General features: G+C 34.3%; 28 protein-coding genes across 42 annotated transcripts; 15 read left to right on the top strand and 13 right to left on the bottom strand.

The window, feature by feature from the left end:
• The first annotated feature begins 40,808 nt into the window (after nt 1-40,808).
• Nucleotides 40,809-41,659, top strand: LOC108568567 (exosome complex component RRP46). Its single transcript, XM_017929741.1, has 3 exons — nt 40,809-40,978; nt 41,030-41,143; nt 41,200-41,659. Exons 1-3 carry the CDS (start codon nt 40,888-40,890, stop codon nt 41,643-41,645), a joined length of 651 nt encoding a protein of 216 aa, XP_017785230.1. The 5' UTR covers nt 40,809-40,887; the 3' UTR covers nt 41,646-41,659.
• LOC108568566 (CCA tRNA nucleotidyltransferase 1, mitochondrial) lies at nt 41,091-43,218 on the bottom strand. 2 transcript variants are annotated; one of them, XM_017929740.1, is made up of 4 exons: nt 43,087-43,218; nt 42,237-43,032; nt 41,697-42,185; nt 41,091-41,157 (listed from the first exon to the last, which is right to left on the bottom strand). In XM_017929740.1, the coding sequence occupies exons 1-4, from the start codon at nt 43,144-43,146 to the stop codon at nt 41,120-41,122; spliced, it is 1,383 nt and encodes a 460-aa protein (XP_017785229.1). In that variant the 5' UTR covers nt 43,147-43,218; the 3' UTR covers nt 41,091-41,119. The 2 variants fall into 2 exon arrangements, with proteins under 2 accessions (XP_017785229.1, XP_017785228.1); XM_017929739.1 differs by lacking the exon at nt 41,091-41,157 and adding an exon at nt 41,368-41,450.
• Nucleotides 43,219-43,453: 235 nt separating this feature from the next.
• On the top strand, nt 43,454-44,207 carry LOC108568606. 2 transcript variants are annotated; one of them, XM_017929796.1, is made up of 2 exons: nt 43,454-43,849; nt 43,913-44,207. In XM_017929796.1, exons 1-2 carry the CDS (start codon nt 43,458-43,460, stop codon nt 44,190-44,192), a joined length of 672 nt encoding a protein of 223 aa, XP_017785285.1. In that variant the 5' UTR covers nt 43,454-43,457; the 3' UTR covers nt 44,193-44,207. The 2 variants fall into 2 exon arrangements, with proteins under 2 accessions (XP_017785285.1, XP_017785286.1); XM_017929797.1 differs by having other exon boundaries at nt 43,785-43,849; nt 44,001-44,207.
• On the bottom strand, nt 44,203-47,301 carry LOC108568605 (DNA polymerase alpha subunit B). Its single transcript, XM_017929795.1, has 8 exons — nt 47,132-47,301; nt 46,850-47,070; nt 45,807-45,859; nt 45,478-45,751; nt 44,929-45,413; nt 44,668-44,871; nt 44,402-44,588; nt 44,203-44,353 (listed from the first exon to the last, which is right to left on the bottom strand). The coding sequence occupies exons 1-8, from the start codon at nt 47,217-47,219 to the stop codon at nt 44,234-44,236; spliced, it is 1,632 nt and encodes a 543-aa protein (XP_017785284.1). The 5' UTR covers nt 47,220-47,301; the 3' UTR covers nt 44,203-44,233.
• A 48-nt stretch (nt 47,302-47,349) lies between these two features.
• LOC108568607 (exosome complex component CSL4) lies at nt 47,350-48,110 on the top strand. Its single transcript, XM_017929798.1, has 2 exons — nt 47,350-47,814; nt 47,887-48,110. The coding sequence occupies exons 1-2, from the start codon at nt 47,419-47,421 to the stop codon at nt 48,082-48,084; spliced, it is 594 nt and encodes a 197-aa protein (XP_017785287.1). The 5' UTR covers nt 47,350-47,418; the 3' UTR covers nt 48,085-48,110.
• Nucleotides 48,111-49,278: 1,168 nt separating this feature from the next.
• On the bottom strand, nt 49,279-53,118 carry LOC108568604 (protein kinase C). Of its 4 annotated transcripts, none has more exons than XM_017929791.1 (7): nt 53,012-53,118; nt 52,118-52,957; nt 51,877-51,908; nt 50,976-51,046; nt 50,503-50,908; nt 49,576-50,441; nt 49,285-49,510 (listed from the first exon to the last, which is right to left on the bottom strand). In XM_017929791.1, exons 2-7 carry the CDS (start codon nt 52,735-52,737, stop codon nt 49,349-49,351), a joined length of 2,157 nt encoding a protein of 718 aa, XP_017785280.1. In that variant the 5' UTR covers nt 52,738-52,957; nt 53,012-53,118; the 3' UTR covers nt 49,285-49,348. The 4 variants fall into 4 exon arrangements, with proteins under 4 accessions (XP_017785281.1, XP_017785280.1, XP_017785279.1 ...); XM_017929793.1 differs by having other exon boundaries at nt 49,288-49,510; nt 52,118-52,277; nt 52,335-53,102; XM_017929792.1 differs by having other exon boundaries at nt 49,279-49,507; nt 52,118-53,112.
• Nucleotides 53,119-53,491: 373 nt separating this feature from the next.
• Nucleotides 53,492-57,346, top strand: LOC108568602 (phosphofurin acidic cluster sorting protein 1). Its single transcript, XM_017929788.1, has 5 exons — nt 53,492-54,101; nt 54,169-54,829; nt 55,401-56,507; nt 56,573-56,882; nt 56,941-57,346. Exons 1-5 carry the CDS (start codon nt 53,980-53,982, stop codon nt 57,063-57,065), a joined length of 2,325 nt encoding a protein of 774 aa, XP_017785277.1. The 5' UTR covers nt 53,492-53,979; the 3' UTR covers nt 57,066-57,346.
• Nucleotides 57,347-59,073: 1,727 nt separating this feature from the next.
• On the top strand, nt 59,074-60,649 carry LOC108568637 (uncharacterized protein F54F2.9). The gene is made up of 2 exons (XM_017929841.1): nt 59,074-59,374; nt 59,429-60,649. Exons 1-2 carry the CDS (start codon nt 59,246-59,248, stop codon nt 60,518-60,520), a joined length of 1,221 nt encoding a protein of 406 aa, XP_017785330.1. The 5' UTR covers nt 59,074-59,245; the 3' UTR covers nt 60,521-60,649.
• LOC108568638 (protein YIF1B) lies at nt 60,601-62,237 on the bottom strand. The gene is made up of 4 exons (XM_017929842.1): nt 62,062-62,237; nt 61,863-62,003; nt 61,666-61,802; nt 60,601-61,609 (listed from the first exon to the last, which is right to left on the bottom strand). Exons 1-4 carry the CDS (start codon nt 62,093-62,095, stop codon nt 60,893-60,895), a joined length of 1,029 nt encoding a protein of 342 aa, XP_017785331.1. The 5' UTR covers nt 62,096-62,237; the 3' UTR covers nt 60,601-60,892.
• A 156-nt stretch (nt 62,238-62,393) lies between these two features.
• On the top strand, nt 62,394-63,474 carry LOC108568599 (39S ribosomal protein L9, mitochondrial). Its single transcript, XM_017929785.1, has 4 exons — nt 62,394-62,573; nt 62,631-62,957; nt 63,018-63,218; nt 63,273-63,474. The coding sequence occupies exons 1-4, from the start codon at nt 62,484-62,486 to the stop codon at nt 63,450-63,452; spliced, it is 798 nt and encodes a 265-aa protein (XP_017785274.1). The 5' UTR covers nt 62,394-62,483; the 3' UTR covers nt 63,453-63,474.
• A 23-nt stretch (nt 63,475-63,497) lies between these two features.
• Nucleotides 63,498-64,801, bottom strand: LOC108568597 (protein FAM50 homolog). Its single transcript, XM_017929783.1, has 3 exons — nt 64,487-64,801; nt 63,797-64,432; nt 63,498-63,736 (listed from the first exon to the last, which is right to left on the bottom strand). The coding sequence occupies exons 1-3, from the start codon at nt 64,664-64,666 to the stop codon at nt 63,509-63,511; spliced, it is 1,044 nt and encodes a 347-aa protein (XP_017785272.1). The 5' UTR covers nt 64,667-64,801; the 3' UTR covers nt 63,498-63,508.
• Nucleotides 64,802-64,893: 92 nt separating this feature from the next.
• On the top strand, nt 64,894-65,400 carry LOC108568601 (probable protein BRICK1-B). Its single transcript, XM_017929787.1, has 3 exons — nt 64,894-65,086; nt 65,175-65,257; nt 65,317-65,400. The coding sequence occupies exons 1-3, from the start codon at nt 64,969-64,971 to the stop codon at nt 65,341-65,343; spliced, it is 228 nt and encodes a 75-aa protein (XP_017785276.1). The 5' UTR covers nt 64,894-64,968; the 3' UTR covers nt 65,344-65,400.
• Nucleotides 65,401-65,485: 85 nt separating this feature from the next.
• Nucleotides 65,486-67,040, bottom strand: LOC108568596 (aprataxin and PNK-like factor). Of its 3 annotated transcripts, XM_017929780.1 has the most exons (6): nt 66,886-67,040; nt 66,758-66,829; nt 66,054-66,706; nt 65,816-66,000; nt 65,724-65,754; nt 65,486-65,687 (listed from the first exon to the last, which is right to left on the bottom strand). In XM_017929780.1, exons 1-6 carry the CDS (start codon nt 66,985-66,987, stop codon nt 65,540-65,542), a joined length of 1,191 nt encoding a protein of 396 aa, XP_017785269.1. In that variant the 5' UTR covers nt 66,988-67,040; the 3' UTR covers nt 65,486-65,539. The 3 variants fall into 3 exon arrangements, with proteins under 3 accessions (XP_017785269.1, XP_017785268.1, XP_017785271.1); XM_017929779.1 differs by having other exon boundaries at nt 65,486-65,754; XM_017929782.1 differs by lacking the exon at nt 65,486-65,687 and having other exon boundaries at nt 65,708-65,786; nt 65,852-66,000.
• A 40-nt stretch (nt 67,041-67,080) lies between these two features.
• LOC108568600 (transmembrane protein 222) lies at nt 67,081-67,734 on the top strand. The gene is made up of 2 exons (XM_017929786.1): nt 67,081-67,124; nt 67,187-67,734. The coding sequence occupies exons 1-2, from the start codon at nt 67,122-67,124 to the stop codon at nt 67,712-67,714; spliced, it is 531 nt and encodes a 176-aa protein (XP_017785275.1). The 5' UTR covers nt 67,081-67,121; the 3' UTR covers nt 67,715-67,734.
• Nucleotides 67,723-69,106, bottom strand: LOC108568598 (checkpoint protein HUS1). The gene is made up of 6 exons (XM_017929784.1): nt 68,852-69,106; nt 68,589-68,795; nt 68,429-68,532; nt 68,269-68,376; nt 68,033-68,210; nt 67,723-67,975 (listed from the first exon to the last, which is right to left on the bottom strand). The coding sequence occupies exons 1-6, from the start codon at nt 68,901-68,903 to the stop codon at nt 67,740-67,742; spliced, it is 885 nt and encodes a 294-aa protein (XP_017785273.1). The 5' UTR covers nt 68,904-69,106; the 3' UTR covers nt 67,723-67,739.
• A 101-nt stretch (nt 69,107-69,207) lies between these two features.
• LOC108568594 (MAU2 chromatid cohesion factor homolog) lies at nt 69,208-71,895 on the top strand. Its single transcript, XM_017929777.1, has 10 exons — nt 69,208-69,552; nt 69,611-69,790; nt 69,851-69,973; nt 70,032-70,160; nt 70,216-70,312; nt 70,388-70,549; nt 70,611-70,858; nt 70,938-71,143; nt 71,204-71,406; nt 71,463-71,895. The coding sequence occupies exons 1-10, from the start codon at nt 69,328-69,330 to the stop codon at nt 71,654-71,656; spliced, it is 1,767 nt and encodes a 588-aa protein (XP_017785266.1). The 5' UTR covers nt 69,208-69,327; the 3' UTR covers nt 71,657-71,895.
• Nucleotides 71,896-73,094: 1,199 nt separating this feature from the next.
• Nucleotides 73,095-80,254, bottom strand: LOC108568595 (steroid hormone receptor ERR2). The gene is made up of 8 exons (XM_017929778.1): nt 79,912-80,254; nt 75,040-75,177; nt 74,853-74,972; nt 74,663-74,789; nt 74,388-74,612; nt 73,977-74,320; nt 73,745-73,917; nt 73,095-73,688 (listed from the first exon to the last, which is right to left on the bottom strand). The coding sequence occupies exons 1-8, from the start codon at nt 79,933-79,935 to the stop codon at nt 73,526-73,528; spliced, it is 1,314 nt and encodes a 437-aa protein (XP_017785267.1). The 5' UTR covers nt 79,936-80,254; the 3' UTR covers nt 73,095-73,525.
• Nucleotides 80,255-84,481: 4,227 nt separating this feature from the next.
• On the top strand, nt 84,482-85,818 carry LOC108568582 (retinol dehydrogenase 13-like). Its single transcript, XM_017929761.1, has 6 exons — nt 84,482-84,580; nt 84,637-84,755; nt 84,836-85,096; nt 85,148-85,357; nt 85,415-85,625; nt 85,675-85,818. Exons 1-6 carry the CDS (start codon nt 84,495-84,497, stop codon nt 85,796-85,798), a joined length of 1,011 nt encoding a protein of 336 aa, XP_017785250.1. The 5' UTR covers nt 84,482-84,494; the 3' UTR covers nt 85,799-85,818.
• A 112-nt stretch (nt 85,819-85,930) lies between these two features.
• Nucleotides 85,931-87,391, bottom strand: LOC108568626 (retinol dehydrogenase 13-like). The gene is made up of 6 exons (XM_017929827.1): nt 87,142-87,391; nt 86,925-87,090; nt 86,618-86,872; nt 86,393-86,561; nt 86,129-86,336; nt 85,931-86,072 (listed from the first exon to the last, which is right to left on the bottom strand). Exons 1-6 carry the CDS (start codon nt 87,219-87,221, stop codon nt 85,967-85,969), a joined length of 984 nt encoding a protein of 327 aa, XP_017785316.1. The 5' UTR covers nt 87,222-87,391; the 3' UTR covers nt 85,931-85,966.
• Nucleotides 87,392-87,493: 102 nt separating this feature from the next.
• LOC108568625 (tetratricopeptide repeat protein 37) lies at nt 87,494-95,751 on the top strand. The gene is made up of 16 exons (XM_017929825.1): nt 87,494-87,640; nt 89,000-89,428; nt 89,485-89,839; nt 89,890-90,125; nt 90,181-90,459; nt 90,513-90,689; nt 90,751-91,047; nt 91,102-91,286; nt 91,340-91,737; nt 91,856-92,043; nt 92,103-92,310; nt 94,309-94,566; nt 94,626-94,779; nt 94,846-95,020; nt 95,076-95,264; nt 95,317-95,751. Exons 1-16 carry the CDS (start codon nt 87,560-87,562, stop codon nt 95,551-95,553), a joined length of 3,846 nt encoding a protein of 1,281 aa, XP_017785314.1. The 5' UTR covers nt 87,494-87,559; the 3' UTR covers nt 95,554-95,751.
• Nucleotides 95,752-95,830: 79 nt separating this feature from the next.
• LOC108568639 (alpha-1-macroglobulin-like) lies at nt 95,831-101,891 on the bottom strand. 2 transcript variants are annotated; one of them, XM_017929844.1, is made up of 24 exons: nt 101,622-101,891; nt 101,394-101,566; nt 101,091-101,338; nt 100,915-101,031; nt 100,717-100,862; nt 100,563-100,653; nt 100,088-100,507; nt 99,837-100,034; nt 99,504-99,773; nt 99,229-99,448; nt 99,027-99,176; nt 98,850-98,973; nt 98,564-98,792; nt 98,298-98,509; nt 98,154-98,236; nt 97,843-98,103; nt 97,556-97,788; nt 97,232-97,502; nt 97,025-97,173; nt 96,758-96,973; nt 96,473-96,704; nt 96,238-96,410; nt 96,013-96,174; nt 95,831-95,959 (listed from the first exon to the last, which is right to left on the bottom strand). In XM_017929844.1, the coding sequence occupies exons 1-24, from the start codon at nt 101,681-101,683 to the stop codon at nt 95,915-95,917; spliced, it is 4,485 nt and encodes a 1,494-aa protein (XP_017785333.1). In that variant the 5' UTR covers nt 101,684-101,891; the 3' UTR covers nt 95,831-95,914. The 2 variants fall into 2 exon arrangements, with proteins under 2 accessions (XP_017785333.1, XP_017785332.1); XM_017929843.1 differs by having other exon boundaries at nt 95,853-95,959; nt 96,009-96,174.
• A 2-nt stretch (nt 101,892-101,893) lies between these two features.
• Nucleotides 101,894-103,155, bottom strand: LOC108568640. Its single transcript, XM_017929845.1, has 4 exons — nt 102,887-103,155; nt 102,703-102,827; nt 102,321-102,541; nt 101,894-102,264 (listed from the first exon to the last, which is right to left on the bottom strand). The coding sequence occupies exons 1-4, from the start codon at nt 103,022-103,024 to the stop codon at nt 101,915-101,917; spliced, it is 834 nt and encodes a 277-aa protein (XP_017785334.1). The 5' UTR covers nt 103,025-103,155; the 3' UTR covers nt 101,894-101,914.
• A 244-nt stretch (nt 103,156-103,399) lies between these two features.
• Nucleotides 103,400-105,499, top strand: LOC108568653 (endoplasmic reticulum metallopeptidase 1-like). The gene is made up of 5 exons (XM_017929862.1): nt 103,400-103,940; nt 103,995-104,666; nt 104,725-104,951; nt 105,011-105,185; nt 105,242-105,499. Exons 1-5 carry the CDS (start codon nt 103,448-103,450, stop codon nt 105,436-105,438), a joined length of 1,764 nt encoding a protein of 587 aa, XP_017785351.1. The 5' UTR covers nt 103,400-103,447; the 3' UTR covers nt 105,439-105,499.
• LOC108568654 (endoplasmic reticulum metallopeptidase 1-like) lies at nt 105,436-107,397 on the top strand. The gene is made up of 4 exons (XM_017929863.1): nt 105,436-105,630; nt 105,684-105,892; nt 105,942-106,069; nt 106,131-107,397. Exons 1-4 carry the CDS (start codon nt 105,496-105,498, stop codon nt 106,475-106,477), a joined length of 819 nt encoding a protein of 272 aa, XP_017785352.1. The 5' UTR covers nt 105,436-105,495; the 3' UTR covers nt 106,478-107,397.
• An 806-nt stretch (nt 107,398-108,203) lies between these two features.
• Nucleotides 108,204-118,327, bottom strand: LOC108568623 (epidermal growth factor receptor substrate 15-like 1). 4 transcript variants are annotated; one of them, XM_017929821.1, is made up of 17 exons: nt 118,264-118,327; nt 117,730-117,774; nt 117,440-117,673; nt 114,956-115,129; nt 114,765-114,875; nt 114,283-114,698; nt 114,056-114,221; nt 111,987-112,139; nt 111,828-111,917; nt 111,513-111,575; nt 111,175-111,372; nt 110,928-111,113; nt 110,763-110,859; nt 110,617-110,699; nt 110,451-110,558; nt 110,127-110,390; nt 108,204-109,384 (listed from the first exon to the last, which is right to left on the bottom strand). In XM_017929821.1, the coding sequence occupies exons 1-17, from the start codon at nt 118,288-118,290 to the stop codon at nt 108,920-108,922; spliced, it is 2,880 nt and encodes a 959-aa protein (XP_017785310.1). In that variant the 5' UTR covers nt 118,291-118,327; the 3' UTR covers nt 108,204-108,919. The 4 variants fall into 4 exon arrangements, with proteins under 4 accessions (XP_017785310.1, XP_017785311.1, XP_017785312.1 ...); XM_017929822.1 differs by lacking the exon at nt 118,264-118,327 and adding an exon at nt 117,970-118,204; XM_017929824.1 differs by having other exon boundaries at nt 109,293-109,413; nt 118,264-118,290.
• A 725-nt stretch (nt 118,328-119,052) lies between these two features.
• Nucleotides 119,053-124,156, top strand: LOC108568591 (probable phospholipid-transporting ATPase IIB). 4 transcript variants are annotated; one of them, XM_017929775.1, is made up of 16 exons: nt 119,144-119,198; nt 119,670-119,788; nt 120,006-120,264; nt 120,331-120,480; nt 120,542-120,796; nt 120,850-120,952; nt 121,036-121,243; nt 121,307-121,695; nt 121,752-121,993; nt 122,062-122,238; nt 122,287-122,536; nt 122,593-122,801; nt 122,863-123,222; nt 123,281-123,419; nt 123,489-123,692; nt 123,759-123,892. In XM_017929775.1, exons 2-16 carry the CDS (start codon nt 119,685-119,687, stop codon nt 123,890-123,892), a joined length of 3,183 nt encoding a protein of 1,060 aa, XP_017785264.1. In that variant the 5' UTR covers nt 119,144-119,198; nt 119,670-119,684. The 4 variants fall into 4 exon arrangements, with proteins under 4 accessions (XP_017785261.1, XP_017785264.1, XP_017785263.1 ...); XM_017929774.1 differs by lacking the exon at nt 119,144-119,198 and adding an exon at nt 119,504-119,596; XM_017929772.1 differs by lacking the exon at nt 119,670-119,788 and having other exon boundaries at nt 119,053-119,198; nt 123,759-124,156.
• Nucleotides 124,157-124,321: 165 nt separating this feature from the next.
• LOC108568592 (carotenoid isomerooxygenase) lies at nt 124,322-127,027 on the bottom strand. The gene is made up of 11 exons (XM_017929776.1): nt 126,885-127,027; nt 126,732-126,831; nt 126,565-126,676; nt 126,363-126,509; nt 126,105-126,313; nt 125,885-126,049; nt 125,705-125,829; nt 125,470-125,652; nt 125,154-125,414; nt 124,863-124,961; nt 124,322-124,812 (listed from the first exon to the last, which is right to left on the bottom strand). The coding sequence occupies exons 1-11, from the start codon at nt 126,987-126,989 to the stop codon at nt 124,618-124,620; spliced, it is 1,701 nt and encodes a 566-aa protein (XP_017785265.1). The 5' UTR covers nt 126,990-127,027; the 3' UTR covers nt 124,322-124,617.
• A 267-nt stretch (nt 127,028-127,294) lies between these two features.
• LOC108568553 (serine protease 53-like) lies at nt 127,295-129,878 on the top strand. The gene is made up of 8 exons (XM_017929724.1): nt 127,295-127,457; nt 127,511-127,850; nt 127,905-128,194; nt 128,250-128,363; nt 128,829-128,909; nt 128,965-129,283; nt 129,338-129,633; nt 129,688-129,878. Exons 1-8 carry the CDS (start codon nt 127,419-127,421, stop codon nt 129,802-129,804), a joined length of 1,596 nt encoding a protein of 531 aa, XP_017785213.1. The 5' UTR covers nt 127,295-127,418; the 3' UTR covers nt 129,805-129,878.
• Nucleotides 129,879-134,436: the final 4,558 nt, after the last annotated feature.

Below are 134,436 nucleotides of genomic sequence, written 5' to 3'. Positions count from 1 at the left end.
AATTTGGGTTAGATGAATTATTTGTCAAATTTACCGACTTTTGAACTTAACCTTAGTGTAGGTTAACTTAACGAAATACGTAAAGTAACAAATACGTTTCCTGGTCTTTCTTTATCATCCACAAAGAGTATATTGCAGCAATATGTATTACGTCAATGCAAGGTGAAAATTATTAAGAATTGTTTATAAAAAATAATGTTTACCAAAGAATTATCAGGCCAAAGTGAATTGAAAAATAAATGATAATGGAACGGAAAATGCGGCAATTTAAATTACTAACCTTTATAATTAATATTTATTCAAGAGTGTTTCCCTCAAATCCTTTAAATTGGATGTAATTTATAGCCGGCGCCTCCTAAGTAAACTCAGCTTCGGTTGAAACCATACCTCTTTACATTTTATATGCTCTTATATTTATTTAAATATATATATATATTATCGCATCCCCTATTCAGATTTTCCTCTTCCTTCCTTTCCTCCGGCTTTATGTACACGACATCAATGACGACTAAGTAAAGTTGATGTAACCAACCATAAAAGTGGATAAATATGGTACACTTTAGTAGTCTCTTTACATAAAATTATACGAGCGCGACGGCGCATCAAATCCAGAAGACATTTATGGCCCACTAAAAGCAGATAAAAAAAAAAGTTAAACAGTTTCGTCTTCCTCAAACACCCATGCACACACAGTCTCACAAGCATTCATTCATTCATTCGTTCTGTCCGTGGAAGAAACCAGAATGGAAAAGGAATAACGCGTTATCTCTCGCACTTTTACGACGCCATTTTATTTCCTCACCGTCGAAACAACCGTCGACACTCGCCACTCGAAATAATTGTTTGCTTTATGCCCTTTTATAGATTCGTTAAAGCCGAGTGTCCGAATGATGTCCGAACATCAAAATATTTTTTTATCGTCACTCTCTTAAAAATTAGACCCATTAAAATAGTTGAAACTACGAAATAATTTCATCCCGAACGGGACATAACGTAACGTCCGTTTGATTCATTGCGATGGCGCCTTTTTATCGTCCCTCGTGTTTTATTATCGACATTTTATTGGGTTTACTCTAATGAGTGATAAAATTATATGGGTCGAAAATGCTATGAAAATGCAGAAAAATTAAATAGATCGTTTCTGATTTATGTCTTCTTATTTTTTTTGTATGTTTTTATTTTGTCCTAAATCTAGTGACTTAGATCTAATTACCACAAATATTTGTGTCATCTATTATATAATAATATTTACTTTCATTTATTATTTTTCAAATATATTTCTTAGTTACTCAAATACAAAAATTTAAAAAATTATGAATTTATCAACAATTATTCATATTTTTTTTATCTAATTTTCTTTGAAGTTTCTTAAATTTAATTATGTGTTTTCTTATATTCACAATGTAATGTTTTTTGTTTTGCATATATGTGAAATTCATGAAATTTAGTATCGTTTCTTGAGAAACAAATTACTCTCTCAAATACTCATTGACTAAACTGTATTTGAGTCACAAAATGAAGGTAATTTTTACTTCATAACTTCTTTAATTTGATAATATAAAAATTGATATATTAGAAATCTCTTAAAGAAAAATCTATATAATTCTTTATTTTACTATTTTATTAGTAATAAGTATACATTTTTTTTTAAATTTGTTTCTTTGAAATTTGTTAATATTTTCATTCTTTTCATTTTATTTGTTAAGAATTCAGATTTCATGACAATCTTAATAAGTTTTATGTGAATGTAAGTTGGCTGTAGGAGATTAGACGTATCTTTGTTTCAGCCATTTTCGGGCGGACATTTGGAAGTCAACAGGTCTTCTAAATCATAAATGTAATCTTTATTTTTTTTTGTGTATATTAGTTTGGAACGCCCAGCCGCGGATGGCAGCTGGCGCCCCAGAAGGAGGGTGTCCTGCACGGACATCCACCCAACCATGCAACGTACACCGAGAAGAAGACGAAGAGGATAAAAAAATAAAGAAAAGAAAAAATGTATGTGAGAGGAGACGACGACCATTTCTTCCGCTACGTCCCATCGTTTCGTTTCCATCGTTCTTTCTTATTTTTTAATTTCGTGGGTAATTATATAATGTCTATCGAATCGATTAAGATTGAGGCCCGGAGGGTTGAGCGTTGCGGAGGGGTAGACGGCGATCCGCTTATAATTGCAATGCGAGCGCATGTGGGCCATTAATCACCGGCCTCAAAAAGTAATTAAGCTATTCATTCCATCGGCGCTCGAGGCTTCGCAGATGCAATACCGCCATACACACTCACACACAAACCATTGCTATAACCATACCCAGCCGAGGCCAACAACAACAACAGCAAGAGCAGCAGCAGAAACGCTTCAACCTTACGTTGAGTACATTTCAAATGCACGAACCTAACGCACCCCAACCGTACCTGCAGCATGCACAGACACACACACACACCCTTCTCGCTGCTGAGCTATTCCAAAGATTATCTATAATGAGAAACGGCCGGCAGTTAGCTAATGAACTGTACGAGATACGCCCTCGCCCATCGTCTGCAAAAACCTAACAGTAATCTCTCTCTCTCTCTCTTTCTGTTCCCGAATCCAAAAACGGTTGATCTGCCTTTGATCCGCTCCACCCGATTAGATTAGGAGCTTCAGGCCGAAACTGCTGAAACACTACTATCTCGCATCGTCCGCATGTTGAAGAAGTCCTAATAGATTGTTACATAACGCAGATCACACCCCCGATTATTTCCATGTTCCGCCTAATTCAATGAACATTACCTATCCATGTTTCACAATGTTACTTATTATTTATATATTTACGAAATAGATATTTCATCAATAATCCGCAATATTTCAGAATGTTCTAGAAAAGAAAGTAGTAAATAACTATTATGTTATATGTATGAGATAATGTGTCTCTTTAATTTAAACCTAAGGAAAACTCAATATTTATTTAGTATTCACTTGATACAAACAAATATTACAAATATATTTATGAAAATCATAATTTAAACAAAAAAGATAAAATTTAATAAAAAGATTACTGGTACGACTTCTCAAACATATCAGCATGTTGAATATAAAAAAATCTGAATAATGCTAATAAAACTATTTAAATGCTACTTTAAGAACTACAAACTATGCAGAAAATTCTAAGAAGATGACCATAAACTTAATTGTTCAGAATGGACGTTAACACGATGTCGATGACAGATAGTATGATCACTATGTGAATAATTATGATTGAGTAAATTGTACATCTTAATACCGTTTGTATTGCTGTATTCTTACAAACCAAAATTGGGTAAGTTACTACTTACGAAATGGTACGACTTAAGCCACCTTTCCCTAATAAAATATCATTGATTTAATGATAGAACTTTAAAATATATAGATTTATTAGTATGCAGTAAGTTTTTATTTAATTACTTTAATTTCTTTGTTGATGTCACAAAATAACGAAATTACTCTTTTTTATGCAATTTACTTGCAATCGACAATATTCTGAATATTCGTAAATAAAATTCAATTGGATTTAATGATTATTCGATAAGTGTCTTCCTAAATTAAATAATGACAAATGATTTGTCCACATTGCGTAACTTTTGAATATTGATAGTCTCAGAGGTCTTTTAAATTTAGTTTTGGACCAATTGCGAACAAAGTTGATATGTTTCTTTTATGAATTAACCTGTACATTTTATGTAATTACGCTTTTATATTAACTAGAATAGATCTCATCTTTGATATGTAGAGTTGCTTCTTGTAATTTGCTTTTTATTTTCAATATTCGTAATTATATTTATTACTTGGTTTATCCTTCAATTGGATTTAAATGAGATTACTCGATGTCTTCTTAAGTAAAATCATGATAAATTATCTATCTACGTTGAACAACTTTTGAATGTTGATAGAGTTTTATATTTAGTTTTGGAACAATTGCAAAAATAAGTTGATATATGTGCATCGTTTCTTTATGACTTCACCTGTACATTTTGTGTAATTACGCTTTTATATTAACTAGAATTGATAGCATCTTTGATTTGTAGAGTTGCTTCTTGTAATTTGCTTTGTTGGACATTAACATTATCCGAGAGGCGAAAGATTTTCTTTCGTCCTCCGACGTTGAGAAGTGCGATGAGTTGAATGCGTTTATGTAATACAAATAATAATAAATATTGTTCGGAGGATGACGGGCGTTGGGGGCAGACCGAGCCGTGTTCATCCCTCTGTCCTCCTCCTTCTCAAAGACCTGTCTTCTGTATCCGTCCCTGTTCGCACGGCAGTAGCGTTACATTGTTGGGCCGAGTAATTAATGAGCGGAATTTATCAAATCCCATTGATAATATCATTCCGTGATGTTATTGAGACGTTAATAACAGCCCTCGCAGCAATAATTTCCGAACGCTACGAGTGCAGCAGCAACGTTGGATAAAACACCGCACTCTCCACCGCTCACCGACAGCGACTGTCAAAGTCAAATTCTGTTCTTCCATTATTTCGCCCCGTTACGTTTTGCACGTATTTATTTGCACTTTACTTTTGTTGTTGCGTCTTTTATTTTCTCTTTCTTTTTTTTTTTGTTTCGTTGCGGCCGTAACACTTCGAAATGTGTTATTGTTGTTCGGGTGGACCCCATTATACTCGTGTTTTAATAATAATTCTGCGAAAGGAATTATCTTCTCGTGTCTGCATAAAGAGATACATCCAGCAATAAATTACGTTTACGCCTGACGTGCATCGTGAAACGCGACGGGTCCTTTATTCGAAACGTCACACGCCTTTTAAGATTTCCTTTAATTTAAGGATCGCGAAAATAATTATAATTTACGACAGATATTAAATCGATAGCCGCGCGAGTCCAAATCTTCACAAGCAAAACACAACAAATAAAACAAAAATTACACACACACACACGAAATGAAACGCCAACAAAAGTAACAGAAATAATAGGAATGGCATAAAGACTTCGACATCCGAGGATACCGAGGAGTATTTATTATTTGTTTCAGTTCTTTCGATCCTTTTTGCTGCTGCCACTTCTATACTCTTTAGATTTTATTTTTCGACGATTTCCAATCAACGTCAGATATATCACGAGGAATTCAATCAGCTGATTTTTTTTTTGGTTTTGCTCGAACGAACCAATGTCAAATTACTTTTAACATTTATGACTTCCAATTCAAGACGTCTGCTCGCATCGAAACCGTTTATAAATCAATTCGATATTTTAATAAAGGACCCATCTTTTTTTTTTACATTTCCAAAGGAACACATATCAAAATGAATCTTGACGTTTCCAGTAAAAATATTAGTAACAAAAATGCATACAAATCAAAGAAAATCTTAAATCTTGAGATGTTAAGATGTTAAGATATAAAATTTGCACGCGGCAAAGTGCGGCTCTTTGGCACTTACAAGTGGCTTTAAAGTAAAATTTAAAATAAAAATAAAATCATAATATGTTTAAAGGCAATATTAAAAAAAAAATATATTAACACTCATTTTATTTTTATTTATTTTTTCTCAGGGAAACAAGATTGGCTCTTCCACCTCAAATATTTGCCGACCCTTTATTATAACCCAAGGTTTCTGAAATTATGGTCAGTTTCAGTAACTGATGTTCTGCGGACACTTAATAAGTATTTCGTGAAATCCTGAGATTAAATTACTAAATACATAATTTTTTTTAATTTATTGTTTATATGTTTTACCTAAACATAGTTTTCTGTGAAAATTTCAGGATTTACAAAGTGTTCCGCTGCAGGAAAAGTTTGGAAAACCTTACTATAACTTATTTAAACTAAATGTATCAAAATTATAGTTGAAGATGTAAATAGATTTTTGATGCACAGAAATAAAATATAAGAGAAGTATGAATAAATATCAGTATACAAAGACAAAACATATTTTTAACGCTAGGTAGATTAAAAAAAGTTTTAATAAAGCATAAGAGAATATATGAATTTACACAAATGTTAAAAAGCGTAAAAAATATATAATTTCATGATTATAATAATTACAGGATACAGGATTACGTGAAATTAATTAATATTTATTAATACATATAATACATGCTGAATACAAACTAAGGGTTAAATTAATTTAAAATGATTTGACTGTAAATCTGCTATTATCCTTAACATTGTCCATCGACTTGACTGAAGGAACATATGCTGAACCTCAATCATTTCACTGTCCATCAGTGATAAACGATGGCCCTATTGCTGCAAGAACCGAGAGAAATTCATATTAGTTTTTGAAGTCCCAAAAAAAATATTTTTCTCATAGAATAAATACAATTAAGTTCAGATCTAAAATAAATTAATATACTAAAACGTAAAATTATTTAATTTGAAATCACGACAGTCAAAATAAACACAATTTGATTTAAAACTTATATAAAACAACAAAGATATAAAAAAAAAATTGAATAGATATTTCATAAGACATCATACTTATATTTAGAATCATATCTATACCAAGTAAGTATTATAATATCTATTCTGAAGTATTACCCCTTTTTAATAGATAACATTAGATAAACTCTTTATAGCTTCGGGCACATCCTATCATAGTTTAGGAATTCCTGCTTCTGAGATAAAGTTAATCTATGATCACAATATTTCAAAGCCCCTTTTCCTCAGGCTAGATGAGATATGTGCAATCCATCAGACGCTTCTCTCTTGGGATTTAACCAATCTTGTTTCATTTTACATAATCAGTAATTAGTTTTCTAATTATATCGATTGATTGCTTTAATTGCAATTCAATTTATACAGAAAAAAAAAACGTTGATAGACCCTAAATTCTACTGTACCTATAAGTTTTGTTATAGTTAGGATATGTAACCTCAGGGTAAATGAAATCAATCAGATTTTAGTTTATCCTGAGCTCTATAGTCCGGCTACACCTTTGATGATTCTTTTTAACACAAAGCGTGATTGGCTGATTGGATGGAAAGCATGAAACCTTGTCAATTATATTTACTTTATTACACAACTTTGATCGCTATCACAACCACAAAACGTACGGCAGCAACGGGAACAACAATAATGGTAATCATACAGAAATGAAAATATGAGATTGTAATCTTCGCGTGATTTATTGGGTTCCGATTTAAGGACTCGAATGGGATCCTAATTGGCGATCCGATGGACTAGTTCTATCGAGACCAAAAAAAAAGCGTATTTTTGTTCCTTCTCTGATGTTATTCAAGTGGAGTTGTTTTGTGTATGATATGTGTGTGGGTGAATATGAAAAAGTGAGAGCAGAAGAAAATAAACGAGTTAATATGATTTAATGTCCGGATGGGTTATTGGCATGCGGCATGTGTAAAACATGAGGCGAAGAGCAATAAGGGCATTACGAAAGGAAATTGTGTTATGATTATGATGAGGGACGAGGGGAGAAGGAGGTGGAGGAGGGCAGCTTTTTTTTCACGAACTGTCGAGCGTATTTCTGCGTGTGGTCGGCCGGTCACTCTCGTCTTCTCCTCTCTCCTTCTGTCGCACACAATCTATACCTATATGTATATACACATATACATATACAAGCTTGTGTGTGTAACAAGCAGGCATCGTGCGTGTGCTGGAAACAAAAGCTGAATCTATATTTATATTTATACATACATGATCCGTATTTATAATCACCAATTTTGAATGAGTTATGCACACAAACAACGAGCCCTCCCGACCAGAGTCCTGGCCATACACGAAATTATTCATAACACATAAATTTATATTTGCACGAGGCCCCGTCCTGTTCGAGATTGTTAACATAAACCTGTCAATAGTTAAATACGCATTAATTACGAAACAGAAACCCTCTGCAACGAAAAAAATTTATATATTTACGTATATGCACTCACATCATCTTCATTCTTTATTTTTTTTGTAAACTTTTAATTAATGAATGAATTTCATCACGGATTACTTTATTATTTACGATTTCAACAATCCCATAATCCAAACTTATAAACTAAGTTTAATTATATTTGCTCTACTGTTATTAAACCATTATCATTAATACGTGATTCCTATATCAAAATATATTGTCAAGATTCATAACAAAATATAAAAAGAACTGAAGATTTGAATCTTTGTATGATTTGTAAGTAAGAGTTCACAACAGATAAACAAAGAAGTACAAAATGAATCAATCAATGTTACACTGAGAAATTGTCAAGTTTTGATTCTAAGAACCTAATGAAACTGCGGAATGTTTTTCTTACAAAATTTGATGTTTATAAACTCGTTGGATGAAATGTATTTTTCACAAATAAACAGTTGTTTGAGAATGAACTAAGAAAGCATAGAAGTTATTATTAATATAGATCATTAATATGTGATTCTTATAGAAGTAAGCTTTTATTCTGATATATTATCAAGACTCATAACAAAATGAAGATTTTCACGTTGAAGAATTACTACAATTATCATTTTGATTGGAATCTTTGTATAATTTGGAAGTAAAATTTTGCAACAGTTAAACAAATATCCGAAAAATGAATCAGCAAATGAATCAATCAATGTTACACTAGGAAACTGTCAAGTTTTGATTATATAAACCTGTGCAACTGCGGAATGTTCTACTTATAAAACTAGATGTTCGTAATCTAGGTAAATGAAATGTATTTTTCAAAAATAAACAGTAGTTTGAGAATGAACTAAGAAATCATAGAAATTATTATTAATGTAGATCATTAATATTTGATTCTTAAGCTGCTATATTATATCAAAATATATTATCAAAACTCACGTTGAAGAAAATCTTCTTTTTTTTTTCATTTCATAATGAATCACGGGACGTCTACAATTACCATTTTGATTGGAATCTTTGGATGATTTGGAAGTAAGATTTCTCAACAGTTGAACAAAGAAATACAAAATGAATCAATCAATGTTACACTGAGAAACTGTGAAGTTTTGATTTTAAAACCTGAAGAAACTACAGAATGTTTTTTTACTTTACTTACAAACTTAATATTTGTAACTTTGGTGGATGAAATGTATTTTTCAAATATAAACAGTAGTTTGAGAATTAACTAAGAAAACATACAAGATATTATTATTATAAATCATTAACATCCTAATATTGAAGAAAATCTTCATTATTTTTCTTTTCGTAATGAATCACTGGACGTCGACAATTATTAGTTTGATTGGAATCTTTGTATGATTTGGAAGTAAGATTTCTCAACAGTTGAACAAAGAAATACAAAATGAATCAATCAATGTTACACTGAGAAACTGTGAAGTTNNNAATGTATTTTTCAAATATAAACAGTAGTTTGAGAATTAACTAAGAAAACATACAAGATATTATTATTATAAATCATTAACATCCTCATATTGAAAAAAATCTTCATTATTTTTCTTTTCGTAATGAATCACGGGACGTTTACAATTACCATTTTGATTGGAATCTTTGTATGATTTGGAAGTAAGATTTCTCAACAGTTGAACAAAGAAATACAAAATGAATTAATCAATGTGACACTCAGAAAATATCAAGTTTTGATTGTATAAATCTGATAAAACTGCGAAATGTTCTTCTTATAAAACTTGATTTTCGTAATCTTGGAATGAAAATAGTAAAAGTTGAATAAACCTAATTAGGACTAAAAATATACTCTTAATAAACCAAACTAAATCTTGAACAAAAGCATTTATACACTTTTTTAATATACCAAAAATAATTCATCAAAAATTTGACGTAAAGATTAATATTTATTGTAATAATTTATTACGAATTATTAAAAGAAGTTATAAATAAAATATAATTATCTAAATAAAAATCAAGATTAGTGAAGATTTTTTTTTTAATCAACTTTAAACTAAAATCAGTATTTCGATTTCCATATACAACAATTTATTATTACTAGATATTGTTAATTTAAAATACGTTTATTGCCGATTCTTTCCAAAAGGCTAATTTTTATACTGATATTTAAACATTGACATTGACTTAATTTTATAAATATAAATGAAAATTACAGCAAACTAATAACAATATTTAGTAAATATCTTAATTTAATTGCTATAGTGAACAGCAACGCCACCTGCAATCGCTTCAACCAAACGTGAATAAATTTTACAGCCTGCTCAACCGATTTACATATTGTTTCCTAATCGATTACAAATTGACTGCTTTAAATAGCGCTTTCTTATTCAGTGATATATTATTCAGTTATTTTAGATACCAAAATTATAAAATACAGTAAAGTTTAAATATTACAAAAATATAACCTACTTAAATTTAAAAAAAATCGAACTTTATTTAATATTTATTATAACATAAACAAATATAATCACAATTATAATAATCAACTTTTACAGGGCTATTATCTGTAAGTTTCATCTACTAATAAGGAATTTGTTACCAATGTTTATTTTTTTTGTTTTTATTAAAATAAACTTTGTTATTAGTTTATAATTAATTTGTTCTATTGACTGTGGAAAAAGGATACAGAAGTTATGTTTAAAAACAAAACCAACAAACTGAACACGAATAAATGAAATGCATACTGCAAATTTTAAATGTTTAAAATTTGTAAACACTATTAACTAAATAATCTCTTTCAATTAATGCATGAAAGTTTCATTTCTTCTTTAATTTTATAAAGATGATATAATTATCATCTTATAATTATCATAATAGTAAATTAGCAAATCACTGCGGTATGGTAATAGCATAAGGAATGCCATCCTCCAAATTGAGGTACAAGAAACGAGTCCATAAGAAAATTAAAGTCTTAAAGCTTCGTATGAATCTTTCGTGAATTCCAGCAGTAGTAAAACGATAATAAAAAATGAATTTATTTCGTTGGAATGGAATACATTTTCATGGGACGATAAATCAAAAAAAAAATGAATAAACGCACTCCTCCACTCGTTTCAAGTAAAGTAAATAAACCCACGCTGCAGTAATTGGAATAAAATCGTAATAAATTTCATCAACAACAACAAAAAAAAACAATTAAAAAAAAAACTGAGTAAATAATTACCATGTGTTAATGGCTCAATTCACCAGGGCGAAAAGATTAATTGCGAAATGCATGAAACGAAATTATGGATTGAAAATTATACGGCAATTACATATTTATTATTTTCTTGTTACGTGAATACTTATTTTTTATGTTTATACTGTATATATGTGCTTGACTACCATCGTTTGTTTGAAAAGTAATGCGTCTTAATGATCGTGCATTAAAAATGTGAAAATATGAATCGGTCGGAATGGGAATAATGTGAACGATAATTGCAAAAAATTAATCATCAAAGTAAATTAGTTGTTAAGTGAAGCAAATAATTAACGGGCAATTAATAGTTTGCTACACAAGTGATTAATAATAAACATTATGCGAATTGAAATTTGTAATTATTTCCGTTCGCCGCGAAGATTTATTGAGCGGATTTCTTTAATTGCGCATTCTTGACATCGCATGGACCTGTCGTGATGTGGAGAATTTGCAGGGCGCTCCCAAATCCTTGGCATGGTCGCAGGTGAAATCGGCCAATAGTTTACTGAATTTTACAAAGTTGAACCGAAATATTACAATTCGAGTTTATATAAACAAATTTTACTCATTGATGTAATGAAATAATTTATATAAAAACTACTTAGCATTGAATTAGTAAAAACTTTTAATTTTAATTAATTAATCTAAGATTTGTATCAGTTTGTAATATAGATGGATATCAAATAAATAAAATAAATGGTTGTTCATCAGAAAAAGTTGGATACATTATATACGTTTCATTTGTATCGAAAAAAAAACTAGAAAATTAATCAATTAATTAAATAGAGCGGAAAGACTGCGGTTAATAGCTCTTTGTATTTATATAAACATGTGAGCAATAAATTATTTTTATTATTATTAATTAATTAATAGCAAATTAATTTCTGAAATTAATTTGATTAAATTACCAATTACTAAAATATTGTTACTTAATTAATGTTTAGTTAACCGAACATGGTTACAACAAAAAAAACAAAAATTTTCTTTGCAATTCTTTTAAAACACATTAAAATTAAGTTGCCTATAAAAAAATGTATGGTACTTTTTGGTAAAATTAGCCAATTTTAAGCTTAAATCGTATAATAAGTGAATTATAGTGACTAAGAATACAAAAACGGATCAATTTTCATGTATATATATTTAGTAACAATATTATTTTATAAACTTATTTCCTGGTATTCTGCTATTCAATTTTTCTTTTTATTACAACATAAAAAAATAACTTATTCAACATTAAAGTTTATAACGTTTTCTATAATTATTAAGAAATTAACAAAATTGACTGATTATTGATACTTTTTGCAAAAATTGAATTTTTTTGTTATCTTTATTAATCATACAATCAACGTATATAAATATTCATTTATTAACATTTCTAAAACCTTCTTTTATTAACTCTATAATCTATTAATTACATGTAGAGTATATACAGAATAATTTTATTCATTAATATTTTTTGGACAAAAAAAACCTATGATCAGTAGCAAATAATATTTTTTGTTTTAATATTGTTCTTAAATGGAAATGTTTCTTTTTTACGTGAATTATAGATCATTATTATTACCATTTTTAATACTTTTTGATAAAGTTGCACAAATCAATTTTGACTGTTTTTTTATCAATAATTGTTTATAGACTTTTCAATAACTAAATTATACAAAAAAAATATATTTTGATCATTTTAGCTTTTAATTAGAAATTTCACTTTTGACTGTCTTCATTGTAATGTGTTTGCAAGATTCTCAATAATTAATAATTTGTTGAACATTTATAAAATATAAAAAAAATAGATTATTTAACAAAAATTGTGCTTTTCAGTTTTCAGAATATCAGTTTTTATTATGTTCAGATATAACTGAATTATTAACTTATATAAAACAAAAGAAATTTCGTTAAATTATTCACACTAATTACATTAATTTCAATAGGGTTTTAAAGACACATCAACACACATCATCTTAACTCTTTGTGGTCTGAATGTACTTATAAGTACCGGCACATTTATGTCACTGTGTTAATTATAAAGAGACGTATAACAGACCTAAATAGGTGTTTATATTGTATACAAAAATGATTTGTTTTGCAATTGGATACACAAAGTGAGTACCTACATTCAAGTAATAGTTATTACTTCTGTATAGGTTACTTTTTTAATGTTATAACGAAATGAAAAATTGTGTAGCAGAATTCCATGAAATAGCAATTTAAGCTTAAAATTGTATGAAAAAGTACTACAAATTTTTGCATTGAAAATATTGCTGAAATTTAATAATAAATTATTTTGAAAAATAGTACTGAAATCAATAATAATTAATTTTACAAAATGTTCAACATGTTTCATTTGTGCTAATAAATATTACAAAAAGCTAACTGATAGATAAAATCAGGATTAATGGGTGAATTAATGTTTGAAATGTACAGTTGGAGCAATAAACGTCTTGATAAGGTACGAACATAATATTTAACGTCTTTTCCGTATTGCAAAATATCATAAACGGAACGGTGCGTGTTTGTAAAACAAAAAAATGGTTGCTTCGATAAACAAACTGTTCCTTTAATGTTTGTGCGTTGCGCGTTAGAAATAAGGTTGATGCGAATTAATCATTCGAGAGGGGAAGGATAAAAACCTCGCCTTCGATTATCAACAATTAAAATCACGAAGTTCGAGGGTGTTCCACGGCACGCATAACGCACACAAATCAACCCCCGCACACGAAACTGATAGCCCGCCGCCTCCACCCTCACACCGAATCCCTCCCCCCACCCTCCAACCCCTTCTAAAACCCAAAACGCAAACGGCGTGCTCTGTGCGTTACCACCGTTGCCTCCTTCTCCTACTCTTCCACTTTCTACTCCTTCACCACCCCTTGCGAGAAAGCGAACCGAAAGCGAGAACCCTCGCATCTCTCCGCCGCACTAACTCACCCCATCCCCCGATTCCCGCATGAATTAAACTCGGCGCAACTATTACGGAATGTTGTCATTCCATCCCCCCGGATCCCAATGCACGGGTGGGTGGGGGTTTGGTGAGGGAGCCCAAGAGTGGGATGCTCAGATCATCCGCGCGCGTTTGAGTCGGTGAGAACGACGAAGAGAGTACACAAACACCCCATCATCCCCCGGCGGTAAATGATTGTTTTTCGAACTCCACTGAAAACACACACACACCGACACACGTATACGTCACACACACACATACATACACACGAGCGCAGATAGAAACTGGGAAAACTTTGACGCGAACATTATTCCGTATCCTGCAACCCCTCTGGGATGGAGAGAAAGGCACAACTTTTAATGGAGCAAAATTAAATAAAATTTCCATCATCATCCCCCACGCACTTTAAACCAAACAAATTCATTATAACTGTGAATATTTAATTCCATCAAACCAAATGTCACATACTATTATGCGTCACTTGCCAAGTATAAAATACGATAAATCATAAACGAACAATATAATTATCACACACGTGAGTTTAAAAATTTGTATAAGATTGACAAGTATCATGTAAACGTCCAAGTTTGCAGGAAACGTACAAATTAAATTTAATTGAATCTCTACTGATTCTGCAAGTTTCTATATTGGTAAAAACCCAATTTATTAAACATTGTTTTATAGAGATACTTTTTATCTCACAATTTTCTGTAAAATCCCATTCAATCTTTCTCAGTTTCTTTATAAATACTTCCATTGTCTGCATTTAGCGACAAAAAATTATGAAAAGTTTAATTTCAAATTCTATTAAATTACAAACGTTGCTGTTCAACTCATCGATTGTAATCGACGCCAATTAAAAAAATAATAACTTTTCAAAGTGCAACAGCATTAAAAACTTAAAGTAACCATTATAGATGCAACCGCAGCACTTATCGTAAAGTTATGAAACAAACTGGGAACAAAAGCAAAATATGATCTTTTTTCAGACCGTTTAAATCAAATGTCCCACAACGACGTCAGTAAATTTCTAGCATTAAATATAACATATTGATGAATTATAATTATATATTTTTAGAACAATTTATTTTTTTTTTGAATTAACCACATTGATAAAATAAACCTTTTCGTAAGATTTGTATACTAATTTTGTTTATTACAATTCATTATTTATACATTTTTCAAATTACTTAAAAAACCTTTCAGCGCTTTCACCGTTGTTTAATTTAATGGCATTTTTTAAACCAATGCATTGCAAATTTGCTTTTAACTAAATCAAACAGTAAAATATGAATCGAAATGATTTTTTTTATGTCGTATAATTTTATTTACAATCTGTTCATCAATGTGAACATTGTGTAAATTTAAGATCGCGTTAGGTTAGGACATTAGGTAGGTAATCTTTCCCAGTGGATAGTTACCATTATTATGATTTTTAATTTTTAATTTGTAGGTTGGCTGTCGTCTTGTAGGTTAACTTCAGTTGTATATTGATGCTCTACGATTCCACTATTTCCTTTGACTGTGAATCTTCTGCTATCGTTAACACTATCATTGTCCATCGACTTGGCTGAAGGTCCACATACTGAACCTTATTCATTTCACTGTGCATCTGTGATGAACTATGGCCCTATTGCTGTAAGCACCGATTGGGCTCTCAAAGGGCCTGGCTTGACCAGGATTTGAACCTGTGCTCACTAGATCGTGGATAGGGCGACTTAACCATTCGGCTATTAGTCGCCCTCGAAATGAAATATAAAAATGTTTTAGAGATTTTTCGAAATACTAAACAAAATATAAAAAAATCACAGGAATTCCCAAATAACAAACTCAACACAAACCGATATTATGTAATTTGTATTAGTCGATACACGTGACAAACATGTATACTTCATAATGCATATTGTAGATGTAAGATTACATAGCTTTAAATGCTATTAGTGAATTGTAGTTCGTAATTGGAGATAAACTAAAAAAAATACGGAGAGAATACGTTTGAATATAATGTAGCATTAATTAAGTTCTATAAAGCTGGTGTGTGTCATATTTTATATCATTTAATATGTAAAGTAATTACATTTGCCTGTTTATCGTTTATTGTTTTTTTTTTATGGGGATCTATGTTGAAATTCGGTCAATATTGAAAGAGCAAATGTGGGTTAGGTGCGTGGTGCCATTAAATTTCGTGCGTATAAAACTTTTGTGTTTGATTGTGTGTGTGTGCTTACGAGATTTCGTTTACAACTTTTTTATGATAATGCAGTGTGTAAATGGTGGATTTTGGTGAATGGCGTCTGTCTGCTGCGTATATGGTGTATAATCAGTGATAAGATGAGACGATATGGATTCCCCCCCTCGGGTTTTGTGAATGGGCCGCACGTTTGCATTGCAATTGCACTGCAATTGTATGTGTAAGTGCGTGCGTCTGTGTACATATAAATATATGGGTGTGTATGTGTGTGTATGCGAGTACAGATGAGAATGAGCGAGTTGCGTGTAGGTGGGAGGTTACCTGCAATTACGGCCCTGTACGCACCAATGGGTGGCATGGCATGGCGTAGCACCGTATTAGCATTTCCATTTCCTCAGCCAATTTCAGCGCCCTTTTGCCTTACCACCGCACATCCGTCACTGTCCGCTTTTACGAAAACGAACTGGGGAGAGACAAAGAGACTCACACTGCTGCTCCTCGCTCTTTCACACACACATACACACTCCTTCCTTCTCTTACTCTTTTCCTCCTCTACCATATATATACACTCATATATATATATATACGTTCGTTCCCCTTTTACTTACACAAAACTCTTATTTATTCGTACGACGACATCCGCAACAACCGCTGCTTCCACCGCCGCCGCCGCCTCCAACTACTGCACCACCTCCGAATCTAATCTGAATATCGTGAATTTTAATGCACCTCATATACCTACATGACGGTTTTACTCCACCGCACTTTATCCTCCGCACTATTTCATATATACGCCACACACTCGGTCGCCCTTCACAACGCTTTTCTTTTCTTTTTGCACGTTTCCCCTCGCGATGTATATAGCTCCTATTGCCGCTTACCACAACCCTACTCCATACAACTACCCCATAATCTACAAATTATTTACGCAAACAACCACATCAAGGTAATTCACCCAATGACACCGACCTTCCTGATTTCTAACCCGAAAAAAAACTTAACAAATCTCAAAGTTCAATAGATCGCATTTCCTATTTGAACTTTTATTTATGCATCAATATCAAATACATTTCAACACATGGAATCTTTTTATTTTTGATTACAATTTTAGATCGTGTACAGTATTAACTCATTGGCATTAAGATAGAGTCGTGTGTTGTTATGACTCAGAAGCAAGAGGTAATAAAAAACATAACAAAATGAAAGATTGAATAGTTTCAAAAAAATACATTGCTGTAGTTTCATCCATTTAGATGTAATTAGGGATAGAAGTTGAAAAACAAATTGAAAGTTAACGCTGGTAAAAGATACTTTCCTTTCATATTTTAGTGATTTTCTTAGGAACTATAATAGATTGAATGAATCCAAAAGATGCACATGAAAGCTAGATATTTGGGGAATGTAGCGAGTATCCATTTGGCTGTAATTCGCGTAATTCAAAGTTGCAAAAAATATCGCTCCAAAAAGCAATCTAACTAACTTTAGCACAATTTCTAATGTACAATGCAAAAAAGAAAATTAATATGACATATTGAGAGGCTCTAAGAAAGAATTAAAAGAATGATTTTTCAAGTGATTAATCCATTTGATTATTGCACTACATAAAAGGAGTATGAAAAAAATCTTTGAAATGGAAGAAAATATATACTTAAAATAAATGTATAATGATAATACAATGCAAATATAATATAATACAATAACTTTTCAACTATTCAGATGAATTTAATTTGAGTAATTTTACGATATCTCAATATTCAACACATTATATGTTTTATGGGTCTAGTGATATTTTTGTGTGTATCGGTGACGGGCGAAGCGGAAAGATTGTGCGATTAAAATGTGTTAAAACATGAGTTGCTTCTGCACGATGCGCGACGGCTGCCCACAGTGATAATGCAAATTTGCACGAGGGGATGAAGAATGGAAAAAAAAGAAGCAGGAATGTTTTCCGAGTGATCAATTTTCGTTAATTTTACGATGCACTCTTTCTTAGGGAAGGTCGCACTTTGTCTCTCTCAACCCTCTTTGTACCACCTCTCGCGCCCCCCGAGTTATGCATAAACACACACGTGGCGTGCGGGCGCTGATAACGAACGTTATGTGAACCAGACCAGAGATGATATTCATAGCCTACACACACATATATACATACACGTACACAGCCTCGCATAACTTATAATAGGACCACCACCATCACCACCAACGGAGACGACGAATGGCACCCCCAATCTCTCTCTCTCTCTCTCCTTCAATACCCATAAAAAAAATTGTAAGAATGATCCCACTCGCCCTCTATTTTTTCTTTCTATACGGCTCCAGATTCTAATATGTTCTGCAGCCTAAATGATTTATGGTTTATTGATTACGTGCTCGAATATATAAAAGTGTAGTCGCAGGATAGAGAAAATAGAGTCTTCGGGAATGGGAATGGGATGGAGAAGCGCACACACACACACACACAAAAAAGAAAGTGTGTGCGCGTTCGAAATGGAAAAAATATAATGTGAGGAAAACTGGGGGAATTGTATTACATATCTTTTTTGGGACCCTGCAATAAATTTCACTCATGCGTTTACAGCCTACCAGGGATATGGGTTTTATTGCATTTTTTTTTATAATTGCTTTTTTTTTGCTCTCGTGTTTCCTGCAGGGGGATATCATTTCGTTTCCTTCAAGGATCATTTCGCCTAAGAAAATCCAAGGGCTAACCACAATGCGAGAATAGCCCATAAATATTTAATGCATCGTCGCCGATTTTTATTGGCGATATCAATTTCCTTTCCATTTCTAATTTGAAACTCTTGTTTCCACGTCCGAAAATCTGACATATTTATGTTTCGAGGGATTTCCGTTCACCTTGAAAAACATAAATTTTTATTTTAACTTATATACTTAACTTAGAATAATTTATTCTGATCTCTTTCTTTTTTTTTTCTTTTTAATGATCACGTAATAAATTACTTTATCAAAGAAGTTGATCTTAAGATCTGTTTTTTTAAATAATTAAGACAAATAAATGATATTGCAAGATTCAATAAGTCTTTTGCTTATTAGTAATTAATATTTGGCAGGCATGTAAATTATTGTTGATTATAATGGGTCCGATGTGACAGCTACAATCGCATACTGTACTGTCATATTTATTGAGTAGTTGGTAGTCTTGACGGACATGTATTAGAGCGGATGCAGCAGCATAAGATGTACTTTAATGTCAGAGTTATAATTAATTAAATAAATAATTGGGATTAATTATGGTTAATGTTATATCATTAGATAGTGAACTAAGTCTTCCATACGTGGTAGCATAACGTAAAGGCATTAACTTAAAGTTAGTTCATTTGAAGCAGAGTGTCTGTAGTCGAGTTTTGTAGAAATAATATCAGATATATGAATGGATCCTGTACGTGTGTGTATAATATGTATGATGCTGCTGCTGCTGTTAGAGCTGCTAGCTCTACGGTAGCTTTCTCTCTCTCTCTCTCTCTCTCTTTCTATTGCTGTCTCTCTCTCTCTCCGTTGCCGCCGTCGGGTTATTGCATGTATAAATTACCACTCGGGGGTGCTAATTGCTCCATAAATCCAATCGCGCAGCCCCCATCCTCTCTTTTACTAGTTTTAATTAGTTACAAGTTAAGTACTGACGGCACAAGCAAATTCCCTCTCACTCTGTTCCACGGTCGACGTCGCCGCCGCCGCCTCCGCCGCCCCCAACCCAAAGTCGCCTAATTTTACAACAGACTATTAAATTATTAAATTCATAGAGTGAAGTACCCCAGCGACGAGGAAATTGCACGCTGCCATAAGGTGTATCCGATATACAAGTCAACTTCTACACGATGGAACGCTCTAATTACACCTCCTCACTCTTTATATTTCACTTATCCAAATTTCAATTACGATTTCCATCATTTTTCTATTCCATTTGCGCCTCATTAATTTATGTCTTATATTGCAATTGAAGAAAAAACGTAACAAAATAGAAAGTTTCTCATTATTTTCATGTAGAAATATTACATTTATCTAATTCTATCCAAATCCAAATGACTCAAAAAAGTAAAAAAAAAACTATTAATTGAAAATTAAGAATTAAATAAATTTCTTATATACAGGGTGGCAGAATTGAACTGCAACTTTTCAGAAAGCTGTATTTTTTTTTATTTGAAATTGGATTTTATTGAACCATAAGCAAAAAATGTTGGACAACAATTCCTTTTTTTTATTTACTTAAAATTTTTGATAAGGCTGCCTTGAGCGCGAACTATAGCTCTGAGTTGGTCGACAAGCGAGTCACACTGCACGAATGTGAACCTGCGGAGAACCTCCATTTACGAAGAAGGGCTTTATTGAACATATTAACACTATGGTATTTTTTAGTGCTGACATTGACCTGTAAAATGACCCATACCGAGAAGTCGAGCGGATTTGCATCTGGTCATCGTGAAGGCAACTGTGCGGTCGAAATGAAGTGTGGAACGTTGTCTCTTAGCCATTGTTGGTTGTCGTGTGCTTTGTGGGATGGTGCAGAATCTTCTTGAAACGTCCACTCTTTCTAACTGAAATGTTTGGTTGTCCACGGCTTCAGAGCACCTTCGCACTGACACCAAGTTCCAAAAACACCAAAGTCGCTCTTCCTATCGACCGTCCCAGCCTCCCAAACTACCACAAACGGTGATACTTGACTTCTTGTGGTTATTCGAATGTCTAAATTTTCATTTGACCTCTCCTCTAAGTAAATTCGATCATTTTGGTTGTTTACGAATTTCTCAATTGGGAAATTTTTCTCATCAGACAAGACGATATTTGGCAATTGGCTGCGTTCGTGCAAGCGCAGCAGCTCCTTCGCTCTATCCAGCCTTGTTTTTTTTTAAATATCGGTGAGATCTTGTCCTTTTTGGAACTTGTAAGGTTTCACTTTGAATTTGATTTTGAGTATTTGTTGTTCCACTGCATCGCAGATTTCATTTAATTCAAGCATTAAGTTTCCAAACCACTTCTACCACAGATGTATTTTTTTTCCGACCACCAAAATTTGTAACACTACTAGCTTTGTTATAACGTGTTTTAATTCGCGACACGAAACATTTTTTCACATTAAGGTGTTCGAGGGCTCTAACAATAGGCACTTTTGGTTATCACACTATTACGTTTGAATTCCATCACTGATAACTTTTTCTCCAAAAAAAAAACTAAGATGCAAATGCTCCCACAGGCTTGTAAACAATAAAATCAGCTATCATTAGGCGAAATATGGATACAACATAGACAACGATTCAAAAGTTATAGCAGTTTTGAGTTGGTTGCAGTTCAATTGGGCCACCTTGCATTATGCAAAAGTAACTTAACATTAAAATTAGCTTGAACATCATTATTAATATATATTTAAACTAATAAATTTTAAAGTAAGAATAAAATTGAGATAATTCTAAGATAATTAATAAATAATTAGAAAGATGATAAAATAAAACATTTATTTTTAGAAATTACTGTAAATTGTTTTAACTAAGTGATAGATCCACAGTTTTTAGATTATGACATGATTTTAATTTTATATAAGACATTCTTTGTAGAATTATTTTTTCCAAGATGAAAATAGTAAATGTCAAAAATGAGGCTTTTTATTTGAAATTAAATTAGCGTAGTAAATATCTTTGTTCGGAAAGATTTGTACTTTATTCCTAGGATCATTCTTTTTAGAAGTTGTGGTATTGTTTAACAATTATGAAACTGCTAGATATGCATTTCTTAGGTTTTCCTATTGGAAATATCTTGTGATTTCGGAAGTAATTCATTAAGTGCATAAATCATTAGAGGGTGAGTCCGATTTTGGGGTTGGCGCTTGGGCATAAATACATCCGAAACAAATGGTCCAGTTGAGAGGGATATTATCGTTTTGGGGTTATTGTTATTGCCTCGATATCAGTGGAGAAAGAGGAAAAGGCGGATTAATACGGGGAAAGGATGTTGGGACCGGACGCACAGCGGATCTTTCGAAAAGAGAAGGCGAAAGAGAGAGAGAGATAGTGAGTGAGTGAGTGTGGGAGTAAGTAAGTAAGAGATGGGGTGGAAAGTAGAAGGAAATAGAGGAATAACGGCGTGAGGGCGAACAACGGGTGCGAACAGCGGGACCGGGGTCGGGGCAAGCAGGCGGTGCACAAAGGGCACATGCATCATCCCCTGTGCAGCTGTTATCAGAGTTATTACACCTTAATATAGTCGCGCACTCCGGTGACAATTGCAGGGCTGGAACACATGCGCGCCCTTTACATTATGAAAACCACCCTCGCCGCCGCCACCGCCGCCGCTTCCACCTCATCCTCCACTCTCCTTCTACATCCTCCACCCAACCCCGCACTCGCGCACAAACACCACCAGTTATTAATTACTCCTTAACTATATATGTTTAATACACAGGCGTCGCGACGCGCGCGCCCGCTTTAATTATTTATTATTGTGTTGCATAATAAACGCGACACACACAACCGAAAAGGGACACTTCAGACGAACGAAAGCACAAATACTCACACACACACACACACACTCACACATACATATAGACACACATACGTTCAAGTTCCGATTATTTCCCGAACGAGCATAACTCAATTACCCCTTACCACCCAACATCCCTCTATTTTCCCCCCCATCCGTACCCGACACTGTATAACTCGCAACACCAATTTCCACCAAACTTAATTAACTCAACTTAACCCTTAGCGGGCCCGCAGAACTCTTGAACTCTAATTTTCCACCTCTTTACATTCCCCAGATATAAATCAAAAAAGCCCCATTTCTCAAATGCAAATTGTGTTCAGCCGCTCCCCGCCATCAGTCCGCAACCCTCGGTGAGCATTTTCCTTACAAAAAAAAAAACATAAAAAGAAAAACTGAAACCAATCCACTCATAACTTCACGAGGCCACAAAAATACGCAGTGCAACTCGTTATATGCGAAAATACAATTTATCTTATCATTTTACAATATTTTATACAAATAACAACTAAATTAAGATTTGTGAATGCCGACCATATAACAAAATATTAATTGATATGAAAGACAAAAATGTACTACTATTTTTTTGTTAAATAATGTAATTTAACCAATAAAATAAACTAATTCCAATTCTTGGAAGTTTTTATTATTAATTTTATTATTTTAGTATTAAATATTCAAAAATATTATTTTTAATTGAAAATAATAAAATGTTAGTGAAAATAAATGTACATCAGAAATGTCAATATTTGTTGTTTATACTTGTATATTAAAGAGTATAAAACTGTATGTTCTAAATCAGAAATTTATTGTCAATTAAATATGACATTACTAATTGCGGATATCAATTGAGTAAGTTTAAGGAGTCAATAAAATTACAAAACTGGAAGAATGCCTTCCCGGTGAGATATGCATCTCGCAGTATATTTTATGACTTGGATACGTGACGCGTACCCAATTGGAATGTTGGAGCATCAGGTCTTGTTCTTCGATTTTGGAACAATGCAATGAAATTTCAGGCGTTTCGAGCTCGGATTACAGAAGCGTTAATGTCAAATTATGATGATTACGAATGTATATGGATGTTGCAACACGGGGAAAGCGCGTGTGTGTTTGTATATGTGGGGGTGTGAAGATGTGGGTGAATATGTATTGTATTTACTGAAGTATGGATAATGCGTGGGGTGTTCTGAAATCGGAACGTCGCACGTTGGAGTGAACATCGGAGCGACAGACTCGTCGGAAGAGAAGTCGACCGAAAAATAAGAGCAACGATGTTGGAGCGATGGAATGGTGGAACGAACGGTCGGAGGAGGAGAGGAGAGAATCAATGCGGCAATGCATATTTATGAGTGGAGAAATCTCCGTATATTCATAACCACCTCGAGAGGAATGGATGAAGAAGAATAAGAAGAAGAGGAGGAGAGGAGAGCTTTAATTGGTTTCCCCACGGTAATGAAGTGCACGGTTTTGAGATGAGGTAGCAATTAGAGGACCGCCGAGTCTGTTTGCCCCATAACTCAGCCATCAGCTCTCCTCTCTCTGTGCTCCGTCCGTTCTTCGGCAACGAACGGAAAAGAAGAACGCGAGAGGCTCAAGAAGAAAAGAAGACCCCCAAGCGCCAATAATATCTCAACCAAACAAACACAAAAATAATAATACAAAAAAAAAAGGAACGAAAGAGCAAGAGGAAGGAAAAACGACCACGACAACGACGACGAAGGAGAGGATGAGGATGACGACGGCCGCAACGACCAGAAGAAACAAGAGGAGATAACCATAACGATTCATTTCAGCTCGGCGCAAAGCAGATAATAAAATACGGGACACACGATTTATCGTTTCGATTTTCAAATGGAATTTACTTATTTGGTATTCCGAATCATAAAAACACGACGATCGGAAATCCAAAACATACGATACCTTCGTAACAATCGGACAGAAAATTTCTTACAACTTAATTTACCAATACTTACTCAATTATAAAATACATACAAAATGAATTAAAAAACAGTTTTAATTAATTATTGTACAACTTTTATTATTATTAATTACAGTCAAAACAATGATTCAAGTGTTTTCTTTTTGTAATTTCACACTTTTTTGTCTTAATTATTTTGTTAAGCATTTAAAATGAATCAATAAATGAAATAATTTGATCTACCTTTTTTATTTTCAATTTGTTTATTATTAGTTGTAGTAATTACATAAAAATACAATATGATTTATCTTTATTCGAAAGCTTTTGCTCTTTCAGAGTTATACAAATGTACCAATTTACCATTTATCTTTATTATTGATAACTTTAAAGTACATGATTATGAAAGTAAAGTAAATTTATATCAATAAATATGCAATAATGAAAGATGAAATAATATAAAAAATACCTGAAAAAGTCATACACAAACAACAATGCGAAATAAAATTTTAAGAAGGCAAGTATATGGCTGATATAGTACAAAATGATTCTGAAACATAGTAAGACAGTATCTCTTTGATAGCTTATTATCATTACAATTGAATATTTCTATATTCGAATGTGTTACAGTTTTGGTCAAAATCACAAAGCTTCCTAGGTTTACAAGTTTCCTGTAAAAAAAACTATTGAACAAAATGTCGTTTCATGATGGATCTGAATGTTCTTAGAATCATTTCTAAACTGTTGGTGCATTTTACGTAATTCCATGTTACATGAGTCGCCCCTCATCCTGCCGTTCCTTTTTTTATTCACATCATTGCGACTAATAAATTAAACATGAGGCAGAACTGTGGAAGCAGATCCAGATCCAATAAATTAATTTGTTAAGAACGGCAGGTGGAATCCCCTGCTTTATCAAAACGGAAACGAGGCATGGTCCCAAAAATATACGGATAGAAAGAGATAGAGAGACGTGCACGTTCGTACATGAACACGAAGAGAGACAACTCCGGCACTAATTTATATAACACCTTTATGTTATTATCCCCTACACGATTTTATACACAGATCTATGTACGTTTTAATGGGCGAACATCGACGGGGACGACAACACAACAGCAACGGCACGACAACACACACGACATGGACATTCACTAATAGCGTCCACCAACTAATATGTAAAGGGACTTCTTTTTTTTTTACCCCCAAACAGCGAATTTACAATTCTGATTTAATTTACTAGCAAACTAATTAACTAATTAATTAATTCATCCAATTTCCTTGCACGTTTATATAACAACATTGATCACAATCAATGATATTACATTACCCAACAAATTTACTTTAGAAAGAACTGCATTAAATTGATGCTCCGAAAAGTTGTAGTTGTAATTCTGATGCCGCATAATTCTAATACGCATTTGTGTGCGTGGGTGGCAATTAATTAGACAGGAAAGTGGAGGTTCGGGCAAGGGAAAGGGAGTTCGTAAATTCATTTCCACATACACATAACGAAACTTTGCTGAACTCAATCAAATAACCAAAATTAATCAAAAACTTCAATAATAAAATTTAATTAATTCCCGCGCCCAAACGCTAATTAAATTATTCAAAACTCGGCGCAATCTCCACGTGGCAATTAACAACATCAACAAAGAAATTTATAAAATTCGTTAAAAAATATATTGCCTATCATAGTATTTTCGCTGAGCTTCATGGAGAACCAAAAACGTGGCAAATTCAGAGTGACATCTTACATGCAGATTAAATTACCGAACGGTGAAGCAACTAAGTCCTTGTTCACACGAATAATTAAAAAATAAATAAAAATACTTTAATGGATTCCTCGTTGCGTGACATATTCATATGTCATACAAAACACACATGTAAATAAGTTATAATAATAATATTTATTAGTTATAATGCAACCAATGTTTCAACATTCTAAAAAAAAAGTGAGACGTACATATGTGTAAATATATATAAGATATTAAACCAAATAAAAGTAAATTTTCTGGAAATGAAACAAATAATAATATAGCATCATTCGCCTGGAGAATGATGAAATTCGTCCAAAACATGGTGGATACTTTCATAATGAAAGAAAGACCCAGCTGTCCCCTGATTCGTTAAGTGGCGAAGTGTATCTGTTTGTCGGATGTTGGTCCTGGCATTAAGAGCACTTGGTCTTGTTCGGATATGCGTCTGTTGCGTGAGTGAATTGTTGACACAAAGCACAGGTATAGGAGGCGGTAGGATACTCTTTACTGCCGGGAAGTGTCATATAGAACAAGCCCTCATGTAGGAAGAAGTCTGTGGAAGGACGACGCGCACCCGGTAATGATGCGCATCTTGTAGGTTGGTTGTCCCGTCGCCCTGGATACAATCCCTTTGCAGAACCTGTGGTAATGTCCAAGTCCATCCTTGTGAAGACACAAGACAGCGACGCGTTATGGCTGTGTTTTTTTGGCTCGAGGAACGCTCTCGACGAAGGACAAGATATGGCCACGATCCCGCATATCGGTCAGATACGCAACGACAGCCTTAGGGTTGTCTGTCTTCATTTCCAGAATAACATCCTTTCGGTTGCCGCCCCCCCTCGACCACAATTTAGATAGTTGTGATCTGGTTGTCGCCTCACGCATGTTTATCTTGAAAATATTCAGAGATTTTTTGTTGCAAAATACTTCTTGTCAGGTTCTTGTGGCGTTTTGAAGACCTCGGCACTTCCATCTTTGGTTATCATTGTAATAGTTAGTTTTGCGGATTCTTTCTTCGGTATTCCGCGCTTCCGCTTTCCCTACTCCCATCTGGAACCCGTGGCCTCGGAAGGGCAAGAAGATGAATCGGTGCCCTCTGCTTCCCGCTCCATGGTCACAAGTATGAACTGCGATCACACAGCATACACTCGATGCCAAACGAAGCCAAGAAACAGAAATATTTTTTATCACAATATCAAACACGACTATAATGCTCCGTCTCCTGAATTGAACTGAAAGTTATAATTAACGTTAAATAAAAAATGAATATACATATTTGTAGCAAATCCTTTATAATGCGCATACACGCATATGTGATATTAAAAAATGAATATTTTATTAAGCTTTTTGGGAAATATGCAATATTGAATAAAATAATTAAAAATTTGACAATTATTTATTTATTTTCTGAAACAAAACAATCCACTTCAAATGTAACACTAATTTATTTAAACGAATTAAGCAAATAACGTGAAACTATATTATTTTTCTGTCGGTCTTTATGCAGACTTTAATTTTCAAACTAAAAATAAAATATTGGTGTTACTAGTTGATTCAAAATCTAAATAATTATATTTTATTTTTGTTTTTAATTTGCTCAAAAGAATGTTATAGTTCTAATATTAATATATAGTTAGATATTGATTTGTAAAGTAAAAAGTTTAAACATTACAATTTTTAATAAGGAAATTCAATAATAATAAAAAGCGAAGACCTAGTAAAAGTACACATGATTTTATTTAAATTATTCAATTAATGTCATTTATGAATATTGTTACTTATTTTTGTAAAAAGTTACTAGTCCTTATCAATGAAAAACTGAAGTAAGTGTGATTTCAGGCCATCATAATTAGTTAAAGTTTTATCATTCAAAGAGTTTTGCAAACTTCGATATAAATGGTAATCTGATGGTACAAAGTCAAGGGGTAAACGACATCACTTCCCAACCAAAATCCAACAATTTTCCACGAATTACCGAAGATGTGTGAAGATTTGCCAATTCGGGTAATTTTTTTGTTGCTTCCTGTTTTTGTTGACAGTAAACACCTGAATTGATCATTTGATTATTTGGATGCAGATCAAAATACACAAAACCTTTGTAATCCCAATTCATGCGAATATCAAGATTTCAGTGTGATACATTTAATCTCTCTGCAATCTCTTGCACAGTTATATGACGATCTGATTCAATTAAGACTTTGATTTGGTCATCATAAACTTCAGTAGGTCGACCAGAACGTTGGTCAACTTTGAGTGAAAAATCTCAAAAACGGAATTTTTTAAAACAGTAAACTTCACATTTCGCTTTGTGATATTAATTTAGTATAATTAATGCAATATTCTCTACATAACATGTCCAAACAGATAATTCAGAGCAAAGAAAATCACGAGATTTAAGCATTTATCTGCGGGCTTTGGGATTTCCGAGAGTTGCAATTTCAAAATGAGCTGAATTAAAAAAAAATCGAGATCACAAGATGAAAGGGAATATATGAAAGGAGCGAGCGGGCGAGCAAATAGCGCAAAATGAAAACAGAGCGATAAATCGCATCCTGGATGCGTTGAATCCATTATGGAACAACATGTCGTGCAACTAACGTTTCAATATGAGGACTTTTATGGTGGAAACCCGGACTCCCCGAGCCCAGCGCTCTCTTCTCCGTCTCTCTTATTTATGTGAATTATTTTTATGAATTAAAGATGCCACAAACGAACACACACATGCACAATGCGACCGACTCAAAGGGAAAGAACGAGCAGGGAATAGAATGAGCGAGAGAAGAGGAGAGAGCGTAGTATGTACGAAATGAAATCATAAAAATTGCTTTTCAAAACGAACGACAAATTATTTAAATGCAATCAAACAAATTGCTGAGATCCTTGTTACAAGAACCAAACCACAAAATAACATATTTCATACAATAATAAATATCATATAAATTGAATTGACTAAGATGATTTAATCATTTATATTTGTTAAATTCAATACTGATATTACAGAAATTTGACCTGAACATAATTAAAGTAAAAACAAAAAAAATCTTTAGATTTATTTTAGAACACATTAAAATTAAGAAGAATATATTTTTTTATTAAATTTCAGCAATATTTTCAATGAAAACAATATGTGGTACTTTTTGGTAAAGTCAGGAAATTTTAAGCTTAAATAAGTGAATTATAGTGATTTAGAATACAAAAACTGATCAATTTTCATATATATATTTAGTAACAATATTATTTTATAAACTTACGCACTTTCGTTACAACATAAATAAAATAACCTATACACAAGTGACAAGTATTACTTGAATGTAGATTTATACTCAGTTGGTATTTCCAATTGCAAAACAATTCATTTTTGTATATAATATAAAGATTACATTAAAGTACCAACAAGTATCTAGGTCTGTTTCACGTCTCTTTATAATTTAAATAGTCACATAAAGATGACAGTACTTATACGTTCTTATAAGGGTTAAACATTATTACGTACTTAAATATAATATTGCGGTATTCTGATTGTTGTTGCAGCACGAACTATACGATTCACGGTATTTTTCATCTGACAAATCGATTTATCATTGTAAGTTAAATATGCGGAGGACATCGTTAAAAAATAGCAGGAAGAAGGCTGCGACGAAATAAAATCGAAGCTGAACAACAATCGGCGGAGATAAGTCAAAAATGACAAGTGCAGTAAGTTGGAGAGGCGAAGATATTTTGGCCACGACGGGAGATGAGCACCGGATAAGAAGGATAAACGGGGTGGAGAGGGGGGGTGTGGTGGCGTTGGATGAACACACCGATGATTTACATAAAAAATGGAGTGTGGAATTTGGGTGGAGAAGAGATGCGAGGCGAAGATGAGGAGGAGAACTGTGGAGCAGCCAAGGAAAGGAATGGACGAAGGTGTATCGGTTTGTTTTTATTGTAATTGTAATGTGATATGGGAATGATTGGAGTGCGACTGCATATATATATGTATATAAGTGTGTGTGTATGTGTGTATGGAGATAGCGATCAAAATAGCTACACAGAGAGACATTATATAATTTATGGCCAGTTAAACGTTCGGTGTATCAAGTTCTCTTCTCTCTTCGGTTAAGTCACTTTGCTGAGTGCGAGTGTGCATGTGTTTGTGTATGTACTAGTACACACACTCACACCGTTGCATATGGCGAAGTGTGTATGTGTGTGTATAGAGTGGATGTGTATAATTGACACGGACATTGTTATGTAGGAATTTAAAATTTCCCAAATCTCATTATGTATCGCATTAAATTTCCAACCATAAAGTTAATTTATACGGCGGACTCGCAAGAGATTATTAAAGATATTAACCGCGTAAGCTCCCATTGGCCGAGGTCTGATAGGTTCGGAGGCCCAAACCTGTTATTATAACTCAAAATACGGACAAAAAGAGCGGCTGACGGGCCGATTGTAATGACGGGGTCAGGGCCATCCGACCCACCCACCACCATCTTCTTCTTCTTCTTATTCATCCTCTTCTTCATCCTCCATCTTCTGCTCCTCCGCCACATCATCATCATCATCATCGTCTTCTTCTTGTTCGATCTTACTCCAAGCACTACCACCATCGCCGCCGCCGCCACCACCACCATTTCTTCCTTTTCAGTCTTCAGCTTCGGTCCTTCTTTTTTTTTTGCCGCCAACATCCAACTCACATCACACATATATCATATCTCGGACACGATCTTCGGGAAAAACCATTGTGTGCAGCACCTCTAAGCCATCCAACAATAGCACCAAATTTTTTAATAAACCCGATTGTAATGCTCTCTCTCGCAACGCCAAACGCTAGTTAGTTAACTAACCAGCCACCTTTCTCAATTTTTCTTTTCTTTTTCTTCTACTCCTCCTTGTACCTCGCGCATTCCTTTTATGTCCAAATCCTTCAAACTCTTCGAGCATTTAAACATCTTACACATGTTTTGCGTCCAATTCAAACTTCAATCAATTACCCAATTTATTATGTTATTTGCAGTCAGCAAGATACCGTTATTATTGATCATCCATTATACAAAGTATGTTATTTCCTTTCAAAATTGATGATGATATTTCATTTTAAGTGTACTTAAGTAATTACTGTTTACTATTTTTACAAAATTTAAATATATTTTCTAGAATATATACGAAAATATAGAACACGTTCTCATAAATAATAACTCTTATTTTAATTTTATTATCTAAAATTATTCTTCTAAGAACAAACATAGACATTTATTTAAAAGAACATTTTATCACTTGCAAAAATTTGCAAAAAAAATTCAAATATCAAACATCTTGCTGATACTAAAACCTATTCTATCATTGGAAGTCAGTACTCAGCTATCAGAATATTATAGATCAATAAAAATCACGAGTATAAACCGGTAAATCAATAATATTTCTTTATAATTTGCTTTAATTATATGACTTTTGAACTTCAATATTGTTTTAACAAAATAATCCAATTTGTATACCATAATTTAGGGTAGAAGAAATTGATGTTTGTCTATTCTGGTAATAATATAATAATGTCGTAATAAAATTATCTTCAGTTATTTATTAGAAGCTATTGAAAAAAAAATAATTATTTAATCATCATTGCAATGCACGTAAATATTAAAAAATCAAATATGATTTATGCAATAAATTGAACTGCATGCAAATGTAAACACGAAACATGTGTAGGATCAAAGATAAATTGGATTAATTTGAAGTTGACCATTCATTTAGTTTGTTTCTTTTTTTTATTTGGAAAGGCCGGCCGAATTTATGGAAATAATTGATACCAATTAATACATTTTTTTTTCTCCTCTGTTTATACTCTACTCTGGTTATTGCAGCGACAAATCATCTGCGACCAAAAAAGTTTAAAGTATAAAATTGTAGCGAATTGCAGTTTATCTATCAGTAGTTTTATAGAAAAACCGACGTGGATAAAAAAAAAGGTGTTTTAATGAAGAGATGATCTGCGCGCTCCCTTGTAAATTGAGTTTCGTTCTGGGGTAGCGTGAGGATAACCCGCACCGATACATCATTTTGATTTACTAATTAGTTTCCGAAGGATCGTTTCTTGTTTCGTGTAGATGTGTTTTCGGTGCCCTCTTTCTCTTTCTCACTCTATTCAGTTCTGCTCCCCTTCACTTCTGAAAAGACAATTTTTCAAATACGCCCTGGAAATGCATCAATGTCGAGGGATCGGCCTTCGAGCAACACATACACACCCTCCCACACTAAGGAACACTTTCCATTCGCAACGCACTACATCTAACTTTAAATACCCTCTTTCCGAGAATTCTAGATTACTTTTTCTTTATCAAAAACTCATCTCGACTAACACTTTTTAAATTTCTTCCAAATTAATTTACCAAATTCAAAAAAAAATCTCTTTTCAAGCATTATTTATTTATAAAGATAATTCAATCATAACTATTAAAAAGAGATATTTTTGCTCATATATAATAAAAATATAGAAACTTTAATAATTTATTTCTTCAGGTTTAAAATTAATCATGAAAAATGAATTTTGGATCAATAGAATTTGGTATACCTAACAGACATTCATGTGACGATAAAAGGAGGAACTTTTTTAAATTTATTTAATATAAACAGTAATAATTATAATATCATCTATAAATTAAGCATTTTAATTGAGATTTATATGCAACCATCTCATTAAATATACAGATTATTTAATCTGATCGTATAATCATCTATTAATAACAATTAAAATTGTATAAAGATAAAACATATAAGTTTCAACAAAATAAATATATTAAATATTATTATTTTTATTGTACTACAAATACATCGACTATTTATATTTATTGAGAAATTGGGAAAATTACTGCTACATTTTATCTCTGAATATCTAATTGGATTCTTCAAAATGTGCGTACATAAACACGTAAACATTATCGAAACTTTATTTTTCTTTTAGTAGTAATTAATTACAAAGTGCGATTCTTATAAAAAGTTGTAAAAAAAATCACACGCGAAGGAACGGCTGTATAAACAACGATATTTAATTGTTATTCCTACGGTTTTTAATGTTAATTCCATTCATTAAGAGCTCGTAAAGAGTGAAATTAGCATTTGTCGGATGTTAGAAATGCGGCTGCGGTCATTCCTGCCTCTACTCCTGTCTCCTGCCTCTTCGACTTCTCATCCATTTTTATAAGAAATTCCGGTGTGCTGAGCCGAGAGATGGGTATCTGCCGAGACCCAGCCCGGCCGGCATACTCGGAGATCCCAAATCCAAGATATCATCGAAATATATAAATTAAAGATATTTGAATAAAACGAACGTTCCGCGAAGCGAAGCAGTCGAAGGCCGAAATTTGAACAATTCAATCCCGTCGCACGTTTATCCGGTGGCATCGAGGATGATGATACGAAATGAGAACCAGAAGAGTTATTTTAATTTCCTATTATGTAAAAGAAAAAAAAATGTAGAAATCCGAAGAGCAAGCAGCAGCAAACATCGAGGGTGAATTTATGGGTACGCTTTCTCTCAAAACTTTTCTTTTTTTTTATTCTTCTTCTTCGTTCTTTCAGTTTGGGAATTTTTATTCCTCTTTTATATATGCATTTTATTTATTTTTTCTTCTTCTCCGTCTCTGTCTCTCACTGTTTTCGATCTCTTCTTCCAAATCCCCAAACTGAAATTAATTCGATACGGTCGGATTTGGATTTCTTTCGTTTCGTTCTCTCCCTTTTCTTCCCCTCTGCGCTGCTGCCTGTATACTATACTGGGCACAAAGAAGAATGAGTGTGGATGGAAATGGAGAAGAAAGCAAAACTTTATCTACCTGTCAGGATTTATGTGCGGACCTTTTGTTTCTCTGTTTTCCTTTTGGCTTAGCATTCCTCCTTCTCATGTTCGTTTCCCTCTTCTTTCATTCTCCATCCACTCTCTGCTTCCCCGTTTTTCACCCTTCGCAATCCCCATGGACAATTTGCGAAACCGAAAATTGTTTCCGTGCGCTTTATTTAATTAGTTTTGTATGAGTATTTTGGAGCGTCTTAACTCGCAGTTAGGCAATTAAATCTCCTTGCGGGGCGAATACGAAACGACTGCTTTATGCAAATTATCCTCCTCTGCCCTCTCATTCTGTTTACCAACACACATTATACAGCGCTTTCCAACACCAACATCATCTCTCTCATTCTATCCCTCTCGCCACGTCTTCAGATTCGATGCAAGAAATTCAATTGCTTCGATTAAACAATAAAAATCAATGGGACGATCATGAGACATAAATTTAAAGAAGCAAAAGCATTCATCGTAATAAAGTGCTTTTCGATGATGAACTGAAATTAATTTTGCAATTTTTCACGCAGATAAATGTACGCAAGTTTTATTTTTATTCTTATTATTATTATTAACCTCTTGATTCTTCGACGTCCGAATAAAGAACTCACCGGAGGAGAGAGGAAGAGAGATAGAAGAGGAAGGAATAAGTAAAGAAATGCGAAGCGAGAGATCAAAGATATGATCTTTATAAGCAAACAAGCAGTATATTCAAGCATTTCGATCCGATCGCTGCGAGAGGATCTTACATATATAAATTCTGCCTTTTCCCTTCCTCGCCTTCTTATTTGCTTCTTCTCCTCGTCTGAAGTCGCCGAGGACAGCTCGTATATTTTTTCCCGCAAAACGGACACATCACTTTCCATGCAAACGAAAGATCAACGGTGGAAGAAGAAGAAAAAGAAAAAATGCAAAGCAAAAAGAAGCTGCAACGAAAGAAGGACAAACAAAAAGTAAATGCTTCAAGTTGAATGAGAGAGTAAGGAACTTTCGTCATTTGCATATACACGCGTAACTAACGAAATTGCTCCAGTTTTATTCATCGTGCTGAATAAAATATCTTCCGATGATCATTTACACTTAATTAGAGGAGATTTTAATTGATTACAATCATTGAAAATACGTTAAACCCGTACAAATCAATTCAAATGAATATTTATATTGTTCTGCTTTATTGGTGTTAATTTAGTTTTTTAAGTTAATTTAATTCATTCAAATGAAATGCATATATGTTAATTAACAAAATTACCTATATCATGTCACATATATTGTTTTTTAAAAGAATATGAAAACATAGCTCATAATAAGTAATGTGACTTCTAAATGCTTATTATGATATAAATACATTAAGTGAACGTTAAATGAACATGAAAATAAAACGCATTTGTAGGAAGCATGAATCGTTTACACGTCAAATAATAATGTTGGTATAAAAGTAAAGAGAGAGAGAGAGAACAGGGATGATTATGAAATTACATTTTAATAACTGGCCAATAAAGGTGAATGCTAATAAGACGGTTTTACGATTTTCTAGCAAATTGCCGTCCTTAAATTAATAAAGGAATTGATAATGTGGGTACCTGGCATAACAACAGCAACAACAAGAAGACAGACAACGTAACGCTCGTTTCCTTCCGCAATGTAGCTTTTATAGTGCCCACAATATAATTTCAAAGCCCATATGTTTGCGTACGTTTAGCTCGGTGTGTCTGCATATCAGGTGTGATGATAATTAAAATGGCCGATAAGAATCGCATCGCATTTCCTGTGATAAGTGTTTTATTGTTCCGCACCTTTTTAAAGAAGAAATAAAAATAATAATGAAACGTACAAAACTGGGAGAATACTGCGAACGAAAAGGAAATTGCCTGTCGCACCAACATTTTCACACCTTTCATAATTTAAATACTCTCATATATAAGCATGAGATCACTTCAGGCATAAAATCTCAATTATTTATTAAATAATATTAATAGAATTAGAAATATTTAAACAAACAATTTATTGTTTAACTATTGTAATCAGTACATTGTTTTACAAACTTTGTAAGAAGTTTTTTGTATTAATGTTTTCAAGACTAACAAAATCGCACAATTGCAAAGCGTTAGTAAAAAGTTTTAGTAAATGTATATTATAAAAATAGAATTGTTCTATTATGTATATGTTATTAAAGTAAAACGAATAAATCTCGTATAGTAAAAGGTATCAAATAACAAATTTCCTGACTAATATAAACGTTGTACGAGATGTATTCAGATAAAACGCACGAGAGAAAATACATTATTTTTTTTTATATCAAGAATTATTACATCTCAGATCACAATAAAATTCCGTACAAGGAATAAAACAAAAACGTGTACAAATTAATTATCTTTTTCTTGGAGCGGAATTCAATGAATTTCTTTTATGATACGTCGATAAATTTCATCCGTGTCTCTATTAAAATAAATATACTGAATAATTTTCAAAATATCAATTTGTTATATTATATTGATAATCTATGAGTTGCCGAATAGTTTTGTCGCTTTTTGTCATCTAGTAGTAACGTGAAAGTTGTTTTGAATTTCAGGTTGTTCGACTTTCAAGTTAAATTTCCCCAAATTGTAATCGTTTCTAAATTCCCCAAAATAACAATTCAATTAATACTCAAATATTTTTGTAGGAAAGAAAGGGACGAAAGGACGTATCTTTTGATTTTTTTTTCATGTAATTTTTCGTGATGATGTATATTAGAAAGGAGCCAAGTGGCATTTTATTAATTATGCAAATCGGGCGTAGGAAATTTGAATATGTTAATCGCAATCAACATTAATGCGTGTTCCTGTTGCTCGGTTACATCTTCGGAGCGGAGAAACTCAATAATAAATTATGCAAATGGACATTTATTTATTTTTCTTCTTCTTCGGGTCTCCAGAGGGCACCAATTGGGCGGAAGGGGGTTCGCAACGTGCATTTGTGTGTGTGTGTTTGTGTCGGTAATTAAATGGCGAAAGGGAATAGTTTTCTTGATTGTGGTGTTATTTGTGTGGAGCGCCGTTAAGAAACAGATGGACTTAATTAGAAAATCCTCAGGTAATTGAAAGAGGGTAAGAAAAATATTGGATGTGTATGCGGCGAGGATCGTATAAAGAATATTATTTATTGGCGGGGAAACACAATGAGGGCCCCAAAGGGGCCGAACCCCTGCATATTTATACGGTAATTAGGCCATGTAGACGATAGTCATTAACATTGAGCATCTTCATAACTCACATTTATTCACGTTTTACCGCTTTCCTTTCGTTTAATACAAATAACGATATTCCTCTGTCGGTCGGCAACAACAGAAACCTTCGTCCCTCCATCCTTCCTCTCTACCATTCGGTGAGAGAGAAGAGAGGAGGTGAGGTCCTCCGACACCCCGTGCACTCGGGGCGATTCCCGAAACCTGCACTTTAACAATTATCTAGAAGTCCGATGTGTGTAATTTGTAATTTCGCAGCCGCAACCACAAATTATACAGCGCGCATACACACACTCACCCCACGATAATAACCGACTTTCCGTCGTCTTCTTTCCGAGCTCCCTTTTATCCGAATCAACAAAAGACCAGCAAATACCATCTCGGATCGAGATGACACCTGTCCTATCAGTGACTCTTCGAAATGGCTCTAAAACGATTCAGCACCTCTAAATCTACAATTATCAAGTGTAGATAGATTTAAAATTGGAGTTTTTCCCTTGAACAACTTTGAAACTCAAACCAATAAATTGAGAAAAAGAAAACAGTTTTTAACTATTTAAGGAATTCTTGACCCAACAAACAGACAACTACGTCAACTGAATCAACATCGGATGGTATGGACTATCAAGATTCATCGTTTGACATACCAACCAAATTAAAAGATAATTCCTCTTGCCTGGACATTTCCTAGAAAATTATAATAATGTCCCACTAGACATGTTAAACTGTTATAATTTTTACTAAATCAAAAGTTTTTCTTTCTGTAACAGTTTCGTCTTATAAATTTAATTGGAGATCATCTTAATGAAGAACAATTCTCAACTAGTAGCTGAGATTTGCCCAATTTAAATTAACCGATTATTATTTGTTAATTCCCTATAACCCAGTCTAAGTTTGAATTCACATACTATAATTATTGTTTTATTTCACCTCTAACCTGGATTATACATCTCCTGAGGAACCAATAGTATCCTAGTTGTTATTAACTCTAACTTATGATATCAAACTAAATACTTTTGTCGGAGTTTTTCAAAATATAGAGGTTATAAAAATCATCTACAATTGTAGTTTATCTCAATAATTTCTTATTTGTTTCAATTTAAACAATCATTTCAATAATATTTTCATATGGCATAGCCAATTTTTACAAAAAAAATTGAAAACTATATTTATTATAACAGAATCTTTTAATTACTGAATTCATTATTAATTTATAATTAGAAATTTGATAAATTGATTTTGTAAATTTTACTTATTTTATTATTTTGTAAAATGTTTTTATATTCAGAATTATTGAAATCTAGAGTTTTGCTCAAATTTGTTCAAGTTTAATTTATACAATTGCTTTTAGTTCAATAATATTAGACGACTATAATATTAGAATAATATTCAACTATATTATTATATATAATGACATATTTTGTTATTTTAGGAAGAACTATTATTGATTAATTAAAATTAATTATATTATGTATTATATAAATTAAAATACTTGCTTTACAATAATTAGGTATAAATTCAATTTACATTTAAACAATTTAAAGTTTCTTGGAATAAATTGCGTTCGAAATTTGTATTAGGTCATACTATAAAATCTAAAAAAAAATATGATTCAATGTTTTTTTTTTTATAAAATTCATAAATATTGTTTGTTCTTCTGACTGTCTGTTCTTCACTCTAACTGTCTGATGTACGCCATATCTGGTTTTCTGTATCTGCAGTTTATTGTTCTCCATGACTGCACATCTCACAGAAGTTGGTTATCCTTATTTTTTTCTTGACGTGTCACCGTGACTCCGTGGTATCGTCAAAGCCGGAGCAATTAGAAAACAAAAAACATGTGCGTTTCAGCTTTTCCAACAAAGCGGTGCGGTCCGGATTTCGCCATTGTATTCATAATTGACTTAATTACTTAATGAGCGTGAAATGTTGCTAATCATTCCGCGCACCGTCTCTTTATTATGATTATCGTTATTATTATTATTATTTCTTCATACAATTTGTTTCTTTTGATTCCCGGTGCAGCGAAGGTTAGAAGGATGTGTGTCGGCATTTCTGTGCCGATGCGTTTGTGTGCGTTTAGAGACAAGTTAATGATAGGCTTGGTCGTAAAGTACCGTCTGCAAAGCATATCGTTTTATGCACTTATGGAGTTATTGTTAATCGTGATGGGTCCCGATGGGGCGTAAATGGGGGCCTCCGCTTGTGTTGTCTGTTAGAACCCCTCTGATAATTACTGACAGCAGATGACGAATCCACAGGTGCAACTACATCCAGACGCGCACACTCTGTACTGTGTGTGTGTGCGAGTGTGTGCATAGTGCACATTAAACTTCTTCCTTTTCGCAATTAATTATCCGAATAATTAATGGTGCCGGGCGTTAAGATTACACGGAACCCATCGTTGTTCGCGTTCATTTGTATTGCGTCACATCGTGCATACGCAACTGTACATATGCGCGCACATTCCATGTATATCCAAGAACAATTCTACCCTAAATTACGAAATTAATTTTAGGATATTTTGTGTCTTTAATTAAGCATTTCTATCATTCGTAGAATTTAACATAAACGTTCAACTTCCCACATCCTTAGAGATCCTGCCAGTGGATAACAAACCTAGAATAACTAAGGCACTTATCAAATTATTACACAACAGCAAAACCCACAGCTACCGTCTAAAATGCATCTTTATATATTATATAATAATTGACCTGTTCGAAGTTCCACTTGTCATCGGAGTCCAATGTTGTTATATAACCATTCAATAAGTACAAGCTGACATAATTGAGTCGATATAAAAGTCACCAGGAAGAAGTAAGAAGAAGCATTACTACATTAATTCCAATAGGATTCAAGTTCGTTCCCATTAAATTTTGAACAGGTAGACAAAATATGAGCGAAACAAAAATTACGTACAAAAATGTGTTAATATGAGATTTCATCAGGTTTTTTTCATTGCATTTCCACTAAATCAATTATTATTACCCAAATATGAATATGAAGCAAAATTTAAATAAAACAAGAAAATTAACATTTAAATGCAATTAATTACTTAATAAATACTTTAAAGTTTAGAAATAATACATCTTTTCTATTATGTAAATTGTAATTATTTAAACATATTTCTGCAGATCATTACTTTCCAATTGTTATTAAATGTTTTGCATAATTCTAAACTGTTTAATAATATTCTTAATTCATTTAATAAAAGTTGTGTACTATTTAAATTTAAATGCTTGATTCAATACCGATGGCGACATCTTGAAGTAGATAGTGAAACAATTTCAATAATATAACTTGTGAATTCTTCAATTTATAAACCACTAATAAATTAGTTATAATATTAGGGAATTTCATATAATTATATATATATATATTATTTCTATAGAAGTATTAGTTTTAATTGTGAGATGTCAATTAGTAAATAAGTAAAAAAATAAACATAACCTAAATTGAATAACATGAAATAACATAACCCTGCTAATTTTTGAAATTGTGAACTTTGTTTTTATTGAAAGGATATTATCTATAATGGAAATGGATTCAAATACAGATTGCAGCATGCCAATATCCAATTTTGGTAATCTAACTAGACCAGATGGTTCAACAATATATAGCCAAGGTAAATACTTGTATGAAAACAAAACATTTTCCAATATAGTTGTATTTTCAGGTAAAAGCACTGTTATTGCTGGAGTGTATGGACCAATTGATGTTAAACCACAGAAAATGTTAATAGATAGGGGAAGTGTTGAAACTTTCTTTAGACCGAAAAGTGGTTTACCAGGTGTGTAGTTAAATCTAAAAATGAAATATGTTAATAATTTATGAAAATTCTGTTAGGTGTTGGAGACCGATTGTATGAGACAATAATAAGAAACATATGTGAAACAGCTTTAGTATCAACATTATATCCTAGGTCTGGAATACAAGTAGTAATTCAAGAAATGCAAAGTGGAGGTGAACTGATCTCATGTTCTGTAAATGCTGCTTGCTTAGCATTGCTAGACTCTGGCATTGATATGAAGTTCTTAATTGCTGCTGCTACATGTTGCTTGGATCAAGAAGGTTATTTAATTGTAGATCCAACTGAACTGCAACAAGAAAAAGCCAAAGCTACATTTGTGTTTGTTTTTGAGAGTTCAGAAGGGAGAATCGTTGCATCTCACACAACAGGTACTTTCAAATTAGAACAATATGAGCAAGCGCTTGACCTCTGCAAGAAAGGAAGTGCAAAAATATTTGAATATTACAGGAAAGTAATTAATGGGAAATACAATAAGAAATAAATACTTTTTTTTGTATCAACAACTATTTCTTTGTCTTTTCTTTTAAATCACCTAAAATGTGCGGGAGTTCTTTCAGTATTTCTTCCGCGCTTAAGCATGTATCCTTCTCAATCCAATGATCCTTTAGTTTATTTAAAACGTAACCCATCTCCTTGCCATTTGCAATTCCCTTCTCTTTTAGCATGGATCCGTTAACAGGAAACCTTGGAACGTCCCAATCTTCAAACTCTTTAATATGTTCACTGTTCAGATATTTCAAGAGCTCGATCACCCACAGCTTAGTTTTGTTATTTTTAGACAGCAACACCAATCTCTGATATGGCTTCAAAGGTTTCTCTTCTAATTTAGGCGAGCGATTTTGGACTAAAAATAACAGCAAGTCCCTTTCAAATGCAGAGAATTTCAATCGACCATGCAAAACCATGGCCTCTTCATCTGAATTAATCAATGAACTCAATAGTGTAATTGCATTCGTATCAACACCTTGTAAATGCTTCCAAACATTTAATAAATCTTCAGTGTTACAATCCTTTGGTAAACCTAGAAATATATTTTAAATATTTATATCTATCATGTATTTCTAATACTAACCTATATATGGTCCAATATTACACTCTATTATTTTAGTCATAATTTCACCTGCAAAATTTCCTTCTAATATTTTCTTCAGTTCCACCCATATCCTTTCCCCTGATATTCTTTCCAATCCATCTACATTATCTCTAATAGCTTTCAAAGTCTCCTCTTCATGTTTATTTGATTCTTCAGCTATTCTACCATAAAATCTAAAATACCTTAATATTCTGAGGTAATCTTCTTGAATTCTCTGTGAGGCTTCTCCAACAAAAGCTATTCTCTTATTCTGGAGATCATCAAAACCATAGAAATAATCATACACTGTTCCATCAAATCCCAAAAACATTGAATTTATTGTTAAATCTCTCCTATTTGCATCCAGAAACCAATCAGTGGTGTATTGTACTTCTGCATGTCTACCATCTGTTACTACATCAATTCTCAAAGTTGTAACTTCAAAATTTTCCTTATCATTGATCCTTGGTGTAATAGTCCCATGTTTTTCACCATTCATATTAATCATTCTAATGTTCTCTTCAGTGAACATTGTCTTCATTTGATCTGGTGTGGCTGTTGTGGCAAAATCCAAGTCCTTAGGCTGCTTCCCCAACAACAGATCCCTGACTGCACCCCCAGCAATCCTAATCTCATAACCATACTGTTTGAATATTGAAGATAAACTGTTCAGTTCTTCAGTAAATATTGATGTGAATTCAGTAGTATTCAACACCTTTATGACAGGGTCTTTCCTATATTTTGGAGCCATCTCTTTGCACCTTACAAGTCTCTCTTTGGGACTCAGATCTGCAAGCTGTTAAATGCATACCAATAGGATTTATTCACACAAACGTTATTGCTCACTTACGTTCGAAAAATTGCGTATATTATTTGTAAATCTGTATTTGATTAAACGACATAGGATCATTATTTATATATCACAAATTCAAGAAAATTCAATTAATTAACCTACAAAAACGTATGCAATTTCCCTACTAGACAAACCGCAAGAGGGCAGAAGTTGTCTCCAAATCTTATAGGGATTCAAATTAATCTTTTTATTGTTAACTAATATTTAAATCAAATTACATTCAAATAAGAATAAGTCAATTAATTATCGTCTTCGAATCCAATCATTTTAATGAATTTCATTTTTTTTAATATCGTAAATATATTATCTATGATAGCTTGATATAGATTTTATTGAGTTTTGTCAAACATATTAGTGTCTTAAATGATATGTTTATAATTCCACAGAATGATATAGACAACAGTTTCGAACAGAAAGTGTCGCAACTCACGCATTTAAAATCTACTGTGCGCGATATCCGCAGTACATCTTGCGACGATGTAGGTGTTATAACGTTGTTCAACAGCCCGAGCTTGGCCATCCTCTTCGTGATAGTTTGCCTGGTCTTAATGTTATTGATGCTGGGTATAATGAAGGGACTTTTGGGTCTGTACTGCTGTCCCCCGATCGGTATGTGCGGTTTGGGGGCGCTAATTGATCTCCCGAGACCACTGCCTTATTACCAAGAGCCAGAACTCATAGATTATCCTGTAAATTACGACATAATAGGATGGCCCGTACACCCACAAACAGGGAAGAGGACCGTGAGGGCTATCTCGCTGTAAGTCGAAGTTGGCTCACGACTCACAGCAAAATATCTGACAAAATCGATTATTTGTTTTAGACGTACGGAATTTTGTTTGAATGTGATCTTCTTCCTGACGTATCCGGTGATAATGGTGATCAGCATTTTATCGCTGTGCTGTTTTCAGAGAGTCTACGATACAGCAGATTCCGAAAAGGAATACGAAGACACGCACACGATCATGCTAACCGATTGTCCGTCAGTGGTGTCCAAGAAAAAGAAGTCGAACCGATATAATGACGAGAAATTAGAGGAAGAGGACACGGAGTACGTCATCAACCAAATGAAGAAGAGCGAACAATCGTTACTGGGTAGATGAATATAGCAAGAGAATTAAAAACATAAATAAATATTTTTTTACTAAATCTGTATGATCTCACAAGTTGTATCTTTAGTACTAATATTGAGCCTGGCGTAAGTTCCTCCCGACATACCCTTGACCAGTTTTTCTGGATTAACAACCGTGCATCCATTAACATTCTGAAATTAATGAGTTAGTATAATCTTATAAATAAAGCGAAAAGTTACCTTAATGAAATGTTTAAAGCACGAAGGTAATATCATTACGTGAGGTACTTTCTCGAACATTCCGAATCTCTCCAATAATTCATGATCAACGGACATTGTTTTATCCGGTGGATACAATGGATAAAAGTGCTGTTGGCTCAGGACGTGTCGGCAGATACGTGACATGCGATCACTAAGCCCAGAAGGCCTAAGAAGAGGTGCAAATTAATTAGCGTAAATAGATTACAACAGTTGCACTGTTTAAATAAATCCCAGCAAAAACTTACCAGCATAAATCTTGTTTAGCAATGTGAAAAACTATATCAGCTGTCGTAATTCCAACTAGAACTCCTTCAATATCCAAGACACATGGATCAGGTACACAGATCATATTTGAATATTGATGTTTCAATTCGAACGGCGGAGTTGGATAAACCACGTGATGAAAAACATCTTTATGGGAAGCTACGAAGACTACAGTCGTCTTTGTGCTGAAAGACATTCGTCAGTTCTCTATATATTCACGCTTCATTACAATCAATTCTTACCCAGCTAAAGGCAGCATAATACTTTCAACTAAAGAATTGAAAAATTTTTCATAGTCCTCAGTAAAGCCATTCGCTATCAAGTCATGATCAACATCCATGAAAGGTCCGGTAAGGATCAACACGTGTGGTAGTTTCTCCAACACCACTTTCAGCAGATCTTGCAAAGGTTCATAAAGCAAGTTGTTATTCAAGGTATACGGCCCACAGGCGGTCATTATTTGCAAGTTCTCTTTAAGAACTGGCTTCTGTCTAGGAATTTCGTCAACACCGGGATAAATCTTAGCAACGTTAATCTGTCCGCGAACTATCAAACCCTCCGTGACAACTATTTGTCCAGGGTACAAAGAATATGAAGGCATTTGAGTCAGATTCATGGGTATCGCGTCCCCTGGAGAAAACGAGCCCCTCGGTAACTCTAGCATCACAGAAGCTTTGTTCAATTTCCCTTCGCTATCACAGATAATTCTACCGTATAGAAACTCGTCCTATTGTAAAGATTTGTTTTAACAATTAATTAAACGGAATTTGATTGACATTTGAAAGACTTACACCTTGCCCATCGCGAATATACCTTTCCGGCATCTGCAGATTATGCTGCTTGAAGATGCAATTTGCTACCGATGTCGTTATACTCGCTAAACTCGTTACTTTCCGTCCCATTGATTCGTACATGTATCTGACATCCGATGTTAATAATTCACCGCTATCACTGTGCTGCTTAACAGCAACAGCCTGCATACAACATACATAATTTTTGTTAGTTCCATGTGACAAAATAACTTTTCCTGCATGTTCTCTTGAAGAATATTGTATAGCCTGAGAACTAAGATATTGTATTTAATAAAAACAATACATATATTGTTTCTTCAGTGACTTACACACTTGGACTCAATGAAATTTCATCACTCAGGATTGGTATTTTATTGACTGCCTACAAAACAAAAGAGATTGCAAAATAATCAAACAATATTTAGTTTAATTCTACATTTTTATAGAAAATGCATATGATTCGTTAGAAATAAAACAAGAAATTAAAAATGTCATTATAAATAAAAAATAAATATAGTTATTATTAAATATTTTTTTATTGCTATAGGTTGTACAATAATAATAATATTTTGTATATTGATGATATATTCTGGACTTATATAGACGAGTAAGGATCTAGTCACGGTGGCAAATTAAAACTCGTGTACTAGACCATACCAATCTCTACAAGTGCAAATAAAATGTTCCAGAGCAGACAGAAGCTGAAGATGCTTTAAGCAATTGTTCTTTAATGAGTGTGGATCTAGTCACGAATATAATTAAAATAAAACGAGACACTAGACCCAAACCCACTGAAGACCAATAACTTGGCTAGAAGATCTGTGGAATGATACACACTAATACTTGGATGTTCACACAAGGGAAAACAAAAACAAGAGAGAAAGGTTGTTTACACCAATGCGCGGAAAATATGTAAACACACCGAACGATCAACAGGTGAAAATCGACGACGATAAGATAAGAAGTGCGCGTTTTTCCGACGCACTCACCAATACCGAACAAGTTGTAGATGAATATGGGAAAGCTATGGCGGTGGATGCGGCCGCCGTTCTTCTAAACCCAAGCGTCTTCCGATACGATTTCAACAAATGGCGGCCCAAGAATAAGACAGCCTTGAAAAGTTTCTGAGAAAACTTCCACAGGCCGGCACTGCGCAAACGACCTGTTGCGATCCCGCTCTCACCTTCAGCGTATCGCGGCCCTCTCTCTCTGACAAGCGCACCGCCCAAGAAACAAAGACGGCTTTGAAGAGTAAAAAAAATGGTGGTAAAACTTTTTAGAGTTTCCTCCATTTTTAAACGATTAATTAGCCGATAAACCGCCACAAGATTTAGTCTAATAAAATTATTGCAAATGGGCAAAGGGACAATACCTTCGGTGTACTCGGAGCGACACTCTGAGATGGTAATAATGGTAATGGATGGTGTAATATGTCGGTAGCTTTTTGCACGGGCTTCGACAACTCTCTCCTTTCGAAGGACTGCAGGGATTCAATACACGGTGCTGCACCTTTCAAATGGGTGATCGCAAAGGCGGCCCACATATCCACGAAATCCTCTTCGTTGATAGCATATTTGTTGCAGAGCGCTAAGCCTGCAGAATATAACAAAGCACATAACCTTTACAATCAAATTTACGAATTATCTGTACTTACATTTATTCAGCACGCTTTCGCTGGGTTTATGACCTAGAAATTCAAAATTCTCCAAGATATTCTTAATATCATAGGTCTGTAGAGCCATATCACCAACAATAACTTCTTTCAACTTTTTATAACGCCGAAAAACTAAACATACTTTACCGCCAAAAACAACTTCCTCGTTCTTATACGCTCTTGTAATAACTAACTTCATGTAAATGTGGGTTTTGGCAAGCCTGTTTATTACCTTCAATTTGAATTTTCTGTTGCTTTCAAGAGGTTATGTTTACATGTGTTAGAAGATGGAAGATGTTCTAGTCTGTATTCCCGGACAACGTTTATGTCTGTGCGATAAAAAGCACATTTCTGGACAAGGGACGTATGAGAGGCAAGGATATCTGTATTCCCAACTGGCAGGGTTAGTAAAGATCATTGAGAAAGAGGATGGAGTCCAATTGATAGAAGTGCATAGCACCCAAGACCAAGGTCTTGTACCACAGCAAGGAGATTTGGTCACAGTTCAAATCACAATTATCAATCAACAGTTTGCAAAATGTGCAATTAAATGTATTGGAGACACTGTTCTGAGTAGACCATATAGGGGCATCTTGAGGAAAGAAGATCTACGTGCCACAGAGAAAGACAAAATTGAGGTCTACAAGAGTGTGAGGCCAGGGGATATTGTTTTAGCTCGAGTTGTATCCTTTTTTCTTCTATTACAAACAATTTATGCATATTTTTAATTTGTTAAATTTCCTATATTTGATCAGTTACCAATTACAGAAGCACATACCTATCACTTAACAACTGCTGAAAACGAGTTGGGTGTTGTGACAGCACATAGTGAAGGAGGACACCAAATGGTACCCATCAGTTGGACAGAGATGCAATGCACAAAAACTTTAGTTAAGCAGCACAGAAAAGTTGCTAAAGTTCTGCCAGAAAAACCCAAACAAATTGTAACTTAAGAAAATAAATTAGGGATTAAAATATATGAAATTAGTTTCTTCAATCAAAAAAGTAGTTATACTGATACTTATATTTTACAATTAATCTATTCAAATAACACTTAAAACTCAATAATACAAATTATAAATATAATAAATACCTAAAATGAATGTATGTTTAGCAACTTTTTTTTCCTCTAAAAATTTTCAGATAAAACACGTTAATATATTAAAAAACCAAAAATCTGTCCAGCCAATAAAGATACAACAGGTTGAAAAGCATTTAAGTTATACAAAATAAAAATGTTCATAAAACATAGTTTACCTTACACATCAAATATTTTGTATTATAAATCAATTAAAAGGTAAAAGAAAATACTAATATATGGACTACTATTATATAACTTTGTATATTTAATTGTATTTTATTGCTGCACTAGTTTGTTTGTTTTCAGTTTGTATTATATAATGATTTATCAGTTTTTGTGTATTCGGTTTGTATATATATATATATATTATATACTATGTGTAAATTGAATTCTTTAATTTGCGTTTCAGTTACTTTTTTTAGTACAATTACATCAAAGAGAAATTTTACACCATTGACAGTAAAACACATGGGAGGTACCGATCTCTAGTACAAACATAATACATACATATTTGTATATGTATAAATATTTATGTAAATAATGGTTTCCTGCATTCCCGTTAAGATAATTATCTCGAGGGAGGATAAAATCCAAATCCAACGTATAACGGTAGAATTATAATAATAATGCGGGTGAAGTTTGGCACAACACGGGGCAAGCGGCGACGGAAGTGCGTGCACATGCTACACGTAGTGACAATCACCTAAATTCTAAGTACAATAATTAATTTACTTTTGTTCACATCCACGTCCTCTTCATCAAATCTCCATCAATAAATATTATATTCTAAAACATTACAATAGTTAACAGTAGTAATACACTTCCAATTTCAAATTAGAAATGCATCTTTCTTTCTCTATAGACTAATGTACATTACATCGATCGACTAGACTGTTTTCAAAATTAAACACTCTGACACACATCAACAACAACAAAACATTGTAACATATATAATCTTAATCTTCCATTTATAAAATTAAATTAATTAATAATAATACATTCATTCATCACACAATTAGTGTATAAGTATATATAAATATTTAGTTGTTTTTCTTTTGATATTTATATACATATACATTTTTTTTTTAATCTTTGGTAAGATTACAACCTAGAAATGAAAGCTATATTGCACGTAGTTAGTCTGTGAAGCGGCCTGGGTTAAAATCACGATTTACGAACGAAAATCCTTTGAACTCTTCCTGATTGATAGATCTCAATACTTCTGAATTTACGGGTGTGAGCACCGGCTCTTCTTTGGTAAATTCTGCATCGAAATTCAATGCATCTTTCTTGCTCTTCTATAAATAAAATATATTTAATAGTTAAGATTTTCCAAAGTTATATTATTAATTTAAATACTCACAATTTTTGGTTTGAATGGTGGACGCACTTTGCGTTGTTCCAAAGCGTTCCAATCCATTTCTCTGAAAAATGGATGCGCACGAATAGCTTGTTCGGTGCCGTGTGCTACAACACAACCCAGTCTCTTGCTGGGATTTTTAGTCATGAATCCTTTCAAAATGCTAACGGCATCCCTGCTCAACCAAACAGGATATAGTACGTCGTCATGTAAGATTGACTCGAAGAGATCATCTTCATTGTCGGCTTCGAACGGCGGTTGGCCAGCCATCATCTCATACATCAATACACCAAGTGCCCACCAATCAACAGATGCTCCGTACTCCAATTCTTGCAGAATCTCTGGAGCAATATAATCGGGTGTGCCGCAAAATGTGGTAGTCGTGGCGCCCTCTAAAATATCCTCCTTGCACATACCAAAGTCGGCCAGCTTGCAATGTCCTTCGGCATCCAATAATATATTATCCAATTTGAGATCACGATATACAACACCGTGTTTGTGTAAGAACTGGAGCGCGAGTGTGACCTCGGCCGCATAGAATCTAGCCCTTGGCTCGTCGAACTTCCGCGCTCTTTGAATTTGAAACATCAGATCGCCACCATTCACGTATTCCATAACAAAGAAAAGCCGATCGGACGTTTGGAAGCAAGAATGCAGAGCTGTCAGGAAGGGATGTTTAGCGGCCAGCGCTAGAATCCTTTTCTCCGTCATTGTGCAATCGACGTCATCATCCTGAATGATTACATCTTTCTTCAATACTTTTACTGCATACACTTCTTCGGTTTCCTTCTTCTCGGCGAGCATTACTTTACCGAAGCTACCCTTGCCTAACACTTTTATGAAATGGAAATCATTTAATCCTATCTTATCTACAATCAAAAGTAAACATAAGTATCCAACAAGGAGCATCAGCAAATATTGAGAACAGACCTTGAGAATCGCCGTTGTTGTGCAGCTTTTCTTCGACCATTTTTGCGAGATCTTGAAGCTCTGGATCGTCTCCAACTCCAATCTGAGATTCGGCTCCTCCTTCAGCCTGTCCGCCGTTTCCACCGGACGACACATACTTGCTACGTCTTGGCGTCTGCTTATCTGGAGAGACACCGATGGCATTTAAGATTTCAGCCATTTGCTTGGTGTTGATTCCACAATTGTTGGCCACATTCTTCTGGCAACGTTTGTGTACATTCAAGCTACAAACTTGACACTGCAAACCTTGCTTTATTAAGCCGTAAAGCAATGAACCGCAATGATCGCAGAATGTGAACCGTTTGTAATTGTGGACGACGAATCGATGTGGGATGTTCACATTGAAGCGAGTACTCTGAAAACTCGACTAAACGCAAAACAAAAGATGTTAATGTATTTCCATTTAATGCAAGGACGTATAAAAATGAAAGCACCTCATCCTTCATGCCAGGGCATTTAGTGACCACCAGAAGATGACATCTTTTATGGACCACGCAGGTGCACACTAGACAAAGAGACATTAGAACGTTAGTCACATGTTTTTGACAACGGTTCCCAGATGATACTTCTCTAAGAGAGAGAAAAAAAAAACAAAAATAAAAAGAAATACAACAAAATTAAAAATTCTTGATTATAACTATTTAATATTTTCGCGTAGTATCGTGAAAAATAACACTGCAAATGTTTGGTCTAAATAGATTATAAAGAACACATTGTTCTTGTTGCATGAAGCCGATAAATGATGTGTTAAAGGGCGTGTTCCGCGGATGACGATAGTTTGAGAAACTCGAGAGTATTATTGTTTTCTTGTTATTATTTTTGTTTGTTTTAATTTAGTATTTTTGTACAATGTAAATAGAAACTGTACAAGATTGTTTGCAATTAAAGAAGCTTGTGTTAATTGGAAATTGAGTGCAAAACAAATATAAAATTGAAAAGATATAAAATTAATAAATAAAAAATAAAAAGGCAGTAAACTTACAAACGTAAATAAAAAAGCATACGAGTCAGCCATGCTGGATTTATATGTATATGAATAGATTTTTATGTATTGCTGCAAATGAAAAATAATTAGACATATCCGTATTATTAATAAATAAATAAATAAATAGTACATAAGAGTAAAAATAAATAAATACAAGGGATTAATATAAACTTTGTTTTGAATATACATGTCAAGGCTGCAGCATGCAGAATAGAAAGAACACCACAACAATATCATGGTTTGAATTTCTTATGTAAAACCTATCAAGTTTATATTTTTTAGGGACTATGTAATAATTAGTTTAGGAAAAATAATTAAACAAAAGTATGTACAAGTTGTGCAGTCGTTACCTTGGCACTGATAGCCTTGTTTTCCCAGACCCCTGGAACAGAACCACTGTTTGTTAATTTTAATTCGCATTATTTTGATTTAAAATAAGAACACCATTAGGGTTGAAAGCAACAAATGATTTCAAATGAACATACTTGAATTCTCACAAAATTTTAACTGAATTTGATGAAAAGCTAATGTGGCAGCCAAATGTTTACTTTATGACCATTAATTATTACCCAATAATTATCATATGCTTACCATATGAATTCTTTACAATGGGAGCAGAATGTTGGCTGGCGCAAAAACGTAGCCATGAATTTGTGTCCATTAACTTGATGCACACGGCGTCGCATAGCACCGCGACGCCTGTTAAAGCCCTGACGTTCCTTGAACTCCCTTGGCTTAGCACCCTGAAACTCTATTATAACAACAATAACAAAAGAAAATATAAACAAACAATATATTGTTATTTTACCAATCATGTTTTTCAGTTCAATCTGAATGTGCAATCTGCCTTTAGGTTCAAGATTAACCCAAAAATCTAGCTCATCCTTCTTCTTGTTCACAACATCTTCAAATGGTATGCAGCAATTTGCAACAAAGTCATCCGGTGGTATAGCAGCATCATGGAACACTGTCAGTGTAAGGGTTTTGGCATTCTCCACCTGATGATCGAACTCCTCATTCCAAGTAGGATCAAAGGTCTTCTGTTTGGTAGTGGACCGAGCCACATGGGACTCATCCACGTCTATGGTAATATACGGGTCGATCAGCTGCTCCTCAGGTTTCCCAAACGTCATGTTATGACGCTTCTGGAAGTCGGTGGGTCTAAGCCCCGTCGCTTCGCAAAGCTTCAAGCGTAACGTGCCCGTAAACATCGTAGGAGCTGTTGGTTTCCCTTCTTCTTCTTCGACGAGTCACCAACTACATACCAAAAGGAAATCTCTCGGAACGGAAAACCCTCACGGTTCTTTTTCTTGCACTGCCCGAGATGACAGATATGGAAGATCGTTGGAGCAGCTCCTCCCAGAATACCTCGCGACCTCCACCACAGTCACAGTTACCACTCGAGTATCAGAAAGCACAGCTCCGATACATCTAAAACATTCGACACTTGCATTTCTACAGCCCGAACGCACCGCATCCACTCACCAGCCCCAATAATCACCAGCGAATTAAATCGATCTGTTGACCTACTAAAAATTGGTAACTTTAACCCAATCTGGCAACGCAAACATTCCTGCCAACCGTTCAATTTCCCCAAACATATAAGATGTTCATCTTTAGTAATTGCGCAATTTTCTTCTAATACGATGTTTTCTGTTGCGAAAAAGTTTCGCTACATACTTAATGATAATTTATAAATCTGTGTGTATTTGTAAACACGTTCAAATATTTTATTTTGGAAAATAATTTTACGTTGTTATCTTAAAATTATCTGATAATATGTAAACACTAACGCATTAAACAAATAAGCTATTTTGTTTACTCTTTTAAATATACAAGGTTATCCATTGAAAATAATATTATTTCTGCGTATGCAACTATACTAATTTCAACTGCAAACGACGCTTAATTTTTCAAATTGTTTTTGTTATTATTATTATTTCAAGTACAAATCGTATACAGCGACAGGTCCTGTTGGGCGCTGTTCAGTGGCATTCAGTGGTTCATTTCATTTAGTTGGTACATGATATATTATAGAATTGGATGGAATTATTGTCGACGCATGCCTTTTGAAGTAAACCGAACGGTATTCGGGGTATTCGTATTGGAACGACTAGGAGTCGAAAGAGTCTATATAAAATACGCACATATACACTGATATACACTGTAAAGAATCATAGAAAGGGGTATGTAATTAAGTGCGGGCAATAAATCAAAGCAATTGTTCGTGTGCAGCGGCAGTAGCTGTCTGCAGTTTGTCCGTTTCAGTGCCGGCATGTTGCGTTGTTACTTGCTCTTTCCGGGAAGATTCTACACTGTGTCTGTGACTCACTGAATATGAACAAAGTCATCTGTGCTGGATGATTCATCTGTGTGTTGTCTGTGGGAAAGTCACGGAATAAAGAAGGGTCGTATTCGTTCGGTTCTATTGACTCGTACCGAGAACAACCAATATGACTGATAAGTTGAGCAAAACAATGAGCGGGGCGGCGGCTTTCAATCCTCTGAAGCCGGTGCCCATGAAACTGTTTGCTACCTGGGAAGTAGACAGAACACCCTCTGATTGTATACCAAGGTAACATTCTATAGTCACAAAACCAGTTTAAAGTGCTGAATACCTACCACTGTTACTACTATTCTAGGTTGTGTTCATTAACACTGACAAGGCTTGTTGTAATCAGACCACTTGGCAATGATCTTGCTTCAATATCAATTGCAGTCAGGATGCAATCCCATAAGCGTATTCTCAGATCCAATGAACTGCTTTTGCCATCTAATGGACTATTGGATACATCACTTGAGCTAACTTTTAGTCTGCAATATCCACACTTTCTGAAGCGTGATGGCAATAGACTACACATTCTATTGCAGCGCCGCAAGAGATATAAAAATCGCACAATGCTGGGTTTCAAAACATTAGCTGAGGGTGTCATTCGCATGGATCAGGTTTTGCAGAAGCAAATGGACTTGGAATTGGAACTTCATGAGAATAGTAGCAAAGATAAAAGTGCTGGTCCTGTAGCTAAAATCAGTGTTTTGGGTGTGAGTTCCACACCAGTCGATGGTGATCACAAACCTGAAAGGGACAGAGATTACAGTGATGATGAAGATGAATTTAGTTCTGGGGAGGAAGAGGTTGCAGATCTATCAGATTCTGAGAATTTGAGACCAAAACTACCACACACCAGGCACAATTTAAAGCAAAGATTTGTGTCATTGTTAAGAAGATTTAGAGTGGCTGATACTGAAGGGGTTAGAGGAAATGAGCTTGCAAATACTACTGATATACATGCATTATTTCAGGTGAGCTTATGTTTAAAAGTTTATATTTCTTTACCAAGTTTTAAATATAAATAATCTAAAACTGATTCTAAATCAAAAACAATTTTTACCAAGATAATTATTTTAAAACTTAAAAAATCTTTCTTTTGGCTTAAAATACTTTTCACATGTTTTCACATTATGTGTGCTTTCCTATATTATATTAATTACTATTTATTTTTATGTTTGTGGAATGTTTGCTCTTGGCTTTCATTCAAGTTATACATAGAACAAAGTTGTACTTAACATATATTTTTTAAATACATATTCATGAATATTGAATAGCTTTTCATTTAATTTTATTCAATTGAATATGCATTGTATAAATGGTTATTGCTAATCTAATTTTTATGCAAATCGCGCAAGGGTTTACACTTGCATTTAGTATGTTATTGCTATGCACTTGTTTACTTGTATATGCAGTTTACTATATTTGTTTATTGTTAAAGCATATCTAAACGACGCATAAACATATTTGTTTTAACAAGCTGTTGCATATAATATATGCTGTCAATATGAATAAATTCTTTATATTTCTATAATATGTTGTTAGGAATTGGGTTCTTTGAGTTGCGATGAAGATTCTGGTGGTGAGCAGGATACGATGTCTATATCGAGCACACCGAAGCCCAGTTTAAGACCTTTCTTCAGTAGTAGCCGGAGTTTGTTAGATAGCAATGTGCATCCGGAAGTTCTTGATCGCGATGAGAAGAATTGTTCCGGCAGCGATGGAAATGCGGATCTTTGTGGGACTGACTACGAAGCTCATTCGGATCCTCAGACAGGTTCTCCACCAAGGGAAAAACATTTACCAAGACTTAAGAGTGATGTAGAAAATACTGTTGTCGCACCAGAATCAACAGAGAAGAAGACCAAGTTGTTCAGGACATCAGCATCCGCGGCTAAGAAGAAGCATTCTCTGAGTATAGGATCAGACACTGCACCAAGCACAACTCCAGAATCTGTTGTTGCTCGTAAGATGTTTCTGGAGCAAATCTCAAGGTTTCTTTCATTGGAAGAGCCCGGTTTGCCTGAACACGTCGTGCTAATTTCTGGTCCGGAACAGCAGACTAATGTCTTAGTATCGAGACTGTGCTCATTTCAAAGGATTTTCCAACCATGCTCGGCCACGGAAGTACGGTCGACATTAACTAATATATTCGCTAAACTGCACAAATACTGTAATAGCTACGCAAAACCTTCGACACCTATCAAATTGATCTTGGTTGGAGGAGATGCTTTGGTCGGCTGGGCTCTAAGACCATACGTGGATATGCTTTCCACCAAACCGCCTGATTGGATCAACTATATACGTATCTATGTGGCGCCTTTGGGTTCTTGCGCTGTTTCCAGATATTTAGCTAGTTTGGATGCCGGTTATGCAGCTCTATTCCCAAATGAACAGGACTTCAAAGAAGATCTTGCTTCAAGAATTCACCGATACGTTGCTGGAAACGGACCAGTCACCCAATTACCTTTAGCCGAAGCTATGCTTACATGTCAAGACGATTCAAGTCAACTCTTCATTCCATTTGTTAGTGAAGTCAGAGTTGGTCCTGCTGATACAGGAAATTCTCTATCAATGGATTTGGATGATGTCATGTGCTATAGTAATCAGCCTCCTCCTCCTTTAACTCCTCCATCATCACCAAATGTTCAGGTATACAAACAAATAACATAGTAATATTACAAATATGAAACGTGCCAAAAAATTTATTTTTTCAGGTAAGGGAATCTCCATGGGAGCCTCTAGAATTGCAGTTGGATTACTGGCAGATACCTGGATCTAGAGAAAAGTCAGACAAAGCGACGAAAACAGATGGGAAAACTTCCTTGAAGGGACTATTCAGAGCACTACAGGCGTCACCTGGATTATCTCTTTCAATCCATCTAGCCTCCAAGGAGAAGAAGCAGAAAATCATGAGACTAGGCAAGAAGAAAGATAAGGAAAATAACGAAGCCCGATCTCATTGCGTCGAATCAATATCCCGATTGATTTGTTCATCGAAAGGCTCGAACTCTGCACCCATGAGAGGTAAATCAATGAATATCTACTAATCTACGCAATTGTATACCATTGTATTTCTTTGCAGTATTAATCGACGGTTCAGAATGGACTGGTGTAAAGTTCTTCCAGTTGAGCAATACTTGGCAAACCCATGTGAAATATCTGAGCGTGGCAATGGCCGGTGTACCTTTGGCTAGCGCAGACCCATGAAATGGTTAAACAAATATTTGTTTATTTTTTTGTTTCTTTAATATCTAGTCAGCCCTAAATTAATATTTCACAAAGATATCTAAGTCTCGGAAAATTCAGCTATAGAGAAGAGAACAAATATCGAAAGATTATATATATATTACCGTACTCTTGTTTACAATGTGATATATCTATTAGAAAAATGTCCGCTTGAAAAAAAAAATATATATAAAAACAGTGGAGCGCCAATGATCATAAGACTGACATCCGAAATCCAACATAAAATGCCAAGACTTAATAAATTCATAAGCGGGCCCCCCGAATTAGATCATTCAATTATTATTTGTTTAGTGTTTCGTTTATATCTTTTATTTTATACTTCTACATTTTTAATTGATATTTTCGAAAGAGCTCTCGCACTGTGTACGTACGTGCTCGAGATTTTCTGTGATTTGATTTGATAGAGCAACTCGTTGTGGACGGTAAACACAATTAATTGGGACGTAAGAGTCTGAAGCTTCAATGTATAACTTAATCATGTAAAATCTATTTACATACTATGTACATATATAAATATTTTGAAATATTTATATATGCATTGGAGTTAAATTGAACACGAAAGATGTAAACCAGTATTGATTGTATATGTTGTTTGGAGAGACATGAGATTTGTATGAAATTGAAGCTATAATATATTATCTATGGATGTGAAACTGTAGATAGATGCAATATATAATATGACACACGTATCATGTCTTGATTTAGGACAAATAGACAATATATAAATGTATGTATTATACAAGTAGAATTATATAGTTTCTTTTTGCCATAACGAGATTTTTTTTATATACGGTTTTTAACGAGTGCTGCTTTTTCATTTGCTGAAAATGTTTCAAAACAGCAACTGAAAATGAGTTTCAGCTAATGCGGTTATTTTCATACGAATTTGTTTTGAGCAGTTCTTGATTTGTAATTTGCTATCAGCAGGGAACTACGTCGCAAACAGTTTTACTTTCTGTTTTGGGCAGCGAGCGTTACATATTTTTTATGTAATATTCTGTTCATGAATTATTATTATTATTAAATATTGTTGCCAATAGGAAGCTTGACGCTCAAAAACCATTTTTTGATAGTTATCATCTGTACTGTTTGAACTTTCAATTTGTAACTTGATCAATAATTTATTATTAGAAATATCATACATTCTTAGGTCTCGAGGTAAACTTTGAAGGAACCGAATTTCTTCGATTATTCTTCGTCATTTAACCACCACGGAATTTACAATCAACGATTTTTATATACTACATACAAAAAAAAATTCGTAAAACGCATTGAATATGCATTATTCATGACTCGTTAGAATCAAAATTAAGAACAGCAGCAAATGTTCCCTGTAAATTGTATATTTTTTTTTGTGCAATATAAATGCAACATATTCAGTTTAGGCCCCTTGTTTATATTTTATATTTGTTTTCTTATTTTATACAGGATATATATATAATTTGTATTTCATGTAAACTTTATTATTCTTTCAATTGTGTCATTTTGTTAGCACATATTTATTATTATTATTATTATTTTAATTATTATTTTTAAAAAGCTTTGCTTTTGTTGTTGTTCCTAAATACATGAAAAAATATATTAAATAGTTATAAACTGAAAGATTATATATGTATATTATTGATAACAGAAATTGATTATAATCACATTGTGTAATGTTGTAAGGCTTTATTATTGTTTTACATGTTTCATGATATTTGTGTATATTCTACAATATTCTATATATGAAAAAAAAAACATTGAATGAAAAAGATACATAATCAATTAAAACGAATGTCTTTACTTTTCCACCAATTACAAATTAAATGTACATTGTAAATAATAGTGAGCGTCAATCGCGTATTGAGTTTATATAGAAATAGAAGCTTCGTATTGCTTAATATGATTTGACTAATATTGTAATTCGTGGCATATCCTGTTGCTAACATAGTTTTGAAAAATAAGAACTGAGGAGTTTCTGAACAAAAATAAGAACAATGAAGCACGTAAATTACATAAAGTTTATTGAGCAAAAAATTATTTGGTCAAAATTGAGGTTATGTATTAAACACGTATACATAGACAGTGCTGAAATATGGACAGGAACAAGCACTGAGTGTTAAAGTTTAGTTCTTCCTGAAGTTTTAATTAATCAGTTGAAAATGAAGACGTTTATATTCGTCGTGCTTCTAATTAGCTCTGCATGTGCCTGGGACTCTGAGCAGTTGGAAGTATTTGATGTTGTTGAAGAAGTTAAAGAAAATTTCTATGAAATGCTAAACATCACAAAAGTAAGTACAATTGCTTCCCTCAAGTTACATTTAATGAAAGTAAATTTATTTTAGGATGCAGAAACTTCCAAAATACGATCTGCCTTTAGAAGACTATCTGTTCTTTGGCATCCCGATAAAAATTTAAATGAGGATACATCAGAGAAGTTTAGAAATTTGGTATCAGTTTATGAGGTATTAAAGGATCTAAAGAAAAGGGCATATTATGATGAAGTTTTGGTGAATGGTTTACCTAACTGGAAATCTGCTATGTACTATTACAGGCGGGTGAGAAAGATGGGTATTATTGAAGGCTACCTAATTGTTTTATTTTTGTGTACAATAATTCAATACATATGTGCATGGGCTTCATATTTTGAAAAGAAATACACACAAGAGCAGTTGTTGAAAAAGAAGAAAACTAAGAAAAATCAAACACCTCAGCTAGATCCCAGTGAGGAAATCCTAAAGCCCTCAATGTTGAACACTTTACCAATTCAAATCCCAAAAGTCATGTACAAGATGATCATATCACTGCCGGAGTTAGTTATTTTATTGAAAACTGTGATGGCTGAGAAAATGGCAAAGGAAGACATTGTTGAGAGTGAAGATGAACATGTGCAAGAGTCTAAACCAAAGAGAAAGAAGCAAGGTTTCATTATTCCCGAGGGACCCAATTTTGAAATAAAAAAAACTCGTGCGTCGGTTAACAAGGAGAGTGCGACGGCTACGCCTGTTTCAGGTGGATTTTGGAGTGACGATGATTTAGCGGAACTTATTCAACTTGTGAAAAAGTATCCTGGTGGCACGCCAAAGAGGTGGGAAGTGATTGCAGAGAGTATTAACAGGACTGTGGCGGAAGTTACCTTTATGGCAAATCGGATGAAAACTAATGGATATCGATTGCCGAATACCGCGGAGGAAGCCGAAATAGAGGAGAAGGTGAAGCAAAAAACTAAAGGTGGCAAGTTGGGAGGTGCCGTCGACGAAGCTGTTTGGTCGCAGCACGAACAGAAGATGCTCGAAGATGCCTTGGCCAAGTACCCGAAAAGGGTCACCGATCGTTGGGATAGGGTCGCTGAAATGGTTCCCACGAAAACAAAAGAAGAATGCATCCTGCGGTTTAAGTTTCTCGTGGAGTCCATTAAAAAGCAGAAAGAACAATAAGATAATGTGATATTCGCGCTCAAATATTCAAACATCTTTTACAAATGATAAGATTTACTACCATTTTTAATGACAGCGAATTTGTGAACACACATGGTATTTGTATTTAAATAAATTATATTAAACCACGTCGACATTTACAACGGATGTCTTCTAGCAAATACAAAATATATATGTATAAAATATATTATATTTATTATTTATCTTATACAAAGGATTACATGATTACAAGTTTTGGACACGACGACTTGCATAATGCTATTATTCGTAAATTAGCACACCACAATAAATTAAGTATATAATAATCGGTACTAAAGTAATCAAACGAAACGCGTGTCCAAAAATAATGATTATGGGTAATAAATTATTATTTTATAGTGTTACTGAGGGAGTGTACCTAATCAAATGGTAAGAGAGCCACCAAGAAAGAACCGGCTGAGCGGCGGCTACAAAAAGCAAAAAGTATAATCGCCTTTTATTGCCTGACGACGGTACGTTATCTCCGTAATACGCTTCTTGCTGCGAGATTTCTGGCAAAACTTGAGCTCTCAATGAGCGCACTAGGAAGAAGGCAAGTGCTAAACTGAAGTAGCCAAGCATGCAAAAATAGGCGGTCGATCCTCCAACTATACTCAATAGTATGCTAACTATTAATCCCACAAATTTATATCCACTATACGCTAAAAGATCTAATGTACGCAAACTTGTCTGGATGTTGGAAATATACAAGGTTGCATTATATACTCCCAATTCAATAAGGCACCATGCTAAGGCTGAAGAAGACTGTATCCCTATTTGCTCAGGGCTGAACCTCTGCTGCATACCTAACACTAGACCAGCCACCAAAACGTAAGTGACGTAAGCCATTGTCGGTATATAAAGATCAGGAGCGTTAATCTCGAACCTGGGCTGAACGGGGCCGTCCTGTTCGTACTTCACGGACCAATCGGCATGCGTGAATGGAAAGAACAGAAGTCCCAATTTCGTCAATACGTATTTTGTATCCACGGCAAAGTAGTATTTCAAACGGTTCACAGGTACAAACCGTTCAATCTCTTTCTTCACCATTGTTGTACCTGTATTAGCCAGCTACAATATATAATTGGATCAATCACAAAAATATTGTAAATTAAATTGCAACTCACTTGTTGTGTGTATTGCATGGCCATGTTCTGAACCATTGGTTGAGCAAATACTCCAATGCCAGGAACATTTGCATACTGATTTGTGTCAAAATTATTGTATGGTACATTGTTTGGTTGAGTATAACTTTGATTAAACTCTAAAAACAGAATTATCATCATATATACAAGAAACATTTATAAACTGTAAAAAAAATCACCTTGTGCTGGTTGATGTTGGGGGTTAAATGCAGGCTGTGGTTGTGCTGCATCTTGTCCATTTGGAAAAGGTTGCGGCTGAGTATATGGATTGTATCCCATAGCATTCACATCGCTAACCCTTTTGATTTTGCGACCAAAAGCTAAGTAATTAAATTAAAACATCTGACAGGTAAAGGTTATGTTTTAAATGTAACTTACGCTGCTTAGGGCCAGAATTAGCATTGAAATTCATTGTTATAATTAATTTCTAATGTATCAAATTCTATAAGTGCTTCTTTATTTTCAATATTTTATCCCCCAAACTTCTTTCAGAAAGTAAGACACGTCACTCATGCTACATATATTTTCAACCCAACTGTCACTATCACTAGTATATGAACTACTGAAGAGAACAAAATGTTGATACTTATTTTTATTTTAAATAAAATTATGAAGAAATAACTACAAATATTCTATAAATATTTTGATAATATGAAATTATTAATAGTAGTTCGTTACAATAATCTTTGCAAAATTCACAGGTGACATCTGGTGTGTCTGGAGTTGCATATATTCTAAATGAGAACATTTCATTAAGTTTCTTAGGTTAACTTTTCATAGCTTTGTTTCGATTTTCAAATATGTGGAAAACTTTAGGAAAAGCTGTCGCTCCTATATTGAGAGAATCGTTAATTTTAACTCCAGAAAATGTTCTACAACAGCAGCTGAGGGTAAAGTAAACAAATTACAAAGCAATAATTTAAGGTTAATTGTTATATATTTTTTAGACGACATATATATTGAAACGAAGAAATTCTCCGTTTCTAAACAAGAATGGGTCTCTGCCAAAACGGCTAAAAGCAAAGCATTATATATATGATTTGGTTGAAGATACAAATGTTAATCGAGAGCCTGACATGAATGTTATTCTAACAACTTATGTTGCTGGTCTAGGAGACGTTGGTGACAAAGTTGCAGTAAGGCCAAATTATGCCTACAATAAGTTATTAATGACTGGTCAGGCAGTTTATGCTAGTCCTGAAAATGTTGAAAAGTTCAAAGATTACCAAAGCAATATTGAGGAAAAAACTTACAGCTCAGCAACTTCACAAAGAGTAATTTTATAAGAATACAATATACTAACTAAATATTAAATTAATACTGTATATTTTAAGGCTGTTGATTGTCTGTCAAGAGTCACTCTATCAATTATCATGAATAAAGAGACTCCATGGGTTTTGAAACCTTGGCATGTGAAGGCAAGTTTCAGGAAATGTGGTTATTGGGTTCCTGAAGAAACAATAGTTTTACCTACAAACCCAATCACAGGTCCAAATTTGGAACTTGAGAATAAGGAATTCTTTGTTACTATTACAGTAAGTTTTAAACAATTAAATTATTACATTTTTTTAATAAACTTAATGTACCAGGTAAATAACATGGAGAAAGTAAATGTGAGGTGCAAAATTCATCATTGGACCACTGAGGTAGTTGACAGATTACCACATGAAAAAGATTTTTGGAAAAAGAAATTGGATCCTGTATTCTCTGAGGATGCTGCAATCTTAGCTGAATTAACCCCTAATAAAGGGTTAAATGCAGATCAGTAATCTATCTGGTTATTAGATGTTTTTTTAATTAAGAAATAAATATTGTAATTATTAAACTATGCATGTTTGGAGTGTTTATCTGAAACTGTGTATTTCTCATAAGTCTTAGTCGGATCGTAAGGCTCCCATCGACTCGCCGGGAATATGTGCTTGTTCCTCTCGTACCAACTCCGCATTAAAACCTTTCCAGCATGCGATTCCTCTTTTTCTATAGACGCGTCATTGACGAGCCGTATATCATCGTGTACATCAAATTGAAAAAGTGGTCCACTTTTACCTCTGGCCTATCATGAAAAAAAATTATTAAAAATGTAATTCAAATTTATAATATTTTACTGTCTTACTTTAGTAACGATGAAATCGTAAAAGGTGTAATGATGTGGCACTATTAAATCCTCTTTCACATACATCAGTTGATCTGCCATCACTGTTTTCAATTCAGAGAACTCTTTGCGCAAAAGCTCCAACACTTTTTGCAAAAACTGGTAAACAGAATTTCCCTTTTTCACTCTAACAGTTCTCCTGTGTCCACATCCATCCCAATAACTGAATGTAATATCAATTTCCTCTTCCTTCAATTTTTGTTGCTTCTCAGCCCATTCTTGCCTCAATTCCTCTCTCAACTTGTTTTCTTCTTCTTCCCTCTCTCTGTCTGGTAGAAAACTTGTATCCACATTAGGGTCTTTCTTAATTTTTTTCTTAATACTAAAATCATTGTCATCAGATTGCCTCTTCCAAGAATCTTGAAAATCTTCAGATTCTTCATTATCATCTCCATTTTCGTCTTCTTCAACACTAAAAGAGAGTGCCTGAATTTGCCGTCTTTGTTTAGTCTTTTCTGCTTGTTTAGCTTCTATTTCTCTCTGTCGCTCTCTCTCCTTCTCAGCTTGCTTCTGTGCTAATTTTTTCTCTCTTTCTTTAACTATATTCTCTTGCTTTGCTTTCATCTCATCCAATGTGACCAAACCAATTGTGGAACTCTTAAATATTACACATAAATATAAATTGAGAAATGTTAATAGTAAATAACTTACTTTGAGTTGTTGTTCGACTGCATCATAATGTGTAGCAAATTTATTTTCTATGTTATTTATCCTCAAGTCTTCTTCAATTTTCTTCTTCCTGATTTCAATATCCTGCAATTGTTGTTCACGTTTTTTCATGAGTTGCATGGCTCGGCCAGCTTCACTTGCAGCTCCTTTATAATGAGCCATTGTTTATATTTGTAATAATTATATTATAATTAATATAACGCAAATAAAAATCGTACTCAAAACAATAACACTTTGTATAGGTCTACAACTGACATAACCTGGAACCTAATGATCACTGACTGCAACTGCAACCATCCAACCATCTGTCACCAACCACCAACAATCAACAACTGTCAGTTGCTGTCAGTCACTTGATAAAACAGTGATAAAACCTTAGTTTAAGTTCCCATGGTTGGCCACCCTGGTTCCTGTTTTCTAATAACGATCATAACAATCTCATCTATTATTAACCAGCTATAACTATGTCTCAGCCTAGAGGAACGATACAGAAACAAATCCAGAATGATTGGGCAAATAGGGAGTACATCGAAATCATAACAGTGAGCATCAAGAAGATTACGGATTTTTTGAATTCCTTTGGTAAGTAAACACCATAGTAGGTGTGGTCTGAGTGACCAATGTTTTGTAATCGTCTGATAACAAAATTTTATTTCATTTATTTCGGCAGATCTATCTTGTCGGTCAAAATTGGCCACATTAAATGAAAAACTTACTACACTGGAGCGAAAGATAGATTACCTTGAAGCATGTGTAAGTTTCTGGTTTAGTACATTGTTAATATCCCATTATTTATGTACTTGTTGTTGCAGGTGACAAAAGGAGAGACCTATACTTAGATATTACTAGTCCCTTATTTATTTATATCAACTTTTTAATAAATTTATTATAAACTCCATTCTAATCTCATTCTACATTTGTAATAAAATTCTTGTACTTATTAAGTACTCACTTTTCAGAGGTAAATGTTGCAAATATAATTCAGGTATAAAAATAATTAAATTTTAACAAAATTGGTAATCATAAAATTGTGATTTACTCATTATCACTGCTGGATGGGTCGGATGGGTCTTCACTGTACTCATCCTCAGAACCATTATCAATAAATGGATCATCAACGTCATAATCGTCTTCAGAAGATTCATCTTTACGTGCAACTTTGGTTCGTGGTCTTTTCGTAGTTGTAATATTACTAGCATTAATTCCATCGTCATCCTCATCCGACGATTCGTCAACGTTTTGAAGCGGTCCTAATTGAAGGAGATAAATGTACATTAATAATCTGCAAAAGTCAAACATAAAATTACTTGCTTTTTGGTGGCCTAACCATTTTATTGGCATGAGCACCTTTCGGATGTTTAAAATCTTGTCTGTGCATAGCATTACGTCTATAGCAGTTTAAACCGTAACTGCACGACGGACGACTATCGAGTGGATCAGTATCATAGTCGCTATCTCCTGGATGGCTGAATTTCTTCTTGTGATCTGGATTCTTCCTTAAATTAATATGCTTAAAATAAATCACTGCACAAATGTCTCATTCACATACCTATAACAATTAGGATACCAGCATCTGTCTCGTTTTTGCGTTTTATTAGAATTGCAAATGTTTTCCTTTGTGTCATCATCACTGCTTGAATATTCTGTTTTCACTTTCACCATTAATTGATTATTACTTTGAGCTTCATTATCATCATCACTAGCAATTTCTCTTTTAATTTCTGTAATGACACTTGAACATTGTGCAACATTATTAATTTCCTCATTATGTGTACTCTCTCCATCTGACTCCTTATCAGTTTCAGCTTCATTAATATTGAATACATTCTTCTGTGTAACACAATTTTGATCTGTTTTATTGGCTGTAGAAATATCTTGCTCTTCATCTTTGATTCTTGATGTGGAAGGAACTACTTTAATAGCAGACTCTTCAGAAGTATTATTTTTAATTTCACCTGTTGATTCTTCCACCTTTACTTCAGGCTCCTCGCAAGTAGAATTTGCAGTTGTCTTATCAGACTCAATTTGTTTATCATCAGAATCTTCTAAAGAATCAGTGCATAATTCTACTTTAAACCAATACTGATCAGGGAAGAATCCAAATGTATCACCAGATTGCAAATTCTCAGGTGAATCAAATTTTAAAATAGTCATGGTACGTCCAACCACAGAGCAATAAAAACATGGGTTAATTGGATGTTTCTGCAATTAATAGCTGGATCATTTAATGTAATTAAATTTCAAGCAACTTACTGATGTGATAGTGACATTATCACTGGTAATTTCTAGTTCAATGTGATTCCTTGAAACTCTCTTGTCAGGACACTGTTATAATACACAAAGAGTATTAAAGAGGGTTATGAAATAATAATAATATTCACCTTTAGCAAAGCACCTCTTCCTAAAACATGCGTACCACGTCGAAAAGTACATAAAGGTGTTCCTGATGTACCTTCATCCAATAAGAAAACTTTTACCAGCATTATTGGTGATCACATTGGATAGAACAAGTAAAATAATTTCAAATTCTAAACATAACTTGTACCAATATTATAAAATTACACAGGGATGCCACCAATCGAAAATAAAGCATCAATCAATTATTGTTGTTGATAGAATGGTAATGTAAATAATTGGATATAGTAAAGTATAAATCAGAATACAGTTATGAATGATAACCAGGTAGAAAACGGTGAGATGGAGTACAACAGCACGTTTCGAGCCAAAATCGACAAATCCAAAGACAGATATCCATTCTGCATAGTATGGACACCCATTCCTCTGCTGACATGGTTATTCCCATTCATAGGTCATATGGGAATTGCTCTCTCGTCTGGCGTGATACGAGATTTTGATGGACCATACCATGTGTCTGAAGACAACTTTGGGTTTGGAAGACCAGCAAAATACTGGATGCTTGATCCATCAAGAAGCAGGGGAGGTGTATCCGGCTGGGATGCTGCTGTCACAGAAGCATCAGATATATACAAACTGAGGCCGCACAATATATTCTGTGATAATTGCCATTCTCATGTTGCAATGGCTATGAACATGATGCAATACAGTAACAAGACAAACTGGAATATGTTTTGGTTAGCAGCAATGATGCTATCATTCAGCAAATATGTAAATTTCTGGGGTTTCATAAAGACTTGGCTACCATTTGCCATAATATCAACAACTGCAATAATATTATATCTTTATGTATAAATAAATTTTGAGTATATTCTTTTTGTTATATAGTGATTTCACTCAAAAAGCACTGCAGTGAGGATACTCCCGGCTGCTCCAGGTGCAACTTGACCATCTGCCCATGCACAATGCTGCATATAGTTCTGCAGTTACTTATATGCAAACCAGTGAGGAACATGAGGAACTTTTTTACATCAATAACAGCTGACACAGCCTGACAATCCTCATTGTTTGTGTCATTTTGATTGTGCATTTCAGATAATGTAGGAATATGACCCACTAGAAATTAGAGAAATGTAAGGCAAATAAAATAATAAAAGTTCAAAAGTAACTCACCTGCAAAAGATTCCACACTTAAATTAGGAAAATTTGCAGATAGTGAAACCATTGGTGTTTTAACTTTTAAAATAAGCTTTCCACTTTCTGTTGCTGACACAATTAAATTTGTGCTGATGTTCTTCATCCTCTCAACAATATTCTTGATAGTTTTTAAATTTGGTAATTGTATGGAGACCTAAATTAAAATAAATGTTAATGTTAACTGAATGCATTCCTAGTTATAATAAATATACATGAAAATCATTATAAGATGGCTCTGAATAATCACCCCATTCATCACTTGTTATTACATCCACTGGAATGTCATGAACACATTGCCTGCTCAAGATATTTTCAGATTTCTACAATATTTAAATTAATTTAGGAAAGGAATATTTAACAAACAAAACCTACTTGTTCAATATCCACAGTTAAACAAGGAGTTTGCTTGTTGGTCAACTTCAGTTTCAATGATTTTCCATTATATTTTAAAGTCATCAAAGATTTGGCCAACATTGCTGTAAATTAGTTTCATAAATAAACCAAATATAAATGTAATGTAGTTTAATAATACCAGTTCCAAAGGATATGTAGATTTCATTGAATTCCTCACTCTCACCATTAAAAGTGAAATCTTTGAAGTAATAGCTCATGGGCAATTCACACCATACAAAAGGTTTCTTTGGACCAGCATCATCAGTGGATATAATAAAATAGACTTTTCTTGCTGTTAATCTCATTACACATTCTTTGGACAATTTTGAAAGACTATTTGAAATATCTGTAAATTTTCAATGATGCATTAAAAGTAAATGTTAACAATACAATTATATTTACTCATAAATTCCTTCATGGCATAATCATCTATCATTACTCCTCTGAATTTCATCTTGTTAGCTACAGAAGATTAATACTAGTTAACCTAAACTGTAAATCTTGTAAATATTATTGTCGATTCTTTGCAATTTGAATTTATCTTATTCAACAGACTGCATGAACAAATGCAGTATTCCCAACATTATCCCATACATTTAACGTTATCGACCTTCAATTTTATTTTATCCAATTTGCTTACATTATTTAAGAAATTTGTAAAAGTGCGAGCTAAGTTGCATACACATTATTAGTGTTGATGGAAGAAGAAGCCTTCCTAAGATACCAACTGCTGAGTAACGTTTTGATTGTAATTCGGTTGGTAACTATGGCTTGAATAATGTTGATTTGTTTGGTTAAGTTAATTGTTGTTGGTTTTTATTTCAATTGTAATGAATATTAATAGATAATTAAAGGTGTTAGATTAATGATTAAAGGTGATGGCATCTTCTCAAGATGCTTGGTATCTGTCGCTGCTCGGTCTAGCTGAGCATTTTCGCACATCGAGCCCGCCAGCAATAAAATTTTGTATACAATGTTTACAAGCTGTGTTCACATTCAAACCCCCGCAGAGGGTCGAGGCCAGAACCCATTTGCAGTTAGGAAATATCCTCTTAACACACACGAAAAACACAGATCTGGCCCGAACGCATTTGGAGCAGGCAGTAAGCATTAAAAGTACTTCCCGTAGCAAACCTCTCACCTTTCTTCTCTACCTTGCAGTGGATGTTATCACAGATGATCAACGCTTTTGACGATGTGAAATTCGAAGCTGCCAGTGTATTGGCTGAAATGTATGAGCAACAGAAGCAGTTGAACTTATCCAAACCCATTCTAAGGAAAGCTATTGAATTGTCTCAACATAATGTATATTGGCACTGTCGGCTCATTTTCCAATTGGCAGTAAGTTTTAAAATAATTTAATAAATAATTTTAGTACTAACTAATTTAATTGATTTGTAGCAAATTCATGCCACTGAAAAGGATTACCAATTAGCAAGCAGCTTGCTGAGTGTTGGAGTGGACTATGCACACATCTCCAATGCATACTATACAAGAGTTCTCTTTTTATTGAGCAAAGGAATGGTTAGTAGATGTACTTATTATTTTTCAAATTGATGTAATATATATTTTACTATTTCAGCTACTTTTAATTGATAAAAGGGTACCTGATGTTCAGCCTGTATTAAGTCAAGCTGGTTTACTAATTGAGCAGTGGGGTGGTGGAATGTACCAAAAGGAATATTTGAAAGTGTATTTCTTAGTTTTACAAGTTAGTTTTTATCCACTAATTATCTCATCACATAGTTATTAATAATTATTTTCAGGTTTGCCATTATCTGATGGCAGGACAAGTGAAAAGTGTGAAACCATGCTTGAAGCAACTGCAGCAAAGTATACAGACCATAATGGCAACAGATGAACGTTAGTATTTTATCTAAAGAACTGTTATTACATAATATTTTTGATAAATTTTAATTTTTTGTGTTCTTGTTTTAGCAACTGGTCAGGCACCTGGAGATATGTTTCTTTGGTTACCAAAGGAACATCTGTATGTCTTGGTATACCTGGTTACTGTGATGCACAGTATGCAAGCTGGCTACATGGACAAGGCGCAGAAGTATACAGATAAAGCTTTAATGCAAATAGAGAAATTAAAAAGTGAGTAATTAAAAAAATAAAAATTCTGTGATTAGAGATCATATGAGTATTGCTTTTTCAGTTGTAGATAACAAATCGATATTGTCAGTATTCCAATTGATGTTACTGGAGAACATAATAATGTGCCGTTTAGTTATGGGAAACAAGACACAGGCGCTGCAAGAGATCTCTTCGGCTACCGCCATATGCAAACAAAGTCAAAGATTGTTGAAGACTCACGGACCTCAGCTGCATACGCTCTTAGGATTGTATTCGATGAGCATGAACTGCATGGAAGCGGCCGAAGCCCAATTCACTGCTTGTCTAATGGTATATTTTTTGTTTGTTTTACCTTACTTAAACAGATCAAGTATTAATAATTTGATTGGTTGAACTATCGATGTTTTAGGCTTCAAGTGAAAAAGAGCTGTGTACGTTTGCGAACTTAAATTTAGCGATAGTTTATTTACGTGGGAAGAGGGAGGTGGAATTCAACGCGATTTTGGAGCGCATCAATCCGGAGACTCTGCAAACGCATTCACATAGCCTGAGAGCCGCTGCATATTATGTTCAGGGATTGCAAGCTTTCTTCCAGGGCCGTTACAATGAAGCCAAGTATGTCTTTGTTTTTGCGAGGAATCGTATGGAATCGGTAATAATCGGATTATGTTTCAGGCGATACCTGCGGGAAACTTTGAAAATGGCTAACGCGGAGGACCTAAATAGATTAACCTCGTGCTCCCTGGTATTATTGGGTCATATATTTTTATCACTTGGCAATAGCAGAGAGAGCATGAACATGGTTACACCGGCGATGCAATTGGCTAGTAAAATACCAGATGTGCATGTGCAATTGTGGGCATCCGCAATACTGAAAGGTGAGGCGCTTCAGGAACGCTCGAACTATTTCTTAACCTTTTACACGTGTTTTCAGATTTATACCGATTATGCGGAGATCCGTCCCGAGAATCTGACGCCTTTCAGAGGCACTTGAATTTCTCCCAGATGCTCCTGAACGACCACTTCCAAGCATCTCAAATGACTGAACATAATTTAATTCATTGGACGAACGGCCCTTTGCCGGACTCTCAACCTAGCGTGGCTAGTACTTCGACGGATATGATGTAATATTCAAAATCATTTATTTGCTCGTTTATGTAACGGCCCTTTTGCCAGACGCCCAACCCAGCATAGAACTCTGATGGTTATAATGTAATAAATTGCAGCTAAATCATCCTTTGCTACTCCCCCCGACCCCCTTCTCCCTCATACGGCTGGCGGCCATTTGTCCCAAGAAGAAGAATGTAATAAATCAAAATTATTTATTTGCTCGTTTATGTACATAATATATATTTTCTTAAAGAATGTTGATTATTTAAAATAAGAAAACGAAAACAAATATATGATGAATAAATGATTTTGTACGGAAATGAAAAAGGGTAAAAAATACATAAACGCATCGGACACTCGGTAACTTTTGGAAAGTAATTTATTTATCACACGTACGTAAAGTGAACTTATTTTTTATTATGTATCTGTTTAATTGCATTTCATTTGGAAGGAGAAAGAACTAAGTTATCGTTGAAAATAATAATATGAATAAATAAGACAGATCAATAAAACAAACAATTGTTATTTCGAAATAAAAACGATATTAATTTTGCAAGTATTACATAATTATATTTTTCTTTGTGTAATTAATAAATATTAAAAATATATTAATATATATATATATATTCTTAGTTTTTTGTAGTATTCCTTAATTTGTTTTGTAACCTAATTGCACCCAACATCATATATATATATATATACGAGTCAAAGGTTTGAATTTGAACAATGATTTACACGGCACGGCAGATTGTTTTTTTTTTCTTCTTTCCAATATATATATATATATTTATCGGACATTTCAATTGGAGGGTTGGTTTTCTTCATCATCATCATCGTTAACAGATCCTAAGAATTATACAAACTCCATCAACATTTAATCGTAGAAACATAAAAATGATATACACTATTTCTATATATATATATCTTAAAAATAAACCTGAATGGCGTATATAGAATATATTTTTTTTTCTTCTTCTCTTTTAAATTATAAGTACATTATAGAATTTAATCAACTAAACAAAATATATATATATGAGAAACAATCGTACGAATTAATAAAAACGAAACTTATCTCTTGATAAATGGCAAATAATAAAGCAAGTCGTCGTAAAACCACCTGCTGCGATCACATATTCGTTTCATAAACATCTCAATTTCCTCCTCGCATCTCAACTCTCTTCTGTTTACTCACTCAAAATATACTACATACATCATTTCGTCTAGAAATTATTCATAATATAAAAAAAATAACTAAAGCATCCACCAACAATTATTAAAACGAAAAATAATAATAAACGGAGGTATACGTTTTATGTAGTAGTCACACGCTATTAAAAATCAACTTCTGTTTCGAAAAAAATAAAAATTTCAGAACAGAAAATAATAAAAGAAAAATCAATTTTATCGTGTTTGTATAATAGTAATAATTAATAGTTAAGCTTAAAAAATAATAATAAAATTCTAACCTGTCGATATATACATATATCTAAATGGTGTTATATAAAATAAAGTGGAAACTTACATTCTATCTATCACTGGGAATTCTACAAAATAAAATGTTAGCATTCAACAAAAAAGAAACATTCATACGAATACTGCTCCACATTGAAATATACAATCCTTTGCTCGTGTGTCGTACACTCAATAGTATTTTGGTTAGTAGCAATGATAAACTTGTAAAACTCTACAACCGCATGTGAGGCCCTATTAGTATGAAATATCTTCAATTAAATTCTCTTTAAATTTACATTTTAATTCTCGATTTTTCGCATCGCCTGCTATTTAATACTGCTTTAATTAAGGCAGTATTGCAGCGATCCGCAAAGAAGAAAATAACTTAAAATATTCGGTGATGTCGGACACGTTCCTCCTTTAGGAAGCGGTAGGCTACCGACCGAAACCCTCAAGCATCTCCAGGAACAGCTTGTTCATCGGCACCAAATTGTGTTCGTGTATGTTGGACCAGAACCTCCTCACCACCTGATCAGCCTGCCGCAAAGCTGGCATGCATAGAAGAAGCTGTTGCAATTGGTTGAATGCCGCCATTGGTCTGCAAAAGGTCGAATGAAAAGTTAACTCGACGGACGGCGGTAAAGCATTATTTACCTGAGTATTCCGATCGTATCTGCAAGACCCGACAGAATTGTGTCCCTGAACCTGGAGAGAGATTGGTACTCCTCCAATCGCACGTCCGAATTCGCCAATACTAAAGCTTTCAAGAGGTAGTATTCTTCTTTTAAAATTCCTAAGTTATCTATCCTTTCCACCGCGTGGCAGCACTGAAACGAATAGTGGCTTTAGTTATGGTCGAAATGAGGGGATGAGACATTGCATGTACAGTTTGATATAGTTCGTAGGCGCCGCACTCCTTAGACTGCTTCTCGTCCATCGTAAAATCGGAGGCAAACTTCAGGCGACCCAGTCCGAGAAGAGGTAAACTTCGATATGCTAAGGTCAAGGTGAGGATTTCGGCCCAGGTGCTTTGAAGCAGCCGCATCTGATCATTCAATGCCAGATCTGTGAAACCGGGTATCTGCTTCGCCCAGCCGATGATTCCCACTAGCTCCCTGTCGTACAGATCGCTGAGGATGGAAAGCGATCGATGCTTGCTATTTTCCAGAGCCGTATTTATATCCAGTATATCCGGCTCGCACGCACCTAACGCCTCCAACATCTTTATATCTGGAAACAACAATCTTAAAGTCAACAAATGAACATCAACTAATATTCATGTATGAAGAATAAATACCTTCTAAAGAAATTTGCCTTTGGGCAGAAATCACTTGTATTTGATATGGACTGTCAGGATTCCTTCTGTACTTTTGCCGTCCGCCCCTGACCCTGTCCAGGCGGACGCCTTCTTTCAGCATTCCAGATCTCAAACATTTTCTAAACCTACATGCCTGGCAGGCTTTCCGCCTCCTCTTGTTGATCTCACATTCGCCAGTTGCTGGACACGTGTATTCAATGTTACCTGAAATTCAGAAATTAGCATCGTCTTAATGATAGACTAAATTGATTTACCTTGAATTGTCCTTTTGAAAAATGCTTTGCACGCTTCGCACGATGCGACACCATAATGGAAACCTGATGCAACATCCCCACACACTAGACACAACCTTCGAGGAGAATCCACCTCCTTCATTTCGTCCTGAAAAAACAAAATTTTGAATGTAAAATTATATCCTGCTTTTATTATACAGATCATAGTTACTTCTGTATTATTAATCCCTGAGTCATTGAGAGGTTGTGTGGTTGATGAACAATACTGTCGTTCTGGACTACTTGGAGATCGGATTTCACCATCGTAGTGGTTTCCTTCTGTAAAATCTGGCTGGAAAGAAAGGACGCTTATAGTGAGAGGAACAATTCGAACACCTTCTGGAGGTTGTCTATCTTACTTTTGTATCGGTCACGACGGTTGTTGTGGGCGAATACATATCACTGTTTGACGGGGAGCAGTCTACGAATCCATCAAATTCCTTTTTTATTTGAGATACATCGCTCGAGACAACTTCGCCGCCGGACATCATGGACACCTGGAAATAAAAAGGACGGTTTTACGACTGTCGGAAAAGACATTAAACACGACTATGGTGGTAAAGGCCAACCAACAAAAGGACAGAGTTTCGTCCTCTTGGGGATGAATTCCACCGATCTTCACCGCAACCCGACTGATTGTAGTCATAAACGACGTGTTCTTTCATATTTATTTGTACTTTCCGTTATCATTCGAATGTGGTACAACAATGGGAAAACTCAACATTGTCGAGTTTTTATTTTAGACGTCCTTGTGTGACTGTAGTCTAGACGCTCTTAGGCTTAGTCTATATGTGCGTTCTTTTAAAACAGAACATATTGTTAATAAATGTGTGTCGCACATGTAGATAGATGTACGAACTACATATCCAAAATAAATGTATCACAGTCAAAATTTATCCTTGAAAACCGACAATTAACCAAAGAAACTAACTTTCTTTTTAATTTACAAGAAACATTTTATAAAACATAATACCATCATAATTACAATCTAGCAAATACCAATCCACATAAGTGTTAATTTATCTTCATATACTCCAAAGCATCACGAAATATGCGACAACAATTGATTGAAAAATACATATAAACGCAATAATACATTGTCGAATCGTATTACGAATGTAAATATACAAAATAAAACCGGTTGACCTTCGAACATCTTTGGTTCAAGTGCAAGGCTACGTGAAATGCAATATTCCTTTTTTTTACACAACAAACATGTTGAATTAAAAAAAACAATCGAAATTAAGACATTCTCAGGAAAAAATACTTTCAGAAAAAACAACAAATGTTGCAATTACACAATATTTATAATTATAAAGTTACAATAATAAAATTTATTAAATTTTCAAACAGAATTCACTAAAATATCTAATTTTGCGTAATTCTATGATATTAATTATTGATGTTTGTTTTGAAACCTGCTATTTTTTTTAGATATTCTAAACTCCTCTTAGTTTTTCGATCGATCGTTGTTTTATGCACAATATTAAGTTATTGTTATACATTTAAATCGTAATCAATTTCATAAATAAATAAATGTATTTAGCAGGCACTTATTAAAGACATTTATACATTTGTTTGGGAGTAGTAAAATTGGACTCTGGTATCATTTATGAATGGTATTTCCTAAGCGTCTCGTTATATCATATTTATTTTTTCATCGGCCACTGTTTTATGCATAGCGAAAGTATTTCAATTTGTTTGTTTGGATAAATTATTGGCGTAGTTCAGTTACTACGCGCGTTACACTTTAAATATAGAAATCGTGATAAATAAAAAAGGCGTCAGATTAGATAACGTTGAGTTAGGTCAAGTAAATAATTAAACACCTAGTTATGCAATATCCGAGGGCAAATTCATGAAGACTTGGAAGAACCGCAACTGATTTAAAAAAAAACACGAATACATATTTTCTTAAGAATCTAATTCTTGCAACGGAAGGAAATGGTTTAGATATGTTAGAGGCTTACAAAGTAACATAAAAAAAATCAACTTGGCAACTAGTATATACAAGATCAAGGCCGCATTATATCCATTGGTATATATGGCCTTGCTCCGTAAGTTGCGTATTAATTAGACGCTTTTTCTTGTTGTTTTCTCCGCGTTGTTTGTTGTTGCTGTTGCACGACAGCCTGGAACATCCGCTAAAGCGTCGAAAACATGTGTTCGCGTTCCTCGTATTATCTTCTTTGGGTTTTGAGCTGATGAAAACTGCTCGAGCCCGACCATTTTCAGTACATTCTCACTCTCTCTTCTCTCTTTCTCATCCATTCTCGGCGACTATCTATGTTGGGGGGCACTCTATGGGTACCGCATTTCGCATTTACATTTTACGCTCGAAAACAACAAAAAAACATGGGGGGAAAAAGAAGCAAGAGGTGCACTTAGAGAGAGGCACAGAGCCACACACAATAATATTTTTTTGCGACGTCCTACTAATAGCAGCAGCCTTGGACTGTCCATTTAAATATAGCATAATAATTACCAATTTAGCATCTGTCTCTATCTACACAGAATCCGTGATTCATTTAGTTTGTTATGCTTCCTTTTTTTTCCCAAGCCCCGTCTTCCTCCTCCATTACCTCCTTCTCACACGACTCCCGCGACGAATGCGTATTTTATTGAGGTAGGTCTCTAAACGTTATAATAGGCTAATGTAAACGAATCTAAAATACTAGCCACGTTACGCAACCGTGTATTACTATTTACCAGTATGTTGGTTCTTTGGATTGGGTTCTCGCGGAGAGGGCGGAGGATCGAGGATAGACCTTGGCATTGAAACTATCGAGCTTTGGCTTCTCGTAGACGCAGCAGACGCCCGAAAATAAATGGATTTACGCAATCCTCCGCCGACTTTTCTTTGTGTGTTTGGCAATTAACGATCGGCAGAGATGGAGACGAGGCATGCACAAGTATTTATTCCTGATCAAAATAAACGTCAGACTCTGGCCTTGTGAGAGAGCGCGCGTTCGTGGTTTATTGTTCTCCATATTTGGGGATCGCACTTGCTGCTAGAAGGAAACATAAAAAAAATATATGCTTGTAATTGCCTTCTGTTAAGACGCGCGATATGGGACCGCTTTGAATCTACGATCAATTCATAATCACGCACTCGTCCGGAATCAACAATTGGATATTTGTCGAGGAAAAGAAGGAAATGCGTTGTCTTCTATAACGCATTTCCTTCTTTTCCTCGTTTTCCTTTCCACTGCATACCAATCATGTTCTGTTACGCTCACCTGGAGATTAAGTGAATGGAAACGTTGTCTCGGGGTGTTTGTTTACGCTGCATACATTTATTGCTCAAAAGTTGACATACCTAGTATGTGTATCTATACAGCGAGACAGGAATTACCACTATAAACCAACACTTTAGAGCTGGAAAGCAGAATGTTGCAGTAAACAACAACGAAGTAATTTAGTTCATTGATAAATTTAAAACTGTTAATTAAATTCATTTCCATGGCACAAAACTAAATAAACTTATTAATTTCTATATAAAGTTCTAACAATATTTATTAAAAATTACAGATGCAATTTAATTATGTAAACCAAATATTACGCACATCAACATTTTAAAGTCAAAAATCTAATTTTAATTTTGCATCCAACGTAGAATCTAAATTGGTTTTATAGATTTTATAATACTTGTATTTAAAAACTACTACAGAAACAAAGAATATGTCTCGTTTAATAATAGCATGTCTCTTTCATCATCGAAACCGAACTAGGAATCAATAACTCCAGTTCCATATAATATAAATAAATCGTGCATCGTACGAAAAATCCGTTAGCCTTCAATCGATAAGCTCGGTGATTTCGGGGTCGAGGTTGTTGTTAATTTAAGAAATGCCCACAACCATCGACATCTCACCTAATGAATATCTGACGAAATACAGAAACGATAAGGAATCTCTTCCGATGTTTTCTGCATGGCCTCGTGCGACTTTTACATGTGATAATTACATTCGTTCCTCGAAGATAAGAGTGTGCGGTTTATCGTTATTTATTTGCCGGCCGTTTTTGAATAAACGACTGTAATCTAGCGTATGCGTTCGTACAATATATCATAATTTTCTTACAATCACCACAGAAAATTTGCAAATATACAACATTTTTTAAATTCAGTCGTGTATTTCTTAAAAACAATACAAACTTTTTAAAAATTCTGTTAAAATCTCTTAAGTGAATTAGAAAAAGTATGTTTAAGTTATATAAGTGTAATGTTTACATTCCAACAAGCCAGGTGGTACTAGTATTTCTTTACAGTTAAATAAATATTTTTATAATATATTAATAGCTATAAAATCACTTTTTTTTAAATAAAATTATAATAAACTTTTAAAACATAAAACAATTATTTGTAAATAAGTGTTTTTTTTTATTCATATAAAAAATATTTATTTATTTAAACAATTTGTTAATTATAAACATCGTTGGTTTGTGCAAATGCAGATAGTAAATTGTTTTAGGTCAATAGGGTAATGTGGTTCTTTAAATGTTGATTGTATTATCACTACTATAGCGTCATCTCAGATCGTTACAGATACACTCATTATAGTATTCGGTCATATTGTTTACATTTTATAATTAAATTTCAATAATTTGTTTAGTTTCTTCAAATTATTCAAGCTGAGGCGATATCACTTTTACTAGAAATTTACTTTGTTGTATGAAAACACAAGACTTGTTTAACTGTCAAATAATAAATGTATGGTTGTTAATACAAAGATAATTGTAAGTTTTTGTTTGAAAATTTGAATTGGTTTAATGAATGAAATGTTTGGGTGTCATGTAAATTAGTAGATTTAGTTTATTGCTGTAAACAGCGGTTTTCCAATTGGACCGGAATGAGATAAAAGGGAATGCGATGCAAATTAGTGCATTTAGAGGATGTGTTGCGAAAGCTGACCTTCGAAGAGGAATAATTAAAGTGCGCTAGTGTGGAACCAGTTTGGCGTCCCATGTTATTTCGGGGTATAGCCTCTCCTCTCCATCCACCAAACACGTTATCCAACATATATATACATGAATGCATATAGGATGAAGAAAACAGTAAGTTTTCCATTGAGGTGTTAATTCGCAGAAGAAGAAAACATGTTGTAATTTGAATGAATAATAACAGAGATTGAGAATATGTTTTGTATATAGTTTCCGTGCGTACAGTGCGCGCAAATTGGGTATTTCAAAAAAAGATTTGAGAAATAAAAATAGGGTAACTTTGTACGTACCACATCTTGCATCCAACTTTCCATTTTATTCTTGTATTATAATTACTATCACAAATCGATTGATGCGAAATGGTTATTATCCTTAAATTATTAAATACCGCGACTCCTATCATATCACAAACGTTGTGTTGGTTTTGCACTAGCTTCGGTTTGGTATCTCGGGCGTGGAGGAGAATTCGAGGAGGGCCGCATCGAAATCTATTTAAGATGTTGGAAAGACAACTGTAGCAGCTATTGCGAATATAAAGACTGCGATTCGCATTGCAAACGGCGATGCGATCAGCCGGTTACCAGGCGAATTGACCACGTGCACGACTAGCTAAGCCCTCTCTCACTCTCGCGCCTCTACACGATCGTTCGGAACATTTCGGAGATGCATCAGAATGAGAAACAGATTCAAAGACGGAGACGGAGAAAAAGAAAGATGAGACTCAGAGAGTGAGAGAGAGAGATCAAGAGATTATCTTTGCTTTTTTACGCCTTCATTTTATTCCTGTTCCTTCGTAAATATCTTCTCTCTCTCGTTCAACCGAAAATTCTATATTTAATTTGTATGTATCCCTAGCGCTCCTCTCCTTCGTACCCCTAGTTTATTTTTTAAATTTTACTTTCGCACTTGCATCATTCGTGAAAACCGATTTAAGGCTCGTTATCTGCAAATGGCACGTAAACCAATTGCACTCCATTACGACGCTATTACCGGCTCAACGCGTTTGTCTGCACCGAAACGAGAAACACACACAACAAAGGCCCTGTTACGTAACGTAAATATTTTCCGTCCATGACCTAAGTAAACAAATGGCAGTGCCTGGTTACATGCTCATATATACATATATATATATTTAATTATATATGTATAGTATGTATGTTTAACTCTCAGGGACATAGCAGATTACGTGTGTATCAGTCACAAATTCGAAGAAATCGCACGCACATGTAGAACTTCACTTTCTGCCTCGATTCCTGCACGCAACTTACGTAACTCGAATTAAATGCGTAACTTCGTTGTGACCGCTTCGAGTCGCGCAACAAGGGGTCACACGAGATTTCGATAAAGCAATCTTTAAACTTCAGCGACGTAAGGCTTCAACCACTCGTATTGATCTATTACATATTTACATTCAAAACAAGGCCAAAGATCGGCTCGCAATTCTAATGAACTGTTTCACTTGTTACGACCTGTACTTTCTAACCACATTACATTTTCAGCAGTCTCATTAAAAGTTCGAGGTCTGAAATTTTTTCTAAAAGAAAACTTCATTAGTCCATGTTATCATAATCCCAATTGCTATGATTAATAGTTCATAATTTGATTTGTTTTGTTGTTGTTGTTGTAAAGGATTTATGTGAAGTCGCAACCCGCGAAAACAGGTTTTCTCATTGACTTTCCATCAGCGCTGGAAAATTTCCCAATAAAATATTAGCATTCGGAAAACGTATCTCTAAATCTGCAATGCGAAATAATTAGTTTGTCTCTTTATATTTCTGTAAAACCTTGAATTTTTCGAAAATAAGTATGTAATAAGAAATATAAATAGATTTTGATATTGCAAATTGTTTACAGTTTACGATATTCGAATTGGTAACTGGAACAAATCGTTTTCCTTCTATCTTGACAAGTATCAACAAACTATCTAACATGTAAAACATTATATTGCAATATTAATCTGGAATTACATAATTGCATTTGTACTTTAGTGATTGCCGATGGATTTTCGAGTTGATAACATTTTTATTTATAAAACACTAATCTTAAGTGGAAGTTGCATTCAAGTGGAAGTTTACAATCAAATATTTGGTTACTACCATTTATCAAATTTACAATTAGCTTAAAACCTATATTTTAGAATGATACTGAAGGCCATTCACATGAATCCAATTTGATAATTTCAAAATACAATTATTTGATTTTCAATGGCTTTTATACACTTCAAATATTAATAAGAATATTAGTAAATAATGTAATATACGTTGAAACTGGAGTTATGAAAAATGTTTAGTTATACACTGATATTCTATTACGTAAATTGAGTGATAATGAGTGTTAGTAAACTGAAGTTAAGCGGCTATTTTCGGTGTTGCTATTTCAACTTTTGTATATATATATATATATAGAAAAAAGCAGAAGCGTAAATATGGAATAGAAGTATTTGTTTGTACGTTTAGAACTAACTCGAATGAAACAATTTATTTTCACATTATTATTGTTTTGTTATGTTATTTGCGGAGCGCGAAATTTACATAAAATCAAATAAATAAGTTTATACAACTGCGAAGTTGCATTGTGCGAATGTGCACACGTCATCCCGAATCCTGTCCTATCGCAATATAGGTAGATGCGGAACACCTTGAAATATCCAAAGGTTCAATGTCAAGGTCTCCCTCCCGATTCAAGAGAAGAATATCAAATTCACCTCTTTGAATCGGCTTCGACATTATCGAAAAACCCGACATGCCCAAATGCAAACCGGTCCAAAACAAATTACAAGTAACAAAAAAAAAGAATACACAAACACTTTAAGCAAAATAAACAATGTAGGTTATGTTTCGTACAAACTGAGTTTTAGTGACCATTTTTTTTACTCGAATTTATGTTCGCCGTGTACGTTCGTCATCGTTAATGCACTATGGTTAAGTTAATTCGCGATTCTTATTTACCAAAGTTATAATCTAGCTATCGCTAGGATACTTGTTGGTATTTCGAAATGTCGTTGGCGCGTTACCTAAGACTGGTAACAGCAGCAGATCGTCCCCGGTAACAGAATATAAACTACATGCAAAATTGGTGCCAAATGGTCTATTTTTCCCTTTCGCAAATTGCGCACGGGAGGGGAGGGGGACAAGAAATTGAAGGAGAGAAATAAAAAGGGGGACAAAGACCCGAAACGTAACTGACCTGTGTTCAGTGCTCCAGGATTGCTCGCGACGCGGATATTCGTAATTGGTGGAAATAATAAAAAAAAACTAACGCACTATGGATCTTCGAATCACCACTTTCCCATTGTTAAACACTAAGTTTCTTGTTACACATTGCGTTCGGCCATTTTGATCTTGCAATAAAATTATTTAATAATTCGCTACTGGGCGCGCCATCTGTGGATACCATGCATCAAATGTTTCAAACTACTCCAAACGGTCCAAGCCCAATGGTTTGGTTTGGAACCACTTGATAGGACAGGTGCGACATCTAATAAGCATAATCCTTTAAATAATATTGGATATTGCTACTTCAAAGTTCCAGATCTAATGATGAAGCAAATTAATGAATGCATCCAAGGATCAAACCCAAAAACTGAAACAAAATTGTTGCGTAAACATACATTCCGAATATACCATAATACTTACCATCAATTACTTGATTTCATACATTTTCAACATTCATACTTATTTTTTACAGAACATAAACCTATTTCAATAAAGTTATGATATAGAAAGAGTTAAAAATTATAAAAGATGGTCAAAGTTCAAATAAAAACCAATCATACTTTTAGCAAAAAGAAGTCGATTCGCAAATTATGAATGTCTATACGCAATAAGGTTGAAATCGTTCTCTGATTTCGATAAAACAACAAACCGAAGTCACGGAAGACAAGAAATATCTTATTTACGAAGACAGTATATTTACCCGGTGCTAAGATTTCTTCCTAATTCGTGGATGTTGTTGCTTCTGTTCGTTGCATGTTCGAATATCAGAAGAAACCATTTCAACAGTTGCATCTTAAGAAGATGTTATCATCCTACATCAGAAGCGATTAATGTAATGTTTTATATAATTCATGCTTTCTGAAAAACACAAATATTAATTTAAAGAAAAACTTGAAATATTCGCACATACAAGTGTTATGAGAATTATGAAAACTACGAACGTACCTTATATACTACGCGTTATATGGCAAGTAAAGTGTAGTGTAGCTTTCACATCTTCAACCGTCAATAGAATACTTTTTTTCGCACTCATTTTTAAAATTGGACTGGCAGCGCACATCACGGTAACTTTTGCAACTTGAGAGAGCGTGCTAGTTTGGTTGTCTACAAGTGACGGATAATTTTAAATTAAACTCGCGTTTTAATTAAGGTACTCGTTTCTATTGGCAGGACGTTGACCGAAATTCCAATTGAATAGAATAAAATAATAACATAATAATATTGATAATTGAACAATTTATAATTATTTACTATTTATATCTATCTTAAATTATATGTAATATTTCATATGATCTTCAATTTTAAAACTCATCTGCAAATGACTTTTTAAGCGATTCATGAAATTTATTTATATTGTCTTGTGATCCAATTGATAATATAACGTTCTTTTTAAATATAAATCAGGAAACTCTTTAGGTCTGAAAGTATTTACAAAATATGTAGAAATATTTTTGCGAAAATGTTCAATATAGAAGGAAATTATTATAAAATAAACTATTAATAAAATAAAATCAACTATTGGAATAACATAGTATTTTACATGTTCATCCCGGATGCTTCCGTTCCGATTTAAATTGCATCCAATTAAATTTAAATCTACACGTCCTTATTACATATCCACGCTATGCACATCAGTATCTGGTATATCAGCAGCCGGTATGGATCTCAAAGATTTTGATAGCTTTACAAATAGTTGGTGGCCAATTGGTATATCCACAGTCATCAGTATAATAGCTGCAATCAGGTAATTATTTTTGTTTTCAATAATATTTTAAAAAACTCTAATTACTTATTCCAAAGGTTTTATATGGCTGGACCAAAGTGCCCCAGTGAAAATAGGATTGATGATTGTGTGGTATTAATAACTGGTGCTTCTTCCGGCTTAGGATTAGCTACATCCAAAGAACTAGCAGCTAGAGGTAACGTTTATTACAAAGTATTGAGACTATTCAAATAGTTTCTCATTTAAACAATGCTTTTATTTATTATTTCATTTTAGGGGCAAAGATTATACTGACTTGCAGAAATAAGGAGAAAGGAGAGAAGGCAGTGGAGGCGGTCCTGCAGACACTTCCAACGGCGCAGATCGATCTGAGACTCTTGGATGTATCGAGTTTGATGAACATCCGTGACTTTGTAAACAATTTGAAGAAAGATTATCCTAAAATAGATGTACTAATTAATAACGCTGGGATAATATTCGAACAATATCAAAAAACAAAGGAGAACTTGGAGCTGACATTTGTTACGAATTACTTAGGTGAATATTGATCTGATGAAATTAGATGTTTAATTATTAAACGAATTCTAGGTCCCTTCTTGCTGACTCATCTGCTATTACCTTTGCTGTCGAAGTCAGATAATGGGCGAATAATAAATATTACCTCTTTGGCCCACTACAGAGCAAACATTGACATTAACAATTTCGATTTTTCCAAAAAATTCATGTATCGAGAAGTCTACGGACAGACTAAGCTCGCTTTGGTCATGTTCACAAAGCATTTAGCATCTTTATTAAAAGGTTTGCTAATATGAATATTAGTATATTTGATAATCTCCTGTTTTATTTTTACACAAGGAAAAGGAATCACGGTGAACGCTGTTAGTCCAGGAATCGTACGAGACACAAAGCATTTCCGAAGCTCCCCATTAGGTAGTTCCTGGATGACAAAGATGTCTGTGTACCCTTGGACTTGGCTTTTCTTGAAAACTCCCAAACAGGGATCTCAGACAGTTGTCTATGCAGCGATTGAACCCAGTTTGGATACCGTCACCGGGTCTTATTTTAGGTAGAATATTATTTATTTTAAATATTTTCTTAAAATATTGCATTTACAGTGATTGCGAGATCAAGGAACCCTCTGAAATAGTCAACGACGCAGCTCTACTTGAGAAACTGTACGAAAGATCGATAGAATTGTGTAATTTGAGCGACGATTTAAATTTGCAGCTGAGTGATTGATTGTAATAATAAAAATAGTTTGCACGTATTCGTTTTCTTTAACTATATAATTCGTATGTGAGAACTGCTAGTTTTGAAATATTGCAGAAATATTTTAAATAATAAACAAATATCAATATAAAATATATTTACAAACATTCAACTAATCAAGTCTGCAGTAATACAGTATCACAAATGCTCTTGAAGTTTGGTCCACTTTTCGCTCACCAACCATAGCCATCTAGCAAGTGATGTATCTTGCGCACTTGCAGATACTTCCTCTTCAAGGTAGTTGCTGAAAATCGATTAATTAGAGTTGCAGTTATAAACTGGTAATTTGAAAATATATACTTGAAATATTTTCCTGTCGTTTTTTCGACTATTGGATCGATAGCTAGGAATATAGAAGTCTGCGCTCCTTGTCTGGGACCTTTAATGAATGGCCATACAAACGGCTTAATTAAGATTGTGGAAATCCAGCTATTAAAGAAACCCATGTGTCTGATAATTTCAGTGTCCACTATACCAGGATGGACGGCGTTCACAGTAACTCCAGTGCCTAAATAAAAAAATACTTAGCACAGTTTATTTATCATGAATTGTGTGAAGAGAAACCTTCAAGTCTTTTAGCAAGTTCTTTTGTGAACAGCACATTTGCCAACTTGCTTTGAGCATAGGCGGTGCTTGGGTCATAGGACTTATCACTGTTCAAGTCCTCTTTATTTATTTCACCCCTCAAATGAGCCACACTGGACACATTGATAATCCTACTTGGAGATGCTACCTGCAAATTATAAATTTGTTCTTTCTGCTGTGTTTACTGCAGTTTCAATGACAAACCTTCAAATGATTCAACAACAGATTGGTCAACAGAAAGTGCCCTAAATGGTTAACACCCAACTGCATTTCAAATCCATCCTGTGTCTTTGAATTAGGTGTTCTCATCACACCAGCATTGTTAATAAGCACATCCAACTTCTCCTCTTCCTTCTTAAATTTTGTTGCAAATTCAGCAATTGACTTCATTGATGATAAATCACATTGTCTGCAATAAACATATTTGTTTTTGGTGCTCACAACAATTGATTCTCTTGCCTACAAAGTTGATGATCCTTGTAATCCGTATGTGATAATAATTGATCATTACCTCCTCACATCTCTTCATGTCTCTGCATGCCATGTAGACTTTGGCCCCTCTCCGTGCTAACTCCCATGCAGTTTCTTTACCAATGCCTGTATTGGATCCAGTGATAACGATCACTTTTCCATTAGCTTGAGTGATGGCAGGATATCTTTCACCACCAATCCATTCTCTGAAAATAGTATATTTGATTTTTAATCCAATACATTTAATAAATAATTACTTTATGAGACATGCAAATCCAAAGGTTCCTGCTATTACACTGCTGTACAGCACAGGTTTCGGTATTTTGTAATTGAACATAATTATATCTAAATTAAAACAGTTTCAACAATTTCTACAAAAGGTTGAAGAACAAATAGGTTATATCATGTGTCAGTGAACATTATAGTAGAGCAAATTACAAATATGCAGTTTCAAACCATTTGATTCTTGTTTCAATTGTAAATTAGCTTAATGTTCTGACTAGTCTTAATTTAACTTTTAAACTTATTTTTCAAGTCACGTGCATGACTGTCTGCCTGATATTTGATGTGTTATCATATTTGCAGCTGGCCATCTCTTGGATTTTTTCTTATATACCTTTTAGGTTATATTATGATTCTGATGTCCCTGAGATCATTTGGAGAAAAGTGGTAAATATGGATATCAAATCGAATTTGAAGGATGCGAGGGATGCAATTAAGAACAAGGATTTCGAGAAGTCGATGAAACTATGCAAGGTAATTTAATTATTACTAAAATACACGGTGTTTAATAAAACATCGTTCTTTATGAGCTCATACTGATAATAGAACTTCTGTAATTCCTGCCTCTCTATACGCAGTAATAAGACACGCAAAAGTTTCTTTTCCCATTGAAATTGTTGCATATAGACTTCCTTGATATTGCTGTTAATATTTTATTGAAGCAGGCACATGAAATGGGATTTCCCAAGAAGTCCAGTATCCTTAATTTGCTCAAATAGTGCACCCTCTATAAATCAATCTGTTCTCATTTATATCTAAATATTCTAGACTTTTGGGCAATGTCTGAGAATAAAAAAATCTATTTTATTACCAATCATGTAACATTTGCAGGGTCTGATTGATCAATATATCAATATTTTCAAATCCATTTTTGCTTAAATCAAGTACTTTGAGTCTTCTGTTTCTGAATAGATTGTCTTTGAATAATTTCAGTTTATTATTGGACACATTCAAGTATTCCAATTGGATGTTTGGAAATATCCCTTCATCTAATTTGGACAGCTGATTATTATATAGATCCAACTTACTTAACATCTTATTATTCTGAAATGTTGCACTTCCTAGGGACGAAATTAATATATTTGACATTGATATTTCTTGCAGTTTGGTCATCTGGTCAAAGAGACCAGGGTCTCTGTTTTATTGGATTATTGGAGAAGTTGGGATTCTTGATTCCAGAAAACGCTTCAAAACTGTAGATTGTCCAATTGGCAGTTGCTCATATCCTTCGGCAGCGTAGTTGATTGTCTATTTTATGCACTGGGTTGTTTACTTTTAGAACTTCCAAGTCTTTCGTGTAATTGAAGACGCCACTCAAGTTCGCTATATCGTTGTTTGACATATTTATGATTTTCGCGTTCCGTAGTTCTTCGAATCTATCTGCGAACAGCACGAAAATTCCGTTATTATTCATATACAAATTCTGCAATTTGGGCATTTGAGCTACTAGGTTGGTGATACGATTGTGAGATAAATTAAGCTCTTCTTGCGATCTTCGTTTACGCTTCCCTGGCGGATTCTTCAGAAATTTCATCTTCAGATTAAGCCTTTCCAGATTGGACAGTTTATTGAACATTTAATTAATTGTTGTGGATATTTTATTATTGTTGAACTCCAAATTGACGAGATTATTTACACGTACAAATATGTTTGGATTTATTTCACGTATGCCTCAGGATAACTTCAGGAATTGGGTTCGCTCGAATGAAACTACTTTCCCTATATATGAATCTAAATATACAATTGTAAATAAATACAGCTTATTACAACATAACTTTTTTCTCAATAAATAATGATAAATTAATCTATAAAAGAAAAATATCTCTATTATAGTCAATATTACGAGAGGATAAGACTAATTATATGGGATTAGTCTTTCTTGGGATTTCGCTTCAAGAGGTCGGTCCCATTGAACAAGCGCCCAACGCATTCCGAAAAGCAATCCAACAGAATGCTACGAATATTTTGGCTTGGAATGGGCTCTTAAATTTTTACGAAAAAGTAAATAATCCGCAAAAGAACAAGGATCTAATTGGGATTTACTGTAAACTGATCGAGCTCGAAACTAACGAAACCAAATGCATCGAGATCGTCCAGAAGTTCGTGGATTTGCAGGTTGACGATATGGACCATAAGGTCGTGTCCATCTACAACGTAGCTAATTGCGATACAGTTACTGTTGATTTGAAATTAAAGATCTATGCAAGTATCGTTGAGGTCTATAGGGATATCAAGGATCCACAAGACATTGTTAAGCAAATAGTAAGAATTTCTCGATAAGTTGATGGGTATTCAATTATTAATTTATGATTTTTCAGTTTGAGAAATGTTTATTGGAATTGATAGAAAGTGGGAAAGCTTCTAAAGAGGTATACATAGAATACTTGAAATTCCTATACAACAACAAAAAATATGAGAATTTCATGGAGGAAGCGGACAAGTTCACAATTATGCATGGTAACAATATTCACTGTTTTGAGTGGGTATGCAAGGTGTTCAACGAATTGTACATAGAAAGAAATAGTTTATATGAAAAATATCTGGAGAATGTTAAAATTTGCCTGGAAGAATTGTTGGAGCTTCATAGCGATTCCAGCATAGCGTTGTTGACGAAAGCAATCATGTTTTGCATCGAAGATAATTTAGATGAAATGAAAAGTTATCTACATAAAGGTATTTGCTGAGATTGTGAAATTTGCAAATTTTGATGCGTTAAATTTTAGTTACCTTGTTGAGACCCGGTCTGTTGCACGCTTGGATCCTCTATACCGAATGTTTCATTAAGTTTCACTTTTACGAAGACGCTTTAGAAGTCGCTTATAAAGCTGATAAGTTACTGTTATCAATAAATAATTCCAAGCAGTCGTTGCGAAATATTTTGGATAACTATATGTGTTTGTGCTTATCGCAAAGTAACATCCCTGAAGAATTGGAAAAGTGCAAAGTTATGTGCCTGAAGGTAAAAAGAATGAGATGCTCCACACGATTTTTCATTTACTTAAATACAGAAATAGATTTTAGAAAATTCCGATGAAGTAATGATTAAGAAGTATTTGATTGAAGCCTATGTCAAGTTGGAATATTGGGAGAAGGCCGAAAAGTGTATTGACTCATGCGATGAAGACATTAAACCACTTCTCTTGGCAAAATTGTTTAGAGCTAAGGGTTTCCTGAAAAAAGCGTTAGGACAGCTGGAGAATTTTACTTTGAATTCAAGCGAATACTGGCTGGAGTTGGGCGAAGTTTACAGGGATTCGGAAATGTACGAGAAATGCCTGGTGCCATTTTTGAAGGTAATGTAAGTAAATATATCGATTCATTTTGTACAACTGTTATTATGTTATAGGCTGCAAAGTTAGACCCAAATTCATATATGTGTTTCCTACATTTAGGAGAGTATTACAATAAAATTAACGATATGGATAAGGCGCGGAGGTGCTACGAGAAGTGCTTCAAGATCAACGGGAAATGCTCTGCCGCGGGTATCGAATTGAGTAAAATTTACAGGAAACAAAAAATGTGGGTTAGTAAAGTTACGGTTTTTTTTTTGGATAATTTTAAATTAAATATATTTTGATGTTTAGGGAGAAAATTTGAATTTACTTGAAAACTTGGCCAGCGTCAGGGCTTCTCGGGATAACAAGTGGGCGTATTTGCAACTAGGTCTACATTTTTTGGAGCAAGAGGATTATCCGAATGCTATCACTAACTTCAGATATGTTGTGAGAGTTGACTCAACAAACAGTCACTGTTGGGAATGCTTGGCAGATGCGTATTTAGCTCGAGGAGCATACACTTCTGCCATTAAATGTTACCAAAAAGCATTTGAAATTAAGCCGGATTCGTTGTATGCTTTACTGCAAGTTGCTCATATTAAGAAGGTACCAAGATTTAAATTAAAACCTATTAGCTGATAATTGAATATGTTAATTCAGGTGTTGAACGAATACGAGGAAGCTAGATCAGTTTTTGAAAATGTTCTGAATTTCAATAAGAATTACGTGCCGGCATTGAAGGGGATCGCGGAAACTTGTTACTATCAAGGCAAGAACTATCACAGGCAGCAATTGCACGGTCTCGCAAGGGATTGCGTCCAATATTCGATAGATAAAATTACTGTGTAAGTTTTGATTGCATGTGTGATAACTTCGTTTGAACTTGAACGGTTTACAGAGCTTTGAAGGAAAGGCCAGATTTATCTTGTCTGTGGAAAATAGCTGCGGATTCTTCATATTTGGCCGCTCAACTTCCAGAAAAGTATTCTTGCATTATGGCTCTTTCTAAACTGGTTTCTGGGAGCGATGGCGATATGAATACCGTCATCGATCAAGAGGATTTGTTCAAATTTGCAATACGGTGTTATTGTAAAGCGATCAACTTGACTGAGGATAATATGCTCATTTATCATGATCTATCATGTTGTTACGTTTCCTACTCCATGTACTTGACGCAAGCAAAAGAGAGGCAGGAGTATCTGGATAAGGCTCTTCAAGTAATCTACCATTGTGTAAACAGTAACCCGAATTATTGGCAACATTGGAATGTCCTTGGAAACATTGCGTTCGTTAAAGGTAATATTATATTAATAAAATTATTTAAGATTTAAATTAAAACGTTAACTATCATAAAGGGATGTTTTCGAGTTTGCTTGGGTTGCTCAAATTTAATAAGATTTTTGAAAATTTGCAGATCCCAAGGATTTGGCCTTGGCACAGCACGCTTTCATCAAGGCAGTAACTTTAGAGCACAACAGCGCCGTGTCTTGGAGCAATTTGGGCACATTGTATTTGTACATAGGAGAATTGAAGTTGGCCAATGAGGCGTTTTCGCAAGCGCAGAGAGGCGATCCCAATTATGTAAACAGCTGGATAGGTCAGGTAATAAAGAGTTTTCAGCTCTACCTAATATATGAATAACTTCAGGATTACAATTTCAGGCTTTGATTGCCGAATCTTTGGGTTATAACGATTCCATGGATTTGTTTAGGCACAGCACGCAATTATCTGCACATCAGCAAGGTGCTCTGGGATACGCATATTGGGTTTGCAAGACGCTGATGGACGCTCCAGAGGATGCAGTAATCTATTCCATACACAACATGCACGCAATTCCTGTTGCGTGCGATGCATTAACTTGGTACACGGGTAAGTACAATTCTAGTTTATTCAAATAAATAACAATAAATTAAATAAATAACGACGCATCTAGCAGATTAAACAGATAATGAGTTCATATGCTCGGGCATTTCGTCACAATCGGCGAAGAGGTTGGCACAATCCTCGAAATTATCTATCGTATCTTCCGTCCTGTATTTGTTTAATCCTTCGTCACTGCAATCACGACCAATTGAATATATTGAAACTATAGATACCTAAACATACCTGAACATGTATAATCCGAGAGCTAACAAAGAGCTGTTACGAGCCCTGTAATCCGCTTCGCATATGAACCTCTTCCTGCATTCCGGTTTCATGTTCATCGACTCGAACGCCAGATTCGTGATGTCCAATGTTTTGATGACATTCTGATAAATATCGAAGTTCTCGAAAATGCTATCTCCTAACTCCCTGCCGTAGTAATGTTCGTGGTCGTGTTCATGAGAATCGTAAACTTCTGGTGTGGACACGTAAGTCGGATGCGGCTCCGATTGAATGTAAATTTTCTCCGGTTCTCGGTTCTTTTGCTGCGCAAGATAGTAAGTTCCGTACTTGATTAGACCTCCCAATTTCGTTGCGAACATTACGAATGTTATCATAGTTCCAATCAGGAACACTATCTTCGCTTTGATGGCCAAGAACGCTAGATAATACAGGATTCCTCTATGATCTACGTCCCAAAAAATACCAATCTTTAATTATAGAAAATACTAAACTCTAATGTATTACAACTCACGCAAGAAATGGTATTTATGCTTATATCTAATCAACTTTTTCCTTCCCTCCTCCTGGGACGTCTCCTCCGCCAAGCACAATGACACCACCAACAAAATCACCAATAACTTCTTCAACATTTTTGTTATATATATATATTACTTTTTATTGTTGCGACGAAAAGTACGAGACTAGAATGTTGTTTTGGTTATCAACGACCGTGAATGATTGCATTTTACTTTTTTGCGTGCCTTTTTATATATGGCCTAGTGAAAACTTTCTTTGTTTGCTTATGTCATTACGCGGATGAACCACTTTTGGTTTCAGCAAACAGACGGCAACAGGAAAATTCAGTTTATTTTTGTAATTAGTACGCTCCGATGGGGCCGATGGAGGTTAACTTTCTTATCATTTCTATTTGTTAATTATAAGCCGACCTATTCAGATCGAAAAAAAATAAGATGATTTCGAGTTATTTGCGTACAGCAATTATATTATAGGTTTTAATTAGATATTAAGATTTTTTATAAATTAAGATTTAAGTAATTAATGTCATCTATGATCAAATTTAAGTATGGTTCTAATAGTTCTTTAGACAATTCAAATAAATAGTTTTTTGTCCGTTCAGTTGGGCTATATTAAATAAAATGATCAAAGAGAGTATAATAGCTTGAATAGAAAAATGCGTATGCCCTGAATATGTTTACATTTACAATTAGAGCATGCTCTCCTCTCATTCATAATAGTTTTATTTCTTTTCTTAAGATTCCTCTGAATAGCGTATGTATTATAATAATGGCTCTTGCGGTTGAAATCCTTTTGTAATTACAGATTTTAAATAATTAAGAAACAACGGTACCAAAAGTGTTAATCGGATGGCCGAAACTGTGTACACTAATTCACTTTTTCTTTTTCGGAACTCGTACTGCGTTCTCATCTACGACTATTTCAGGATATTTCCAGATCCATTTGTAAATATTTTCTTTACGATCCGTTTGAAAGTGTCTCCCCATGCCTCATGACATACTTTATTGGACACAAGTTCCTCTTTTTCTTCTATTATTGTTCTTAAGGTCTACCGATTCGCGTCGTATTGTTAATAAACAGTTTGCGTACTGACGACACATTATCCTCAATAAATTATTAGTATTTACTTATAATAAGGGTATATTATAATAAAAACAATCCAACACATAAAGTTGTTTTAGACATAAACATTTAAGTAAAATAATCAATAGAAAAAATCTATTTTACATGATCTTTTTATTTTAGATAAAAATCCATTTGATAGTTGCGCTTGGAATATGCTGGGCATATTGTACGAGCGCATGGGTTTAAAGTCAAACGCCTGCAAGGCCTTCAAGAAGGCCTTACAGTTTTCTAGTTTGAAGAATATGGATTCCATCAACACGAATTACGGACGATCACTGTTGAACATAGACAAACCTGAAGAATCGGTCAATGCATATCGTGACGTCCACGAGGCTACCTTTAATAGTGGAAGCGGTCTTGCACTCGCATTATTTAAAGGTATGGATTATTTAACCGGTTCTTAAATAATTGAGAAAATACCGTATGTTTTGTTGAAGATAAAAAATATCAAGAATCTTATGAAGCGTATGAATCTGCATTGCATTGGTTGACGGAGGATGAAGGTTACCAATCAGATTTGTTAGTTGCTCTGGCCTCGATGGCTTACTTATTTCAAGGTCCAGATGAAGCTAAAACGCTTCTACTTCAAAGGTATTTATTGTGGATTTGAAAACAAACTTTTGATTATTTTGAAATATTCCTTTATTCTTTCTTCAGCACGCAATTGAAACAAAGATCACCGTGGGGTTTGTATGCTACACTATCATTAGGATTATTACACAACGATTTGAATCTATCCCTTTTGGTTTTGAATGAAATGGATGAACTGATTGATAATAAGCAAGCTTTGCCGCATTACGGACTCCTCTTATCTTACATACATTTGTTACAGGTAAGAGATTAATTATTTTTATAAACTTTATTCAACATTTAGTGAACGTTTTAAGGGTGAAACAACGAAAGCCATTAGAGAACTGACCAAATTAGTGCATCGTCATCCAGATCAGGCCTCGCTCTGGCTATCCTTATCCGTCTTACTCTTGAGGTTGCACGATGAGAAACCAGTTTCTCAGTCTGCTGCTAAATGTGCTGAAGTTGCCATGGCTCTTGGTCAAACGAAAATGGACGTTACTAAAGTAATGAATCACTTAATCTTCCAGTATCTTTATAATTTGTTTGCTGTTGCAGGTTTTGTGTATCGTGTCGTTAGCATCGCTGTTTGCCGGTGATTTAGACAAAGGACTTGTTGCTGCCCAAAGGGCCATCCACATTTATCCGAACGTTGCAGAAGGCTGGGCTGTCCTAATATTCGCATTGCATTTGCTCAAAAAGAAAATGTCGAAGAATTTTAATGTGGAAAATCTTAGGAAGAACGTATCCTTTTCCAAGAACCTCTCCGATTGGATAAGTAACGTCAAAATATAATCTAACATCGACGAGTGATAACGAAATATTTAACAAGTTTACATTTTTTTAAAAATAATAAACATTGATAAATATTGCAGCATTTGCTTGCATAGAATCAACACAATTACTAAAGATATAATGGCTTGGAATTATGAGCAAGTGAAATAGGATTTTAATATAATTAATGTGAATAGTTTTATTTCATTTTTGTTATGAGGATCAAAATTAAATCAATTAAATTGACTAGTATGATTTTTTTATATACAATCTATAATCTTTTCAAAGACATGTATTTTTTTTTATAAATTATATGAAGACGTAATTCGATTAAATAATAATGAATTGTACTGTAATTCTAGTAGCTTACGAAATACTATATTTATTCAATTGGTCTTAACGTATGCTGGTATATTTCCTTCAATACCTTAAAAAAAACAATTAAATTTTTTAACTTCTTGAAGATTTTTAATTACCTGCAGGTGGTTGCATTTCAATGTCAACATTGACGAAATCGGTGTTCAGACCGTACTTGGATTTATTCGATTTGTTATGCTTAGTATTTCTTTTGATAATTGGAGACGATTTTTCAACTGGATTCTCTAGCACGTCGCTAAATTCGCATGTGTTCAAATGATACGACTATTGCAAAAAAAAAAAATAATTATATACTTCTGAAAAACAACAAGAAACCATGCATAATACCATGAACGTGATGAATTCTGGCCTGTAATAATCGTAGATTTTGGCGGTTGTGTTAACCCGATTATCTATAATGATATTCTCGTTGATATTGAATGGAACGCAGACCAGATCATTTGTCAATTCGGTAAAATATAGGACAACTTTGTCTTCGAATTCCTCGAATTTTTTTACCTCTGCAAATATAAAACAAAATGAAATATTGATAAAACATCCTTGAGGTATTAGCAATACTTACTAGAAGAAAAATCATCTGTCAATTTATGTAGCGAAGCTCTATCCGCTTCAAAACCGGATGGCATATTTACTTCTAAAACGGCCATGTTCGAATGTCCAGTGCCCAAGAACGAAATGCAAGGTGAGATTATCCGTATCGAACATTTATCAATAGTCGAAACCGGAGCAACGTCCACTTGCAGTTTGAAAGCTTCACTGGTCTCCACTTGTTTAACGTTGTAGGTCACGGATAACTAAAATTGATTACTTCAAAGATTTGAACAAAACCATTACTACCAGTTTTTACTTGGGCTAAAACGCATCCCGAACCGCTAGCTTGGAGTTTCAAATTTTCAGGAACAGCATTCATGTTGATCTCCTTCGTTTTCATTCCATCCGCTGTATTGATGTTTATATTGTACAAGTGTTGATCCCCGTTGATAATCTTTATGGTCAAATTCGCTTCTTTCTCCTTCATAAAACTACCATATCTCGAGAGCGCGTCTAAAGCTACCGAAGTATCCTAAAATGAAAACATTAGATAATTACCAAATGAAGTTTTTAAATTAAATACTTGTGTTGTAACAAAACTTCCAGAAGATCTTCTTTGAGTACTCAACCAACGCACGATTTGACTGGCGTATATTAAATTATCGTTGTTTTTAGATTCAAGCAATGAAAATAGGGCATATGCAGTGGTTTCAATATTTGTGGACGAACTTCCTAGAAGAACACTTATATGGCGAAGTACGTTTTAAAGCAACAGGAAATATTATTTTACCTGTTTCTACGTTCCACCACATCATTTTATCATCGCTGGTAGCCAATTCTACTAATTTCTTAACATATCTATCAGCTTCAGATTTCCACTTTAGGAGATACAGAGCGTAGCTACATAGTGCTACAGTGTACTTATCCGCGTAATACTGTCCACGGATACAGTAGAGAGCGTTAGTTTTAACAGACTGTGGTATTTCAATTCCAGATTCCAACAGACTTATAACAACATAGGCGGTTAACGCGGCGGTGCTGTTTTCCATACTAGTTCCGCCCTAGACAAAAAAAATAGAATTATATTGAAATTAAGTTTGATAGAACGATTTACCATATCTTGAAACACATGAGATACAGCCGGAAAGCATCCATTTTCCAATTGCTTCTCAATAATCCATTTTGAGGCCCTTCTGATTATATTCTCATCTACATACGTGTATTCCTTGGCTTGCTGCAAAGTGCGCACTACGAACGCCGACAAAAACATGCTTCCCAAAGAATCGTGGTATCCAAAAGCGGAGAATGAACCATCCTCATGTACGTAACTTAATATCTTCTGGTAACCTAAACCCAATTTCATAATATTATAGTGTCAGTATTCAATAATTAACGCATTACCCATTTTAATATTCTTCACCATCCTCTGCTTCAAAGCTTGTGACAATTTGTTATTAGCTTTCAAATACTTCATTATGTATAAATTGGGGGCCATAACTGATATTATTTGTTCGCCGCATCCAGTCGGAATGTTTATAATCCTTTCAAGATTCTGAATTGTTGGTCCCAACAGATCAGAATTGAATATTAATTTTGTATTCGTGGAATCGCTGATCCTATCTTTTGGAATAACAACATCCCAAGACACGTTGTTTAGTTGATCTAAAAATGAATGTAATTAAAAATATTCTAATTGGATTTAGATTACATACCTTTTCCACAAATAAATACCGATTTTGAGAATTCAGACTGGTAACCTTCGGGTTCTACAAGTAAAGGTTTGACAACAATGTCGCTGAAACGATGATTCGTGATTTATTGGAAAAAATTCGGAATATTATCATTAAAATAAATACTTTTTACTAATGATGGTTTCTGGGCCGCACTCCCTTGGATAGGATGAGTCCGTTTCTGCTAGAACAGTGACGTTTATTTTACCTAGAGAGATACCCTTGACGATGAAAACATGCGTATGGATATCGTTGGATTTAACGCATATTGAAACCTTCATCAATTCTGGTTTCTGCAGTAGTTGTAAACGATTCGAACTTGGAAGAGTTACTGTTATCTACAAAAACAAGTTTGATGATGATGAAGAAGGAAAAGTATTTATTAATCTTACTGGTAAACTGAAATTCATATAGTTATGTATTGAAACTTGCATGTAGAAAGTTTCTCCTCGTTTGATTGAGTAAGGTAATAAAATATCTATGAAAAACGGTTTGAAAACTGTGATCTCCTGAGTTGGACCGAGCCCTATACCATCTGTAGGTGAAATGCAGATGGAATTGAAGACCCAAGTAGTTATGCTATGCGGAACTTCCCTGATTACCTTAACTTGACCAGTACTACTGTAAAAATCATAAGATACTTATAGATACTTTATGAGATGTACTTATTATAATTACTTGGTGGGTATTAATTCCCAAAGCCAACTTTCCGGGAATTCGCTACGTACAGATACGCCTCTATCCTCGTTGAAGATCTCGTAAGAATTTGGCAACGAGAGCAACCTAGGAAATATATCAGGTTCTGAAACGATGAAAAATTGGTGAATTGTCTCTACAAAATTTTGTCAATTATACCCAAGTTGCAAGGCTTCGAAATAACATTCATGTTTGTAATGATGGACAGATCAGCTTTCTGGAATGCTTCGTAAGAATCGTAATCGTTGGACACAAGCGAAATGATTGAACGACGTTTTCTTAATTCAAATAGTTGTTCCGGAATTTTATCTATGTTATACAATATAATGATTATATTATAAAAAAAATGACATTTGGTTACCTTGTTTCCGTTTTATTGATGATAAACAGTTCGGTTTGTGCTTGGGAAGGGATTCTTTAGTGTGCATAAACGGTTGGAATATATTTTGAATGTTTAAAGATTTTGGAGAAGTTGCTAAATCCACAGCGGAAATGGCGCATAGCGAGAAACTCGTAGCGTCAATACTTAAAGTGGTGGATTCGCCGGGATAAACATTGTCTTCTGACCATGATGTATTGACCTGCAAAAGCGTATTTCGTTATCCTAATTTAAGGTTTTCAAATAGATTAACTTACTTCGTTAGGTAAACATTTATCGAATAAAATATCGATATTATTGGAGACAACTTCTTCTTTAGTAATATAATAGACTATTAGAGTAAATCTTGCAGATACGGTCTTCGGCAATCGGAATTTCAGAACGCATTTGTCTATAGAATTTTCAACTTTATTGAACTTTGTTTCCGCACCAACTATATTCTTCAATTCATTCTTAAAATTTATTGTTTGCTTTTTAACAGTATGCTTGGTGCTTTTCAATTCAGCGATCCCGTTCTTGGATTTCAGCTACAAAAATAAATAGATACATGTCATTCAACATCTACTACTTCTTAGTTAGTGATAGTGTACCATATAATAAAAAGTTAGAGTCTCGTTGTTCCTCAGTTTGTTGCTTGTGAAATATACGGCGTAGTGTTGCATTGATCCACATTTTGAAAAAACTTTCGTATCTCGCTCGATAAGCATATAGCTGTTCGACAATGAATACCATCTATTCAGTTTCAGGCTATCCGATAAGCAGTTATCTTCACTCTCTAAGGACTTTGCCTGAAAAGAACGGTCCGTTGTAACGAATCGACTATCTGGGACAACAAACTTACGCTCAAACTTATTTCCACCGCGTTCTCTTTCATCGGCAAAATGGTAAACAGCACGATGCCATCTTCATTGAACTTAAAAAAACCGCACTGTTCCGGCTTCAAATTCCAAGGTTTCTTGATCGCCACCTGATAACAAATCTTCACAGTTTCCTTCTTCAGATCGACGTAACTCTCGGTGGCCTTCACTTTACCATAATAAGGTAAACCCGGTTGGAAATATGTTCGTTCTTTGGAAAACTGTAGTTTGTATTTATAAGATTTCACTTGGATTCCAATCGTTTCAGATTCGATTTGATTGGTCCCGTACTCAGTCACGGTACTGGTTATTTTTAGAGCCCAATTTACTCGATGGCTATTGGTGAATGTGCTGAACTTTAAATCGATTTTGTTGAATTTATATTCAGCGCAACCATTATACAACTACAATCATTTCGTTAAATTTCCATCAGACTCTATAGTTCAAGTTACAAATTACCCATGCGATTCTGCTGGTCGCATTAAGTGACCCATCCGGATAACTAATTTTCATCAAAGACACTCCTTTCACTGGTTTCTTGAAAGTATATCTAAAATGAGAATATTATATAGAATAATCATATTATTTTCTGAAAAAAAATTATACTGTTTACTTGGCACACACGAAAAATTTATAATCTTCAACCGAATTTGCGTATATTGATTTGGGTGCTGTAATTTCCACTTTGAATCGAGGAAGCGTGAAACGTTTCACCATGAAATATTTAAGAATTCCATTAACTTCTACACTCCATTTTCCCTTTAATTGTTTTTAGTTATAATTAATTTCAGTAGTTAAATAATAATCATACCAATATTGCGTCGTCTGTTAGTTGATGTTCCAGCTGCACGAATCCTAAAAGCAAGTTCACTTTTCTCCAAAGCGATACGATGAAACCTTTCGGATTAATAATTTTAATGTTGGAAATCTGCAAAACTCGTTGAAAATGATAGATAATTTCGTAATAATATATAAAGTTATTAATACATTTCGTTGATTGGTGCTCTTCAAATCGTGCGACAACACTAGAAGTCTTAATTTTACAACATCGCCCTGCTTGTAAATATTCCTATCGGTTTCGATGAAAGTGACATCGGTGTTTGGGTAAATTAAAACAGCGTCCTGATTGTGTGAGGCATAAATTGTACCATTTAATTGTAATTGCAAATGTAGACTTGCAGTGAGCACCTCGGTAGAGGTGTGCGAAGGTACTTGTACGTCGAAACAATAGTAATCTGCAAGAATTTTAAAAATTAAGATGTGAGAATGTACAAGAGATTATGCTCAAACCAGAGGTGATGAGTTTGGTGAATACATTATGTTTATCCTTGATCTTCAGATCGAGCAACATCTTGACAGGCAATTGAGCGTCGTAGAGGGTGACGCAAACGGTCTCATTTTTACCTGCGAGGAAGGTGTTAGCATGCGAAAGCATGTATCCTGGTACCCTCAACTTTAAATCACTGAAACAGCACATTTAACACGCAATTACCTAAATACGTCTGCACCGATAATTACCTGATTTCCGCACTGTAAACACCGAATGTCAAAATAAACAACGTAAAGTTAAACAAATACATTTTATTCGCAACGCTTCAGAGCATTAGAAGCACATTGATTAAACAACTTCATTTAATGTCCTTATCATGTACATTTCCGCTAGATGTGAACTGGTGGCCTCTAAGATAACATAGTAATAACATTCCGTGTGAATTTACAAGCGTTCCGTGCTTATCAATGAACCTGAATGCACTTTGTCAATCGCGTTTACAATCTAAATAATTCTCACTAATTTATGGGATTACTTCACATCACCCGTAGATGTAGCCGAGGATGGCTGTACGGAGATTATCGCTCATGGAATACGCGCCTTCGCTTAACGCTCCATCCATATGCTTCTCTTTTACGAAAACCTCGCTCGACCCGTACTCTTCGGTCAGCAGCTCTTCGGAAACTTCATCCGAATCCAATAGACGCATCCATTTGATCTTCCTGTTTAGATCCCTGATAACAGTGTAGAGCTGCTCCTGCACGACACCATCATAAGAATTGCTGTTCACCATATTCCAAACTTTACTCTTCATTGTCAAGTAGTCCTGGTTCAGCCTTGTTTTGTTCTTGATTAAATATTCCACACATATATCCAACAATTTCTTGCATTCTAGCAACAAAAAAATAATATGAAATCAAGTTATTTAGTCTATTACGATCTATTACCAATTGGATTATCGTTTCCAGTTTTCCTTCGAGAACGGATTATTGGCTTCTTCACCACCGGAAGCACGCTCTTCACCTCATTTTCCACCTTTTTCACTACTCTCAAAGGTTTCATACTTTCAAAATCCTTTGGCGTCTTCCTTTTTTTAATATCTAACACTGAACTGCTACTTTCTGGTTGTTCGTCTTCATTCAAATATCTCTTTAAGATTTCGTTTATGCTACAAATAAATTAAACTCTATTATCATTATATGAATAAAAACACGTTAATAAAGTAAAATCTAAATTCACAATCTATTCAATCTATAAAAATAAACTGAAAATACTATACAAAAGATCTAATGATAATGCAAACAAATGAAATAATAAATTGTTCTTTACTTTGGAATATCCGTTTTATTTGTTTCCAGGTTTTCCTTGTTTTTCGGTAGAGGCACCATCGACAGAAAGTACTTTAAAATGTCGCAGGGTAAATCGTTCAACATGTTTTGCAAAATTTGAGAAGTCTAGAAAAAGTTTAGGTCATTTATGCAAGTATGCGGACATAGAAAATAGTACAAATTACATCATCGTATTCGTTCTGGTCTGAGAGCGGTTTGCTTGAATACTCCTTGATCACCTTCAGCGCTTCATCGAGAATGTTCAGTCGGTTCTTGTAGTGCACCTTTAGGACGCGCATCAGCAACACGTAATTTCCATCCATTTTAACACAATGCTCTTTAAAAAAAAACACTTACACGTTGACTGTTGTTTGATGTGAAACAAAAGCTATGCGTATTCAATCAACAAAAAATGAAACAAAACAAAAAACAATCAAATTTCCAAGTTTTTCGTTGCCTGCTTTGACATTCAAATTTTAATATTAATTATTAGTATTATTGATATAAACAAAAGTTAATGTAAACATATTCAATGTGAAACTGTAGAAATTTCTTAATATTCTTCTTAATTTTCTCAATAATATTACAATACTTGTGTATATTACATAATTGTAAAACAAATATTCACATTGAACGATTTTGTAGGATTAGTCTTATCTATCCTCTTAAAGTATATCATATCAATCCAAATGTATAGAAAAAAAAACATTCTATTTAGTGAAGCGACTGCGTATTGTTTGTGTATAATGGCCAATTTTAAATACGATCTGGGCGACGAAAAGGATCAAGGATTTCCTATATATCTTGCAGTATCTTTAATAGTTTTACTTGGAGGACTGTTTGCAGTGGTTTGGGCTGTTGATGCGACTTTACCATTCGCTTTGACGATTGAGGATGAAGCTCAAAAGGCGGATCGTTTTATTGCTGGTAGGGCTCAGGACCACCTGAAAGGTCTTACAGATATAGGACCTAGGGTCGTGGGAAGCGTAGAAAACGAGATCCTGACGGTGGACTATTTAAAAAGTAGAATTGAGGAAATTTTGAACGAATGCAAAAACCCAGGAGTGGACATTGACCACCAAATACAATCTGGTGCGTTCTACTTAGATTATCGACCTTACGGATCCATAAACGCTTACAGCAATCTGCAAAATCTCGTTGTTAGATTACCAGGCGAAGATGATACAAAGGAATCAATTTTGATTAACTCGCATTTCGACACGATGCCCAATAGTCCAGGTATTTTCCCATTAAATTGTGAAAATGTAAGTGATTCTAATTGAAACGTTTCAGGTGGTAGCGATGATGGTATTATGTGCGCCGTTATGCTTGAACTCTTAAGGCACATGTGCAATGAGCAGTCAAAGTCTAATTTGATATTCCTCTTCAACGGAGCCGAAGAATCGTACTTACAGGGTTCTCACGCTTTCATAGCAAATGAAAACAAGTGGAATGATCGAATAAAATTGGTAATCAATCTCGAAGCCACTGGTGCAGGTGGTAAAGAGATGTTGTTTCAAGCAGGTCCTCAGCAGTATTGGCTACTAGATCATTACAGTCAAGTGCCTCACCCACACGCGCAGGTCGCAGGAGAAGAGATTTTCGAAAGTAATCTGATACCGTCGGATACAGATTTCAGAATCTTTCGAGACTTTGGGAACACTATTGGTTATGACATGGCTTATACCAGAAACGGATACAGGTATCATTCGGAAAATGACGGTTTCGAAAACATCGACGTCGGGACTTTTCAACATACCGGAGACAACGTATTGGCTTTAGTGAGGGCCTTAAGTAAAGTCAGTGTTATTAGCAAACAAGATCCCAATCGCAAACCAATATTTTACGATATGTTTGGACTCTTTCTGGTATATTACGAGGAAAACGTTGAGGTCGCTGTAAACATCGTCGCAATTCTGTTATCTTTAGCTTCTGCAATTCTAGGATTCTATAGAGCTCAGTTGAGTAAGTTATACTAAAAAAAGCAAATATGTTAATTATAAACAAATAACTTGTTTTCTAGAATTTTCAGCGAAAAGTGGAAAATGCCTAATAATTAATCTATTGGGAACGATAGTTGGCTGGCTGTTGGCTTTAGCTTTTGTTTTAGGAATCGGAGCCATCCTGGATGCCGTCAATAAAACGATGAGCTGGTACAGATTTCCATTCTTCGTAGCTGGTTTGTACGTAATCCCGGTCTTCCTTGCGCTGAGCTTAACCACAATGCTCTTATTGAAATATAACAGTTATGTAAGTTATACTTTATATACACAAATTATATTTCAAAATTTTACAAAGTCAAATTTCAGGAAAATCTGAACGGAGACGTTCTCATTATTATACATATAAACCGATTGATTTGGACGGTAATACTTTTAGCTGGGACAGCTTTAAGTATTAGATCGAGTTACATTTTAATCTTCCCCATTTACTTCACCAGCATCGCTCTTGTAATAATCAATGTTTTCAAACTAGAAGTTCAAAGTGAGTGAATTTAATCGTAATTATATCTAATAAGAAAATATGCATGTCCTTTTCAGGAAAAACCTGGCAGATCGTTTATGTAATATCAACGGTGATTCCAACGATGTTTTCCATGTACATTGCTCTGGAAGTTTACGGCCTTTTCGTTCCAATTTGCGGAAGATCAGGCTCTGAATCGAATCCAGAATTCATAATCGGATTGTTCACTTGGATAATAGGGAGTTTCATTCTCTCATTCTATGCAAGTTATTAATTACTCAATTGGTTTAATTAATTAATTTATTATTTTCGGTAGGTCCCAATCGTCTGCATGGCGAGATATCTCAAGTATCTGTTAATGGTGCTTTCGGGAACTTGCGTCATTTTCATAATTGTTGCATGTGCTGCGTTTATTCCATACGATGAAAATAGTTCTACTCCAGTTTTGCAACGATATTGGATGTTTGTAAGTATAATAACAATATAGAATTCTGTATAAATATTGTTATTCTTATTTAGCATTCGTCCCGTACTGTAAGAGATGATAGTAATACCGTAATAAAGAAGGATAATGGATTTTCATTTTACAATATGGATAGAAATTCGCCGATAATTCTCGAAGATTACATAGGAGATTATTTGGATAAAGCCGAAAGTTTAGTGGATGATTGCAGAGATATCCTGTACTGTGGTTTACCAGTACTTTTCACCGAATCTAATGAAAACTTGTAGGTTTCTTACCATGAGTGGTTAATATTTAATAATTGTATTCTTTAGGGAGAAATACATTTGGATTCCAACGGAAACTGAGCCTAAGATAGACAAAGTTGATTTAATGTTAACATCGATAGAATATTTTAATTCGGGGAAAGAAATATTTATGAAGTACTGCTTCAAAACATACGGTAATTAAATCTCATTTTTCAAATTGGTGGGGATTGTAAAAACGTTTATGTACATTTTCAGGGACCGATCACTACAACATTTACTTCTCACCAAGAGAAAATATAATGTTGAAGAAGATTGATTTGTTGGAGACGGTGCCGACGAATCAACCGAAATGGAACGGTCGTGAAACATACTTCATTCTCTACGTGGATGGCAAAGAACGAAAAGCGTTGGAATTCTGCATGGATCTAGAATCTGTAAACGGCGAGTTCGGACGGGTCAATCTTGACATCGCCATTGCCGGAACGTATTACAACGAAAAAGTCGTGCAGAAATCCGATGAATACAGAGAATTTCTTTCGAAATTCCCCAAATGGACTTCGTTGAACGCCTGGAGCGGATCTTACGAGTCGTGGGTGTATTGAGCAAAACCAACAATTTTTCATATTAGAAAGCATCGATTCTTATTATTATTATTAATTTAATGATGTAATGATTTATTAATGACACTTAGTGTTAAGTTTTACGACAGGAGGTGCATACAATGTATTATTTATATATATAATAATATTTTTTTCTCATATGTTTCTTTTCATTCATATAATATTAAATAAATCTAAATAACATTTAACAACTAATATTCTCAATCACCTTTTCCAATCGTCGGCAACAGCTACAGAATATCATTCGAACGAAACGTTAATTGGAAATATAGGAGAAAAGCAACATGTACACATTCTATATAGGAAACAAAACAAAATTTAAATAATTGGCCAAGAAATCATTCTGGTTCAGTTTATACGAAATCAGGATGATTTTTACATGAATGTGTGTGTGTTTTACTCTTTTCTTCATATCCTTTTGTTTTTTAAATATATGTATATTTATATATGTATAGTGTGCTTTTTATACAAGTGCTCTGGCCATATTTAAGAAATCTACATAAATAACAATTGTAAAAGTAATAACACTGTACAGATCCATCGCGCATCAATCCTCGCTTCAATAAACAACTGTATCGTGAACGAAATACGTTTGTCTACTACGGTCGCTGTTTTCTCCGAATATCGTTGGGTCGTCGCCTTCAATCGTGCAGGATTTCACATTCTCTTCCTCGTTATTGTGGTTTACTTCTGCTTGGAAAAATATAAATTCTCAAGCGGTCCGCATATTAATTTATGAACACTTACAAGTAAATATCAAGAATCATTATTAGATCTTATCGTTATTATTATTTGTATCTGTTGTATGTATACGCAATTATTCTTATACATTAATTAGATTTATCAAGAACATTCATAGAATCAAATAAAATGGTATTTCGGATCAAAAAAAAAAACAAAAGAAAGTGAAGATTAAGGTGACATACAACTAAACGGTTTTTTTTTGTAACAGTGACTAGATCTTACTTTGTTGCATAAATAATCTAATAAAGATGTCTCATATAGAAGAGATAAATAATATAGATTTCTTCGTAAATATTATATTCTTATATTTAAATATATCTATATTATATATATATATAATTATCCATCTTTATGTGTGCTATATTTAAATGTAATGGTCGAATATTGACTATGAAGCTACTTTAGTACCACGTAAGTTATTTTTCTCTTTAAATTTGTTACAAGGATAACATCCACGAATGATAATAGATAAGCACAATTCAGAAGTAGGCACCAAAACCTTCCTCGTTTCCATTCACACATATGTATTTAAATCGATGTAATGCAACTTCCAAAGACATTAAATTGAATAAACACACCCTCCCTTATTTTCAAATAGACTTCCGCTATTCTTCGATAAGTATGACTCTTCTAACCACCTACTACACCTATAACATTTACACTCTACGCAAGAAATCGCTCAAGAGGACACTAAGAGAAAAAGAGAGGAATCATATCAAAAGTATAAGAAATAAAATAATATGAATAAAAGAAATTATAAAATAAATAATAACAATAATTATATTGTACTGATTAAAAATAGTAATTTGTTGTTTGTTTTTTTTTTCTTTTATACAAGTATATGTACATGACTATAAAAACGTAAATAACAAATAATAGATACGAAAATTGCAAGAACACAACATTAATTTAAAAAGAAAATAAATGGAATGAAAACACAAATAAAATTATCAAAAAAAAAATAAACATAAATACGACTACAAAAATTAAGAAAAAGCAATGCTTCCTACATGTGGTGCAGCTAGTTACTATTTTTGTCAAGCTTCAGGTTAAATAAATCACTGTGTATCGATAGTACGAAAATAAATACTGGATGGCCTCCTTCATCGAATAATTAAAAATTAAACAAATTATGTACAGACATAACATGAAAATAAAAAGAAGCTCTGTAACTATAGTATTTTGGTTTAAGAGTATACATGTAGTTAATATATATAATAATTGAGTTATCAAATTTCTGGTGGTTCCATCTTTTCTTTTTTAGAGATTTACAATTCGATTTCTAACCAGATACACCTACACAATGTTTTTACTCCTTCATTCAAATATGCTGTGATTTATGTATTCTTTTCCTTCAATGCCCAAGTCGATTTGTCTAGTTAAAGCGCTCAATAAAGGAAATAAAGAAAATATCGTTTTGCTAGTACTCACATATGAAACAGGGGGTGTAAATACACAAGTCGTCTTCTGTTAAAACTTTGAAAGAAACAACGCAAACCGAAATGATATGTTTCCATTGAATAAACGAAACGAAAAATGGAAGAAAGTAAGAGGATAAATAATGTCCTCAAGGAAATCACTTGCACCACGATCATCATCGATTATCTTTCTTGCCTTTTTTCTTTTTCTCTCTCGCTCTCTTTCTTTCCTTATCTCTTTAAATATTTAAACACATATACGCTACTGTTTATTATTATCGGCTTTGCTAAGAGCTATAGCCATCTCAAGGTCAGCTTGTTCTTGCAATTGTCTTTGTTTGCGTAGGTCCTCCAGCCTCAGGCTCTCCAGTGCAGCCCACTCCAGCTGCTTGTCCTCACTGGGCATTTTGTTCTTGCTAGTCGGAGGAGCGGACAGTCGGCCGGTAGTAGGTGGCGGTTCGATGGATCTAGCGATGCTCGGCAACGGCACCGACTGTCTTCCTCCGAGTCCGAAAGGATCGAATTTGTCCTCCTTGCCAAAGTCCGCCCCGAAGACCGAATCCTTGCTGTTCGCGCCGTCATCGTTGTCCTTCGAATCGGAGGGCTCGTCGTCGAACGCTATATTGAACGGATCCTCGTATCTATAATCCCTAAACGGATCGTCCGTGAACTCTAGCCCTTTGCTTGGAACATTCGCTGGTTTGGTTGCACTTGGCTTGTCGGAGAACTGAAGAGTATATTGTTATGTTATTAAGGCTGAAAGTCAGTGTTAATATGTTAGTAGAGATCCTGTAAACGGCTCGCCTGCAATTGAAGGCAATTAACAACTAAATACTGAAAACTAAAATAAACGGAAATCATATATAATGTGCCTTGCTCCATCATGCCAACTACCGCTCGATGACTAAGAAGTAAACAAAACATAATCAAATAAAAACTATTCTGAAGAAATTCAAACATCATTTACAATCAGTTTGAATTTCCTCTCAGAGAAATGTATGCACTGATCATTGTAATTAAATTAAATTAATAGTTTACATAGAAAAAATCCTTTATAATGCATTTGCATACATTTATGTTTAATAAATAAACGGAAATTAATAAAATTAAAACATACATAAAACAATTCAGGTGAAGTTCCAAATGGGGATAAGAATCTTGAGTATTTTCTGGGAAAGTGAGGATAGGGGTATGTAATTACTGGGTATTTGTAATCGGGTAAAACGCTACGGTGCATACACTAAATAAAGAGAATATAAAAATGAAAATCAAATTAATTTACAAATCGAGATTTTTAAATACTTAGAGACGTGACCTAAATTAAAAAATCAACAAATTCCAAAGTTATGTGAAACTAACATCTTTTAATAAATGCAATAAAAAGATTAGAGTTAGATAAGTCACGTCTTGCAGTAAGTTAAATACCACCAATCTGTATAAATATTAAACTTTATTTATTTAATATTTACCTTGGCATCAAAGTCTGCAAAGTCTGCGAATCCGCCGGCTCCGCCCGAAGAGAATGGGTCACTACTATTAGGAGCCGAAAATGGGTCCTGCTGCGGAGCCTTAAATGAGGGTGGCTGTGGGCGTGGCGGAGCAGGTCTTGGTGGTTTCGATTTCTTCGGTGGAAGAGCTGGACTCGGACTGGTCGGTCTTCCGGGACCAGCTCCATCTCTGGTTGGCGCGTGCAACACAGCGAAAGGATCGCATCCGAACGGATCCTTGTCAGGCTAAAAAAAATACGGAACACGTAAATTCCCACGAGATACTGCAGGAAAACCGATAAGTACCTCCGGCGTCGTTGCGTTCGCCTTGGCATCCCCGAAGGCATTGAAAGGATCCGGCTTCGTCGCCGCCCGGGATTCGAAATTGTTGAACGGATCCGCCGCAAAAGTTTCCTGCAACGAAACAAGCTATTCTTAATGCTGCCCAAAAGAATCCAATGAATATTCTCACATTTTCCGCAAAAGCAGTAGGATTATTGAAGGGATCGGCAGCCGCAAATCCATCAGCGCCGGCATCATTAGCCTTGAACGGATCTGAAAATTTAAAGAAAGATCAATATAAGCATTCGAATGTAATAATCAGGATTAATTGTTTACCACTGGCAAATGGATCGCTGTCGAAACCTTGTGATGCCGAGTTGGAATGACCATTTTGTACAGTGAATGGATCGCTCTTTTTATTGTCAAAGCCGTTCTGCAGAAATTCAATTAAAGGTTCAGATATAGTTTATATAAAATTAGATTGATGATTCAATTGAATACCTGCTCAGTCATTCCGTTGACGGAAATGAGTTTCTTGTATTCAGCATCGCGGAAGTCTGGATTGATTCTAAGAACAGTGTCTACGACGGTCGAAGCGTCACCTGAACTAATGGCCGTGTCGCAAGTTGCAATGGCATCATGCATTTGTCTCGATTGTTCTTGTAATTGGGTTATCAATGCCTTAGCCTGAAACATTAAACGTTTTCATTTGATCTACGAGTAATAAGTGATTACAATTTAGACGTACTTGGCTGATGTTGAGCTGCGTGGATTGCAGCTTTCCCGAAAGCGAATCCAATGTGTTGGTGTTATCAGCCTTCAGATGCTCAAGCCTTTGTTCCTCCTGCTTGAGGCTTTCGAGCTGCTCCTTTTTGCTCATCAACTCGGCCTCCTGCGTGTGGATCACTTCAGCTTGCTCGGCCGCTTGACTCCTCAACCTCTCAACCTAAACAGTTTCAATGATAATAAACAACGTCCCACCATCGAATCAACTTAATTTACGAGACACTATAATTTTCTTCCACCTATCGCAACTGGCAAGCCATCACACCAACGTTTAAACAAACAAAAAAAACATTAGCTTACCTTATTGCTGTGCTCATCTAACTCCAATTGCACATCCTCTAACTCACTGTCTACACTGGTCTTCTAATAAAAAAAAATATAACCATGCCAAAAAAATATATAAAAAAATAAATAGTGCACATAAATAAATCAATTAAAATATGTTTAAAGCTACGCTCAAATAAACGGGTCTTAGTAATATTTGTGTCGGCTCCTCAACCCTTTCTGTATGATAATTAATATAAGTTACGCCACACAAACATAAATTACTCAACAAAAGCAATGCACAAAGCTGAATCAGTAACAATTCACATGGACTATTTTCGCATTCCTTACCTGTGCCTTTAAATCGCCGAGACGTTTCATAGCTTCGCCTTTCTGATTCTCGAGTTGCTTCAAAGTTGCAGCCAAAGTATCCAATTCACTCTAAAAAAGAAAAGAAATCGCGACACGTTGAAGAACTTGTATGTATAACAAAGATAAATCAATACTCACTTGTAAACTCTTGATCTCTCCGCTCTTCACCTTAATGTCAGCCTCCTTTTGAGCTATATCGCTCTCCAATGCGTACTTCTCTCTCGCCAACTCCTGGATGTCCTTGCTGATCATTTCTAATTCCGGATTAGAATAGCATGTGTTGTTATTTTCCTATAAAACAAAAACAATATTATTAACAAAATGTCAATGAACCTGACAAAGATTTTCATTTTTATCGTTGTTGTTACATTAAACATTAACTTTACCCACGGGTTCTTTTCATCTAAACTTAAGAAAGTTAAGGAAAAGGCGAAGAATTATTATCAGAAGAATTACAGAAAGGATAAGTCTTGGCACTTCTTGGACCACGATCCTGCGCTTTTTCCAGGAACTGATAAGGAGTACCGAAAGGAAAATCAAAAAAAGTGGGATACGTATTATTCTTGTCTGCGAGAGCAGGAGAATGCACTTGGTTTGCATGGAACGCCGGTTCCGGAAGCGGTCCAGGGCTTCGAAGGTGGCATGGTAAAGTAATGGGATACCAAAAAATGTGATGATTAACATATATTAACGGAATCGTATTCAGGTTCGAATGTAAAATATGTCTGAGTCCGAAGGAGCAAGATAAACTCGAGTCGATCAATTGGTACTACGGAAAAAGTCACAAGAAATTCTTGGAAATCATTCTGTACAATGAGCACATTATGTTGGCGCCCGAGGACAAATCATTATTGATTTACAACTTGAATAGGAATCACATCGGACAGTACGTCTGCATTTTAGGAGATTCCGTAACGGTGCCATATTATCTAAACGTAGAAAACGGAACGTTTAGTTTAAACCAGGCAAAGAACATACAAACACAATATAGAAATGATCTTAATAACACATGCATTCACAGGTCCATTCAGTAACCGCATCGCTTGGACCATACCCGAAAGCTCCACAGGTCTTGCCCGAATCCAATTTAATATTGGACACGGAATGGGGCCATTGGTCTCCGTGCAGTAAATGCAAACAAGTTGGTAAACGGCACAAATTAGGTTATTGCACAGTCAAATACCTAAACAACGCGAAGAAGGCGAGAAGTGATTTGAAAACGAAAAACACCTTTCTTGAGAATATAAAACATGTTAAAAAAAACATTATTATTTATAACTAAGATTTGAATTTTGAGGTTTCAGGTTTTTTTCAACGAAAGCTTCAAGTTGAATTTTAAAAAAACAAAGCCAGAGGATAAGGAGAACAAGGTGATTGTCATCAACGAAACGCAAGTGGAGTTAATACAGGTCTTCCAAATGGGCATTCCGTGTAGAGCTGAAATTTTGCCGAAATCAATCAAAAACAACGTAGAAGTTAAGAATCGATCGGATGAAGTCATAATAGGTTTTTGTAAGGTAAATCAATAATGCTCTAAAAAATTGATGCTAATGCATTGTATATAAAGGTTAAATGCCCAAAAGAGGAAATCTTTGAAGTGAGAGACAAGCACGGAAAGGTTTTGGAAAGGGCCAACAACTCGGCTGGAGAGTATTCAATGGTGCAAGGACTGCCGCCTGTTGCTCCTTCAGTGCAACGACTTTTGCAGTATGGAAGAATGGGAGATCCTGTTATAATCATGTGTCCAGGGTACAGATACCATACTCCAAATATAGTTATAAATATTAAAAATAGGTTTTTTTTTTATAGAAACTTAAATAGTGAAGATCCGTTGCAATGGCAAATAAATTCGAAAATAATTCTACCGGACGTTATTGCTAAGGAATCCAAGGGCAGGGTCATTGTCACACTCTTGGACAGAATACAAATATCGAAAGCGAAAGTATCAGATTCAAATTTATACAGGTAACAATTTCGGTACATTTAATAAAATGATCATGTGATTATTATGATTGCGTTTTAGTTGTTGGCAGCACAACGAATTGGCCGGAACAGTGCGGTTGGTTGTGGAGAAAAGGATTAAGTTGAGTTTCAATCACCACCTGATGCTTATAGGAATGATTTTTATATTAGGGACTTTCATCTATGTATTTATGAGAGCGCTAGTAGGCAGGAAGTACGCGTCTTTGGGGCAGAAGTAAACTTACCACAGGACCATCAGTAGACTTGTTCGAACGGTATGATGGTGGGATCATGTCCGGATTGAGGCTGGGCGGTGGATTGACACCCTTCAAACATCTGGCGACGAACCACATGGCCAAAGCGAACTGCTCGTTGTTCAGTTTACCACTTTGATTGATATCGCAAAGTGCCCTGGAAATGAAGAGGACAATACATATATTGGACAAACAATAACAGATGAACATGAAATTACCATATATGCGCTAGAACTTGCTGCGGCACGCCGGACTGCAGGAAGACATCCTTGATTTCCTGCCCGGAAACGAAGCCGTCCTTGTCGACGTCGCTTTTAATAAAAAGCGCGTCCGACTTGGCCTTCTCGTCTACGGTCACAACCCAATTGTGCTGGGTGGTTGGCGGCACCGGCTGCACGGGTCTAGGTGGCGGATTGGAATTGGTCGAAATCAGCGACGGGGTAACCGGCTGACTAGTCATTGGAGGAATAGCTGGAACAGAAGGAGGCATTTTCGGTTTGACACCATCCAATCCGGCGATCAGAGGCATCGTCATCGGCGTCGACCCTTTCCTCTTCACAGGCGGCATCAATTCCGGCGGCAGGGTGTTCGGAATCGCGTTTTTCTCCAAAGCTTTGTACACTAAATGCATTGCCTGCAGATTGACGAAACATATCGTTAAAGTTTGCATAACATTCTGGTTTTAACCCATTGAACTCACAGCTACGAATTCCGGTCTATCGAGCATACCGTCCTTGTCCTGATCAGCTAAATCCCAAATTTTGCCCAATGTCTCCAAAGGAAGTTTCGAGTCCATAAGCACATTTTTCACCTAAACATTCCAAATTTACATTAAAACCAAAACAAAATTCACAATACCACAAATAAATGTAGATTATCATATTAAATCACCTTATTTCCTGGTATCATCCCGTTGATCGGTTGAAGAGAATCGAACAGCGTATCGTACTTTTCCCTTTCAGACGGTTTCACAGTCCAGTCTACAGCTGTCGGCGGTAGTGATGTTATTAGAGGAGTATTTGTAGGCAGAGGAGGTTTCTTTGGTTTTGGTAATTGTATTTCGCCCTAGAACAAAAAAAAACAATACGCAATATTTAAATAGTTTCTTAAACGTGAAAATCTGCCAGAATCGTCATGAAAGTATATGAAATTCACAAGGTATCGCGTCTCTTGAAAACCCAAACAGGCGTAAGGCAGTTCAAATAGTTCAATTAAGATCAATGGCTAAAATTAATCAAGCGCTCTTATTGTCACGTACATTATTGATTGTATTCATTTAGGTATATTCATCCAATTATAAACGGAAATATAATAAAACAACAGATATAATAAATACAAATATATATAGCAGGCACTATCGATCGGGCCTCAGAGTTTCTATGTTAGGAAAACAATGGGTATTATATATATACACACACACAGAGAAAACGGGGATGCGGAGATGTTTCGGAGCGGAAGCATATAATATTTACGCAAAAATTGACCAACCCTTGAACTTTCACTAGCCATTTATCGATGGCCTCATTAACTCCAACGAACGTTAAACTTGAGCAAATTAGGATAAAAAAAACTCTGAATTATTAATAATAATAAATAATGTATTGCGTACATGACAACACATACAATGCTATTATTGAGCGCATTCTTTCCGCTACTCTAATTATTATTTTTTTTTTATAAATATACATATATAAATAATATTCTAATCAAAACTCGTACTCATTTTTATGAATTGTATTGTAAATCTTTATAAGCTGTCGAATGGATAAAACTTTGAGAAATTGGAAAAATTAAATAATAGAATCGAAAATAAATGTATTTCTAAATAAAGAAATATTGTAAAAGAAAAGCAGAGAAACACCTCTCAGGTAAAGCGATTATTGTTTGCAGAAGTTACGTAAGTACCGACTGCGATGCGGAAGGAAATCGGGCGTTTACTAGTCACAGACCGGAATTGATTCAGGACTGACGGATAACAAAAACAAGTAAAATGTTATAGGTATCTGATCAATATAACAGCTATATAATCAGGCTTTGCGTTGCACAATATAATTACTTGTTGATTCCGAATACCGATCCGCTGAATTATTAATGGCACACACGAATAACATAATTCGATGGTTTTGGTAGCAAGCACAGATCGGGAATAATTATTGGGCAGGAAATGGATATGTACATTTATGTGCATAAACAAAATTTAAAAAAAAAACAACAACGCTAGACGAGATAATGAGTTCCGTTTCATTATCAGATTAATTCAGTGCAACGAATGTGTAATCCGAAAGAATAAGCAAACTGTATGAAAAAAAAAATATATTTCAAATATATAGTTATTTAATAATCAAAGATATTTGTACGTATTAAATAAAATGATTACATTATGAAACGTTAAATAAATATTTAATGAAACATAATCAACTGTGTTTATATTAGTTGAGTGTCGTTCATGTCAACGAGATTTTTCATTAAAAATCAATCAACAAAATCAATTTACAAAAGTATACAATATAATAGTATCTGTCTGAGGTTGTCAAAGTCTGAAGTTTTAGCCTCAATGACATCCTTCAACTTTTCATTTTTAGCTCGAGGAAATATGAACGTGCACCGGAATAAATATAACTTTACTTTGCATAAGATATGCTAACGTCTATTATGCAATAAGTAACTTGTTACACTAGCAAATTAATTGAATTACTATTTTATTCATTTGATCTTCAAATTAAATCATTAATTAATTAAATCAAATATTTCAATAGAAATGAAACAAAACTTATTTGCAACGAATGTCCCCTTTCGGATTGTTGGCATCATTTCAAATGTGTAGTAATAATCTACAACCCTCGCTCTAGATTTCCGAGCAAATCGATTTCGCGTTTCCTTGAATCAAAAGTTATACTAAAATTGGTATAGTTTTCGCATCCAATTTTCTCTACAGCATATGAACTTTAAATTTTAATGTTTACACGTTATTTCGTATCTGTTATGCTCTATGTATAATATTGTTGTGACATTCAATATCAATTGTATTTATATTACTTAGTCCTTTGTGCAGATTGTGCAGTAAATATAATTTCATCTTTGAATGTAAAATAATGTTTTTGTTGTTGATGTTATTATATACATTTGATTGATAATACAATAAAATATAATATTAATATCTTTTCCTATAGTACAAACATAATTTCTTCTAAATAAAGAGAAATATTTTTATTTGTTTGTATTTATAGATATTAAGTAATAAACGTTTTAAGTTTTTTTTTTTCATCAATAAAATATTTCAATGTAATGGATTCACCTGTAGGCAACATTGAAATTTGGTGAAGTTTGATTGATGGAATCCATTAGTTTGGTATTGATTAATTGAATGAAACTTACCATTTTGGGTGGTGCCATATCCAAATTAATATTAGACATATTGATGTCCCTTCCAGCCTGGGCCAGAGACACCAGCTTCAGAGCAACAAACATCCCAGTCTTGTCCAAGCAACCCCTACCACCTGGATCTGATAAGTCCCAGATTCTAGATAACACTACATCACTTAAACCAGATTTCTTGAGGAAGTGAGCTGCCTCCATAGCACCCACTGTTCCGATCCCCTTTGAGTCCACCTTAGAAACCAAATCAAGGATATAATAATGCAAGAATTAAATGTATTGATACTTACATAGTTGTAATAAGCCTCATAAATGGCATTGTTATTACCAGCCACCTAAAAAAAAACATGAAACAACAATTAGTGGAAACGTAATAAGTCTTAGTAAACATTGCACAAGGCAATAAAAATTAATGTCTTAACTGATAATGGATAAAGAAAATAAAAGTTATTAGTTAATTGTGACATTTAAAATGACATTTTTATAAAAGTATAAGTAAAAAGGGCAAATCTATTAAGGGCGGCTATTACCATGGCTTCGGTCACGTTCAACAGATTATTCTGATAAGAGCTTAAGTGGTGAAGCAATTATATGAAAACTGTGGTGCATTTAAATGTATTATGCATATTCTTTATGGAGCTACCAGTCTGATACGCCGCCCACTGAACTGTCAGTTCGCTAATGTTATCGGTCGGAAAAAGTTGTTAAGAGTGAAGAAAAGTTATTAAATTCAATTTACTGGTATAATGCGTTACTAATCTATGGTCAAGCGGATTAATTAGAATTAAAGAAAGTAATCTATGTCAAGTTTTTGGCGTAAATACCTGCGTTGGTGACGGCAGGGCGGCCATGTTTTCGAATACTGACTTGGTTGTTTATTGGTCGATTTTTCTTCTGACAGCCGATGCGCGCAGTAATCAATAACAAGTGCGCAGTGTTTCCAACCTTATCAACGTAAATGTCAAACCAAGGCAATTGGAATCAATTTTTAAAATATATATTTCTTAATTCATTAATTTATTATTGTTTTTATTCCCTAATAGGTTTTTTTATATGCTTAATTAACACTATATGATAACTGTTTTTTTTTTAAATATTAACAGCGGATTTCAGTTCAAAATAAAACTGATTTCCAACAATTTTGTGCACTTAATGATTCGATTTGTAACTCTATACAGATACAGAGGAATAAAACTTTTCTAATATGCACGTTAAAATCGAAAGTTCTTGCTCGTTTTTTAAATTTCAAATTATTTTATATAATAATTAGTTTGTTGCGAATTATTGGCGTTCCGTTGAATTTAAATTGTGTTACTTTTTGTATGATTTCGATCTTTTATAAGATTAAAGTCAATCACTGTGATAAGGCCTGATGGAAAAATCGCGCAACCTAAAAATGGGCTTGACATAAATGTCAAAACATTGAATGATACTGACACAAACAATATCATCGGTTTTGCCAAAATTTTCAAGTTATTAATAAGCATGTGCAAAAAAACGGCATTGCCGGTTCTTCTAAGATAGTGAATGTGCTTGAATCTGTGACAATGAACTGACGAAGGTGGGCGAAGACATGTGTACCAGGAACTAGTTGTAATTTTATTATTTTTGTGATGGAATATCAAATGCAAGATTTCGACGTCGACCAGGAGACCGACCTTCTGCTAAGTACGGGATCTGTAAACTACCATGGAGACATGGATGATGAGTATGTCGTGCGCAGAAACAGAAGACGCAATTTTACCTCAGCTATGTGCAGGTAATTTAACCTATTTTACTTAGCGTATAAAAAGCAGAAGCTGGAATCTTATCAACTGTTGATAAGCCAGCAAAAACAATCAATTTACAAATAACGGCTTTACACAATTAAATCATTGCTAATATGGTATATGCTGTAATCACAAACAAACAATGACAATCACCCAAATAAATATAATGATGAAATATAGTGAATTATGTATGTAGAAATACAAACCGGGAAATCGGATATTTTCAATTATTAAAAGGATTGTTCTAGAATGTATATTATTTGGATAATATTTAATAATAAAATTGCCATTTTAGTTCTAATCAACTTATGAAGCTAGCTTCAACTTGCTGATCAGCTGATTCTGACGTATCTGACAGTTACGAATTTTCTATGTTTTCTTGGAAAATGTAAATAATCTCAACTTTGATGCTGAATAAGTTTTGAATTTTACTTTGCTATTTTGTCGATGCGTCCGATTAGCAATTATTAATCGCAATGGACAGCGTAGAATCTCAATCGCAGAGCAATCTCAATAAGCCTACGTCCAAAGAGGATATACCGCTGATCACAAAAGCGCACAAAGAGCCATTCTTTTTGAGGTAAATTCATGTTTTTTAGAGCATGGCATGAGTCAGGCATTCATCTTAGTGTAGAGGTGGTAGCACATTGTTTTCTAATTATCATTTGCACAAATGGTCAGACTTTGGTAATGCCATTTATTTTATCCAATGCATTGTGTGTGTTTTTTAACTCTTATTTGACCTCTAACTATTATTAATGGTTTCAGTTGATTCTAATTGATTTTATTTGTTTCAGTTGTTGGTGCATGTTCTGGAGAAGATGCTGTGGGCCCAGGGAGCTCACCTCTCGCACCATACATTTAGGGAAACCCAGTCCTGGCCAGTTTCCCGCAAATGCTATCCGAAACCAGAAGTACAACATTTTTACATTTTTGCCCTTGGTGCTGTACCAACAGTTTAAATTCTTCCTCAATTTGTATTTTCTTATAATGGCGACCAGTCAATTTGTTCCTGATATCCGAATTGGTTATCTATATACTTATTGGGGACCACTGGTAACAAAACTTTCAAAATAATTTACGCGTTTTGTATATTTATATAAAATTTTCTTTATATTTCAGTGTTTTGTATTAACAGTGACGATATGCCGCGAGGCTGTTGATGATTTGAGGAGACACAAAAGGGACCAAGAAGTGAATAGTCAAAAGTGCAAAAGGTTGATAGATAGTTTAGAAAAGCCATATGAAATGGTCGCTGCATCGAAGCTGAAAGTATGTATTGATAATCTTGCAGATCGCATTGAATTAACCAACTATAATTGACGTGTTTTAGGTTGGTGACTTAATAATTGTGGATAAAGATGAACGTGTACCAGCGGATTTAGTTCTTTTACGCACTTCGGAGAAATCCGGATCGGTGTTTATTCGCACAGATCAACTCGATGGAGAAACTGATTGGAAGCTTCGTTTGGCCATTCCGGCCACCCAAAAATTACTTGCAGATCACCAGTTGTTCAACACCAATGCTAGTATCTTTGTAGAGAAACCACAGAAGGATATCCACTCATTTATTGGCACTTTTACTAGAGTAAGCATTGTACTTATATGTATTTTCTGTATAATTTCTTATTTTTTTTATAGCATGACTCTACTGGTGGAAACGAGAGCTTGGATCTTGAAAATACACTGTGGACTAATTGCGTCATTGCATCAGGACAGGCGCTTGGTGTTGTCATATACACAGGTAATGATTTTTTTCAGAATGTTTTGGTTTCTTTAGAGTGTTTATTTGATTTTTCTTTATTTTATTGACGTGTGCGTGATTAGGTCCAGAAACTCGTTCTGTGATGAATAACTCTGCACCACGTTCTAAAGTTGGACTCTTAGACATGGAATTGAATACACTTACTAAACTTCTGTTCGCTGCAGTAGTTGGTTTGGCTTTGCTAATGATGGCTCTGAAAGGATTCAGCGGACCTTGGTACAGATACCTATTCAGATTTATTCTGCTTTTTTCATACATAATTCCTATTAGGTAAGCGTTTTATTACGATGAACACATTTATTCCTGATTTGGTTATTAACACAATGCTTTCAGTTTGAGGGTGAATTTGGATATGGGCAAGTCGTTTTACTCGTGGTCTATAGGCCGTGACCCTGCAATGAAAGGGACGGCCGTGAGGTGCACAACGATTCCTGAAGAGCTTGGACGAATCTCGTATCTTTTAACCGATAAAACTGGCACTCTAACGCAAAATTCCATGGTATTAAAGCGACTGCATCTGGGAACAGTCAGTTATACTCCGGAAAGCTTTGTGGATGTTACCAACGTGTTGACAAACGCGTACAGCAATCCCGAAACCTCATCTTTATCTAACGGAAAATTCAGAAGATCTGAAAACACTCGCATTAAGGATGCTGTCGTCGCATTGGCCCTGTGTCACAACGTCACTCCGGTTTACGAGAATACCGAAGGAAGCGATGATGGTAAAGGTAATATGTCATATGTTACTGTAGTAAACTAAAAAAAGCTTTGTTTTCAGGATCTGTTACTTCGGATGCTGAAGCGGATCAACACGTTGCTAATCAAAGTGTCAATTATCAGGCATCCAGTCCTGACGAAGTTGCACTTGTTCAATGGACACAGGATGTTGGGTTGGCTTTGAATCTGAGGGACCTGAGTTCGATGCAGTTGAGGGGGCCCAGTGGTCGTCTTCTGAATTATAGCATTCTTCAAGTGTTTCCATTTACTAGCGAAACTAAGAGGATGGGGATTATTGTTAAAGTATTAAATACTAATTATGCTGTAATTATGTATAAATTTAAAAAATATGATTTTCTTATATAATTTAGGATCTTCAAACGGGAGAAATTTGTTTCTATTTGAAAGGCGCGGATGTTGTGATGTCAGCAATCGTACAGTATACGGACTGGTTGGACGAAGAAGTAGGAAATATGGCGAGGGAAGGTTTGAGGACTTTGGTTGTGGCAAGAAAGATACTGACTGAAGATCAATATTTAGATTTTGAGGTAAATATTATGAAAATTATTTTATGTGTTTTAATGAGGCTCTTTTAGACTCGTTACAATGCGGCTCGTATGGCTGTAACAGATCGCGTATCCCGAGTTACTCAGGTAATCGAGTCTTTGGAGCGCGAAATGGAATTGCTGTGTGTGACTGGAGTTGAAGATAAATTGCAGGAGAATGTGAGGCCTACCTTGGAACTACTTCGAAATGCCGGCATTAAGATATGGATGTTGACCGGTGATAAATTGGAAACCGCTTGTTGTATAGCTAAAAGTTCCAGATTGGTATCAAGAAATCAAGGTAATTTTTAGATGCTAACATCTATCTTCTAAATATTAATTAATCGTAAATTACAGGTTTATACGTTCTCAAGAAAGTCGTAACGCGCACAGATGCCCATTTGGAGTTGAACTCTTTTCGAAGAAGAGGTGACAGTGCTTTGGTTATCAGCGGTGACAGTTTGGAGGTTTGCTTGCAATATTATCAACCCGAATTTATGGAGTTGGCGTGTGCAGCACCAGCCGTAGTCTGTTGCCGTTGTTCTCCGACCCAAAAGGCACAAGTCGTAAGTTTTCCGGAATCGATATTCCATTCAGAACTAAAACGTGTTATTAACTTATTTCCAGGTGCAATTGATACAAAAACATACTAATAAAAGAACTGCTGCTATTGGCGACGGTGGAAATGATGTTAGCATGATACAGCAAGCGGATGCTGGCATTGGTATCGAAGGGCGCGAAGGAAAGCAAGCCAGTTTAGCAGGCGACTTTAGCATCCCGCAGTTTTCTCATCTTGCCAGGTTGCTGCTCGTGCACGGCAGACGATCCTATAAGAGATCGGCATCTCTGTCACAGTTCGTCGTGCATCGGGGTCTCATAATCTCCACTATGCAAGCGGTTTTCAGCAGTGTCTTCTACTTGTCATCTGTGGCTCTATACCAAGGTCTTCTCATGGTTGGATACGCCACTGTATACACTATGTTTCCGGTAAGCAAACGTTCGCGAACATTGCAAAGGTAACCATTTCATGATTCGATTCCCGCAGGTCTTCAGTTTGGTGTTGGATCAAGATGTAAGTGCTGAGATAGCATTAACGTATCCTGAATTGTACAAGGAACTAGCGAAAGGTCGAAGCCTATCATATAAGACCTTTTTCATGTGGGTCTTGATTTCAATTTATCAAGGTAAATATATATATATATATATAAAATGTAATTACAATTCTCTAATAATCATGCAAATCAATTTTGCAGGTGGGGTGATCATGTACGGAGCCTTGTTGCTTTTCGAGGACGAATTTATACACATAGTGGCAATAAGTTTCAGCTCTTTGATCCTAACTGAACTAATAATGGTTGCATTAAATATCCGCACTTGGCATGTGCTTATGATTCTGGCCGAGTTATTTTCGTTAGCAGTATACGGAATTTCACTAATTCTATTTCACGAATATTTCGGTGAGTTCTTTCATCCAAAACCAATCATTTGAAGAGACAGCTAAATAAACCTCTCGACATTTTCAGATTCTGAATTTATCAAAACAACCGACTTCTTCTGGAAGGTGTTGGTAATTACTTTGATATCCTGTCTGCCTTTATATATACTGAAGATATTGCGTAAGAAGTTCTCTCCACCTAGTTACAGCAAATTGTCATAATTAGGCAGTTTTCGTTTTTCTGAATGTAGAGTTCTTCGTGTTTTAATAATGTGATGTGATTGTTGCGATTGTGTATATTTCTTTATTTTTTTTTTATTACGGTTACCTCTTGATTCTGTAACCGAAGATGCACCAGTTTCGTTTATAATGAATTTATTATTATTATGATGCAATTATCAGCTTATTGGCGAGTTTCTAGTAAAGATCGAATACACCTGTAATTATTTTATTTTAATTTTTTGCTTTTGGGAAAAAATAAGTAAAATTAATTAATTTATTCAATCTTGTCGCTATTGATGTATTTAATTTAATAAAATTATATTCGTTTCTTTTTAACACATATTTAACTACATTTAATTTATTAGTTATACAAATGTTATGTAATGATTATATTAATAATATTTGGTATGTACAAATAAATAAAATATATTACTATATATATATTTGGCTTATTTCACTTATACATTCCACAGAACTAATTACATAATAAATATTGTATTCATGTTCAACATGTCTAGATCTCTGCATTTTGATGTCATTTTCACTAGTTCTAAATATAATAACTAATATCTTTCTTGATAAAAATTACTTGTATTATTCTTATACAACGGAAGCATTCATGTCTTTGAAAATAGTCTTCTACTTATTTTTTAACCATGTGTTTAGATATATATTTCTTAATTATCAAGTAAAATAATATTTATTGCATACTTAAAAACAATTTGTTATGTGATGATTTGTTTATGAGTTTGTAGTGGTTGAAACCATCCGTGTAAGCATTTTGGTACTGCACTTGGTGTTGTGAATACGGCCCTGGTTATCTCCGAGAATGTCTTTGCATCTAAGATCAAGATTCCCACTGTGTTTGTGTCCTCACCTCCCCATATCATCGATGATACAACTATACCATCGTCTTCGTCCTGTAAGAAATCCATACAATGTGATATTAAAACGGATTAAATGTACTCACTTTACAATCGGGATTTGCTATGAAAATAGGTTCGCTTGGATAACAGTTCGGTTCGCACCAGGTTTTACAATTTCTCATGCATGTGTCCACTTTGATAATCTAAAAAGATAGAAAACAATAAGTACAAATGGTATTTTTATTAATAGATCAAAATTTGGTTTTATAAATATTGCTATCTCTATCTAATTTGGTGCATATTAAATTATAGAATTTAGTCAAGTCGAAAATGCCGGAATTTTAAGTGCGAAGTAGCTTATTGCGTTGATGCGTGAAATATGTTTCTTAACTTACTGTCCCAGGATTATCGGCATCCACGTCCGAGCTAATCGCATAAAAATATCTGTATTTGCGTCCCAAATGTCGTTCGTAATTTATTCTGGGCGTTTCGCATCCCAAATCACAAAGTTTCAGCGGCTTTACGCAAATTTCACCGTCATCCGATATTTCAGCACCGGCTTTTCCAACTTTCTCATCGGTCATTAGCATAGGCAGAATGAACCGGAGCGGTCTGCCCCTGAACATTTTTGCATAATCCGGATTCTTCTGCATATTCTGAAACGGATTCAAATTTCAAGTCAGTCCACCTCGTCGATCGCGACTTTTATACCCTCATTGCATCTATGTACATGCAATCGATCATAGCCGGATCTCTGTATCCGCACACATCCAAAACTACGGTCTCATCCTCCGCGTCTTCGTATTGATTTATGATGTGTAGGTAGAAAAAGGATTCGGCGAAGAATTTCCGCACACAACGACCGGTCTTTCTGCATATCAAATTAATTTGCGTCTAGAAATATTGTGATTAATTTAATAGTTGGACAAAAAAAACTAAAATTTACCATTTCTTCTCCATACCAAGAAAAACTACCGACTAGAGGATCGTTCTTTAATGTGCATTTCACCATCGAAGGCAATGATAAACTTAGAGGCTGTTCCACGATAACAAAGTAATTTTCAGTTATTCCTGTATTAAAATGTTCAAATTATATTGATAATCAGAGTCTGAAGAAATAACTTACCAAATGTATGCATGTAGGATGGATGCAACATCCATCTTGCTGGTAAACTCGCCACGACTTTTGCGTTATCAAACATTTCTTCAGAACTAGACCCAATTGGGTATCGAACAATATTGTGAACTGGACCTGAGGTTCCGACGACCATGCCTAAATTGTACACGGAACCTACAGAATAGAAAAGTAAACAGTCATTATCATTAAACATTTAGCATAATTTTACCATCAGATTCGATGTGCGGATGCGACGATTGACTAATCAATCCAATACGTTCGTACACATTAACTTTCCCAAGAGAGTCCAAATTATCAGTATCTATCCTATGTATTACTGGACTTTCCCCGAAAGCGTACAAATCTTTTCCGAATGGATAAATGGAAATCATCGCGTTGTCCGACATCATTTTTTCAGGTTTGAACAGCGATGTAACCCTAATAAACATATAATCAATATCATAATTATAGTTACGAATTTTAAGACCTCTTAAAGATGCTGTTACAAGGATCTGCTACAGATTTAGTCCCGAATTCCGTGGCGACGATGCAATTTGCTTCCACGTTCCGCTTGTAAACATCTGATCGCAGAAATCTGCACTGATATTTAACATTTCCTGAGTTAATAATAAACCTGAATAAAACTTAGTGTAATTGTTAAATTTCTTTTTATAAGAAACTGTATTCACCTATGGATATGGGCAGAGCCGTCGAACAAATGCCCGAACTCTTCTGATCCCACCTTAATAGATCCTGGGCCGTTTCTGTATAATGATCCTTCTAACCATTTAGGTATTTCTCCTTAGGACATTAATCATTGACTTGATGGTTTATATTGATGCTATTTATATATTACCAGTGACTTTTCCAAGGATGGGTTCGGTGACTTCCTCGTCACAAGATCTCAACCACACGTTGACATCGCAATTAGGGTACAGATCTTTAGACTGATTATCCTGAAAAATGATGCAAATTGGATTACCAAGTGATGCTTTTTTATCTTGCTTACGATTTTAGGCACTTCTCCCAGTTTCTTCCTTGCTGGAAGCGGGGACCAATCAAACACCTCTCGATTTTCTTTCCGAAGATTCAGCTGCTTCTTTACTCCGGACATTTTTACTTATCTGACGACTCCGACTCATTTTGTTCGACCTTAAATACGCGACATAATTCAATTTGCTGAAGGTCATCTCTATTTATGTCAGGGCGGACAATGCCAATTGATTTTCCGCATTTTCGACCACTGGACGCACGAATGAAGGATTCATTTCAAATCTTAATGCAGCAATCAATATTATTTACTTAATTAATTTGGATTTTTTCTATTAACACATTAAATTAATTGTAATCAACATACATAAAGGACAATTACAATTGATTTCAGCGTTGAAAAATGCAAATCAATGAATATGTTTTCTTTTTATTATTTGCGCAATCAAAAATATTTTAAACAATGCATATCTATCATATAATGCGATAGGAGTTTCATATAAGTATGAACACATTTGTTTAGTGTTCGCGTAATTATTAGTTGAGATTCAAGATGAGATTAATTAAGTATTTCGGTTTCTTGGTTTTATTGGTAAAGTGAACATATGTAGGTAATTTCTCGTAGTTATTTAAATTGCTTTTAAGGCACAATATCGTTGTTGCTATGGAGAGATGAGAATCATAGGTGGAACAATATTGAATCCGCCGCATTCGGTGCCCTCCTACGCTTTCATCCAAATTGGAAATACCTGGTGCGGAGCTTCATTGATTTCCAGCAAATACGTTTTAACTGCGGCTCATTGCCTGTTGAACCGTACGGTCACAGCAACAATTGGCCTAGGTTACCATAGTTTATTTGATGAGAATGAAGCGCCTCTCCACCAAAAGCGCAATAGCTCTACGTTCATAATTCATCCGGACTTTGACGAAGCTAAATACGCTAATGATATAGCATTGATAGAGATCGACGAAGTCGAAATAAACGGTAATTGAAGTAAGTAAGTAATTAATGATGGTATAACGCGATACGCAATTTAAGATTACGTCAATTACATACAATTACCTTCGAAATCGGAGGCCGACGTGTCGTTCGAAAATGAAATCGCATCCGTCATTGGGTTCGGGATGACAGAGGAGCAGGAGATGAATGAATACCTTTTGATCAGTTCGAACAGCATCTTGAGCAACAGAGTGTGTCGTTTGCACTATTGGAATATTACGGATATAGATGATACTAAAATCTGTATGAACGGTGTTCATGCTAATAAGACATTGACCGGTGGATGCGATGGAGATTCCGGAGGACCGCTTTTGCACGAAAATCGTCTGGTGAGTGGATCACGGCTCGAGGATAGATTCGAATCTTCGTAATTATTTATTGCAGATCGGTGTGTTATCCTTCGCCGGGAAAGATTGTGAACTAGGCTTACCGACTGTCTTCACACGTGCCACTAGTTATTTGGATTGGATCGAATCGAGCACCGATATTAAACTGATATGAAACCTGTTTGTTTTGCAATATCAACGATAAGAAACTCTTTACCTACAATTTGCAAATACTTTAAAAATATTTAGTTCTAACTACGTCTTACATATTATTCATATCACGACACAAACACAGATTGTAACGCATTTAAACATTTTATTTTTTTAATAAAAATTAATTTAAAAAAAGAAACTTCTTAATTTTTATAAAAAAAAATTGAGATCAATTTCATATAATATATATAATAAATTGAATTGCAGCAATTTCGTATCTTATTAACTGTATTGTCATAAATTATGATTATTTTTCTATAATTTAAGTTTAGTAATTATGATTGAAAGTTATATGAAAACTTTGAATGAAAATGTAATGTTAATTAAGATCAGATCATATTTTTACTACTTCCTGCGGACGCAAATATTTGCAAGAACTGTTTGTCTTCTTACGTATATTTGTTTACGTAGATAAGTGGTATAAATATGCGATTTGGTTGGATTCGTTAATCATACAGTCGCAATGTTTTCTATACTCTGTTTCACGTGTCTGTGTGCACTTCCGGTAAGATAATTTCACTAAATTGTAACGGAATGATGTTTTTCATTATGTGTTTAAGATCGCTGTTGGAAGACCTCGCATCATAGGAGGAAAAGAGGTTGTTCCGCATTCTGTTAGATCTTTCGCTTTGTTGGAGATGCAAGGCTCATTGTGCGGTGGGTCTCTGATCTCTCCGTCTTACGTATTAACCGCAGCGCACTGCGTCAACAGGACGAATTCTGTGACGGTTTTCTTGGGTTACCATAGCTTGTTTGTGCAGGACGACCGTCATCAGGTACACACCAGCAACATAATTATAATACACGAAGGTTTCAATTACAATACGTGCGAGAATGACATAGCCCTTGTTCGACTGTCGCAGGAAATCCGGTATACGAGTACGTCTCAAGTAACAAAGCAAAATATATTAATATTGAAATGAACTGGTGTAGATTACGTGGATGCAATTCAACTTCCTAAATTCAGCGAGATGGAATATTCGCTCGATGGTAAAACGGGATTCATGTTGGGTTTCGGGAAGACTTCGGATGATACTCAGGATGAGGTGAGCGAGGTGCTGATGGCGGTGGAAAGCCAGGTGCTTTCCAATCGGCAATGCAAGGTGGAATACAGATTGCACTCGGATATACGGAAAACGCAGATTTGCCTTTTGGGTAATAAAGGGAAAAAACTGCTCGGTGGTTGCGACAACGATTCCGGAGGTCCACTGATTGTTGACAACAAATTGGTAAGTTTGTATTAGATGTGATAAATTGTTAGTTATTATATCTATTATTTTCAGGTAGGAATCTTCTCGTTTACCACGAAGAGATGCGAAATGGGATTTCCAAGCGTCTTCACGCGCGTTGGCCATTACCTAAATTGGATTAAATACCATTCAGATGCTGAAATCCATTAAATTTACAATTTCCATTTTAATATTTGGTGGATGCGCCGGTTAAATTTGATACAACAAATTTAGATCTAAGATTCAAATTAAAAAAAAAGACAATAATTTACCTACCTTATATATATTGCTAATCTTAAGACTCCTTAAAATAATTAGAACTTATTTATAAAAAATGTTTCAGTTTATAATTATTTCATTAAAAATAAATGATTTTCTATGAAGACATGACTTTTAAAAAATGAAATATTTTGTAATTTTAGAAAATAACTTTATTAATAATAAGTTCAATTTTTTTGTGTTTGTATTTAGTGATGTTTCATTTCTCCAAATTTAAGAAATCACAGAAATTTGAAAAAAAAAAAGATATAAGAAAAAAATGAGTTATTAAGTTATTTATTGTTATGAATAAGGGAAAGATAATAAAATAATACTTTCTATTACAAGTTTCTATTACAAATACAAAAAAGAAATAGGAAGTGACATTTTATTATACAGAAAGTATAATAAAAGTTTTTGTTACGTTCGGGATTTGCTGCGAGCTTCGTATATCAAATGGAATAAATAATATGGAGATGGAGTGGAAAATAAATCACACAGAAATAGACATAATCTTTTTTTTTCCTTCTTATATTGTCGGCAAAAAGTAACATACCATGAAATGGCTTCCATAATATTACGTTCACTATTAATAATAAAAATTTGTCTAGCAATAACAATCTACTAGATTATACCATTAACAATTTTTAATCTTTGTATCTCATCTCAAAAACCATCCGTTTTTCATAAAACGTTAAATATTCCCATTCTATAAAGAATGGGAAACGGAAACATTAACGGGAAGGAGGAAAGAACGAACTAAACAAAAATGGCAACAATTGAAACAAATGTTTCTTTAAATATTTTTTGTTTGTTTTGGGTAAATCTGCAAAAAGGACACTAGACGGCTGTACCGGGGGTCTGTTGGCAAAGTTATTCGAGCCTAGGGCATATTATTATTTTTTTTTTCCTTTACTTTTACTTTAATCCACACACACAAAGCTCAAATGCTCGTAACATCAATTACAATTAGTAAAAACGATATGTCGGTTAATTAAGTTATTTTCATCATCATTATTATAATAATTAGTTTTTTTTTCTTCGAAATAAATTCACTCGAATGTTAAGTCCTAAGTGATTTCCGCAACTTTGTCAAAGACCCGGCGCATTCACACAACGCAAACACAGTTTGTTTCACTTTCCTTATAACAAACAAACAAACAAACAAACAAACAAACAAAAAAAATTACTTATCGTTAAGTTTTCAGTTAGGTTTCATTTTTTCTTCTTCTTCAGTTCACCTAGTTCCAAAGGACTACAGAAAACAAGGAGGAAAATAGTATAGTAAGTAGAGTATATTATATTTTACAAGACTCGAAGAGAAACCTCTCATCGAGAGAGGCGGAAAATTCGCAGCTCAGTATTCAACTTCGTTAGATCATCTAAACAAACTAAGACAAAACTCTCCCAAATATATATTTCTCCGGAATATAACAAACGTATCCGTACATTATCCCCTTAAGCGGCTTATGTATCATGAAGCGAATATATTCGTCATAAGCGCTACGCAATAGAATAGTCCATGACGAATATATACGACATAAATGCTTAAGGGTTAATAGAAAAAAATAATAACAAAGAAAAAACAAAGACAAATAAAATACATCATTGAGTACAAAGAGAAAGAGAGAGTTCCATTGGCTACCAACATTTTGTTTATTTTATTTTTATTTATTTACTTTACATATTCTGTTTAATTCATTATTATTATTATTATATATATATACGTTTTTTTCATTAATTTTTTTTCGCATTTTTTTTTTATTTCAAAGTCGGATAGAAATCAACTGCATAAAAAACATTACCCCTAAAAATACTCGGTTAATATTATATAACCACGCAGCAATGTTTTCTTTTGTTTATGTTTATGGTTTTTTTTTGTTGTTGTTGTTGTTGCTTCTTTCATATAATATTTTGTCATAGTGTCATCCAATCATCAACAATTCTTAAATAACTCCTTGGATACCAGTTACATAAAAATTCAACAATCGACGTGAGTATAGAAGAGACAATTTGTAAATAACTAATCGCTATACGTATGAATCTTGTTTCTTTTTTTGTTTTTTTTTTCTCTTATATAATTCATCAATATCAATAGAAGTGTATGTATATATATATATTTTTTGTTTCAATTTAATTTGTGTGTTATCGTTTTTTCTTTGTATACATATATAATTTATATAAATTATATATATATTTAAATATAATGTATGAATAAAAAGGTTAACGTTAATAATACAAAGCGAAAATTGGATACGCCTACAACTTTACTGCCGGACTAAACCTCGTATGTATAGAATGGCCATCAAAACTAACTTTTAATATCAATATTATTATGTTCATTATTTTTTCTTTTCCTCACTTTAAGTTTTAATCTATTAATTTCATTAACGTTAATATCCGTCACCTTTGGTTTTCATTTAAGTCCATCCACGTTACATCTGCATTAATTTGTACCAGAAATTATTCCATAAACACAAGATTTCACTTTGTAAACAATAATTAAAAACTTGCATTTAAATTATATAATTTCACGAATCATCTTATAATTATTTATTTTTCATTTTAAATCTTAGTTCATTATAATTTTTTGTTGTTGTTGTGATTGATTTACCAATTTGCGGCGTGCTTGGAACGAAAGACTAATCCAAGTTTTTGAACTACCAGAGAATGGAAAGATTTAGGCTGTCAAGAAATTACTTAATTTTGTTGTAAATTGATTGTTAATATTAAAGCATCGATGTTTGTTTGTTTTTAATAAACGTTGAAGAAATCTCACCTAAAAAAAGTTGACCATTTAATCGTCTACTCAAAGTTAACCCTTTGCGGATGAATGGCGTATATATCCGCCCTAACATTTGCACATCCTAAATTACATGTAAGGCTACTGTGATGAAAATTTTTTGACGTTATGTCTGTAGAAGCGTTACTTGTGTCACCGAAATACGCCACAAAATAATAATTCACAGCAAAGGGTTAATTGTATGTTTCCTAGTCGCGTTTTGGAAATGAATTAACGTCCTAAGTGCAATTTCGGCGATGATTGCTGTATTTTCAAGTCCATTGCACAGGGAAATTGATATTTTGGTTTGAACTTTAACATTATGAAATGTCAAATATAATGTAGTTATGAAGCTATCACTCGCGCGCTCGACGAAATCGAAATAATTCTATAATTTACGCGAAAGCTGGGATTGAGTAAAATTGAAATAACGTTACATGATAAAATGCCTGAAATTGTGTGTCAACGTTATTAAAATTTGCTTCTTATATGACTTAACAATTATTTATTATAACAATCGTTCATGGGTCGATTTATGAACAATTGGTAGATCAAATAACCAAATTGACTTTGTTTGTTTGTTTTAGTTCTTACATTATTTATTATGACAACAATCCATGGGTCGATTTATGGAAAGTTGTTGAAACAAATAAATTTCCAGTTGTTTTTATATTAATTACAATTTACAATGTTTTTATCGCAAAATTATAGAATTATTTCTTGTTTCATTTGAAAATCTACCGATTTTCTTTAATAATGGAATTACTTGAAGGATTCTTTCTTGAAATTAATTAATTTAAGCTAATTTTTGCTGTATGCGATTAAATAATCAATTTTTTTTGATGAGAATGGAAATAATTGAAAAGAATGTGCATATTTACAAACCAAAATAATAGATAAAATTCCTACAAGTAAATTATTCTGTATTCGAATTGAACGAATGTACTGCGAAATAACAACGTATTTACTATGTAAATATACCAGATATCAAGAGAATGCTAATCATAAATAATAGAAGAAAGATTATTTCTGGTATCGTTCTCTAAATTATTATTTTCTTTTCTTAGGAACATGTACATATGTCCGTGTAACAATTTTACTTCTTCGCTTCACCCAGCTTCCACACATTGTTCATATCACATCACGGTATATATATATATATAATTATATACTTATTTTTTTTTATATAAATTAACCACCATCATTATCATAATAATAAATGCTTATTTTTCTTCTTTTTTTTTGTTGTTAATTTTCCTCAGGATATAGAACCCGTATAAATGGCCATGAAACGCAAACAACGTTTCGGAAATTTGTTGTGTATTTTACAAAAAAAAAACCGTTCAAATGCGGAGCGCGCGGCAATGGATTTCGCATTTCCGGAATCGCCCACCTACGACTATGCGATATTAGGTATAAATAGGCTACGTTCCTCGTATATTGGCTCGATGTAATTAGGCGAATTCCAAAACAAAAAAAATTAAATACAAAATTTGCTATTCAGTTCGATCAACGCGCTCCCGTTTCTTCATTCCTTCATTTAGATAACGTTAATTAGCTAACGATTAAGTTTATATCTACATATGCTATAGTCCGATCTCGGAATGAATTTCGGAGATTGCACTAAGTTTTCTGCTTCTTCGGTATTGTTTAATTCTCATAACTTCTTCCATTCTTGTTTTATTTATTATTTAAATATTTTAAGCTTCATTAAACAGATTCTCCCATAACAAATATTCATATAAATCTTAGCTATATTCTAA

This window comes from Nicrophorus vespilloides, unplaced genomic scaffold, assembly GCF_001412225.1.
Source record: "Nicrophorus vespilloides isolate i.1.1-1 unplaced genomic scaffold, Nicve_v1.0, whole genome shotgun sequence".
Taxonomy (NCBI): Eukaryota; Metazoa; Arthropoda; class Insecta; order Coleoptera; family Silphidae; genus Nicrophorus; species Nicrophorus vespilloides.
The sequence above is the reverse complement of the archived record's forward strand: the minus strand, read 5'-3'. Positions and strand labels throughout refer to the sequence as shown.

Excerpts from the sequence above, each read along its gene's own strand:
- LOC108568594 (XM_017929777.1), top strand. The coding sequence starts at position 69,328 with ATGGCATCTTCTCAAGATGCTTGGTATCTGTCGCTGCTCGGTCTAGCT. Across the intron at positions 69,974-70,031 it reads TTTTATTGAGCAAAGGAATG|CTACTTTTAATTGATAAAAG; the intron begins GTTAGTAGATGT and ends TTACTATTTCAG. Across the intron at positions 70,161-70,215 it reads TGTATTTCTTAGTTTTACAA|GTTTGCCATTATCTGATGGC; the intron begins GTTAGTTTTTAT and ends AATTATTTTCAG.
- LOC108568638 (XM_017929842.1), bottom strand. The coding sequence starts at position 62,095 with ATGAATTTCAATGCTAATTCTGGCCCTAAGCAGC. Across the intron at positions 62,004-62,061 it reads TAATTCTGGCCCTAAGCAGC|CTTTTGGTCGCAAAATCAAA; the intron begins GTAAGTTACATT and ends TTAATTACTTAG. Across the intron at positions 61,610-61,665 it reads CCATGCAATACACACAACAA|CTGGCTAATACAGGTACAAC; the intron begins GTGAGTTGCAAT and ends TATATATTGTAG.
- LOC108568598 (XM_017929784.1), bottom strand. The coding sequence starts at position 68,903 with ATGAAATTCAGAGGAGTAATGATAGATGATTATGCCATGAAGGAATTT. Across the intron at positions 68,377-68,428 it reads TAACTGTGGATATTGAACAA|AAATCTGAAAATATCTTGAG; the intron begins GTAGGTTTTGTT and ends TAAATATTGTAG. Across the intron at positions 67,976-68,032 it reads AAGTGTGGAATCTTTTGCAG|TGGGTCATATTCCTACATTA; the intron begins GTGAGTTACTTT and ends TCTAATTTCTAG.
- LOC108568639 (XM_017929844.1), bottom strand. The coding sequence starts at position 101,683 with ATGTATTTGTTTAACTTTACGTTGTTTATTTTGACATTCGGTGTTTAC. Across the intron at positions 100,508-100,562 it reads CGACCAGCAGAATCGCATGG|TTGTATAATGGTTGCGCTGA; the intron begins GTAATTTGTAAC and ends AAATGATTGTAG. Across the intron at positions 98,104-98,153 it reads GGTATTTATTTGTGGAAAAG|ATCAACTAAACAACGTGTCT; the intron begins GTATGTAATCTA and ends ATTCATTTTTAG.
- LOC108568623 (XM_017929821.1), bottom strand. The coding sequence starts at position 118,290 with ATGGCCGCCCTGCCGTCACCAACGCAG. Across the intron at positions 115,130-117,439 it reads ATATGGCACCACCCAAAATG|GGCGAAATACAATTACCAAA; the intron begins GTAAGTTTCATT and ends TTTTTGTTCTAG. Across the intron at positions 114,222-114,282 it reads CAAGTTCTAGCGCATATATG|GGCACTTTGCGATATCAATC; the intron begins GTAATTTCATGT and ends CTTCATTTCCAG.
- LOC108568626 (XM_017929827.1), bottom strand. The coding sequence starts at position 87,221 with ATGTTCAATTACAAAATACCGAAACCTGTGCTGTACAGCAGTGTAATA. Across the intron at positions 87,091-87,141 it reads GGATTTGCATGTCTCATAAA|AGAATGGATTGGTGGTGAAA; the intron begins GTAATTATTTAT and ends TACTATTTTCAG. Across the intron at positions 86,073-86,128 it reads ACGACAGGAAAATATTTCAA|CAACTACCTTGAAGAGGAAG; the intron begins GTATATATTTTC and ends ATCGATTTTCAG.
- LOC108568637 (XM_017929841.1), top strand. The coding sequence starts at position 59,246 with ATGAAGACGTTTATATTCGTCGTGCTTCTAATTAGCTCTGCATGTGCC. Across the intron at positions 59,375-59,428 it reads AAATGCTAAACATCACAAAA|GATGCAGAAACTTCCAAAAT; the intron begins GTAAGTACAATT and ends AATTTATTTTAG.
- LOC108568592 (XM_017929776.1), bottom strand. The coding sequence starts at position 126,989 with ATGTCCGGAGTAAAGAAGCAGCTGAATCTTCGGAAAGAAAATCGAGAG. Across the intron at positions 126,050-126,104 it reads TCCGCACATCGAATCTGATG|GTTCCGTGTACAATTTAGGC; the intron begins GTAAAATTATGC and ends TCTATTCTGTAG. Across the intron at positions 124,962-125,153 it reads ATGCCGATAATCCTGGGACA|ATTATCAAAGTGGACACATG; the intron begins GTAAGTTAAGAA and ends CTATCTTTTTAG.
- LOC108568640 (XM_017929845.1), bottom strand. The coding sequence starts at position 103,024 with ATGGATGGAAATTACGTGTTGCTGATGCGCGTCCTAAAGGTGCACTAC. Across the intron at positions 102,828-102,886 it reads ACCAGAACGAATACGATGAT|ACTTCTCAAATTTTGCAAAA; the intron begins GTAATTTGTACT and ends AACTTTTTCTAG. Across the intron at positions 102,542-102,702 it reads AATAAAACGGATATTCCAAA|CATAAACGAAATCTTAAAGA; the intron begins GTAAAGAACAAT and ends ATTTATTTGTAG.
- LOC108568591 (XM_017929772.1), top strand. The coding sequence starts at position 119,053 with ATGGAATATCAAATGCAAGATTTCGACGTCGACCAGGAGACCGACCTT. Across the intron at positions 123,223-123,280 it reads CTGTATACACTATGTTTCCG|GTCTTCAGTTTGGTGTTGGA; the intron begins GTAAGCAAACGT and ends CGATTCCCGCAG. Across the intron at positions 123,420-123,488 it reads CTTGATTTCAATTTATCAAG|GTGGGGTGATCATGTACGGA; the intron begins GTAAATATATAT and ends TCAATTTTGCAG.
- LOC108568595 (XM_017929778.1), bottom strand. The coding sequence starts at position 79,935 with ATGGAAAGTTGGATGCAAGATGTG. Across the intron at positions 75,178-79,911 it reads AAAGTTGGATGCAAGATGTG|GTGTCCATGATGTCCGGCGG; the intron begins GTACGTACAAAG and ends TTTTATTTCCAG. Across the intron at positions 73,689-73,744 it reads GATACGATCGGAATACTCAG|ACCAATGGCGGCATTCAACC; the intron begins GTAAATAATGCT and ends GACCTTTTGCAG.
- LOC108568597 (XM_017929783.1), bottom strand. The coding sequence starts at position 64,666 with ATGGCTCATTATAAAGGAGCTGCAAGTGAAGCTGGCCGAGCCATGCAA. Across the intron at positions 64,433-64,486 it reads CAGTCGAACAACAACTCAAA|AGTTCCACAATTGGTTTGGT; the intron begins GTAAGTTATTTA and ends GTAATATTTAAG. Across the intron at positions 63,737-63,796 it reads ACGATTTCATCGTTACTAAA|GCCAGAGGTAAAAGTGGACC; the intron begins GTAAGACAGTAA and ends TTTTCATGATAG.
- LOC108568601 (XM_017929787.1), top strand. The coding sequence starts at position 64,969 with ATGTCTCAGCCTAGAGGAACGATACAGAAACAAATCCAGAATGATTGG. Across the intron at positions 65,087-65,174 it reads GGATTTTTTGAATTCCTTTG|ATCTATCTTGTCGGTCAAAA; the intron begins GTAAGTAAACAC and ends TTATTTCGGCAG. Across the intron at positions 65,258-65,316 it reads TAGATTACCTTGAAGCATGT|GTGACAAAAGGAGAGACCTA; the intron begins GTAAGTTTCTGG and ends TTGTTGTTGCAG.
- LOC108568604 (XM_017929791.1), bottom strand. The coding sequence starts at position 52,737 with ATGTTTACGGGCACGTTACGCTTGAAGCTTTGCGAAGCGACGGGGCTT. Across the intron at positions 51,047-51,876 it reads ACAAGGCTATCAGTGCCAAG|TGTGCACCTGCGTGGTCCAT; the intron begins GTAACGACTGCA and ends CTCTTTGTCTAG. Across the intron at positions 49,511-49,575 it reads CACCATTCAAACCAAAAATT|AAGAGCAAGAAAGATGCATT; the intron begins GTGAGTATTTAA and ends TTTTATTTATAG.
- LOC108568582 (XM_017929761.1), top strand. The coding sequence starts at position 84,495 with ATGGATCTCAAAGATTTTGATAGCTTTACAAATAGTTGGTGGCCAATT. Across the intron at positions 84,756-84,835 it reads CAAAGAACTAGCAGCTAGAG|GGGCAAAGATTATACTGACT; the intron begins GTAACGTTTATT and ends ATTTCATTTTAG. Across the intron at positions 85,626-85,674 it reads GTCACCGGGTCTTATTTTAG|TGATTGCGAGATCAAGGAAC; the intron begins GTAGAATATTAT and ends TTGCATTTACAG.
- LOC108568553 (XM_017929724.1), top strand. The coding sequence starts at position 127,419 with ATGAGATTAATTAAGTATTTCGGTTTCTTGGTTTTATTG. Across the intron at positions 128,195-128,249 it reads TTTTGCACGAAAATCGTCTG|ATCGGTGTGTTATCCTTCGC; the intron begins GTGAGTGGATCA and ends TATTTATTGCAG. Across the intron at positions 129,284-129,337 it reads GCAGGAAATCCGGTATACGA|ATTACGTGGATGCAATTCAA; the intron begins GTACGTCTCAAG and ends GAACTGGTGTAG.
- LOC108568566 (XM_017929739.1), bottom strand. The coding sequence starts at position 43,146 with ATGATCCTATGTCGTTTAATCAAATACAGATTTACAAATAATATACGC. Across the intron at positions 43,033-43,086 it reads ATATACGCAATTTTTCGAAC|CTTGCAGATCTGAGTCCCAA; the intron begins GTAAGTGAGCAA and ends TGCATTTAACAG. Across the intron at positions 42,186-42,236 it reads TAATATTGGACCATATATAG|GTTTACCAAAGGATTGTAAC; the intron begins GTTAGTATTAGA and ends ATATATTTCTAG.
- LOC108568605 (XM_017929795.1), bottom strand. The coding sequence starts at position 47,219 with ATGGCTCTACAGACCTATGATATTAAGAATATCTTGGAGAATTTTGAA. Across the intron at positions 45,414-45,477 it reads ATATTCGCGATGGGCAAGGT|GACGAGTTTCTATACGGTAG; the intron begins GTAAGTCTTTCA and ends TCTTTACAATAG. Across the intron at positions 44,589-44,667 it reads GCTAAACAAGATTTATGCTG|GCCTTCTGGGCTTAGTGATC; the intron begins GTAAGTTTTTGC and ends ACCTCTTCTTAG.
- LOC108568607 (XM_017929798.1), top strand. The coding sequence starts at position 47,419 with ATGGAAGATGTTCTAGTCTGTATTCCCGGACAACGTTTATGTCTGTGC. Across the intron at positions 47,815-47,886 it reads ATATTGTTTTAGCTCGAGTT|TTACCAATTACAGAAGCACA; the intron begins GTATCCTTTTTT and ends ATATTTGATCAG.
- LOC108568567 (XM_017929741.1), top strand. The coding sequence starts at position 40,888 with ATGGAAATGGATTCAAATACAGATTGCAGCATGCCAATATCCAATTTT. Across the intron at positions 40,979-41,029 it reads TTCAACAATATATAGCCAAG|GTAAAAGCACTGTTATTGCT; the intron begins GTAAATACTTGT and ends TTGTATTTTCAG. Across the intron at positions 41,144-41,199 it reads ACCGAAAAGTGGTTTACCAG|GTGTTGGAGACCGATTGTAT; the intron begins GTGTGTAGTTAA and ends AAATTCTGTTAG.
- LOC108568599 (XM_017929785.1), top strand. The coding sequence starts at position 62,484 with ATGTGGAAAACTTTAGGAAAAGCTGTCGCTCCTATATTGAGAGAATCG. Across the intron at positions 62,574-62,630 it reads TTCTACAACAGCAGCTGAGG|ACGACATATATATTGAAACG; the intron begins GTAAAGTAAACA and ends TATATTTTTTAG. Across the intron at positions 62,958-63,017 it reads GCTCAGCAACTTCACAAAGA|GCTGTTGATTGTCTGTCAAG; the intron begins GTAATTTTATAA and ends GTATATTTTAAG.
- LOC108568654 (XM_017929863.1), top strand. The coding sequence starts at position 105,496 with ATGGCGAGATATCTCAAGTATCTGTTAATGGTGCTTTCGGGAACTTGC. Across the intron at positions 105,631-105,683 it reads TGCAACGATATTGGATGTTT|CATTCGTCCCGTACTGTAAG; the intron begins GTAAGTATAATA and ends ATTCTTATTTAG. Across the intron at positions 106,070-106,130 it reads GTACTGCTTCAAAACATACG|GGACCGATCACTACAACATT; the intron begins GTAATTAAATCT and ends GTACATTTTCAG.
- LOC108568653 (XM_017929862.1), top strand. The coding sequence starts at position 103,448 with ATGGCCAATTTTAAATACGATCTGGGCGACGAAAAGGATCAAGGATTT. Across the intron at positions 103,941-103,994 it reads CACGATGCCCAATAGTCCAG|GTGGTAGCGATGATGGTATT; the intron begins GTATTTTCCCAT and ends GAAACGTTTCAG. Across the intron at positions 104,952-105,010 it reads TATTGAAATATAACAGTTAT|GAAAATCTGAACGGAGACGT; the intron begins GTAAGTTATACT and ends GTCAAATTTCAG.
- LOC108568596 (XM_017929779.1), bottom strand. The coding sequence starts at position 66,987 with ATGCTGGTAAAAGTTTTCTTATTGGATGAAGGTACATCAGGAACACCT. Across the intron at positions 66,707-66,757 it reads ATAATGTCACTATCACATCA|AAACATCCAATTAACCCATG; the intron begins GTAAGTTGCTTG and ends TATTAATTGCAG. Across the intron at positions 65,755-65,815 it reads AATGGTTAGGCCACCAAAAA|GACCGCTTCAAAACGTTGAC; the intron begins GCAAGTAATTTT and ends TCCTTCAATTAG.
- LOC108568602 (XM_017929788.1), top strand. The coding sequence starts at position 53,980 with ATGACTGATAAGTTGAGCAAAACAATGAGCGGGGCGGCGGCTTTCAAT. Across the intron at positions 54,102-54,168 it reads CCCTCTGATTGTATACCAAG|GTTGTGTTCATTAACACTGA; the intron begins GTAACATTCTAT and ends CTACTATTCTAG. Across the intron at positions 56,508-56,572 it reads CATCATCACCAAATGTTCAG|GTAAGGGAATCTCCATGGGA; the intron begins GTATACAAACAA and ends TTATTTTTTCAG.
- LOC108568606 (XM_017929796.1), top strand. The coding sequence starts at position 43,458 with ATGTTTATAATTCCACAGAATGATATAGACAACAGTTTCGAACAGAAA. Across the intron at positions 43,850-43,912 it reads ACCGTGAGGGCTATCTCGCT|ACGTACGGAATTTTGTTTGA; the intron begins GTAAGTCGAAGT and ends TATTTGTTTTAG.
- LOC108568625 (XM_017929825.1), top strand. The coding sequence starts at position 87,560 with ATGGATATCAAATCGAATTTGAAGGATGCGAGGGATGCAATTAAGAAC. Across the intron at positions 90,690-90,750 it reads ACAGGAAACAAAAAATGTGG|GGAGAAAATTTGAATTTACT; the intron begins GTTAGTAAAGTT and ends TTTGATGTTTAG. Across the intron at positions 94,780-94,845 it reads AAAACGCTTCTACTTCAAAG|CACGCAATTGAAACAAAGAT; the intron begins GTATTTATTGTG and ends TTCTTTCTTCAG.